This window comes from Podarcis vaucheri, assembly GCF_965113315.1.
Source record: "Podarcis vaucheri genome assembly, chromosome: 11".
Taxonomy (NCBI): domain Eukaryota; kingdom Metazoa; phylum Chordata; class Lepidosauria; order Squamata; family Lacertidae; genus Podarcis; species Podarcis vaucheri.
In genome coordinates, this window is record NC_138749.1 from 59,059,622 (window position 1) to 59,203,800 (window position 144,179).

General features: G+C 43.4%; 3 protein-coding genes across 7 annotated transcripts; 2 read left to right on the forward strand and 1 right to left on the reverse strand.

Annotated features, from left to right (window-relative positions):
- Window positions 1–9,353: 9,353 nt before the first annotated feature.
- GOLM1 (golgi membrane protein 1) lies at window positions 9,354–25,870 on the forward strand. Its single transcript, XM_082241643.1, has 9 exons — window positions 9,354–9,504; window positions 10,303–10,482; window positions 13,716–13,770; window positions 15,609–15,711; window positions 17,227–17,359; window positions 19,094–19,262; window positions 22,789–23,100; window positions 24,224–24,346; window positions 24,688–25,870. The coding sequence occupies exons 1-9, from the start codon at window positions 9,376–9,378 to the stop codon at window positions 24,759–24,761; spliced, it is 1,278 nt and encodes a 425-aa protein (XP_082097769.1). The 5' UTR covers window positions 9,354–9,375; the 3' UTR covers window positions 24,762–25,870.
- Window positions 25,871–26,656: 786 nt separating this feature from the next.
- Window positions 26,657–51,657, reverse strand: NAA35 (N-alpha-acetyltransferase 35, NatC auxiliary subunit). 2 transcript variants are annotated; one of them, XM_082241570.1, is made up of 23 exons: window positions 51,553–51,657; window positions 50,616–50,748; window positions 49,165–49,198; window positions 46,843–46,957; window positions 46,200–46,274; window positions 44,739–44,906; window positions 43,981–44,047; window positions 43,355–43,398; window positions 42,739–42,789; window positions 42,270–42,353; window positions 41,723–41,837; window positions 40,142–40,320; window positions 37,984–38,043; window positions 37,792–37,898; window positions 37,095–37,161; window positions 34,525–34,623; window positions 33,572–33,750; window positions 31,513–31,649; window positions 30,690–30,757; window positions 29,469–29,609; window positions 28,892–29,014; window positions 28,418–28,498; window positions 26,657–26,989 (listed from the first exon to the last, which is right to left on the reverse strand). In XM_082241570.1, exons 2-23 carry the CDS (start codon window positions 50,737–50,739, stop codon window positions 26,930–26,932), a joined length of 2,178 nt encoding a protein of 725 aa, XP_082097696.1. In that variant the 5' UTR covers window positions 50,740–50,748; window positions 51,553–51,657; the 3' UTR covers window positions 26,657–26,929. The 2 variants fall into 2 exon arrangements, with proteins under 2 accessions (XP_082097696.1, XP_082097697.1); XM_082241571.1 differs by lacking the exon at window positions 51,553–51,657 and adding an exon at window positions 51,409–51,475.
- A 166-nt stretch (window positions 51,658–51,823) lies between these two features.
- Window positions 51,824–120,809, forward strand: AGTPBP1 (ATP/GTP binding carboxypeptidase 1). Of its 4 annotated transcripts, XM_082241503.1 has the most exons (27): window positions 51,824–51,966; window positions 71,774–71,860; window positions 77,685–77,812; window positions 78,803–78,870; window positions 80,438–80,501; window positions 81,146–81,292; window positions 82,932–83,063; window positions 83,979–84,072; window positions 86,123–86,160; window positions 87,020–87,228; window positions 95,464–95,641; window positions 97,225–97,316; window positions 97,963–98,079; window positions 99,712–100,418; window positions 101,399–101,437; window positions 105,073–105,156; window positions 107,698–107,784; window positions 107,864–108,012; window positions 108,703–108,790; window positions 109,437–109,581; window positions 110,662–110,815; window positions 111,142–111,322; window positions 112,594–112,723; window positions 114,949–115,080; window positions 116,604–116,780; window positions 117,819–117,979; window positions 120,483–120,809. In XM_082241503.1, exons 2-27 carry the CDS (start codon window positions 71,826–71,828, stop codon window positions 120,658–120,660), a joined length of 3,714 nt encoding a protein of 1,237 aa, XP_082097629.1. In that variant the 5' UTR covers window positions 51,824–51,966; window positions 71,774–71,825; the 3' UTR covers window positions 120,661–120,809. The 4 variants fall into 4 exon arrangements, with proteins under 4 accessions (XP_082097629.1, XP_082097630.1, XP_082097627.1 ...); XM_082241504.1 differs by lacking the exon at window positions 101,399–101,437; XM_082241501.1 differs by lacking the exons at window positions 51,824–51,966; window positions 71,774–71,860 and adding an exon at window positions 73,544–73,736.
- The last annotated feature ends 23,370 nt before the right edge of the window (window positions 120,810–144,179 follow it).

Sequence of the window (144,179 nt, forward strand, 5' to 3'; positions counted from 1 at the left end):
GGATCTTGTTGATCCTAAAGGTAAACGTTAGGTCCAGTCGTGGAAGACTCTGGGGTTGCGCACTCATCTCGCTCTATAGGCTGAGGGAGCCGGCGTTTGTCTGCAGACAGCTTCTGGGTCATGTGGCCAGCAGGACTAAACTGCTTCTGGCGAAGCAGAGCAGTTCACAGAAACGCCGTTTACCTTCCCGCCGGAGCGGTACCTATTTATCTACTTGCACTTTGACGTGCTTTCAAACTGCTAGGTTGGCAGGAGCTGGGACCGAGCAATGGAAGCTCACCCCGTCGTGGGGATTCGAACCGCAGACCTTCTGATCGGCAAGCCCTACACTCTGTGGTTTAGACCACAGCGCCACACGCCTCCCTAGTTGAACATAAAGATTGCCTTGGAACATTGGAGAGGATAGTGATGTTTAGCATCCACCCTGGCATGTTGCTCAAGGACCAGCCTATCCTCAGTCACACAATATCATCACCAGGGAAGGGGAGGAACATGTCATTTTGAAATTGTCTCTTCATTGTATTCCATGGCATCCCTTATCTGGCTTTGCAGTGATTGATGTCCTTGCTGAAACGAGCTGTATGAGAAAGCAAAAGCATTCAATCCTAATAGGTCTCTCCTGTATGTCTTAAGTGGCTCTCTCCTGTATTTCTTAAGTGGCACCAGTAATAAGATATGATGCTAAGCAAATAATAATGCTGTGAGCCATCCTGCCATTTCCTCTGGGCAGCTACTTGTTCATTATTGCTAGGTTGCTCTGCTATTCAAGGTATGTAGGGCCTGTGGTGCTGGAGGAGACTCTTGAGGGTCCCATGGACTGCAAGAAGATCAAACTATCCATTCTTAAGGAAATCAGCCCTGAGTGCTCACTGGAAGGACAGATCCTGAAGCTGAGGCTCCAATACTTTGGCCACCTCATGAGAAGAGAAGACTCCCTGGAAAAAAGACCCTGATGTTGGGAAAGATGGAGGGCACAAGGAGAAGGGGACGACAGAGGACGAGATGGTTGGACGGTGTTCTTGAGGCTACCGGCATGGGTTTGACCAAACTGCAGGAGGCAGCGGAGGACAGGAGTGCCTGGCTTGCTCTGGTCCATGGGGTCATGAAGAGTTGGACACGACTAAACGACTAAACAACAACAGCAAGGGCCTTGGGCAGTTTAGGGCTGGCCGACCTGTGGCCCTCCAGATGTGTGGGACTACCAACTCCCATCAGCCCCAGTCAGCATGGCCAGCGGTCAGTGATGATGGGAGCCTTCAACTACAGGGCCACAAATTAGCTGTCCTTGGCTTTAGAGATTACATTTATCATCCTGGGTCTGTGCTTGGAAGGCTGACTTTGGAACCTTGGTGTAATTTGCATTCCCTGATCTTCCTGCCTTCCAGAAGCTGATCAGCTGCATTCTGTACCACTGAACAGTTTTCAAGGGCAGCCTTAATAACGGCTGATGCAAGATGTAGTCTGATTTAAAAACCAAGAGATATGTGATCTGAACCAGGGGGGAAATCTTTGCCACAGCAGTGATAGAAGGGGCACTTTGCTGTTGCCTCAAAGGCACTTCTCTGTGAAGACCCACCCAAAGTGGAATGGATAAAAATGGGTCTGGCTGACTGGTAAAGACAGCATATTGAATATTAATACTGCTTATTTAGTTCAAGCTTTGTTAATTTCATTGAGGCTTGTACTAATTCAGGTCTATATATTTGCTAACTCCCTTTATACATCATGTTTTAATGGTGTGTTTAACACAAAGCAATCAACTGAACACATTATTAAATTGTTATTCTTTAGTATAATCTATTGGTTGCATTGTGCTTTAGGATATTGTCAGGGGATGGTTAGCTGCTTGTGCTTAAAATTGTGCCCCTTCAGAGTTTGTGCGACCCCACAAACCTCTGTGTGTGACAGAGCTCCTCAGACATGTCTGCTCTAGTCACTAGTAGAGTCTGACAGTGGCTGTCTGCGGAAGCGCTTCCAGCAAAGAAGTTCCTTAACGGAAACGCGTCTCCTGGACTCACGACGTGGCAGCTTCCGGCGCAGCATGGGTCTCCCTGCAGTTGCTTCTGACACCTCCCCGCTATTTTCGCTCGAAGTGTCTCTCACCCCTTTCTCTCCCCTGCTGCTTCCTGCCTGGGCTGCTGCGTCTCTCTCAGCATTACTGAGATCCTCCTCCAGAGACCCCGCGCTCCCCCTGCTGGTCCCTGCTTTGGCTGTTGACTCTCTCCCAGTCTCTGGGAGCCTTACCACTTCCCTTTCCTCCGATGTCAGTTCCCTGACATCCACCTCCCCTCCAGGGCCCCCCTCTCCCCCGCCCCTACTTTCTCCTCTGGGCGGTGAGGAGCTGAAACCCCTAAAAGAATCCTCTTCATCTTCAGACGTCTCGAACAATTCCCTCCATCGGTCTTCGTTCCGACTCGCTGAATCCTCCTCCACCTCGGAATCAGCGAACCCCTCCAACTCTTCTTCGTCGTCGGTGGTGGCGAAGTATTCCCTCCGGAACCTCGCCACTGGCTGGGGTTTTCTAGGGAATCTCTGATGAAAAGTTTCAATCAAAACCTCGTCATCTACCTCCTCTGCCCTGACCCAGGTGTTTTCCGACTCCGGCTCCCCTTCCCACATTACCAAATACTCTACTTGCTCTCCCCTCCACCTGGAATCGAGAATCTCCGCTACATGGTAGCTGTGTTCTTTTTCTTCCATAGCTGGTCCCCTATTGACCCTCCCCTCTCTGTCCCCTATATACGGTGACAGCAATGATCTGTGGAACACTGGGTGCAACTTCATGTGGTTCGGTAACCGGAGTCTGAAAGCCACTGGGTTGACCTGTTGCGTGACTTCAAATGGGCCCAGTCTTTTGGGTCTTAACTTCTTACAACCTCCTTTAAATGGTAACCCTTGGGTGGACAGCCACACCTGGTCCCCCACCCTAATGCTTTCCCCTTCCCTTCTGGTTTTGTCTGCCTGCCTCTTATATTCCTCCTTCGCCCTGTTTAAATTAAGTTGGAGCTGGCGATGGATCGCTTCCATTTCTTCAACGAACTGTTCTGCGGCAGGAACGCTCCAGTTCTCCCCCTCCCCCCCTGGGAAGGCTCGGGGATGACACCCGTGATTGGCCAAAAAAGGGCTCATCCCCGTGGACACGTTCTCTGCATTGTTATAGGCAAATTCTGCCAACGCCAGCTTCTCCACCCAATCATTCTCTCTGTCATTCACATAACACCTCAAATATTGCTGGAGGACACCATTAGCTCTTTCCGCCTGCCCATTGGTTTCTGGATGACGGGCAGTGGAAAAATTCACCTCTACATGCAATAAGCTCATGAGCTTCCTCCAGAACCTGGAAGTAAATTGTTTCCCTCGGTCCGAAACCACCCTCAAGGGGGCACCATGCAACCTAAACACATTTTCCACAAACAATTTAGCGGTTTCTTCTGCTGTGACCGCATGTGAGCAGGCTATAAAGTGGGCCATCTTGGTTAACAGGTCTACCACAACCATAATGGCTGTCTTCCCTTTGGACCTGGGCAGATCAGTCATGAAATCTATTGCCACTGCCTCCCATGGTCTTTCTGGCGTGGGTAGTGGTTCTAATAAACCTGCCGGTGCCCGCCTCTCCCCCTTGGCTCGTTGACATCGGTCACACCCTCTCACATATTCACGCACATCTTCCCTGACCTTGGGCCACCAGAATTCCCTGGTAACCAGCCACATGGTTTTGTGTTGCCCAAAATGCCCTGCTGTGGGGCTATCGTGCAGTTGCTTGAGTACCTTTTCCCTCAATTCCCCTTCAGGTATGTATAACGCTCCCTTGTAGTACAACGCCCCGTTTCTCTCCTCAAAACCCCCGGGTTTGTCTCCCTCCCTCCTGAGACCCCTGAGTTTGTCCTGGGCGTATTCATCCTGCACCGTTCCCTCTACCAGTTCCCTTTGCCCCACCAAAGCCGCCCCACACACCCAGCGGTCCTCGGGAATAACATGGGTCTCTTCGGGTGCACCCTCTCCCTCCAAATATTCAGGTTTGCGTGAGAGAGCGTCCGCCCTAACGTTCTCCGGGCCTGGTACGTAACAAATCTCAAAGTTAAATTTGGAGAACTCCTGGGCCCATCTCAACTGCCTTTGGTTGAGCACTCGCGCAGTTCTCCAATACTCTAGATTCTTAGGTCCGTGCACACTTGCACCTTCTGTTGTGCACCAATTAGTAGATGCCTCCATCTCCGGAAGGCCTCATAAATCGCAAGAAGTTCCCGGTCGTGCACCGTGTAGTTTCTCTCAGATTTGTTCAGCTTTCGCGAAAAGAAGGCACACGGTCGCCACTCTGACCCCTCCTTCCCCGGCTGCAGAAGAAGCACCGCCCCTATGGCTCTGTCCGAAGCGTCTGTTTCGACCCTCAGCTTTTTTTGTAAATCCACATGTAGAAGTTGTTCGTCAGAGGCGAAGGCCCTTTTCAGTTCCTCAAACGCTCGCTCCGCCTCCCCCGTCCAAACAAACTTCTTTTTGCTGCTGAGACAGTCCGTGATGGGCGCCGTCAGGTGGGCGAAGTTTCGGATGAACTTACGATAAAAGTTTCCAAACCCTAGGAACCTCTGCACATCCTTCTTGGTCTTGGGTGTTTTCCATTCCAGCACCGCTTGAACCTTGCCGGGGTCCATGGCCAACCCCTTGTCTGACAAGCGGTACCCCAGGAATTCCACCTCCTTGGTATGAAACTGACACTTTTCCAGTTTCACCCACAGTCTGTTGGCTTGCAGCCTGCTCAACACTTCTCTGACGTCTCTCACATGTTGCTCCTCATTCTCCGAATACACCAACACGTCATCTAAGAAGGCCACGCAATTCTTGTAGAGCAAAGGCCCCAGTACATGGTTCATAAAGGCTTGAAAACACGCGGAGCCTGTTTGTAATCCAAAAGGCATAACGAGGTATTCAAATGCCCCCAAAGGGGTGAACATGGTGGTCTTCCATTCATCCCCTTTCCTTATACGTATCAGGTTGTACGCCCCCCTTAGGTCCAGCTTTGTAAAAATCTTTCCTTTTCGCACCCTGGTCAAAATATCATCAATCCTGGGCATAGGAAAAGCCGCCGGCTCTGTCACTGCATTTAGGGCCCGAAAGTCACATACCAGCCTCGGCTTGTCCGTGTTTTTTTTATCCACAAAAAACACTGGGCTACCCCCCGCTGCCTTGGACTCTCTGATGAAGCCTCTCTTCAGGTTCTTGTCAATGAACGCTCGCAACTCCTGCATCTCCCTGTCTGACATGGCATACAACTTGCCTACAGGAAGCTGTGCTCCAGGGAGTAAATTGATCTGGCAATCAAAGGGCCTATGCGGGGGTAGTTGGTCCGCTTCCTTCTCGCTGAACACGTCGCTGAGATCAGCATACTGTGGTGGCACCTTCCCCTTCTCCATCACTTCCGTCCCTGCTAGGGTGGCTTGGGCCCCTGCTGACCCCTTTTCCGCCCTGCAGTGTTCTAAGCAGTGTGCGGAACCGAAGGAAACCACTCTTTGATGCCAGCCCACCAGCGGATCATGTAGGGCTAGCCAGCTCATTCCCAAAATAATGGGAGCGCCTCCCAAGGTGGCCACATTAAACGCTATCAGTTCTGTGTGCCTTGCCACCCTCATTATCATTGGGACGGTCTGCAAGCTGACGCCTCCTCCCAACAGTTCCCTGCCATCAATCGTGGTCACCTGCAGGGGGTTGCTTAAAGGGATAGTCTGTATCTGGTGTTCAGCAGCAAACTCCTTGCTCATGAAATTGCAGGAGCTGCCTGAGTCCAACAGCGCCTTTATTTTTAGGGGGTGTCCATTTTGCAGCTCTAGCGACACTTCAATCACTAGAGCAGGTCGAGGAGCTTCTGGCACTGGCACTTGGGGAAGGGGCACTTTCACTGCTCTTTGGCCTGGCTGCAGTGCCCTGCTGGCAACCAGGCGTTGGCTTTTACCTGCTCCGTTTCTCCCTGCTCTTCCCCCTCAACAGCTCCCACCATCCCTTGCCATTCCTTCCTCTGGGGCAGACTCTGGCAAAGTGGCCTGGCTGTTGGCAGAGATAGCATTTCCGGGCTCCCTTTCCCTCCTTCTTCGCCCCCTCACTGGGCTTTGAAACTGCGCGCGCGCGGGCTGTTCCGATTTCCATCGGCTCTGCCGGCGGGAAAGCTGGCTCAGGAATGTCTGGAATGCGTAACTCCTTCCAACGTTCCCCTCTCCCTTCCCGCCTCTCCAAGGCTCTTGCCTCCTGGCGCGCTCCAATGGTCAGCGCAGATTTGGTCAGCTGATCCATAGACCCCGCCCTGGGGCTCCTGGCCAGCTCGTCTTTCACAGCTGAAGAAAGACCTTCTTCAAATAGCATCTGAATGGGTGCCGCCGATAAATCCCACCCCAATCTGTGAATCAGCATGGTAAATTCAGTCCAGTACTCACGGACAGATCTGCTTCCCTGCTTGCAAGCCATTAGCTGTCTGCGTACCATCCCTTCCTCAATATCGCTGGAAAACATGATATCCATTGCACGAAAGAATTTCATAGTGTCCTTTAGGATATCGTTGTGCGTTGCCATCAGGGGTCGAACCCAGTCCCGCGCCCCCTTCTCAAGATGCCCAATTACGAACGCAACTCGCGATTCCTCATCAGGGAACTCATCAAACTGCACATTCAGAGCATATTGCATCTCAGTCCTAAAGGCATGGTAATCCTTGGGGTCCCCCCCAAACTTCTGCACCAATCCTGGTACCTTTCTGGGGAACTGAGTGGTTCTCCCCTTTTTGTCAGCATCCTGAGCCCTTCTCTCCTCGAGCCTCGCCGTCTGCAGCGCAAGTTGGACCTCCAGAGCTTGATACCTTTCTTCCAAGCTTGGACCAGCTCCAACCCCTGCGTCTCCGGTTCCGACTGGGTTGCTCATGATGCTTTCTCCTGCACAGGCAGCGTACAGAGACTGTCAGACTGCTGTCAGGGGATGGTTAGCTGCTTGTGCTTAAAATTGTGCCCCTTCAGAGTTTGTGCGACCCCACAAACCTCTGTGTGTGACAGAGCTCCTCAGACATGTCTGCTCTAGTCACTAGTAGAGTCTGACAGTGGCTGTCTGCGGAAGCGCTTCCAGCAAAGAAGTTCCTTAACGGAAACGCGTCTCCTGGACTCACGACGTGGCAGCTTCCGGCGCAGCATGGGTCTCCCTGCAGTTGCTTCTGACACCTCCCCGCTATTTTCGCTCGAAGTGTCTCTCACCCCTTTCTCTCCCCTGCTGCTTCCTGCCTGGGCTGCTGCGTCTCTCTCAGCATTACTGAGATCCTCCTCCAGAGACCCCGCGCTCCCCCTGCTGGTCCCTGCTTTGGCTGTTGACTCTCTCCCAGTCTCTGGGAGCCTTACCACTTCCCTTTCCTCCGATGTCAGTTCCCTGACAGATATCTTATTTTAGAGAGAAGCCAGGCAATAAATGAACACAATTGTTCCTACGTTTTCTATAATGTTTGTGCTGAGGATTATAGTAATGGGTGACAGTAAGAACTTTTGTTAAACCTAAACTTTCATTCGCCACCGCTTCTTCCAGGGCATAGCAGGTTTTGTTGAAATGGAGGTTTGCTCATGTTGCCAGATGGTTGTTGAGAATGAGGCCTAATTGGCAAGGAAGTATTTCTCTAAAATAGATGCAAACGCAAGCATAACACAGGCAGAAAGAGACAATTGCTTTTTTAATCAATTTTAATGTTGAAACAATGTGTTGTGTGAATGAAGGAGCAGAATAGTTAGTTTCCCCTTTCCTCGCCTCCAGATAATAAGTGCACAGTCAAACTTCGGTTTTTGAACATCTTGGCTGACAAACGTTTTGGAAGCTGAACGCTGAAAACCCAAAATTGAATGCTTCCATTTTCGAACGCGCCTCGGAAGTCAAACGGCTTCCAAGCCACATTTCTCATTTAAAAATTTTTTTTTAAAAAATTAAACTTTCCATTTTAACAATCCAATCAAATCACATTAAATGTTCCAAATTATACAAATACATATCATATAGTCCAAATATTCTGCCAAATTATAAATTTTTATTGGGACTTCCCATGCTTCAAGTTTGGGGTGGGTCTGATCATCTTATATCTCTACTGCCTTGAGTTTCCAATAGTTCCTTTAAATCTTCCTGTTGTTAACCTTCCTTCTTTCATGACCTCTGAGTTGTTTCCACATTCAAATTGAAGTAAGCAATGATGTGTTTCTGTGTGAATTTTGTGTGCTTGACTCTCCTATTGTTGCAGTATCTCCTCACACGCTGGTGTTTATGCCGAATCAATCCAAAAGTCATTTTGCTGCTGGCAGATGCCATCTTCTCTCAGTTCCGATGAAATCAAATCTAGGCATTTGCTCATTAATTTTCCCACACCCATTGCATCAAACATTAGCCTTTCCAGGGGAGATATGCCAAATCGGATAACAAATTAAGAGCTCACCTTCCAGGGCACATTTCTCAATTTCCCCATTGAACTTGCTGACAGCCCTTTGATCCTCGGTTTTCGAATGTTTCGGAAGTCGAAAAGACTTCTGTAACGGATTACAGTGGAACCTCGGGTTGCGAACGTGATCCGTGCGGGAGGCACGTTTGTGACCCGCAGCATTTGCAACCCACAGCACTGCGTCTGCGCACATGCGTGACACGATTCGGTGCTTCTGTGCATGCGCAAAGCATGATTTAGCGCTTCTGCGCATGCGCGATTGCCGAAACCCGGAAGTAAGCTGTTCCGGTACTTTCAGGTTTGGCGTGTCTGTAACCTGAAAATGCACGACCCGCAGCGATCGCAACCCGAGGTATGACTGTACCTTCAAAAACTGAAGTTCCACTGTATAAGTTAGATAATTCTTGTGTAAAATTCAGAACTGATATGACATGAGTTACCCTACTTTGCTCTCGGAGTGTTCCTGCTGAGGCGGCTCTCCCCTTCCCTAGCAGCTGCCATAGGGCTACTCAAGGAGATACAACTGAAGATGATCAAATATAAGTATATCAGTTTCAGTAACTAATACCTTTTCTGCCTCATTCATTCGTTCAACTACCATTATCTTAAAATGATCTCAAGGTTTCATGTACAGTTAAAAAAATAATCATTCATTGATGTTAATAGGAGATACTACATAAAACAAATGGTAGAAAATTCTTAAAGACTATTTCGTTTGTTTACAGATTATATTTGTGCTTTGTTCATCTATCTTTGTAGAACAAGAGAACTGGAATTTATATGATTTAAGTGTTGAAATCAACAGGATTTACTTCTGAGCTTGTAACTGGGCTGTTAGTGTCTCTGGTGTGACGTGGATGCAATTGCAAGTTCAGCGAAGGGAAATGTAAATATGCCTTTTCCCCCTTTCAATCAACAGGTATTAGTATCTTCACTTTGAGATGGTGGGACTAGGAAATAGCCGTCGCGGGATGAAGTCTCCACCCCTCCTAGTGGCGGCACTTGTGGCTTGTATAATAGTTCTGGGATTCAATTACTGGATTGCAAGTTCCCGCAGTATTGATTTGCAGGTATTACTCTTCTATTGGTTTTCCACATTGATGGAATCAGCAAAGATGTTTTCCTTTGTTCAGAATGGCAGTGAATTATTGAAGTTTAAAAAGCACTTCAGGGTTTCCAAATCATCATACCTGACAGGAATTTGGATGCTGGCCAGGAGAGCAAATAGTGAGAGAAAAGAGAAGTGCCTGGGAAAAGGTTGTGATGATGGTAGTTAAATACTGAATCCGGCTCAACCAGGAAATTGTGGAGCTTTATGCTACCCTTGCTGCCTGCTGTATCAGTGTAAAAAACTCTTTCTGTTTCTCTCATACCTATGGATACACATATATGAACACAGACCCAGAGACAAAGTTGGGACTGGCTGTTTTGAATTAGTGTGTGGAACAATCTTCCAGCTCTCCAACGTCTCTGCCCCTCAGTCCATTTTCTGCCTTACTGTCTACTTAAGAGAAAATAGCTCCTTCTGTGTCCCTTCTCTCTCTACTCAAACAGTGTTTTTGCCTCACTTCCTGTTAACTACACACAATCTTGTCTGTCCCCAACCCAAGGAACAAGAATTTTTCCTCACATCAGCACTGATTATCAATATTCCTAGTGATTTCCCCCCCTTACCATCCATCCTATCCCATGTTCTAGAAGCATTTAGCGTGGGCTCACAGGTGGGGCTCACAGGGGACTGGTAATTGTGCAGTGTCCAATTTTGTTTTCTGCAAGCATAGATCGGGAAGTTAAAATTTTGATTACACACATTTACAGCAAAGATTGCCAACATTCTCTTCTGAATTTTTGTATCTGCTGCCTCTTAGAACCGCATAATGGAGCTAGAAGGAAGAGTCCGCCGGGTGGCTGTCGAGCGAGGTGCTGTAGAAATAAAAAAAAATGAATTCCAAGGAGAGCTGCAGAAACAGAGGGAACAGATTGACAGAATTCAGAGCCTACATAACTTCCAGATGGAAAACACTAACAAAATACACATGGATGAGAAGGTAAGATCTATTTATTTATCCTTGTCGCTCCGATCTGGGCTTCTCTATGCAGCTCCTCCTTTGTCCTACTGCTGCTAAGTCTTTCTTTGCAAAAGAGACTGTGGATTTATCCAATATTATTTTAGGGTCAAAAAAATCCCGGTACTGCGTCTCTTCTACCATAATGGAAAGGGCCTCGCCATTGTTGGTGTCTGTGAAAGGGAACGTGCCTCAAAACTGTATAGATACTATTTAATATAAAATGATTATTTATTGAATAAAGAATACTCTTCCAAAGGAGCCCAGGGTGGCAAACACAACATTCAAAACAATGAGGTTAAAAATAAAAAGGCATTTTAAAGAGAGTTTATTATTACTTACACACCTTGTGCTGTAAGCAGCTTCTTGAGGGGAACAAAACGTAAGAGGAAAACTGAGGAGGGGTGTTGTGAAGATGGTGTGACAACCTGTGAGACTAACAAACAGCTCCTTCCACATTGCGAGGGATGTGAAATGTCATGCTTAGTGGGATCATTTCCATCTACTGGCAGATTGGATTAACAGTCTGAACGCTGATTACTAGCCATTTCTCCACGGCGGAAGAATTGTAGCACACTGTCCTTTGAGTGGTTGAGTCATGGCTGTGACTTCATCCTAGAAAAACCTCAGAATCTAGAAAGATCCTAAAAAGGTACATGCGAATATACATAGAGTGGTGCCTCGCAAGATGAAAAGAATCCGTTCTGTGATTCTCTTCGTCTAGCGTTTTTTTCGTCTTGCGAAGCAAGCCCATTGATGGATTAGCGGATTAGCGCTATTAGTGGCTTTTAGCGGCTTATCTGCTGATCAGATCAGCTGATAAGGGGCTTAGCGGCTTAGAAAAAGGGGGGAAGGGAAAAAACCAGCAGGAACTTGCAAGACATTGTCGTCTTGCGAAGCAAGCCCATAGGAAATTCGTTTTGCGAAGCACCTCCAAAACGGAAAACTCTTTCGTCTAGCAAGTTTTCCGTCTTGCGAGGCATTCGTCTTGTGGGGCACCACTGTATTTTAGCAGAGAGTTTGCTGTGGAAGTGCCCTTGTGAGGTTTTTGGTAGGTTTCTTGGGCTGCATACAAATGTACCTGCAAACGCAACCTGGTGTGCTTTTTCTCCACTGCAGAGGGATGGGGGATTTGCCCAAAATTGGATGGAAGGATTGGCCAATTCCTTTGTACTGCAACTGCGTCCACTCAGGAGGTCCCCCAACACTCTAGAGCAGTGGCTACCAATTAGCTAAATACTGAAGGCCTCCCCGTTTTCAAAAGCCATGCTTTTGTTGTGTGAAAGGTTCCACTGTGCCACGGATCCCCTGGGTGGGTTACGTGGGAGCCCTGGGGTCCACAGACCACCAATTGGGAACCACTGCTCCAGAGAGGGTCCTTGGTGTCTACATGGGGGAGAAGAGGAAGGGAAAGATTGGACTGCAAGCTGCCTTCTGCCCATGCAACCAATGGGTACAACTCAATGGCCTTGATTCACAGGCAGCACTAAGCCAAACCATGCCAGAGTGTATAGCCACAGGCGCTCATAGAAAAAACTGCAGCCATTTTGTTCCTTGCTTGGTCATCCTGCTACTGCTGCACTGCCTGGAGCTAAGCCAATCTGTATTGCTGCAGGCAAAGCATGAGCTGTAGGCCAAGATTTGCACTGCTTGTAGTTTGGGGGTGTCTAAACATGAGCCAGGGTTGGGCAAACCATGGCTTATCCATCTGATACCTATAATTCTATATTTGCACAGTAGTCCAGCACAGCCTTGATCATAATAAACTGACACATGTATACTACAGATATACAATGAAGTAGTTTGTATGCTCTGAATTGATTATTTTTATGTAGCTGTCCTTTCTCCAGGAAATTACTTCCAGCAGGATTATACCATCTGCCCTCCAGCTGGAGCAAGGCATTTTTGCAAAACTAGCTACAGTTCAACTTTGTGATCAGATATCTAAGCTCTAGCTGTAATAAATGAATTGGCTCTCTTTTTTACACAAACAAGGGCTTGCTGTATTATTTTAAGAACAAGATTTAAAGGAGAGCTAATACAAAAGGCCTTCTGTATTTGCTGATCTCTCCCTCTCCTGTTGCCTGCATTAACTTCGTGCAGAGTTAGCTACAAGGCGTTTGCCAGATCTTATGTCCACATAATTAAGCGGAGTTTCCTAGCTAGTTTGAATTTGAGCTCCATACGGCTTCACAGGATTTTGTAAAACCAGCAGCAAATGGTACCAGCCAACTCAATGAGGAGAGTTTACACACACAGTTTTAACTTGTAGGCTAAATTGAGGTAGCTTGATAAGGAAAGAGCTTCATGCTTGGGGATGAATTAAAAGTGCAGTATACTGATTTGCGTATTGTTGCTGGATGCTTTGATGATCCTGAGAATTACAGCTGAAACAGTTATAATTATTTATGTATATCATGGATAGGCAAACTAAGGACCGCAGGCCGGATCAAGCCCAATTGGCTTCTGGATCTGGCCCGTGGACGGTCCGGGAATCGCTGCGTGGATCGCCAGCACACACGTTCTTTCGCTCTCCCTCCCTCCCTCTCCCTCACACAGCAGCGGCACCTCCTCCCTCCTCCTGGCTTCTCCCTGCCCTGCCTAGAGGAGGAAGGGGGCTGGGCTTTGTTGGTTCCAGCAGCAGCAGCAGCAGCAGTGCTCAAGCGGCCGCCATTTTAAGCAGCCCCTCTCTGGAGCCCTTTTGTGCGCCGCTCATCGTCCCTCTGCCACCGCCAGCCCCTGCGGCTCGCACAGGTAAGCAGCCACCGGGGCTCACGGGGCTCTTGCATCACCCCCCCCCAAATTATAGTTCAGCCCCACAAGGTCTGAGGGACAGTGGACCAGCCCCCTGCTGAAAACGTTTGCTGACCCCTGATGTATATTCTGCCTATCCTTGTGCTAATAACCCCCGAAAAAGATGATACTTTATGCCACTTGGGGACATTTTTTTTGTTTTCTTAAAAGTATACCCAGCATTTAGGTAGCATTCCAGTGGAGTTGTCTTGTTGGCCCCATGGCCAATCTGCGATCTTTGCTCTTTTGATTTTCCTGCGTGCTGAACATAGGCAACAAATATATAGGGCTGGGATAATGTAGAAATGGGAACCATTGTTTTTCAAGCACTCAAAACAATTCATTTTTTTCCCTTCCTTCCTTCCTTCCTTCCTTCCTTCCTTCCTTCCTTCCTTCCTTCCTTCCTTCCTTCCTTTTTTCAGGCAATGCTGATGAATAACATTACAACAAATGAAAGACTCATCCAGAATTTGAAAGGTAAATCTCAGCAAAGCACCATCTGCACAGCAATTAAGTTTGCTTATTTTTATAACTTCGTCCATTGTATGTCTATTTATACATTCCCCCCCCCCCAGGCTGGAATAGTAGGAAAGTATGGGGGCAGCTGTAGCTGTTTCAGAATGTAACCCCCCACCCACTTTAAACAGAGACAATATAAAACTGTGGGACCTAGAAACTTACTACTTGAAGACAGAGCCTTGGGTCAACCTAGGAAATCCTTTTTTTATTTTCTTAAAAGCAGCCACCGAGGGTCTCTTTTATTAGATCAAGATTGTCATTCTTGGGGAAAGTTTTGGTTTTTTGCTGTTTTTCTTATTAATATTGCCATGGTGCCCCTGCCAGCTGCTGTTTGCTCAATTGGGGATAGTTTTGGGGAAAGGGAATAATCATCAATTAAATGCCATGGTAGAAATGTTAGCTCCCTCTCTCCTCCCCCTATCCCCAGTGTGAGAGCCTCATTTCAGATTTGGCTACTTATAGCTGTGTATTCAAAAATTTAAAGAGAGCTAGACATGGCTGACCAACATCTCATCTAGTTATGCACTTAAAGGTAAAGGGACCCCTGACCATTCGGTCCAGTCGTGACTGACTCTGGGCTTGCGGCGCTCGTCTTGCTTTATTGGCCAAGGGAGTACAGCTTCCGGGTCCTGTGGCCAGCATGACTAAGCCGCTTCTGGCGAACCAGAGCAGCGCATGGAAACGCCGTTTACCTTCCTGCTGGAGCAGTACCTATTTATGTACTTGCACTTTGACGTGCTTTCGAACTGCTAGGTTGGCAGGAGTAGGGACCAAGCAACGGGAGCTCACCCCGTCACAGGGATTCGAACCGCTGACCTTCTGATCGGCAAGCCCTAGGCTCTGTGGTTTAGACCCCAGCACCACCTGTGTCCAGTTATGCACTTAATATAGTTCTAATGTAGTAGTTAATGATATGAACTGTGATGAGAGAGCTAAATAAATAAATCCTATTTAACCAGACATCAAGGGATAAATAACTGTATCCAGGGAGGAGAACCTTCATCTTAAAAAAAACACCAATTTGTGAGGGACTTAAAGGTTGTTGCAGGAGGTAAGGTCCACAAATCTCAAGGGGAAAGAGCCAGGTGGAATAGGAATGGAAGTCGTAGGCTACTGGATTTCAGGCTAGAATCATGCAAGACAATAAAGATTAACTCAAAGAGTTATATGGAGGAAAATACGGTTAATACTCTTCTTTTAAAAATGTGCATTCTCAATATTCTCCCAGTATTTTTTGGTGCAAAAGCAAACAAAATAACCCAAAGTGCTATTTCTTTTTTTGGAGGGAGGGGGAGCTTTGAAAAAGTATGGGAGGGAAAAGTGGATCTGCATTCAGGTGAGCAGAAAATTCTTCTTGCAGATGGAAGTTGGGATGATAGTTTCATGGTCTATTGATTCATGTATAGGGTGATATTCAGTTGTGCCCATTCACCAGCAGAATAGGCTTCTGCTTGCACACCAGAACTTCTGTTACCCCCCCCCCCCCGCTACTGCCCCCAAACCTGCTCCAGATTTTGGGGGGCAGAAAGGAAGGAGAAGTCGCTGGAAGCAAATGGAAGTCTGCTTGTGCAGTATGGATTTCACAGACACTAGGCAGTAAACTCCGCTGAATGTAGTGGAATTTACTAAACATGCATATGTTTGAGCTACACAGGTCACATAAACTGAAAAGACAAGCAGCGTTTTAATCTAATTACTATGAATAATTGGTGAAATAAATAAGAATATTCTTTCTTACTCATCATTCATTATTTTCTCCTTCTGCTTGTTTTTAATAAAATTTAATTTTTACTCAGAAAACTTGAGAGGTCTGCAGAAGGAATGTGGAAGGCTCCAACTTGACATTTACAGGTTTAAGAAAAACCAGACAAACCTTCAGAAAAAAATTACATATGACATGTAAGTATGTGATGATTGGCCAACTTCTGTATAAGCAAAATGGCCACAAGCCAAGTTATTCAAGCACTAGCTCTGGTTACATATTTAGATTTTAAACAATGTGTTTCCTACATTGAAGTCAATGGGATTAAAAAAATATAAAAATCAGGTTTGCTGTTTTAAATATTTTGCTGCACTGGCTCACAGATCTAAGAATTTAATTATAATACTGTACCTGTGAACAAACCAAAACAACAAAGGTTGGGTATAATTTTGCATTTAAATATAGGATATTTCTAACTTAAAAAGGAATATTTAAGTTAGAAATATTTCTAACTTAAAAAGTATGGACATCACCTTGCCAACAAAGCTCCGTATAGTAAAAGCTATGGTTTTCCCAGTAGTGATGTATGGAAGTGAGAGCTGGACCATAAAGAAGGCTGATCGCTGAAGAATTGATGCTTTTGAATTATGGTGCTGGAGGAGACTCTTCAGAGTCCCATGGACTGCCAGAAGATCAAACCTCCATTCTGAAGGAAATCAGCCCTGAGTGCTCACTGGAAGGACAGATCCTGAAGCTGAGGCTCCAATACTTTGGCTACCTCATGAGAAGAGAAGACTCCCTGGAAAAGACCCTGATCTTGGGAAAGATGGAGGGCACAAGGAGAAGGGGACGACAGGACGAGATGGTTGGATGGTGTTCTCGAAGCTACGAGCATGAGTTGGACCAAACTGCGGGACCCAGTGGAGGGCAGAAGTGCCTGGCGTGCTCTGGTCCATGGGGTTACGAAGAGTCGAACACAACTAAATGACTAAACAACAAGATTTCTAACTTGCCTTACCTACATCCCTCTGCAGTTCTGCTGGCTCCTGGGTCTACCAGAAAAGTATATCTGCTAATGTAGCTGGATTGTCATCATGGCAACAACAATTGGCCTGCAATTGGCTGAGTGGTGCAGAGAGCTGGTTGTCTTAGGAGATTGGCAGAAATGTCTGCCAGGGTCGGACAGGAACAAGTGCAGCTTTGAGATTTTTGGGACCTTTTTCTTAATTGCTCGTACACTTTCTAATTGCTTGAACTAAGCCCTAGTTGCCTGATGGGCCAGCCTGTACTAACTTTAATCAGGGAGTTGGAGAAGCAGAAACGATTCAACCAGCTAAAATACTCAAATTCAGCAATTGGCAATACATTGTTGGTTGTCATGTTTCAAAGATATCCTCCCAGTTAACAATATACACTAGTAGATGGGAGGTTTCTCAGGAGCACGAAGCCCTAATTCTGTACTTACTGTGCAAAGCTATAAATCTGCCACTGGGCCTGCACAATTTGTGACTGTACAAGCCTCACAAGGGGCTCAATAAACCTCCAATTCATGATCTCTCTAGGACTACAAAAACAAGGAGGTTGTCAATCAGACAGAAGGCAGGAGTATGTGTCTGACAGGCTGTGTTTGACTTTGTGGGTTTCAAGTTGTGCAGATTTTTCGTGTTTTAAAGAACACATTTTACAAACGACATTCTTTTGCTTGGTTCTAGGTCTCAGTGTATCAGTCAGATGAAGGAACTGAAAGAACAATGTGAAGAAAGGGTAGAAGCAGCCTGCAAAAAAGGCAGTCAGATACCAGAAGACATGAAGAATAGTTCAAAAATATTAGAGAGAAATGATCAAGTAAGTTTTTAAAATTTGTTTTAGAGGGGTATTTATACACAAATTGTAGGTGAACCAGGCTGGCTGAACTGATTCAGGCCATTATCCAGACCTCTATGTGGGGCTGAACAACTACAATTGTTGATGGGCCAAAGTAGGAAGAAGGTGAACCACAATACGTCTCTTCCCATCTCCATTTTTTGAATGTATATTCCTTCCACTTGTTTCTTCCTTGACCTTTTGGAATTCCAGTGTGCTCATTTAACTTTACAAGTTCCTAAACTTTGGCATGCTTATCTAACTCCCCAGTTAGAGCAGCAGCAACTTAAAAGATTCAACATTGTTTCAGTTAAATTATTTAAGTTCTTGAACTTAAACAAGGAACTTTCAGTTTAACACCTGTTGTTTGAGGAAGACTTATGACACCTTCCTACAAAACCTTTGACCCTCATTTATTTATTTTTTTGTAAATAGTATAGCTCCATTCTATGCCAACAAGTAAACTTTCTCTTCCTTAACTAAGATTTATTTGTGGACATAAAATCATTTGTCACCATAGGTGACAGGGAGTGGCACATAAAAGTTGTACTTAGTACATTTTCATAAAGTTGTGAAGGATTGAGGAAATGATTAACCGTAAAAAGTGAGTTTTTATAATGCATTTAAAATTGCTCAGAAGTATCCAAACAGCTTTGAAGGTTTGGTCACATTGCATGAAAGCCAAAATTACCTTCCCTCCATCTCTCTCTCATTACGCCAACTATATGAGAGAACTCTTGACTGGATCCCCTGAAGTAATAATCTTTTGAAAGCTGGCATGGGGAGGAAGAAGGCTTTATTCTCCCCCTCCCCACTGCCACACACCTGATCCAAACATACAGAATGCTTGTTTGCTTTTCCCTCTGTGGCTAATAGCAGCTCTATGGGTCCCCCCCATAGGGTTATGGGGAGGTTGACTCTCCTCATACAGTGGCTTTGATTAAAATTGTCATCCCCCTGCATGAGCCTTTCTTAAGAGCAGACAATTATGTGGAGAGATCCAATCACAAATCCGACTAGATCCTGTCACAATGTGGTAAAGCTGAAAGCTACCTAAGTCTCTTCTGATTTCAGTAGGAGAAAAAAGTGTTTAACTTGCCCCTAGAAATTAATGGGACCTGCTCCCTGGTCATAGGCATGCAGTGAAATATATGCATTGTCAAATGTACAGTGGTGCCCCGCAAGACGAATGCCTTGCAAGACGGAAAACTCGCTAGACGAAAGGGTTTTCCGTTTTGGAGGTGCTTCGCAAAACGAATTTCCTATGGGCTTGCTTCGCAAGACGACAATGTCTTGCAAGTTCCTGCTGGTTTTCTTTCCTTCCCCCCCTTTTTTCTAAGCCGCTAAGCCGCTTATCAGCTGATCCGATCAGCAGATAAGCCGCTAATAGCGCTAATCCGCTAATCCTTCAATGGGCTTGCTTCGCAAGATGAAAAAACCGCTAGACGAAGAGAATCACAGAACGGATTCTTTTCGTCTTGCGAGGCACCACTGTAACTTCTTCCATACATAGCAGGCTGCATTATCTTGTGGCTTGTGAAGCAGCCACAAGAAGGGAAAACAGCTGTCTGTTTTACTGTCGTTCAGTTTCTACCAAGGACTTTGTTTTAATTTTGCTGTGTAACCACTTAAAGCAAAAATTCTAATAGTAGATTATTCATTTGCGCTGAAGAATTGTATGAATCACATAGGGCTGTTTTTTTGTTTTTGTTTTAGATAAATATTCAAGAGCCAACAGAGTTCGGGCAGCGTGACCTGACGAAACAGGGAAATGAACTTCAAGGAAAACATTACATCTCTGATGATTCTTTGAAACTAGAAATCTCAAAGCCAACGCCACCCAGCATAAAAAATGTGGCAGAACTGGATTATCAAAGAGAAAAAGGTAAGAGTGTTGTATTAAAGATTACTATAAATTTCCAATCTCGTCATCAGGTGTTAGCATCTAAAACAAATAGTCCAAAACACCGAACGACTTTGCATGAATAAGATTTGTTCCCCTGCACCACAAGCTAATTAAGGTGCAGTATGCCATTCCATCTTATAGTATTTTATTGTTATAGTAGTGTTTTAGCGGCTGTTTTTTCCCACGTGCACAAGCTGTTATTTATGTCTTGTTTTTATCTGTATGGGCCTACGGCCGTAATAAATTATTATTATATATTATTTGTTCCCCAATACAAAGTTGTGACTTTGGCCAGAGTTGAAACAGTGATTCTATCACTTTCTGCCTCTCAGGCTTACTATCTTCACAGTAGTCATGTTGTGAGCTTAGCAGTGCTAGAAATATAGGTATGGGAGTGTTCAGTTCTTGAAGTGATGCTTTCATTGCCTGTGCAAGGGAACATGCTTTTGGTTTTCGTTGGGCTCCTGCCCACCCCACCAATGAATGAAATATGGTCACAGCTAATGATGGGGATCCTGGGCAGGGCAATCTGGTGCTGGGTTAAAACCATTTTCCAGGAGTTTGATTAGTGGCCTCATTTTACTTCTGCTGTTTGCTGCTAGGTTTTAAAAAGGATTTCCCCGTCTGCGATCCAAACCAAAGACCCTATTGTTTGCAAGGCATTGCTGTGCTGGTATTTTTTCACAAACTCAGTCGCTGCTCACATGACATTTGGAAACACAACAGTGTTTCTCCCTTATTTATAAAGCCATTCCATGCTACGTGTCATTGCAAAGCAGGAAAGGTCTTAAGTCACATTTGCTGTACTGTATCTTTATCATGTAGGGACGCGGGTGGCGCTGTGGGTTAAACCACAGAGCCTAGGACTTGCCGATCAGAAGGTCGGCGGTTCAAATCCCTGCAATGGGGTGAGCTCCCGTTGCTTGGTCCCAGCTCCTGCCAACCTAGCAGTTTGAAAGCACATCAAAAGTGCAAGTAGATAAATAGGTACCACTCCGGCGGGAAGGTAAATGCCGTTTCCGTGCACTGCTCTGGTTCGCCAGAAGTGGCTTAGTCATGCTGGCCACATGACCCAGAAGCTGTCTGCAGACAAACGCCGGCTCGCTCAGCCAGTAAAGCGAGATGAGCGCTGCAACCCCAGAGACGTTCACGACTGGACTTAACTGTCAGGGGTCCCTTTTACCTTTATCACGTAGTGTGGTAGTAACTATTGCTTGATAGGTCACTGTGTGGAACAAGGGTCTCCCAACATTTTTGGACCCCTGTGCACATTTTGAATTCGAAGAGACTACTGTGAGTACCAGCCACAAAATGGCTGCCGCGAGGAATGTGGCATAACATAAACCATCCCGACGACATGATTATATATACCCCCGCCCCCGTGAGTTTCTGGCTAATCAACAGGGATCATTCCTCAATATTAGGGAAAATATACAACACTTACTGTGCAGAAATAGTTTCAGAAGATACCTGCACATCTTGCCTCTTAACTTCCTTTCTTGGAGGACAAGAGATGATTATTTAAATGAAAGCTCAGACTTTAGGAGACCTGCCCTGCTGCACCAATGAAAGAAAGCCTTTGCAGTGCTAGCTTGGTCCCCGCTGGTTCAGATGGTTAATGCATAATAATTGCCTTTCTGGTAGCGTGCATAGAGGGAAAGGTGACTGTACCCCCAAAATGGCTCCAAAGGAGCCACTACCACAATCACAAACATTCTCTCCCTCATACAAAGTTAAGGCTTGGGGGAAAAGGCTTTCAAGTTAAGTGCAGCGGCACACTGAGAATTAGCATCCAGTTGAGGGCAAAATGGCAGATAAAGCTTCTTCATTCCTAAATGTACATAGTTGCATGTGTGTGTGCAGGTGTACATACAATACAATTGACCATACCTACCGCTGATATGTGGCCCTCAGTTCGAAAAAGGTTAACCACCTCTGTTGTAAACCAACTGGCCCAAGCAAGACTATGCTTGTTGACTGTTGTTATGGTGAAAAATTTACTAGATCCTAAGCTGTTTTTCTGACACTGCATGGAACATTCCACTCCTCTCTCGTTGCTTAATCTGTTGCTCATGTATCTCTGCATACCGTTTGGACATTGACACATCCTGTCCCAAGTTGTCCTCTGAAGATGGAACTTTGTCCCAAACCCAAATGAGATTCTGGATCCTGGGGATTCCCCCCCCCCTTTCGAAGCACCTCCTTGATTAATACCCCCCACCCAACTTTCTCTTGCCTTGAGGATGGTAGTAAAATCTGGTTACAGCAGGTAAATAGACTTAAGTGAGTCATACCTGTACTGCGCCATTGTGTATTTTGTGCTGCTCTTTGTGGGATGAATGTTGAACATCTAGCTCGTGAGAGAAGCGTATAAAAATCTGCACTCATTTTGCTGATCTTAAGGAGAAATATCCAGCTTGCCCAGAAAACTCTGCTATATGTTCACTTGCTGCTTTGTATTTACTGATTTTCCATCTTTATTCAAAGTCCTTTTTAAGGGATTGCAGGTGTGGACAATGGGAGTGAAAAAGTCCCATCTCATTCGCCATCATGCTGATTCCTAGACCCCTGCCCAGTAAAACACGAAGTAATATAAAATACACCTGGTGAAAGTTTCTCTTTATTTATTGACTATTACTATCTAAACTCTGAAAGTGGAACAGCCCACTGGAAGCAGTAAAACAATACACATTAGCAATTTCATATTAATCCCTCAGTATAATGTGCCTTGGGACGTGGGTGGCGCTGTGGGTTAAACCAGAGCCTAGGACTTGGCGATCAGGTGGTCGGTGGTTCGAATTCCTGCGATGGGGTGAGCTCCTGTTGCTCGGTCCCTACTCCTGCCAACCTAGCAGTTCGAAAGCACATCAAAGTGCAAGTAGATAAATAGGTACCGCTCCGGCGGGAAGGTAAACGGCGTTTCCGTGCGCTGCTCTGGTTCGCCAGAAGCGGCTTAGTCATGCTGGCCACATGACCCGGAAGCTGTACGCCAGCTCCCTTGGCCAGCAAAGCGAGATGAGCGCCGCAACCCCAGAGTCGGCCACGACTGGACCTAAAGGTCAGGGGTCCCTTTACCTTTATCATGTACCTTGCCAACACCTCTTCCTCCATTTTATACTTGATTTGACTGTGCTGGATAACAGGGCCCAATGAATGAAGAATGTTTGGCATGGAGGATCTCAAGTCAGTGTAAAGGTTAGATCAGGTTGCATGCCTTGCAGATCTTTCCTAGCCTTATACTTTCTCAGTCCATGAATATGTATTAAAAAAGATTCTCAGGATGGTCTCCAGAAGTGGAACAATGTGTTCAGTAAGTGTCTTGTATGTCAAGCGCCTTTAACCAACCAAAAGACTGCATGGACTTCTGGTTTCAATAGGTGGTGTGCCCATTCTGTGAAACAAGTTAGGCAAGGAAAAGCAGCTTAAGTTTTAAATACTTAAATTTTCATACCAATCCCATTCTTGCACTGTGTTCTTATTGTGCTTTTACAATTGTTTACAAAAGGAACTGCTTTTGCTGTCAACGAAAAGGAACCCAAGGAAGAGGAACACTCTGTTGAACAGGACAACCTACAAATAGTTGCTAAGCTTAACACAGATAATAATGGTCTGCCCCCAGAACCAGGAATGGAACAGAAGTCGTATGAAGAAGTTCAAAATGTACTTGAAGCAGCAGCAGAAAAGCAGGCAGGCAAATTGGCAGAAGCTATGCGCCAGCAAAATGCCAATCAAGCAAAAGCAGACGATGAAGAAGTTGAACGAGAGCACCTTTTAAATGATGAGCAGCAGCAGGATGAACAGGAGACCAGAAAGACTGGTTAGTATGAAGGCTTGGCTGCTGCCCAGGAAGGACATATTTGAGGGTATAAACAAACAGCAAAGGAAAAATATAACCAGCTGTAGTTTGACATCTATCACTCCTGAAAAACTGTGTTTTGGGTGTAGCACTTGGGTGTCAAACTTCCATCCCTGTTTATAATAGTTATCGCTGAGGAAGCAGAATGTTTACTTGTTTTCCTCCCCACAATATTTGAAGTATTTTATTTGTCTATCTACCGCTGGAAACAAAATGGTGGAGCTTTAGTTCCAAAACCATGTTTAGAAGTGATCTTGTTTCCCTTTGAACATACTACTTCCCCTCTTTGTGTTAGAGGTTATCATAGGGCAGGAGTGACTAACCTCATTTGGGCTGCTGGGCTAGGGGTCAGAGGCCAAAAGTGTGTGTGTGTGGCCAGTTTATTAAAGACAGATTTTGGGGGGTGGAGGTCTCAAACATCTTGGACCTGTAGGAATGGTATTTTCCCCCCAGTGGAGGAAGCCTTGAGGGCCTCACAACATAGGAAGTCAAAATTATTTTTAAAATATAACATTTTGTGAGGAGGATGTCCATTTTCTTGAGAGTGCTGGATGCAGACCATTCCTGCAGTCGGGCATTATGCTACACATCCAAAACTCATTCTACTGCATTGACAAGGCATAGCAGGTTTCTAAAATAGATTATCCTAATTCCAAACCCTAAGGGAGTACATGCCTCTTGCTAATTGTTAAAAGATCCTTACTTACTGGTAAGAAGAGATCATACAGCAGACCACTTGAAGGAATAAAGAGGTGTCTATGAGAATATGTTTGATCTAGCATGCCACCAATGCAAATATTGCCTGTATCTCAAAGAAATGATCAGGTTGCAAGAGTTTACCAGGGTATAAAAGTGTTGAGACAAATGAGCACTATCAGGTATTACAATATTTAAATAAAACCATTAGTAATCTCGCCTAACTACTGAAAATGTAACGTGCCTATGCTGGTTGGTTGACTGATTGATTGAAATGAGCCGAGAAAGCCCAGTGTTAATATTTGAAATATTGAATGTTCTACAGTAAAAGACAACTTTTATATTCAATAAGATTCATAAAAAGAATTGTTCTGACTTGTCTTTGCAGGTGAATTTGGAATCAAAACAGTAAACCAGGATAACGTAGTGGACTACAATTTAGAAATGAACGAGGCGGAATCTGAAACAGATAAGCAAGCTGCTCTTGTTGACAAGCAAAGTAACTTTAATGGTAAGTGGTGCATTTTCCGTTCTGAAGGTCAGAGTTCTCAAAGATATTCTAGAATACCTTAAAACTATTTTGCACAGTGATCAGTCAGATTTTTCATTAGTTGAGTGACATTTAAAACATTTTCAAACTGGGTATTTAGCGAACTTTGTCCTGATTCAGCAACATGGGACGTCATGCTGACAGCTGCCATTATGTTGTGAAAAACTGTCAGTTGAAAATATGTAAATTTTGCACAATGATCAATAGACAGGCATAATGTTTATGTGTAACTATTCTGTGATTAAATATTTAATTAACCGAACTCTATGTATTTAGAATTTCATAAAATTTCTTCTTTTCAGTCCAGAAACTTGAAGATCCCAACATGCAAAACCACTTATTTAAGCTTGGCGAAGAACATCAACAGAGGCTGTGAATAATGAGTTGTTGCAGGAAACAACTACAGACACTGAGACAAGGCTTGAAACCTTCAAGGCTTGAAATGTTAGACTGAAGTGGATCAATTAGGGTTTATTTAAATAATTTCTGACCTTATTAACTTGTCTCCTGATGTAATGTTCTTACTATTCCTATGAAGTGTGCCATGAAAACATTTCAGGAGGAAGTCTTTTTTAAAAAAAATTGAATCTATACCTGTTTTTCTGGTTCTCTTTGAACTGTGACAAAAAAGCCCCCAAATACAAGTTGTCTAGCTACCAAAACTGGAATTTCTTAAACTTTAGAAGTGCCATTGTTTTCTCTAGCTATCAAAGAAAGACAGTTCTTCCTAATTATTACTGGATTTTGTACTTGTTTTCCATAGCAATTTCCCTCTAGAAAGAAGATATCCAAGGGTTATACTCTATAAACCAGTTTTTAAACACTGAAATATTCACCCATAGTAGTAGCCAAGAGCATGATTTATGATCTTATTGCAACTTGAAAACATGGAGATGATGAATCTACAAGCCTCAGATAATATCGATATTTCTTATGAAGTATCTTAATGTAAAACAAAGCTCAGTACTCTAATCTTATCACACGAATAGGAAAAAGCATGGTACTGAAGTGGAATCAGTATAGGGTCATAGAACTTTATACCTGTTGAAATTCATCCTAGAGCGTAGTGGTGACCCTTAAAAATAACAGGCACATAGTAAATGTGGTACAAGTTTGTTGCTCCATAATCTTTTTTCATGTTTACCAACTAATGGTTCTATCCAGTTGGTGCTCTTGCACAAGCACTTTTGAGGCAGGGAGTAGATACCCCCACCCAAATCCTATTCCCTCTTCTGGCTATTGAAAATCTCTGGAGAATTCCCTAACCTTCCAAAACTGTCTTGGGGATGCTTGGTGGTAATAACAAAAATGGCCTCCCTTCTTTTGCAATTGCCTTCCACTTGTGGCATAAGCACAAGGCTAACCAATTAGATATGCCATTACATAGCTGATTTTGATTACGTCAATAAAACAGCCTAGTCTTTGTGAAATGAAAACCTATTTCGATCAATGGTGAATTAAATTAAAGAGTAAAAAAAACCCAAATAGCCTGGTTGATGGTGTCTTATTCCAAGTAAAACATACTTCAAGGGGAAACAAAATGTACTATACAGTGTGTCTAGATTTTAGGTCTCCTATTTAAGCTATGAAGAAGGAAACATGTATTCTACAGAACATTCCATGAAACTAGCTGGCTCTTTATTTGCATAGACATATCCTTACCTTTAATGGTGCTGTTTACAGCTGTTTAGCTGGTACTTCAAATGTGTAAACAAAAGAAAATCCCAAACCCTCAACTGTATTATGCTTCAAAAACTAAAATATGAAAACAGTGCACAGAACATTTAGCTAACCAAATAAAAGTGGTCCAAATCATTTTAAGGCTTACAATTTACGGAAATAACTTGGTATAGGGCAGCCTTTAAAACAAGTGGAGAGGAAGGTGCAACCATGTATATATAACCATGTATATATAGAGGCTTGCCAAATAATGTCAAGTCCTGAATGCAAACTCTCGGCAATTAAATCCAAAGACATCTGTCTAGAATACTCAACCAGTGGCCAGAAATTTCACCCCCTTCTTTTGAAGATTTTGCACTCCAAATTCTTTCTTAGCAAAACTCCAATACACTTTTGTGTGTGTGTGTGTAAGTTAAGAACATTTCATATGTGGTCTAATAAAAAACATGCAGCACATCTGCAGAGCCTACTAGTGTTCCTTCAGAGGAGAGTTCTGCTTTTTAGTCATCAAAATATAGCCACTCCCTTACTGCAGTGTACTTTTGAAGTGGGCAAGTGTGTTCTGAAATGCTTACAAATATTCAAAAGCCATTCATAAAAACGATTTATGGGTAAAACTGAAGTAAAACCGAAACATACAATGCTTTAACAATGAAGTTGTTAAAATCAGGTCCAATGGTAAAACGTTACACAATCCACTTTAAAACAGCAGTTGTCAGGCTGTGTGGAAGCCAAAATAAAGCTACTCCCAATACAACGGTACTTTTGTCCAAGTGAATCATGTCCCTTTTGAGCACAGTATCAAAGAGCCTACCAAAGCAGCTCTGTTGTACATATTATAGTTTGTTCTCCTAATCCTTTGCCTCAAATAAGCTTCACTACTGGGAAGTATCTGTGAGGGGAGAAGTCAAATTCTGGCGGAACCTAGAAGAAAAAGCATTGAAAGATACTTTAAAGCATGTCCAAATGACGCCTTAATTAAGCATTTTGGATTCCAAGAGTGAGAAAACCCTGAAGGTGAACAGCAAAAAGGTGAGACAAAGCACTCTTTGCCATCTCTTCCAGACACAAACCATACAGAACTTATGCAAAAATTAGATACACTGCCAAGTGCACTATATCGGACCAGGGATGGATGGGCTAGTCTTTATCCATTTCATGTGCCTTTTGAATACATCCTGAGTGTGTGCAGACTTTTTCTGATTATTTTTTTTTTTGGGGGGGGGGTAAGGGTTTGCTTTGGGGGTCTTCCAAGTACTTGCTATACAAGGAATGACTTTATTTTTTCCCATTTCATAGGCGCAAACTGTCTGGAGTGACTAAAGCGCAGCTCCTGCCACACATTTTGAAAATGGGGTCAAAACTGGCTCTGGGAATAGAAGCTTATGATAAACCCACTGAGCTGTCCATAGCTGTCAACTTTTCCCTTTTCTTGTGAAGAATCCTATTCAGAATAAGGGAATTTCCCTTTTTTAAAAAAAGGGAAACGTTGACAGCTATGGAGCCGGCGTACAGCTTCCGGGTCATGTGGCCAGCATGACTAAGCCGCTTCTGGCGAACCAGAGCAGCGCACGGAAACGGCGTTTACTTTCCCGCCGGAGTGGTACCTATTTATCTACTTGCACTTTGACATGCTTTCGAACTACTAGGTTGGCAGGAGCTGGGACTCAACAATGGGAGCTCACCCCGTCACGGGGATTCGAACTGCCAACCTTCTGATTGGCAAGTCCTAGGCTCTGTGGTTTAACCCACAGCGTCACCCCCAAAACTGGTGGGTTGGTGTTATGTACGAATCATGACATGGAGTTCAATGGGGCTTATTCTCAAGTATGTTGGTAAAGGGCTGCAGCCCAACCAAGACTTTTAAGGTACAGTGGCACCTCGGGTTAAGTACTTAATTCGTTCCAGAGGTCCGTACTTAACCTGAAACTGTTCTTAACCTGAAGCACCACTTTAGCTAATGGGGCCTCCTGCTGCTGCCGCCGGAGCAAGATTTCTCATCCTGAAGCAAAGTTCTTAACCTGAAGCACTATTTCTGGGTTAGCGGGGTCTGTAACCTGAAGCGTATGTAACCCGAGGTATGACTGTATTACAACATAGCACAATGTCCTTTAGAATAAATGTATTAAATATTATACTATTAAGTAGTTACAGCAACATGCCCCACCAATATAGTTTGTTATCTGCCATTTTAACTAAAACTATGCACCAATTATCGAGTGTGCCATTAAAAATATACTATTTAATCATGGCCCACTAGCATGTGACATATTTGCAATACATCTACCCCTTCTGATAGTCCAATGCTATGTTTCAAAAGCAGTGATATTAATTTAGCAACAATCTGCTTACTTTAGAATCCTTTTTGTGACCTCCTGCCAGCAGCTTCATGACCACAATATTGGGCTTAGCAACTTTAAGAATTCTGTTGACCTAAACAGAAATATTCCAAGTTTGATATAGTTCACAGGCAGAAAAAAAAGAACTGAATTCACAATAAAATGGTAATTGCAGTGTTTACTGTATTCGTTTTTTGTATTTAAAAAGGAGCAAAACTTTACGCAAGCGCCAACACTCTGCTTTCAAGGTACCGTATTTTTTACTCTATAAGACGCACAAGACCATAAGTTTTTGGAGGAGGAAACAAGGAAAACAAGAAAAAAAATATTCTGAATCCCAGAAGCCAGTGGGATCACAGCACAGCCAAGCCAGAAGCCAGGACTGTAACTGAAGCAATGTTAAATGCTCACCGTTTAAAAAACGCCCGAATCAAGTACCAACAATTTATACAGGCAATTCTTAGTAATATGTTAGAAAGGATCTCACCTCATGGTCTGGGTTAGGGATATTTTCCAGGATCATTTTAGCTTGCTGAAAGTGTTTGCTAGCAGCCATGTAGAGATCAGAGGACTGAGGTGGAGGACTGTATTTGTTTAGGTCAGACATTTCCTAAATATCAGAAAAATAAGCATCCTTTAAGAACAGCCAAAATCTCCCAGAAAGATCCTTCTTTTGAATGAGGCTACACTTTAGAGGCACAGAGGTGACAGCAGAATGAAGCAAAATAGTTTCTACACATTTACTCCCTAGTTCTTCCTTGTATAATTTTGTAATTGGATAAAAAGCGATCTATTAAATAATTTTAAAAGATTTTATGCTTTGCAACTAATGAACACTTGGGAAATGGCTTTTTATTTCGTGTGCTTTGGTTTTAACTATGGCATTCTCCCCAACGTAGGCAGGCAAATAAAGAAGGAACCTTGGGATGTGCCCTGCTTACTGAACAGAGTGTTGCCTGCCTCCATTACAATGGAGGGAAACCCATCAAACTGGTAAATATCCGAGAGGAAGGGAAAAGAAACCATATAATATACACACGTCCTGAAATGTTCTTGTGGCTCACCTTGAACTGCAAATAGTGTACGGGTGGTGGCGTGATGACACTGTTGAAAGGGGCAAACCGGTGCTCGTACCGAACTTGCTCACTATCGAGCTCAAACTTCGGCTTTCTCACTTTGCCATCCATATCAAAAGCAATCATAGTCTTCAGGAGAAACAGGGAAGAGAAACACACAGAATGAGAAATCTGCTTATTGCAATGTACAGTGGTACCTCGGGTTAAGAACTTAATTTGTTCTGGAGGTCAGTTCTTGACCTGAAACTGTTCTTAACCTGAAGCACTACTTTAGCTAATGGGGCCTCCTGCTGCCGCCGCGCCGCCGCTGCATGATTTCTGTTCTTATCCTGAAGCAAAGTTCTTAACCCGAGGGTAATATTTCTGGATAAGCGGAGTCTGTAACCTGAAGCATATGTAACCCGAGGTACCACTGTATCAGCAACAGAAGCACTGGTGCACATACAGAGACAAGTGACTCCAGAAAGATGCCAGAGGAAAAATAAATGTAGCTGCAGCACAATGAAACATGACACATATGGTTTCCACTCATTGGTCTCTTGAAAGGGGTGTTACAACTGAAAAGTATTTACTAATCTGCCAAACTGATTCCAATAGCCTCACACCTTAGAGACAAATTTGGCAGTATTAAGGAGAGGAACTTCTGATACAACTTGTACAGAACAAATCTGCGGGTGCTAGTTCTGCTTTGTCATAACAAAACAAAAAGAATGCCAACATTTCCTTAGGTACTATCTGGCATATAAAATGCATCCCATCTTAATTGAGGACAAGCACGGTTTCTTTGGATCACAATCTTTGTTTTTAACACCACAATATGCTGACTATCGTTCTATCCACACACTAACTCATTTGGAAAAGTGTCACGGAATGCAGACATAACACTGCTCATTCTTAAACTATAGGATCACATGCTCTCTCCCTCCCAGCACCAGAAATTCCCCTGCCAAGCCCAACCCATAACTAGCTTTTGAGCTGAAAGAATGGTATTAACTAGTCTGGGATCCAATTCAGCCAACAACTGAAATTGTTTCATAGTTAAGCTATGTTTGCACTGTTCCTACACATAGCATTACCTAGGAAAACATGCAGTCATTTAGTAGGAGTGTTCAAGTACAGTTTTCTTGCCTTAATTCTGAAAAGTATCCAAATTTCTTTCTTTTTTTTTAAAGTTATCTTTACAATCACAATCCACAATACATCACTCACCTTATACATTCCAGCACACATGTTTTGATAGGCTTGGCTCATGGTGATCTCTCTGCTCAGAGGACGAGCTGCAAATGTCATATACAGAAATATTTTACCATGTAATGTTGATTTCACCAGAATTAAAAAATGCAGGATGTAAACAACTACGGCAGTTTTTGCAAGTGACAGACCTACTACCCTGCAAAACCCAAAATTAACTACAAGATTCATGTAGCTATAACAAAAATCATGCTTTGACTGCTCAGGGGCAGAAGAACTTGGGGAGGGGGGAATCACTGTTGCTGTATAAAGAACTAAAATAGGATGATAAATAGATGAATTAGGAGTTTTATTACCCAACAATAAAAGTGAAGTGCCAATGTTCAGCCAATTAGTAAGGTTTCAATCACTGGGGATGTCAGGTGATTAACAGATGGACTCCCCCACGCACTTGCCAAATCTGACCTGGGGATTGGATAGTAGGGGATATAGGATCTGGCCTACTGGCGAGATCTAGTTCCGTAATCCCTAGACTACAGAGAATAAAACACTTTATTCAGTGGTTAACAATTTTGGAAAGTAACTATAAATAGTTATATTCAATTTCATCATTCAGCTTCATCATTCAGTCACATGTAACAAGTCTTATGAACCTACATTTTAAAATGGCCAACAACAAACATTAGACTCATTCTATATGAAGATAAGTGAAATACCTATTGAACAACCATCACCTTATTTAGATGGCTGAACACAGGAAAAACATCAATTTCAAGTGTTCTAACAGAAACAAAAGATGTGATAAAAACCAGCTTGCAAGGTATTTGAAAAGGAGCTATACCTTTTTTCTTTTTCTTGGTTTTTTTATTACTCCGGCCTTTCTGCTGCTCTTCCATTATTCTTTCTTCTGCCATTTGAGAGCTATCAGCACGACTGAGAGTTGACATTAGCCATGCATAGAGAAACTCAGAGAGATACCTACAGCAGAAAACAGTACTAAATTTAGGCGAATCTTGGTTACGTTTCTGGGATGGCCAAGACTTCATTCTTGAGTAGCTGAAGAGCACCACTATAAGTGCTTTAAATACAAAAGCAGGTTTTCAGTATAAGCAACACACCAGGCCTTGGCAATATGGTGACAGATTGTTGAAAACTAGTTTTGAGTCCACATTGTGTTAAACCAGTTCAAAATATTTGCCCTGACAATACAGTGGTGCCTCGCAAGATGAAAATAATCTGTTCCGCGATTCTCTTCGTCTAGCGGTTTTTTCGTCTTGCGAAGCAACCCTATTAGCGGCTTAGCGCTATTAGCGGTTTAGTGGCTATTAAAGGATTAGCGGATTAGCGGCTAAAAGGCTATTAGCGGCTTAAAAAAAGGGGGGGGAGCGAAAAAATCACAAGACTCGCAAGATGTTTTCGTCTTGCGAAGCAAGCCCATAGGGAAATTCGTCTTGCGAAGCACATTGAAAAACGGAAAACCCTTTCGTCTAGTGGGTATTTCGTCTTGCGAGGCATTTGTCTTGCGGGGCACCACTGTAAACTGCTTGAAGCCAGAGAATGCGCTTGTCTGTTAACCGGTCCAGCTCTCCTCTGCCTCCTGCAGGGGGCAGCAAACCACAAAGCAGGCACAGAGCAGGATCTTTCCTCTAGCTATCACACTACTAGCTCAACTGAGGCACAGAAAGGCTTCCATGCCTCAGCTGAGCAGTTCAAAAATGTCCCTCTGGCTCACACACAAGTCGGAGAGGTATTGGGGCTTGGCTGGGCCATGTATCTTGGCTGCTTCTTCCTACCATAAGGTGGGGAGGAAGAAGCTGATGAGATGGCATTTCAAACATCGTGATACATCAGCCTATTGTTGTATTTACCTGACGATATATCACAATGTTGAAAACCAGATATTGCCCAGCCCTACAACAGACATCCTTGCAATCTATAGTAAATTCTTGCAAATCTTGTGCAGTATAAATAGCAGTTCAAAGAATGCACTTATGCTGCACTGCCTATTCTGCTACAGAACGCATTGTATTTTATTGACAACAATATCTCCTCCCTGCTCCCAAGTACCGTATTTTTCGCTCTATAGGACGCACTTTTCCCCCTCCAAAAATTAAGGGGAAATGTGTGTGCATCCTATGCAGTGAATGCAGGCTGCTTGGCTTCAGCGATAGCAACGCGAAGCCTCTGAAGCACAGAGGGAGCGCTCCGTCCGTGCTCCGGAGGCTTCACGTTGCTTTCACTGCAGCCTGGAGAGCGAGAGGCGTTGGAGCGCACCGACCCCTCTCACTCTCCAGGCTTCAGGGATAGCCGCCTGAAGCCTTCGGAGCACAGCGCTGCATTCTGAAGGCTTCAAGTTCCTTTCGCTGAAGCCAGGTGTGTCTTGCTCTCCCGGCTTCAGCAAAAGGAACCCGAAGGCTGAGGAGCGCAGTGGGAACTTGCGCTGCGCTCGGAAGGCTTCAGGGATAGCCGTGCGCAGCCACTCTGGCAGGGAGAGGCTGCACGCGGCTATGGCTTCTTTAGCCCCGCGCAGCCTCTCCCTGCCGTAGGGGTTGCGCATGGCTAAGGCACAAGCCAAGACAGTGAGCGGGATGGATCCCGCTCGCTGTCTTGGCTTGTGCCATAGCTGTGTGCAACCCCTCTGGCAGGGAAAGGTTGCGCGTGGCTAAAAAGGAAGCCAAAATAGTGAGCGGGATCCATCCCGCTCGCTGTCTTGGCTTGTGCCATAGCCATGCGCAAGCCCTCCGGCAGGGAGAGGTTGTGCGCAGCCTGTACGCTGCTCTTTGGGGCTGGGGGGGGGGAATAAAAGTTTTTTTCTTGATTTTCCCCCTCTAAAAACTAGGTGCGCCCTATGGTCCGGTGCGCCTTATGGAGCGAAAAATACGGTAATTTGTTCCTCTTACCAATATATGTAGTAGTATTCGTGCATACTGTAGAGTTCCAGTTCAAACCCACTCAGAAGATACTGTATCATGATGCGAAGGTTATGGTAAAGGACCCAGGTGCCCAAGCAGGCCAAGTGTTGCCTTTGGGGTTCTTGTTTCAGCAGCATACTGTGAAGTGCTGCGTCCACTTTTTCTGCCTAACAAGTTGAAAGAAGTGGCGTTATGCTCAAGTATCACGTCTGTAAATTGCCAAACAATATTGACAAGAGTCATGATTTATGCCCGCAGTCACATTCCAGATCCAGAGCTGGAAGCTAGATGACAAGAATGTCATATACTTGAAACAGCAAAATTGAAGAAGTGTTCAAAGGAGTAGTAGGTCATGCTCAAAATATTCTAATTTGTATTAAATTAAGGACTCTGTTTCCCAGAGGATGTCACACCCCAGAAATTTGCTTCTTAGGCACATTTAATTTTTTTGTGTATCCTAGACATTTCTTAACCACTATAATCAACATTTCCCCACTGTGGAATGCTTTTCCTTTCACTAATCCCAGTGCATATTCTCTACTTTAATACACCTGTGTACTTTGTTATGCCACATCATATTAAGGAGATAAAGCACTCATCAATAAAACATAGTATGGCCATGTGTAAAGAAAAAAATATTTCCCCCCAAAGTTAAAGGTAAATATTCCTGGACAATGAAATTTGGATTAAATTTAAGTGCTTTTTGAAACAGCAAGGAAAGTACAACAAAGGAAGCCTGCAAATGGGGTCTTGGAGGCAGGAGGAAGGAACAGCAGCAGCAGATATCTTGGCCATTAGAAACTCTGTCCAAGGTTCTAATGCTGACTGCACAGCTCACACATTTGACTGTTACAAGAGCTGTTGTGGGGGAAGGATAGAAAACACAAAGCACTGTTCATGATTTTATGCTCTGTACAGTATTGTGTCTCCCTTTGAATTACCTCATCTTGCAAAGTAGCAAATTCCTCAAGAATGTGGCCAAGTTTATCTCTCTGACGAGCCCTATTGTGCCCATGAATCTGAATCAAACTACAGAATGGCTGGAAAAAAAGAAAGTCTGGTGAATTTTTAGACTTGTACTTCATTTTCACACCCTAGACTTTATTTGCATTACACATCATAAGGCTGTTCCTTAAGTTAACTAGAGGTAGCCTGACACTTGGTTGTGCCCATCAGTGCCCAACTTGGCCCTTTTGAAACACCAAAAAAGGAAACCTGGCTGAGTTCTTGGCTCAATTGCAGTGTTGACTTAAGGCAGTCAGGGTGCTATTTATCTGAGTCTATGTGCTGGTTGGACAACAGAGAGCCAAACACATTCTGCATATTGCTAAAACAAACAGGTGTAGAAAGATGCCACTCATTTCAAAGACAATGCTTTAGATGCAACTGGACACACTTGGTACAACTTCTGCACGTGTCTAGCAAAGAAATCACAGGGATAAAAAGTAGGATTTGGCAGAAACTTTTTCTTTTTCTCTGATAGGTCCATGATTAGCTGTTGGGAGGTTCACCAAAGACAGTATGAGATGAGGGGATCAGTGATTCACAGTCTGAGCAAGTTGTGACCTTTGTGAACATGGCTTGGGCAGAAAGGTCTGCTAGGCTGGAGAGAGGTACCTGCAATAGATATTGCTACTAGTGACATCTTGATTAAGGTGGGTGCCAGTTTCTTATCCCCCACTGCCTGATATTTAACTTCACTGATTCAGCAGAATGATGCAGTAACAAAATAAAAGCTTGCTACCAGTGCCTTATTATGGTAAAAGCTGGAGGCTCAACATTTGTGTTAGGATTGCTCTTGAGCATGCAGACTATGGAAACCTCTGCTTAGATCTCCCCAAGCCTTTTAAAACGTTAACATTCTATCCATCATCGAACAAGGACAAAGCTTGCTTCTAAAGGTTGATCTCACCCCAATAGCTCTTTCTTCTAATCCTCCGTGGGGCAGGAATAGCAAGGGTCCCAGTGCCCTTAGCAGGCATTAAGGGACAGGCTGTAAAGAGGGAGAAGGAGCCTTCAGAAGGATGAGGAGTCAGTCCTCTTTCTTTTCTATTTATTGGGGGTGGAGGAAGAGTAGGCGATAGAGAATGCTCTGAACATTTCCTAAGTATTTTAGGGTCTCCATCACAGAGATCTCTGCACCCTTAAGAGTTCTGCTTCATAGACACTATCTTTTCCCATAGAACCTTACAATTTTGGGGGGTGGGGGGTGGGGGGGAGTGCTAAAGCCTGATCAGGTGCCTGAGGACCCAATGAGATGCTGCTTGCAGGGAAAGCATCCGACTGAGGTAGGTCTGTTTTACACAAAAACAAGTTGAGGTGACTTAGAATGCCCATCCAAACTATCTCTGTACTTTCTCTTTTGCTGCCTCAACTGCTTCATCCAAGCTTGCAAAGTGTAAGTACCGTATTTTTCGCTCTATAAGACGCACCAGACCACAAGATGCACCTAGTTTTTGGAGGAAGAAAACAAGAAAAAAAAATATTCTGTATCTCAGAAGCCAGAACAGCAAGAGGGATTGCTGCGCAGTGAAAGCAGCAATCCCTCTTGCTGTTCTGGCTTCTGGGATAGCTGCACAGCCTGCATTCACTCCATAAGACGCACACACATTTCCCCTTACTTTTTAGGGGGGGGGAAAGTGAGTCTTATAGAGCAAAAAATACGGTAACTTCAATCCCTACAGGCAGATAAACTGAAGGAACTCCAGGAAGAGGAGAGTGATCTGTGCTGGGGGCAGGCGACACTTGCTACTCAACCACAGCTACAGTAAAATCCAGAATTTCTCCATTTACTTCTGCCATGGGGACAAAAAACAAACTTACTGAAACCAAAACTTCAGGCTGGGCTTCCTCCTTTCCCAAGGAGTCATATTATAAATCATGGTCCTCACGTAGACGTTTTTCTCCCTCTGTCACTATATCAACCCCCAGTGTCACAGAAGGGATTCAGGAATGACCAGGGAAGTACAGTATCCTCGGATAACGTAAACTTCGGGTTGCAAAAGCGGCAAACCTGGAAGTGTTTCGGCGTGCGTGCATGCGCAGAAGCGGTCCCTCCAGTTGCGGAAACAGTGGGATCTGACCGGAGCTCCAGAATGGATCCCATCCGCAACAGGAGGGACCACTGTACTTCTTTACACAGCACATAGGTTATGGGATTCCCTATGACAAGATGTAGCAACGGCTACCAATTTGGAAAGTTTAAAAAGGGGACTAGACAATGCATGACACTTAAGGCCATCAAAGGCTACTGGTCATGGTAGTCATGCCCTACCTCTCGGAGCAGAAGCAGCCTGCACCCAAATGCCAAGGGCTGGGGAATGCAAGCGAGAGAGTAGTACTGCCCTCCTGTTTGTGGGCTCCTCATAGGCATCTGATTGGCCGTTGTAGGAACAGAATGATGGACTAGATGAACATTTGGTCCAACAGTCCTCTTTTTACATGAACATATACCATCTTTTATACTTAATGTGCATAAGTATAAATATTCTGTAATGCCATCAATACTCACTCGAACACAGTGCGTGACAAAGGAGTCAATGTAGTCCTTAGCCTGGTGGTTATTATATAGACAACATCTAAGAGAGAAGGGACAAAATTGTTCTAAGTGAAAATCCTGCAGTGTTGTAAAATCAAGGGGTTGGCTTACCATCCTGAAAATGGCTGTGCCATATTGATCGCAGAACTGTTTCTAAGGGGATGTGTAAACCAAAAACATTGAAAAGTAGCGAGAGATCGTGTTCATTAGGGACTCAGTTCTTATTATGAAGTAGCTGATAGTATAAAAAGCTGCATGATCCTGAATGGGAAAATAGTCAAACCTATTTTAGGTTCTAAGTATTCCTTGCAGATTTACATCTAACATTTTTGTGTTCCTCTTTAAAGGTTTGGCATCACATGGGAACAACTGCAGTCATGCTGGACTGCCTGATGAGGAAGATAAATATCACCTCCTTTTGGCCTACATACAGACATTCAAGGAGAGGCAAATGATTGGCCATTATTCACATACAAAGTTACAATGCAGTAGAAGGTAGCATCTAAGTCCCACTCTGGTATCACAGCCTGCAAATAATTGCCTTTTATAGGCCCCAAGGCATGAACAATTTTCATTTAACTGAATCTAGTCAGATGCAGTGTGATTTTGTTAAATAATGAGACATGAGGTAAACATGCATATAATATCAAAACTAGATTTTGTTACTCACTTAGGTGAAAGTACTGGAGGACTGACAAAAGATCGCAGGGCATCTTTCACCATATCTTGCATGAGATGAGTACCAAATACCTTTTTGTTATCCACAAGAAAAGTAGTCTGCAACAAACAATACATTTGTTACTTCACACAGTGACTTGACACACCTAAAATGTATTTTCTGTATACGTCATTTTCTACTTGCCTGTAACAATGATCTTGAAAGAACGCAAGGTGATTGTTCACTAAATTCACAGAAAAAATCCTAATTTATAAACAGAATGAGGAAAATTATGATTAGCATAACACAATGATTTATACCACGAAGAAATAAAATTCAGCTTTGCAGTGAACACGAGTCCATTAGAAAGGACTCTCCACAATAACCTCCTAAATGCCAATAATTCGATTTGTTTGCCTACTCCTTGACCACTTTGCTGATGCAGATACCATTAAAATGTTGAAAGGGAGTGAATTTAAGACTATAGATTGAAAATCAAATACGTAATGGAAGGAGATATTTGATACTTATCAAAAGGATGGAGGGAAGTTTAGATTGTGTGTTTTTCTTTTTTCGGATGTGTGGTTTTTCTTTTTTTTCTTTTTTCTTTGTAATTTTTTTCCCTGTATTTTCATATATGTCTGTTTTTTGTGTATAACTTCAATAAAAATGCACTAAAAAAAATAAAATGTTGAAAGGGAGAGGGTATTGGTTCTCTAAGACAGAGAGAGAGCTGGGTGAGTTTTACTATCTCCATTTGGTATGGAGAAATTTTTGGCAGATAGAATGAGAAGAAAAATAAAAACTTCCCTGAGTTCTGCATTAACTGTAGGGTTGTAGCCAGCAGTGGCATGAAGTGGAAGCACTTCTGCCTGTGCAAGACTGGACACCCAGTTTGTTGGAGGAACTGGACATGGAGGAAGGGCTTAATTTCCTTTATGAGCACAAATCACCCCACATATAAGATAAGCCATCAGGTCCAAGGTCAGCCAAGCCAGTTGCTGTGACAATGGCCCAGTGCCGGCCTCAGCTCATTGTATCTGGGGTCTTGTGCTGTCTGTGTTGGAGTCTATCCTAGTGTGTCAGGGTCAAGCATGAGAAGTGAGGTGAAGTCTGTGTTACATCTTGAATTGCTGGAGCAACATAAATACTTTGAACTTGTATATATCTGTATCTGCAAATACCTGAAGGAGCATCTCCACCCCCATTTTTCAGCCCGGACACTGAGATCCAGCGCCAAGGGCCTTCTGGCGGTTCCCTTATTGCGAGAAGTGAGGTTACAGGGAGCCAGACAGAGGGCCTTCTCGGTATGGCGCCTGCCCTGTGGAACGCCCTCCCACCAGATGTCAAGGAAATAAGCAGCTATCCTATTTTTAAAAGACATCTGAAGGCAGCCCTGTTTAAGGAAGTTTTTAATATTTAATGCTGTATTGTTTTTAACACTTGATTGGGAGCTGCCCAGGGTGGCTGGGGAGACTCAGTCAGATGGGTGGGGTATAAATAATAAAATTATTATTATTATTATTATTATTATTATTATTATTATTATTACTACTACTACTACTAGCTGTATGAATATACAGTGGACGCTCGGGTTGCGAACGTGATCTGTGCGGGGTGCACGTTCACAACCCGCAGCGTTCGCAACCCGTAACGGCGCGTCTACGCACGCATTGGTTGCAATTTGGCGCTTCTGTGCAAAGCGCAATTTAATACTTCTGTGCATGTGCGAGCGCCAAAACCTGGAAGTAACCCGTTCCAGTACTTCTGGGTTTCGGCGGTCCGTAACCTGAAAAAACGCAACCTGAAGCGTCTGTAACCCGAGGTATGACTGTATCAGTGTTCAAAACTATATTACTGAAGCCTTATCTTCTGCAGCTGTAAACTATTTTGGACCTTAAGCAACTTCTGTATGATTACTGGCACTGAGGGCAACTTCCATTGCATGGGCATCTCACCTCAGATTCCCAACATCGTTGTCACAGATCCTTTCTACATACTGCAGCCACACTCCCTGCACCCCTTGAAAAGCTCCTGCTGAGGGTTGTGGGGGGACTTGTATAACAAATATAACGAGGTGGACTGCCATGGGTGGTGGTGGGGAAATCAGCAAAAACTTGTCTTCTGTGAGAAGAAATGCTTATGTCTGCCTCCACCCCCGTTTTCACACCCTAGTTTCTCTCCCTAGTTTTCATCAAAGTTTTATAGTCTAAGTTTCTTCTACATTTATTCCGCATGTGAAACGACAAGAAGTAAAATCAAAGAAAAAGTATGCAGGTATTTGTGCACAAGTGCCGGGAGCTATTCAAGTAACATTCTCTTATGTCCCTATGAACAAAAAGCTAACAGTGTTGATACTTACCAGTATGCAGTGCAAATTAGTTAAATTGACAACTTCACAGACAGTCTTTATTCGGTCTATAAGTTTTGAAAAATAGTTGACCATTTCTTCCCTTTTAATAATTTTTGCATATCGAGGAAAAGTTGGAGGAAGCAATCTCTGATTAACAAGGGGTTCAAAGCCCATCATAATAGGATGATCTATTAAAAAAAAGAAAGACAAATGTCCAATTACTATTCTTAATCCCAACTAAGTGCTGTATCATACACTAGCTACTTCAGCCAGGGGAAAAATTAGGGGGGGGGGGAAACAAGGCATTCAAAATATTAAGCAATTTCTTCTTGTCAATTAAGCAATTTAAAATGACTATTAGAAAAACAATATGCTCAAGGTAATTTAGTTTTGTTAGTGGCATTGCAATTGCTATTATGTATTATGATTATTTATACTGTTGTATTTAGACAGATTCTTTTTTTTATTTTTGCAAACTGCTTTGAGCAGTAGTGTACCTGCAAAAAACCCAATATATCAATAAGTGACTATGATTTATGACTGTGCATTTTTCTTCTCAGGAAGGAAACCATTTTATGCGTATTAGTGTATACTTTACTTTGTGCTGATGACGCTGTCTCAGAGCTACATGCAACGTGACTGGATTTTGGCCCTGAGTTTTTAAGAGGGCCATAGCCCACTATGACTCATCAGTCGGGTGTTCTGAGAAACAACCTTGAACTGATTCACACGTATCAAATCACAGGTAGTGAACTGTTATCAATGAGAGCCAGCTGATTGCTTTTTCACAGAACCTATGCAAATCTCTGACTGTATCATGGGAAGTCTATGCCATCAAGCATGGTATAGCATCATTCAATAACATCCAGAGGGCAAATGAGGTAAAAGATTGCTGCCAACTTGGCCTATACCCACAAAAGCTCTGCCACACCCCACTTGTGTGCAGAGGGCAAGCATCTGAGGGATGGGGCAGTTTAAAACCTGGTTCAGCAGACGGGGTGTTTGTACTGCAAATCAGTGGTGCCTGAAAAGCCCTTTTCAAATTGCTGAGCAAAATAGTGCTTTGAAAGGAGCTTCTGAAGAAAAGCAATATAGATCACCTGTCATCCTAGCGCCAACAGGTGATTGATTGGGGGGCAGCTCTGTCACACTTGGCCCACAAGAGGTGGGAGAGATAACAATCTGACCCACTGGGCTAAAAAGCTTCCACAATCTTGAACTAGAATAACCTCCCTAAGGACATGGGAACCTTCTCCTTCTTGAAATAGCTCCAATGCCCATTTATTTAGAGCGGCTTTTGGAGTTTTACAAGATGGGAAGCTGTCTGAATGATTCCTAATCCACAGAATTTTGCAACCTTTTACATTCTGTGGACAAGAGTTCTGCATCTGTGAACAAGACTGCATTAGCTGAACAACCACATATTATGAAGGATGTTCAGTAAAAAAATCTCTGATTGAATAACTAGAAGGTAAAGTAATAGATCAAGACAAAAGATCAACCTAGATGAGAGTAGCAACAGGTCACTGAGTGGTTTTATACCTCAACAGAGAACAAAGGCAGAGAACACTTCTGAAGATAATTGCTTACCTCCTTTGGTTGTGTCATTCTGAGCCTGAATGCCATGGTGTAATGAATTGTGGATAGCAGAAAGCAAGTCAGCTGCCTGAGTCATCAACTTCTGAGCTTCTGCAACTGCACTAGTCTTAAAAAAGCAATTTAAAAATCTCTGTGAATGACACTAGGCAATAAAATAACACCAGTATTTCAAGAGCAACAGATAAATGTCTACCATATGGTCTAGTAACAAAGCAATAAAATTATGCAACAAAAATGTTATATATGTTAGATAATTGTAAAAGCTTATCTCTAAAGCTATGCTTCTGTTTTATACATGCTGCAATTGATAGTAATCCTAAAGACTTCATTAGTGTGGCTACTGGTACAGATGAAGGGCACATCTTGTCCATCATCCTGCCCCTTGGATGCTCATAAGCAGGACATGAAGACAGCAGCCTCCTGTCCGGCACGACCATTCTTTGGGCTCAGCATCTTTATTTCAGCCACTGAAAAGCGAGGCTTCACATACCCATCTGCCTTTAACACTTGAAGCAGCAATACTCTGTAGCAATCATACCTCTTTTTTGGTAAAAGCTATTAATACAGTCAGTAATACTCGGGTGAACTTCACTCTGCTGAATACTGCAAAGCACTGTTGATGCTATAGGGGAGAAAAATAAATCCCCAAATTAATGATTTCCAAATTTCCAGAAAAATAAAGTTTAGACGAAATGCTACAAGCACATTACTCCTCATATATACAAAAGTTGTTTTCCAATAACCATTGTTTTGCTGGGACTTTACTACTGATAAGATTAAATTATTGCATTTTATGTGATTAATGTATATTTAGATACTAGATAATCTGGTGCGCAATTCAAGCCCAGTAACAAAACAAAACAAAAATAAACACCCACGTGATTGGTCTTTTTGCATAATTCCTTGTAGTTTCTTGAGAAATATTTTATTTTAGAGCATATTCTAGGTCACTAGAAGTTGCTCAAGTAACCTTTTTACAATCTGTAATAGTATGCAACCATCCTTACTTCAAGTTCTACTTCTGGATCTCTCTCTTCCCCTTGTCGACTTCGAGTGCTCTACAATAACACACATTAGAAACAATTTAATTAGATATTAAGTGAAGTACAAATTTCACTTTTCAGATTCTGCTGATTCTATCTATACACACTGCTTAGAAATTTTTGGATTAAGTAGTTTATAAAGTCTATCCCTCCCTAGTAATCTGTTTAGATGAGAGCACTCTATGTCCTCATTCACTAAGACAAGTCATAAGATAAAGATTGGTTCAGACAACACAATAAGCAAAACAATGGCTTAGATCAGCAAAACAACCATGAAGGAGCGAAGCCACCATGATCTCCTTCTCAGGTGCTCAAACTTGGCCTATATTTATAAATACTGCCTGGTGACAGAACCTAAGACACGTTTTGTTATGACAGAATTTATGAAGAGCCACCAGATTGTTACATCATATTGCAGATCTACTAAGAGTCAGCAACTACAGCTTGAAGTTTGTGATTCTGTGTTTTATATTATATTGTACTCTTTACCACTTTGGGGCTATATTTAGCTTACATTAACTGTGCTACAAATTTCTATATAAAATAAAAAATTGGGGGGGGGGGAATAAAAGAAATATACCTTAACTCGCCGTTGCATGTCATCCTCAACATCCTTCAACATACCTGGAAAAAAGTAATTCAGTTTAGAAGCATAAATGCCACTTGGCAGACTCCTTTGTGTATCTAAGTGAATATTTCCATGCTACATGCAACAGTCATTCTAACGAAATCAGGGAGGGGGTACCTGTGTCCCTCCAGATGTTGAAGCACAACTTTGATCAGCCCCCACTATTAAGAATGACGGCCAGAGTTGCAACCTAACAACATCTGGAAGGCCATAGGTTCCTTAGCCCTTAAAATCTTAAAATTCAGAACCCTAAATCTATTATTTTGATTTGCCTTCACTAATTTAGTGACAGCATTCTTATTCTGAAGGCATTGTATTTCAAATAATCCTAACCAAGATCGGACATAATGGCAAGCTTGGCTTTGATAAGACATTTGGATGACCATCTCAATACAGCTAATTTCTTGACCGTACAATCTGTGCATAATGACTGAGCATTAGTACTTGTGTCAAAGTTCAATGGAGCTCAATGGAACTGGATCCTAGGTAACTGTGCATAGGACTAGAATCTTGTCCTTTAAAACCTATGAAGCACAACTTTCTTCCCAGAAAAAGGAACGAATTGTTTCAGCTCTTACCTGTAACGCGAAGATCTGTCACACTATTCGCCATTTTAAATCCATACGTCATAGACTGAAAATCTTCCTAAACATACAAAAGAAAAATTAAGTGCTACAATCAAGGTGTATCTACCAACAACAGCTTCCTTCATAACTTTATGCACAAAGCACTGAAAATCTGGCTCTAGCTTTAGGTGGAAGCTATGCCTACAGATAATTTCAGTAGACTGCTCTTAAAAAATGCAAGATGCGTAAAATGCAATATAAAATGTTAAATCATCATTCCATCAAAGTACTGGGGAACAAAGATAACTATTCTAGGCTGTATATAATTTCCTGGAATAATAATATAGCTGATGTATAGGCAGTCTATGTCCTTCCAGATGTTCTGGACTACAGACTCCAGCATGGCTAATGGTCAGGGATGCTGGGGCTTGTAGTCCATAACATCTGGAAGGTATCATGTTGCCTATCCTTGACATAGTGTTACAAAACACTGCTGCCCATGAAGCTGTTTAACAAATCAGTTTCCCATGCAATTTTTAATGATATTTTCATTGTTTATTCTTTTTGCAAGCCATGATGAGATTTTAAAAAACCAATCGGAAGGTATGTAATTTTTTATGAAATAAAGAATTATTAAATAAAGAACTAGTTATGAGTTTAAAACCAGAAACTACAATTGGAAGACAGCAGCAAACTAAAAAAAGTTATACAAGGCAAGTTGTATTTACTAATAATGGGTAGGAGAAATCATCAGCTGAACAATGACTTACCTCTTCAAATACTGCAGCTTTGTTTACTTTTTCTCTAGCAATATCACAGATTTTGAGGATCCCCAGAGCAAATGCCTTCATGGCAGGATCTTCTATAAAGTCTGGATTATGAATATAAAGGCAAGTGAATACTGTCTGTGCCAAAGAATGGCCTTCCAACCATGTAATCTGAAAAAGAAATCAAGCTTACAGAATGAAAAGGGCAGGAGACCAATTTTGTTACTCAATTCATATTTTTTTCACTAAAGAGTAACTGAATATTTAACTTCAATTCCACGATCCAAAAGAGGTGGGAAAATGTTGCTTTGAATATTGCCTACTCCATTCTACAGACCGCATGAAAAAACAAAGATGCTCTGATTTATGTCATTAATGTGTTTTACATCCATTATACTTCAGGGAATATTGGGCACCAAATAGGTTCTATAAAGTAGTAAGGCTCATGGACACAATCTGGAATCCTAGGCAAAGTCATAGAAGGTAGGGAGTAGAAACTTCATGCACAAATGAACTTTGAGTGGCAACATAAGAGGTGCCACCAGCAAATGGCATTAATTCTTAAGGACTTCAGTCCCACTGACCTTCCAACCTGCTCTACCACATTTTCACCAGGTATAAAACTCCACAATAAGCTGGGCCTTAAAGCAGAAACTCCGTCAGAGCCGCTATCAGAAAACCGCAATCCAAAGGAAGTCAGGTACAGTGACCTTCCACTTGCTCTTTCACATTTGCTCGAGGTATAAAACAGCACACTAAGCTTGGCCCAACAACGGACACGCTACCATGTCCTACAGGAAAGCATCTAGACATCAGTCAGGATCTGTGCAGGGAATGTTTATTCAGGACTAGTGTAGCTGCACGATTGTCACTACTCTTATCAGGGCACTTGTATGTAGGAGGCTGTGGCATGGCAGACAGACCAGGGCCAAATAGGTCACATCTCCAAGCACAGCCTTATTCACTACAAGAGCACCAGTAAGGGCTGCAATCTACCTGGCCTTGGAATTCACCTTCCCTCCATAGGATGCACTAGCCTAGTGGGTAATGCATGGCTGGTTTTCCTAGATTTTACCCAATGTTAGTTTACATTTATAAATTTATTTCTGCAAAGGAAACAAAATCTGGGAGGATGAAATGTAATACTGTACATTTTTCATTTTGTCAGAAGTTTGATTATCCAAACTCAGCCGTGTTTTAAAAATTATTTGTCTGGAGGAAATATACCATAGCTCTAATCTGGACCCTAATTCAAAGTGCACTCCTATACATGTTTACTCAGAGGTAATCCCACCCACATTAATAGAAATCTAGTAGTTGTGTTTAGAACTGCATCTCCAGAAACTCCATAGAGTTAAAATTGATAAGCTGTTCTAACTAGTAAAATGACTGGGAAGTTCTATCAAAACACTCCTGGAGTACTGTTACTCATACTAATCAAACATAAAAACATAATATTCTTACCAAGCAGCAAAAACAAGTGTCCATGATCCCTATCAACTCAGGTAATGATAAATCTTTAATTTTAATGGTACCATCCTAAAAAAGAGAGAGTGCGCGCATGAATTTCCATCATTGGCAAATTAAATTTCATCAGCCTACCAAAAAAAAGCACCTGTATGGGGGCAGGGAGGCGAAAGTGATGTGCATAAATGGAAGTGAGACTCTAGAAGCAGTGTGCAGCTTTCTGTTGAGTTTGTAGTGCTGTGTGATGGAACAAGAGTCATGTATCAAACACCATACAGTCCTCTCTGCCTTCTCCCTTAGAATCTCTCCTCCATGCATAGTTTTATTGTAATGGCTATATGTTTTAATACATCATCATAACACACACACACAGAGTGAGTTGATGTTTAATTGTTTTTTTAATTATTGCTTCCCATCCCCTATGTTTTACACTGTATCTATTTTAGTACTAAGCTGCCTTAGACCCTGTTGAAGAAAAAGGCGGATATAATAATAGTGGAACAGAGCTGTTCTACACTCATGTAGATCTGAAATTACACACTGCTTTAAATTTGAAGTTTAGCATATTAGAGTTCATTAAATGATGATAATCATTTTCATGAATCACCAAGCAGCTGACAAAAACACAAAGTGTGCCAACCTTGATAGCTTGTTCAAAGTTAAGAACTTTTCGATTAACTTGGTTTCCAATCATACCAGCATCCATCTTGGGATCCATCATTTCAATAGCAGACATTGCTTCAAAAAGACCAAAACTAAGGAGAGCAACACAAACAGAAAAGAAAACCTAAGCTGGAACTAATGAATTCATATATAAGGCAAAAGTTGTTTCAAAGCATAACTGCCAAATACTGTGAAATAAAATCAAAGAGTTTATGCAATGTATTCATATCATGCAACTGGTGAGTAGTCACCTTAAATTAAGTGAATAGTAAGATGCCCTGGTAAGATGCAGAACGTATATATGAAGTCATCAAAAACATTTTAAAGTAAGGAATTGGGAGATTCAGCACACTGAGAAGCAAACTACCAGCTAAATGCAGAATTAATGAAGCAGTAAGATTATTCATTACTATGGATATACCTTAGCAGTTCAATCCTATTCATGACTACACAGAAGTAAGTCTCACCGTGACACTGGCAAGTGTGCTTCCCTGATACAGGGATTAGGAATTTGTTGCCCAACAGATGTTGTTGGACTCCAGCTCCCAACAACCCCAACAGTGCAGCAAATTGTCAGAGATGATGGAAACTGTAGCCCAGCAATATCTGGAGGGCCACAGAGGTTTCTTATCACTGATGTAAAGGAATTAGCATTCTCAGGGAGGAGACTTCATCTGTGCCCACAGATGTCAGAGTTTACATTGAAATCAAATCTGCTAATGGACTTAGGCATTCCATGCATGCATAAAATACATATATAATGGACTGAAATTACTGTGAATGTCATATCCACAGTGGAAAAAATAGAGTGAACAAATGTAACAAATATAGAGCATGAGTTTAACTGTTTTCCATAATCTGAATGATTACAATCTTCATCTACTTTTACAAAGCTTTTACAAATATATGTTATGTGCCCAAGGTTTCAAAGCTTTAAGAAATTGAGGACTTAACTAAGCAGCAGAATTAACAATTATTAAAGAGGCCAGTTAAAACAGTTCCAGAGATTAGCGTATTTTTCGCCCCATAAGACGCACCGGCCCATAAGACGCACCTAGATTTTTTGGGGGAAAATAAAGGAAAAAAATTTTATTTCCCCCCCAGGTGCGCTGCGCTACACCAGGAGCTTGGGGCGTGCGGAGCTCAGCGCGCCCCAAGCTTCTGCGTGCAGGCAAGGTCTCCGCTAGCGTGGGAGAGCCGGGCGCCTCTCCCAGGGCTAGCGGACCCCTGCGCTAATCCAGAAGCTTGGGGCAAGCTGAGGTCAGCGCGCCCCAAGCTTCTGCGTGCCGGCAAGCAGTCCGCTAGCCCTGGGAGAGCCGCGGGGCTCTCCCAGGGCTAGCAGATCGCTGCGCTATACCAGGAGCTTGGGGTGTGCTGAGCTCAGCGCGCCCCAAGCTTCTAGGTGCGCGCAAGCAGTCCGCTGCCGCCCCAAGCCTGGCGCACCCGGTGGGAGGTCCCACCGGGTGCGCGAGGCTTGGGGCGGCAGCGGACTGCTTGCGCGCACCTAGAAGCTAGCAGTCCGCTGCCGCCCCAAGCCTCGCGCACCCGGTGGGACCTCCTGCCGGGTGCGCCAGGCTTGCAGACACTCGCCCGAAGCAGGGGGAGCCCTCCCGAGGGCTCCCCGTGCTTCGGGCGACAGGCTGCCGCCCCAAGCCTCGCGCACCCGGTGGGACCTCCTGCCGGGTGCGCGAGGCTTGCAGACACTCGCCCGAAGCAGGGGGAGCCCTCCCGAGGGCTCCCCGTGCTTCGGGCGACAGGCTGCCGCTCCAAGCCTCGCGCACCCGGTGGGACCTCCTGCCGAGCGTGCGAGGCTTGCAGGCATTCGCCCCATAAGACGCACCCCGATTTCCTCTTCATTTTTGGAGAGGAAAAAGTGCGTCTTATGGGGCGAAAAATACGGTAATATTCTACCTATAGTTATTTTTGACTAAGCATGTTTGTGGCTGAGGCATAAGAATCTGGTTTATCTAGGAACTGTATACCCCAGTCCTAAACAGTTTTTTTCCTGAGCAAGTTATTAGCTGCAAGTATGACTATACAGTATTTATATATAATTATGTCCTCCTGAGCTCAACAAGTAAGTGTGCATAATGCTGAAGCTCTGGGTTGCTTTAAACAGTTTTCAGATTGATAGCACAAAACAATGTTAATTAATGTTCTTTAAATAGCTAACAGATTTGTCAAGAGCACATGATTAAGAGTAAGCCCCACAAAAATCAGTAGATGACACTTCTATGTGTTTGTTTCAGATTAAGATGCGAGAAAAAACATGAGAACTTGTTTTTAATGGTTCACTCACAGTTTGTCGTGAAGCAACTCGCCCAACTTCAATTCTACAAGGAAATTAAAAAAGAACAACTCAAAAACTTTACATAACTACTCACAAAAACTATTATATATAATAAAAGAGAAAGAAAAACTGGATTGGTTTTGACATAATGCTCACCTACAGTTTAGTATTAAAACATCAAGCTTAACTTTCCCCAACCTTGGCTCATACATTCTCCATACTTTGTGAGCAACATGAGGCTTACATTTATATACTGCCCTTTACCAAAGCTTGTTGCATAATCTGAACTTACATGGTTGATCTTCATATGGTTAGTGGAAACAAACCAAGTTCAAAGCATGAGTTTCAATCCTGGCTTATTTTCACTAACCATAGTTTAGGATTTGGAAGACATACTATACTGCAGTTAATCTAAAAGAAAAGTAGAATCTTCTGATTGTCTCCTTAAACTGAGAGAGAAATAAGTAGAAAGATGAAGAGAAATAAGCAGAAATCAGTATTTCAAAAATAACTTTAAAATCCAGGGTTTTAGAGAATCATAACAAAATACACTGAGCAATTCATTGAAATTAGGGCTCAGGTCCAGCACATACACATCTAGTGTCAACATTGCCCTTCCCAGAAAAAGAGGAAGGTAAGCCATTCATGCCTCTATCATAAGAATAACCAAGAAGAAAGTACAGTACAGTGGTACCTCGCAAGACGAATGCCTCGCAAGACAAAAAACTCGCTAGACGAAAGGTTTTTCCGTTTGCGATTTGCCTCGCAAGACGAATTTCCCTATGGGCTTGCTTCGCAAGACGAAAACGTCTTGCGACTTTGTTAAACCGTTAAAACCGTGCTTCGCAAGACGAAAAATTCGCTAGACGGCAAAACTTGCGGAATGAATTAATTTCGTCTTGCGAGGCACCACTGTATAGTATTTTTGAAAGAGGGTTGCATGAAACAGGATCTGGCATGGCTGATTTTTTAAAAATCTCTGGGCCAGTGGACCCCATTTTAACCTCTGGACCTGTGCTGCACAAGAAAAAAGGGAAATCCTGATTTCTCCACTATCCATTAGTGTGTGTGTGTGTATACACACACACACAAACAAATATTGGCAGCCCCCAAGAGGGCTTCAACCCCCTAATCTCAGCAAGTGGCAAAAAGCAGCTGCTGCCACTAATTAAAGTGGATTGTTGGCACATAAGGTGGGAGAGTGATGGAGGAAATGGGAAGGCCTTTTCAAACTGGTCCAAGTCAAGTCCACAACTCTCCACTAAGTTTCCACTAAAGGAGTAGCAGCAGAGTTCATGTGACACAGACTCCACCTTTTTTTATATTACAACGACAATATCTTTCAGTTACAGAGACTGTATCATATCTGCCCTCTAGACGTTTTGAGGGCATAGCATCGACTTGTGCAGAGAAAAACCTTTCGTGTGTGTGTGTGTGTGTGTGTGTGTGTGTTAGTTTACCTCTACAGCAGTCCTCAAAGTCTTGGGTGATATCTATCCAGCTCGTGTTACTCTTTTCCATCTTCTCAGGTATATTGAGCTCCCATCCCGAATCATCATCATCTACTGAAGCCTTCATAACCATGATCTTAACCTGCAAGGATTTTTCGGGGGTGGGAGGGGGGGAAAGAGAGCATTCAAACCTGGTCCTTCGGAACCGCGGAGAGGAGTGGAAGGGCTTTACTTGAAAAGGGGCCTAACTTGTGCTCATTTGAAGGAGCGTCTCCACCCCCATCGTTCTACCCGGACACTGAGGTCCAGCACCGAGGGCCTTCTGGCGGTTCCCTCACTGCGAGAAGCCAAGTTACAGGGAACCAGGCAGAGGGCTTTCTCGGTAGTGGCGCCTTCCCTGTGGAACACCCTTCCAGCAGATGTCAAGGCGATAAACAACTACCTGACATTCAGGAGACATCTTAAGGCAGCCCTGTTTCGGGAAGCTTTTAATGTTTGATGTATTATGGTATTTTAATATTCTTTTGGAAGCCGCCCAGAGTGGCTGGGGAAGCCCAGCCAGATGGGCGGGGTATAAATAATAAATTATTATTATTATTATTATTATTATTATTATTATTAGTCCTGTCACTGCGGTTTTCAAGGAGGTTTTAAGACTATCATGGGGGGGGGGAGAGAGAGAGAGAGCCAATTTTAAAACCTGGCCGTGACGTGTTAATTGCTGACATCCCCCCCCCCCACCAAGGAGGCTGGAGGAGAGACGCCTCAGCAGCCTCAGTCCTGAGGCGGGGCCTCCTCCCACCTGCTCCGCCGGAATGAGGCTCCCCGGCCCCGAAACGGCCACTTCCCAGTCCCGCCTCGGAGCGTAACGGCTGAAAAGGGAAAGCGAGGAGGGGGGAAGGGGTCGACCTTCTCCCCTCCCCCCTCCCCTCCGCGGCTGCCTCACCTGAGTCGCCCGCCTCGCGCAGCGCAGCCGAAGGAACCCGCTTTCCCCTCCCACTCTCAGGCGCGGACCGGAGAGAGAACGCCGAAGCGCCGGCCCGCCTGCTGCGCGTGCGCCGGACCGCTTCATTTCCCCCCCCTCTTCATCATGCGCGCGCACCTGCCTCCCTTCCCCGCAACGGATGCAGAGGTCGCGCCCGTACTTCCTTTCGCCATAGAGATAAGAAAGCAGAAACTCTTCCCGGAGACTGGGAGCGGACTTCCGGGTCGCTTCCTTCGGGGGGCAGCCGCTCCTGGAAAAGCGGTTGGAGGAAAGCGGGGCTGTCGCGCGAAGGGGGCTCGGGGGTCCCGACTGAGGGCAATGCAGGGCGGGTTCCCCTCAGGGATCGCCCCGGGCTTGTTCCTGGCGCTCTGGCAGGTGAGTGCCGTGCGCGAGAATGGCGTCTGGCTCCCGAGGCGGGAGGGGGGGGGGAGTCTCGAGGGCCGCATTCGCTCAGGGGAGACCTTAATGGAGGGCGGAGCAGGGCGATGGATCAAGTGCGGTCCTGTGGCTGCGGTGCAGGAAGCTGAGAAAGGTCGGGAGTGAGGTAAAATCTGATGGCAGAGATACCCCTCTCCTCCTGAGCCAAAGCTCTAGCTCTCGTCTTTTTTAAAAAATAATATATTTATTAAGTTTTCCATTTTATAATATTAAATACATCCTTATGAAACCCTTTCGCTATTTGCTCATACGAGCTAAGACTTATTCTATTCTGCCTCATAATTCCAGATTCAGGTAGGTAGCCGTGCTGGTCTGACGCAGTAGATATATAGATATATAGATATATATGCTTTCGTAGATTTTCACGGGTACAGGAATGCAGGTTTTGGTATCTTCGGGTGTCTTCCCGTGTAAGAGTAGGGGTGTCTGGGCGACGTTTCGACGAGGTCTCACTCGTCATCTTCAGGCTGGTGCTTTCGGCTTCTTGTTACTGGAACAGAGCAGAATCTGGTGTTTGAGTTCCTATAAATACTGTTGAGGGGTGTGGTGTATAGCCTCCAACGTTCTGGGCAGAGAGGAAGTTCCTAGATTAGTGTGCCTTTTCTTCTTTTGTTCCAGAAGAAAAGGCACACTAATCTAGGAACTTCCTCTCTGCCCAGAACGTTGGAGGCTATACACCACACCCCTCAACAGTATTTATAGGAACTCAAACACCAGATTCTGCTCTGTTCCAGTAACAAGAAGCCGAAAGCACCAGCCTGAAGATGACGAGTGAGACCTCGTCGAAACGTCGCCCAGACACCCCTACTCTTACACGGGAAGACACCCGAAGATACCAAAACCTGCATAGATATATATATATATATATGTGTGTGTGTGTGTGTGTGTCCCATAGCACCTTAGAGACCAACTGAGTTTGTTTTTGGTATGAGCTTTTGTGTGCATGCACATTTCTTCAGTGTGCATGAAGTGTGCACGCACACGAAAGCTCATACCAAGAACAAACTTAGTTGGTTTCTAAGGTGCTACTGGACATTTTTTATTTTTAAAAAATATATATTCATAATTCCAATTTTACGTCATAGCATTTGTACCTTTTCCAGTTTACGTTTCCCTCCTTCGTTTTATCACATATTTTAAATAAATGCAAAACGGTAATAAACATTATTACAAGTCTTCTTACAACAACCCTGCTAGTGTTGTTAATTGTTTACAATTGTCCTTCCTTCAAATGATGTACAAATTCACTCCAATCTGTTTGGAAAGCTTGATCACACTGGTTTCAGATTTTCCCAGTCAGCCTCGCCAGTTCTGCATACTCCCATCATCTTCACCTGCCATTCTTCGATTGTTGGTATTTCTTGTTGCTTCCATTTTTGGGCTAATAGAGTTCTTGCAGCCCAGCTCTGTTGGTTTTGATATCACTTCAGAAACTCCGATATCCTTAAGAGCATAGAAATACACTTTATTGTCGTTTATCAGGCCATCCAGCACAGTATTGTCAGCACCACCATGGACCCCACTCCCATTCTCTCTGACCATTTGTTTGAATGAATGAATCTTTTATTTGCATCAGGCATTGGCCGTAGCAATAAAACGATACGATATACAAAGAATAGAAATAAAAGGTCACTTATATAAAATACATTTTAGGATTTTGAATCAATAGTCAAATAGTGGATCTTATTCTGATTGCCCCAGCTAAAAACCTTGCAACCTTTGCTGTCACCTGCTCATCTTGGTCTGCCAAGAGAAAGAATCTGAAGAAGTGTGCATGCACACGAAAGCTCATACCAAGAACTAACTTGGTTGGTCTTTAAGGTGCTACTGGAAGGAATTTCTTTATTTTGACTATGGCAGACCAACACGGCTACCTATCTGTAACTGTGCCAAGTAGCTGGGCGACCCGGAATTGACAATAAAACAGGGGTGAAAACCTCATTCCTCAAGTCTTTATAAAGAGTGCAAGTCAGAAGGGCATGCACCACCGATTCGGTACTGCCATCTCCGCAGGGACATAAGCGTTTTTCGTGTGGAATCTGTTGGAATCGCCCCTCAAGTACAGCTGAGGCCAATACATTCAATCTTGCAAGAGTAAAAGCATGTCTATATTTTAGAATTCCTAGGTTATGCAGATAGGGTGATCCTCTCTGACTATTGGCTAAGCTGGCTGGGGATGATGAGAGTTGTAGCCCAACATCTTGGCACCAGAGGTTCCATGGTCTCTCTAGGGTTTGGGGCAGGGGACATTTCCAGCCCTATTTGGAGGTGCTGGGAATTGAACCTGGAACCTTCTGCATGCAAAACTAATGCTCTAACGTTGTGGTATGGTTGTTCTCAGATGTGTTAGTTTATTGTTGTTCTTTTCAACCATTGTGGCCATATCAAGTACTGGTTAAAAAAAATTCACGCTAATACAATTTAAAAAACCATCCATCAACCAAAATATATATATACATTGACATATACCCATAATAATAATAATATACAAAAGGTTAAAAAAGAAAATAATTGAAATATTAAAAAATAAAGGAACTTTGACAGTATGGTTGTTCTCATCCTTAGTTAAATCTACCTCTGCATTTTCAAAGGCTTGCTAGTCTTCAGTGGTGTCTCTAATTCAGGCATAGGCAAACTCGGCCCTCCAAATGTTTTGGGACTACAGCTCCCATCGTCCCTGAGCACTGGTCCCTGACCACTGGGCTTTAAAAAGTATATTTATCTGGTATTGTTCCCTCTAATTCAGATGTCCAGGTATGAGTTCCATTGCCTGGTACTACACATATTCTAGAGGGAAGTATTGGCAGTCCTGGGGGAACCCCAAGGTATGTGGCGCATCCAAAATACATAAATATTAAGAACCCTCAAGGGGAAAATTGCCAAATCATCCCACTGATAACAGCATGCTCAGTGACTACATCGGGAGCAATACCTGGAACACTGCATTGGAGAGGAAATCAAACAAATAGCCTGGATGATGAAGAAGGAACATTTCACACTGCAACATATTTATTTTCATAATTTATACCCCACACCTGAGACATAAATTTATGTTTCCAGGGCAGCTAATGGCATAGTAAGAAATGAAAATGTAATAATCATAAATAATAATAAAAACATACAAACTAATACAGTAGATTTAAACAAAGCAACTACAGCCCATTCAAAGAGACAGTAAAATCAAACGTTTGAATTAAAATGCTTACAGTAGCAGTTCTGTTTATTTTTGCTGCATATCTTATTTGGTCATGTAAAAAGGCAAAGTTAAACTTGATACAAAGCTACAAATACATACGGTAACTTCATTTAGAACACACAAAGCATACAGTGGTGTCTCGCAAGACGAAATTAATCCGTTCCGCGAGTATCTTCGTCTAGCGGTTTTTTCGTCTTGCGAAGCAACCCTATTAGTGGCTTAGCACTATTAGCGGTTTAGCGGCTATTAAAGGCTTAGCGGCTTAGCTGCTAAAAGGCTATTAAAGGCTTAGCGGCTTAGAAAAAGGGGGGGGGAAGCGAAAAAAAATCTCAAGGCTCGCAAGACATTTTCGTCTTGTGAAGCAAGCCCATAGGGAAATTCGTCCTCCGAAGCGCATTGAAAAACGGAAAACCCTTTCGTCTAGCGGGTTTTCCGTCTTGCGAGGCATTCGTCTTGCGGGGCACCACTGTAATTGAAAAGTAAAAGGACTTGCAAGTGCACACTTCTGTTTCACTTTGCAGAGGCTTCTTGTTTATCAAGAAATATTCTAGGCTGCTGCTCATCCAGAGGGTCATACATATAGGCCCAAGTCCCAAACAGGGTGAAGTGGCCACCTCAGATGGCATCCTCAAGGGGTGCCACCCCCGTTCCGCCACCCAGATGGACTGGCAGCAAAGCTCTGCAGAACGCCTCTCCTCCTGCCAAGTAGGCGAAAAGGGAGGTGTTCAGCCACCTAGCAGTGTGGTGGAGTTTTGCAATGGTAGAATATCACAAGGTAACCACCTTGTGATAGTGCTGCTGAATGTGAGCATATGACAATCACTTCTGAAAGATCTGCGCTGGTTGTATTTAAGATTTTGCTGATGCTGTTTAAAGTCCTAAACAACTTGGGGCCAGGCTACCTGAGAGAGCACCTTCTCCCGTATGAACCTGCCTGACCACTGAGGTCTGTAAATGAAGCCCTCCTGGTTATACCGCAGTCTGTACATGTTCATCTTCTGGTAAATAGCAGGAGGGCTTTCTCGGCCATGACAGCCACTCCATGGAATCACTTCCCCTGAGATTAGGCAAGCTCTGATGGTAATGTGCTTCTGACACTTGTTGAAGACCTATTCATTTACTCAGCCTTTCAGCCCCATTAGGTGGTTTACTGCATTTTAGTTACTTGTGAATTCTGATGTACATTTTATCGTATTGGTTTTCATGTACTTTTATTTTAGTTGGCCGTGTCTATATTTTTTTGATCGTGGGCAGCATATAAATGGTATTAATAAATTGCAATGTGGAATGTCATTTTTAATGTACCATGGTAACAAGAAATAAGTTTCCAAAAAATGAGTGATGAATAACAATACAGTTAATTATGTGTAGAACTCTTAACTGTAGAAAGTATGAAGAACAACTATGCATACTCTATGGATTAGGAAATTATGAGGAATGTGTATAAAGGCTCCAAGAAAAATGTACAAGCGTGGGAAAGACGATAACCTGCTACGGTCTATAATTAGTATGTTCATTTTAATTCCCAAAGGCTAGATTATTTCTATTTGTTATTTAAAGATTGCCATTTTTCCTATTCAGGAAGCATTCAGAATCAAAGTCAAACCATTCCAGAGTTTCCTTTTGGTTGGGATACTCTCTGGAATTCTTCTTAACCTAAAATAAATCTAGAGCCTGTCTTTCTGCTATACAGACATTCAAGTCAAATTTGTAAGCCACCATAACACAATATGAGAAGCCCCTAACAGAAATGAGCAGTTTGTAAATGCACATATAGTAAAGATGACACGAATAGCAATTAAAACCAGTAATCACGTTAATATCACTGGGCATAGATGGCAGGGGATTGTGTCTGGGCAGGGAATCCCACAACTGGGGTCAGGGCCAGACAGACCATGCAAGCAGGCGGAAGCCTGCTTCAGGTAGCCAGGCCCTCAGATAGATTCAGAGAGGCCTGAGCTACTTCCAGCTTTTGACGCCCTTAGCCATAATAAAAATAAAAAATAATGATGCATTTAAACATAGTAAGGTACCTCCTTTCAGAAAAGAGTTATTTGTTTATAGGAACAGCTGGTCTAAGAGAGTTCATTGATCACTTCCTGATTATGTGCCAACAGATCAGATAGGGCTTTTTTGTTATTTGATATCAATTTAACTAATAAAGAGTTTGATATGTTCAAATCTAACTTACCAAATCCTATCTCTATCTTGAATCTGCAGCTCTAAGCTGAGAGTGTTTGTCACCTTTGGGTTCAATGCACATAAAAACAAGCTGTGAAGCTTATCAAATGTCAAAAACTAATAAGCATCTAAATTTAAAGCCTTCTTTGAGCTTGAAGCCCACCCTGCTCCTGCCTCTGATTGACTCTTCCGGCAGCACCATGAGGCAGGGAGAATAAATGAAGGCAGAAATCGGTATATGGATGGTGCAACAAAACTAAACCTTGGCCCTAGCAGGAGGGATGATAGATAGCTTGCGGAACAAGACGACGGTGCAGAACCATGTAGCATACATGCCACAGAGTTGAGCATTTGTCCCTGAGCAACTTCTGAAATATACCAGTAAAATATGAACAGAACCACTGAGCATGGTGCTTCCAACTCCCGTTCCAGACAGAAAAGCCAGAAGCATAAGAAAGGATGCACTCAGTCTCGGAACATGCCATCCACTAAAGTTGCCAAAGTCATTTCAAAACTAGTTTGGAAGCCAGATGGAAATGAGACCAGATAATCTGTATCCTCCAGACAGAAGTTGCACCAAGAGGGTTTACTGAAGGCAAGAATCAAAGAACTAGCCCCAATAAGGAAGACAATTAAAACTCAGTATATGAATGTACAAATCACTTCATCTTTGCCTTACTTGAATAGCCATTACCTTACTTGCTAATGTTGTGTGCCAGTAAATAACACCTGACAGTGTGGTCCTGTACAAGACTACTTAAGAGTTCAAGGGGGCTTACATTCTGGCAAGCAGGTATGGAATTGTACAGGACTTCCAACAAAGGAAACTGAGTCACCTAGTGACAAGCAGTTGTTAAGATGGATGGAGAAAGGACTGGACTTTAGAAAACAAAAATTGTTTTGTTAAGCTATCAACTGTGAAATCTAGAGCCACTATAGACCCCAATACTAAATACATTTATTTGGAAGAAAAGCCTATAGATGGAGTATGCGTGTTTAGGAATGGGTGGTATGATTGTGTAAATATAGAGGATAAATAAAGCCAACTGCAGGATTGTGGTTCACAAACATTTCTTCTGTTACATGCTGTACTATATGTTTTGATCTGCTTTCATTATTGGAATACTAGATTTGGAACGTGTACTGCCACAATTACTGCTATATAGGAGGTTCAACATTTCCAGTTGTCATCATCAAAATGAAGGCCACAATCCAATAGAGTCAAGTACACTTAAAACCATTAATTTCAACAGGCTTAAGTGCTCTTAATGCTCTCTTGGATAGTCACCAAACTTTTGCTCATTCTGTTTATGCACAGAAAGAGACCAATTTAGTTTGACGTATGTGAATAGTGATTCATTTTATTAATGTCTCCTGAAACAATATAAAACAGATGACCTCTTGAATTATGACATTTATCCAAGAGTACATCTACAAGTGAAACTACACTGATACTTTTCATATTTGCCTGCAATCATTTATAAAGAAATAGAATAAAGTTGTCCTTGTAATTATCTTCTTTTCCTTAAATGTTGTTATTACTTTTGCAGTAAAATTCTCAGTCATGTTACATACCCAATGAACATTTTGATACGAGTATGATTATGATGTTTTATACATTGTAATGGTGTTTGGTTTGACTAGGAATGGACAACCTTGACAGAGTATGCACTCATATAGTTGTGCTTTTCCCTTTTTTCAATGTTCTGAAAGGAGATATGTCATATATGAATATTATTCCTTTCCCATATTGCCTTGTACCTTTTGCTGTGGGCTGCTACCAGCTTGAATATACAGTAGACAATACCACGTTTAGAGGGTTTTTATTGACCTTGAAGAAATGCAAGAGTGTAGAGAGTAATTTGTAGCATCGCATATTTAGCATTATTGGTCAGTTGGAGCGGATCCACTCTCCAAGTGGTATACATTTTAAATTACATTTTTCTGCAGCCCTGAGAACCTGAACACCATATTTTTTAAATATACTGTATATAATCTTGAACTAACATTTTTGGATTCCTTGCTACAAAGACAGAAGACTGCAATTCTAAATACAATTATTAGTGATTTGGCATTTATGTATAGGATTGTACAAGTTCTAACTGAAAAATGTTCTAATCTCCCCTTAAAGTTATGTTATTAAAATGCACTTTGCAACCTGTGCACTGAGATCTAATCTCCATCTTTATGAACATTTTCATTCTCAACAGCTAAATTATTGCATTAGTAATTTTCCTTGGAGTACTGTGGTTTCTAAGGGGCTATTATATATAACTGATTCTCCCTTGAAAAAGGGAAATCTTGCATATTTTCTTCTTCTAATGGACTATATTAGCTGCTAAACCAAGGATATATGCCTATCAAAGATGTTCCATTCCTTGAAATCCAACTTAAGCTGGGAAACTGAAAAACATTGTCTTAAATGCCCTAGAAATGGAGTAGCGAAACTTTTTTTTTAACTGTTTAATGAGTCGATGCCATTATATACTTTACATCAGGATGGCTAATATTGGGTTCTCTAGCTGCTGTTGGGCCCTCAGTTCCCATCACCTCTGGCCATTGGCCATGCTGGCGAGGGCTGATGTGAGCTGGAATCCAACATCATCTGTGGTGGAGTAGCTAGCACTGGACTAGGGCCTGGGAGACCCGGATTCAAGTCCTCATTTTGCAGTGTACAGTAGTTCACTGGTGACCTTGGGCCGTTTGTAAGAATAAAATGGGGGAGCAAAGAGAACCATGTAACCATTGAGCTCCTTGGAGGAAAGGTGGGATATAAATGTAAAAGGAAAAGTAAATAACAGTATTAGAAGGGCCACTCCTGCTTTGCATAAAGGAGACTACCGAGGGCTCTCTGTTAGCAGGGCCCTTAGCGCCCTTAAAAATGTTCTTGTCAACACACTGCTTATTAATGGTGTGACATGTTTTGTCTGAAGAATAGAAGCAAAACAGGTCAGGGCACCGGCCATTTCCCTGGGTAACTTTATAGAGCCCCAAAACACCTTTAGGCAGGCAGCCTCTTTCTGACACTTGCACTTCTCTCTGCCGCTGTGCTGGAGGCTTCAAGTCACACGCAATTCTGTTCCAGGGCTCCTTGCCCTGATGAAAATTCCTGGGTGGCAAACATGAAAACTGCCTTCCAAAGAGAAGCAGGTTTGTCAAAGTAATAAGAATAAATAAATAAGAATAAAAATGTGCACCCTACCATTGAGACCATTCCATTGTAACTATCCAACTTCCCAAAATTTCAACACCTCTTGCGATGGTTTGACCCCTTTCCGTATTTAACAGTACAAATTCTACAAACACCTTTTATATCTCCTCAAAATAATTTCTCCTGCATATTCCGTCTTACCTTAATGGCACATGCTAATTTATCGTTAATAGCTATATCCCACACCGCTTTATACCATTCTTCCATTTTATATTACCCTTGCCCCTTCCACTTCCTAGCTATAATAACTCGCGCAGCTGTCAATAAATTGGTGAGCAAGTCCTTCATAGCCTGCAAATCTTCCATAAATTGATAATAATTCAACCTCTGGATTTTGGGTCAGCTTTAACCCAGTGATTTCTGTTATCTCCTTAAACACCCTTTGCCATTTTTTTAAAAAAATCTTCTGCATATCCAAATAAACTTAATTTGCTCATTTATTCATCCACTTTAAATATATACGCTTATAAAACTGCAGATTATTACAATAATCCTGCCAATGTTCTTATCTGTTTACAATTTATCTGTAAATATTCAATAAACCATTTTCATTCTTTTATAAAAAGTTTGTTATCTTGATTTCATTATTTCTGCATATTCCATTAGTTTTTGTATCCATTCTTCCTTTGCTGGGTCTTCTGCTTCTTTCCATTTTGGGGCGAGTAACATTCTTGCCATGGTAGTAGCATACATGAATAAGTTTCTATACAATTTAGGTAGTTCTGTCCCTATAATTCCCAAAAGAAAAGCCTGGTGTTTTTTTACAAACATTATTTTAAACATCCTTTTCAATTCATTATATATCATTTCCCAGTAAACTTTAACCTTACTACAAGACCACCACATATGATAAAAAGGAACTTCTTTATGTTTCCCACACTTATTTGATTTAGATTTATACATTTTTGCCAATTTACTCGGTGTTAGATACCACTGATATATCATTTTCATATACTTTTCTCTTAGACTATAGCATGCTGTAAATTTTATATCCATATTCAGGGTGGGTTTTATTTAAATCAAATTGATTTAAATCGCTAGTCAGTAATACTTGATTTAAATCATTTTATTTTTTTTACAGAAAGACTCATTCTTGCTGGTATAATCTTAATATTAACCAGATGAATAATAAATTTTCAGAGTAGTTTTTACACTTATATAAAAAATTACTGATTTGGTTATACTATTAGAAATACATAGACAGATAATTATGAAATTACTGTGAGGTTTATAAGTTAACTGTTTATATTTGGACAACTTTTCTGCTGTACTTTATTGGAAGGAGAAAAATAACTATTTCCTTAATAGCAATTTATTTAACTAAAACAATAACATTCCAGCATATGCATCCATGTTTGTTAACTGATGTGGTTAAGCGTTTAAAAAAACAACCTTTGAGTTTTAGCACACACGAAAAACTTAAAACAAATCCTTATTTCCTGATGAATAGCCTTTGGGCTATAATGTAACTTCAGTAGAAAACTATCTTTAGAAAGATTTTTCCTCCAAAAGCATTTTATTTTAAAAATCCAATTTAATTCAAAAAATATTTTTTTTAATCATTGATTTTTATCCACCCAGTCCATATTCCACAATCATTCCCATGCTTCCTTGTCTATATTTGTCCCAAAAAATGTATTTACACCCCCACCACATGTGAACATAAATCCTTATTTTTTATTTACAAATAAAACATTATTTATAACTGAAGGACAACCTGGGTGCTCACTCAGCTTTTGGCTCCCAGGGAGTTGTGACCAGGCCCGGATTTAGGTTTGATGAAGCCCTAAGATGCTGAAGGTAATGGGGCCCTTTATATGTCCAGCTGTCCTTTGTCAACAACAAATTGTGCTATTTTTTTGTGTTAAATATATGCTATATGGTAATTTATGGACCTAATAGGTATCTAAAGCCATTTGCACATGTTGCCATGCAACTAGTCCATGCAAAATGTAGGCACCCTATATATATAAATGAGCAAACCAGTGATATTTTAGGGAGCAGGCTAGCAGGCAGGGCCCATTACAGTGGTGCCCCGCAAGACGAAATTAATCCGTTCCGCGAGTATCTTCGTCTAGCGTTTTTTTCGTCCTGCGAAGCAACCCTATTAGCGGCTTAGCGCTATTAGCAGTTTAGCGGCTATTAAAGGCTTAGCGGCTTAGCTGCTAAAAGGCTATTAAAGACGTGGCGGCTTAGAAAAAGGGGGGGGGGAGCAAAAAAAATCTCAAGACTCGCAAGACATTTTCGTCTTGTGAAGCAAGCCCATAGGGAAATTCGTCCTGCGAAGCGCATTGAAAAACGGAAAACCCTTCGTCTAGCGGGTTTTCCGTCTTGCGAGGCATTCGTCTTGCGGGGCACCACTGTACTTACATCATAGGAGCCTACACAACACAAAACACTGTTGCTGTATGTAGATTTTATTTTGTTTTTTATCTTACATTTTGGAAATGTACATTTTTTTTTCCTTTTAACTTTGGGGGACCCCAAGAGAGTGGGGCCCTAAGCTATAGCTGGTCTAGCTTATACGTAAATCCGGCACTGCCATATTCCACAATCATTCCCATGCTTCCTTGTCTATATTTGCCCCCAAAACTGTAGCTATTTACACCCCCACCACATGTGAACCCAAATCCTTCTTTTTTATTTACATTAGTCATTCACAAATAACTCCCTCCCACCAGATGTCAAGAGAGCAAAACTACCAGACTTCTAGAAGACATCTCAAGCCAGCCCTGTTTAGGGAAGCTTTTAATGTTTAACAGATTTTGATTTTAATTATTTTAATATTTTAATTATTTTGTTGGAAGCTGCCCAGGGTGGCTGGGGAAACCCAGCCAGATGGGCGGGGTATAAATAATAATAACTATTATTATTATTATTATTATTGTTATTCTTATTTATAACTGAAGGGCAACCTAGGTGCCCCCTCAGCTTTTGGTCCCCAGGGAGTGGCGGCCACAGCTGCCCGCCCTGAGGGCGACGCGGTCGCGAGCGCGCGGGAGAACTAAGGAGGCAGAGAGCGCGCGGCGGCGGCGGCCGTGCACGCGCGCGCGCGGACGGGGTGGGGCCGGAGAGCGCGGTGACGTCTCCGGGATGCGGACAGGTTCCTTCGCCGCCGCCGCCGCCGCCGCCTGAGCTGTGGGCGGGGCGCGAGGTTCCCCTCCTCCGAGCGGCGTTCGGCGGCTGCGCTGTCCGGAGCCGGCCCGCCGCGGCTCACCTGCCTCGCTCCGCGGCCCGCCTGAGAAGACCCTCCGCCGACCTGCGCGGACGCGGCTGAGGGCGGGGTGGCGCTGAAGGGGCCCGGGCGCTGAGGAGGAGCGGAAAGGAGGTGAGGGGAGGGACGGGAGCCTTCCTGGCGGGCGGAGGTCGCGGCGACGCCTCTGAGGAGAAGGAGGCGAGGAGCGCCCAGCGCGGGGATGGGGGGGGGGGCGGCTGCCTCGTTTGGCCCCGCAGCTGCTTCTCCTTAAAACCTCCTTTTGACGAAAGGCTTCGCGGTCATCCAAGTTGGTCCTTCCTCCTCCTTTCCCACGGCTCCAGCTTTGAAATCGGCCCCGTTGCGTTTCAATGCGGCGCTCCTGTTTAGTAAACAAACTTTGATTTATTGTTAGTGGCCTCATCAGCTGTTGTTGGTGGTGGCTGTTGTTTTTAATGTTTTTTTTTTTTAAAAAAAATAATAATTCAATATTTAATGCTGTATTGTTTTTAACACTTAAGCCGCCCAGAGTGGCTGGGGAAACTCAGCCAGATGGGCGGGGTATAAATAATAAATTATGATGATGATGCTCGGCCCCTATGCTTTTCCATTCCACGAGAAGCTCTGGAGGTGGTTTGCGCTGGCAATAAGAAGATCATAATGCAAATGGCATTTTAAAAAGGGATCCGGTCAGTAAGGTGGGTCAAGCCACTTGCAGCGTGGGCACCTGTATAGTGGGAATTCCCATAGAACAAAATAGAACCCTCTTCTTGTCCCTACTTCTTGTATACCCCTGTTAAGCAGGCCTGTGTGGTTCTCCCATATCCCCAGCCACTTCTCCTGCTCCACCTGATGCGGGTTGTGTGTATTCTGGAGAATGAGAAGCTTGGGCCGAGGATGTGGGAAGTGTGTGCAAGCTTTTCATTCCCCTACTGCAGGGGTGTCAAACTCAAATTCATTGGGGGCCGCATCAGCAGTTTGGTCACCCTCAAAGGGCCGTGGTTTGGTCACCCTCAAAGTGGAGGTTTCCTGAATGCATGTAAAGTGGAGGCTGAAGAGGTGGCTTTCTTGTGTCAAAAAAAGAAAGAAAGCGAGAATAAAAGGTGAAGGCTGGCGGCCGGCGGCGGCTACACGGGCCACATGACAAGGTCTGGCAGGCTGGATTCGGCCCACAGGCCTTGTGTTTGACACCCGTGCCCTAGTGTAAATAGGTAAAGGGACCCCTGACCATTAGGTCCAGTTGTGACCGACTCTGGGGTTGCAGTGCTCATCTCACTTTATTGGCCGAGGGAGCCGGCGTACAACTTCTGGGTCATGTGGCCAGCATGACTAAGCCACTTCTGGCAAACCAAAGCAGCGCACGGAAGCGCCGTTTACCTTCCCGCTGGAGCAGTACCTATTTATCTACTTGCAGTTTGACGTGCTTTCAAACTGCTAGGTTGGCAGGAGTCCCCTAGTGTAGCTGGCCATTATCTCTCTCTGTGTGCCTAGGCAAGGGAGGAGACTCATCATGATATTTTCCAAAGGCCTCCTGAAACAGGATGGTTTAGAAGGCCTTCATGATCTAGCCCAGTAGGTTTCGCAGTTGAGAATTTCTACAAATGAGGTGCCACTGTTGGAAAAGCTTCACTTTGAATTAGTGCTTGCCCTTCTGGGCTTCAGCTGGAGAACTTAGTCAGGCACCCCCAAACTCGGCCCTCCAGATATTTTGGGACTACAACTACCATCATCCCTAGATAACAGGACCAGTGGTCAGGGATGATGGGAGTTGTAGTCCCAAAACATCTGGAGGGCCGAGTTTGGGGGTTCCTGATCTTCGTGCTCGTATGGGAGAAGACACTTCTGAGGTACTCTGGACCAGGCTGTTTAAGACAGAATAATAAGTTTGGCTGTCGTAATCATTTTACCCATAATATTGTTGAGTTCAAGATTTGAGCTTCTTGGTAAAATGACTAATCAAATGATATGGGGTGGAGTGACTCAAAGATCCAGGAAGCCCATGGTTTGCACAGAGATTCAGTGTGGCTGAAGGTCTGCATTTTGAGCAGTTACAAACCTGAGTGACTTTGGAAGATTGATTTGGAAGACTGATGCTGTCTTTGAGCAACTATAAGCCTTATTTGTGTGACCTTCAAAACTTTCTCATAACAAGTTTGGATTTTAGCACACACTTTCAAAATGAATTTATGTAGTAAAACTGCAATGTAAAATGTTTAAAGTGGAATTGATTAATGTTCTCTAAAGTATTTATAAACAATAACTCACTGCTTGCTTGTATTTTATTTTGCCAGTCTTGAAATTACATTGCAAGTGCAACTAAAATTAGGTCAGATACTATTAAAATGGTTAAACTCATAAAGCTGCTGTTCACAGAAGTCACTTCTATCCATTGGAGATTTCCCTGAACTGAAGGGAAAGGAACGAGATTTCTAATAATTTCCCCTTTCTACTGCAGTCTGATGTAGCACCATCTGTACTTTTCTCAAAGGGCCCGTCAACAACTATCTGGAACAGAGTTTGGTGTTCATGGAAGCCTCTGCTGGACCCAAGAGCCTTCTATGAATGGAAGAACATTGTTAGATACAGCTCATAGTAAAGTCAAAGCAGTGCAGTCCATCTGTCAGATCACATGGGCCTCCTGTGCAGCTCATTGCTTGTGTAGGAGAGGAACAGCACCAAGACAAAACTACCGTAGGTCCAAGGTACACCAAAAAATGTGGTTTCTTGGGCCCACTGTGTTTTGAATGGGGGAAACATGGGGAAATGGCCTTCCACGTTTTTTACCACAAAGTAATTTTGAGGAGCAGGAAGAAAAAAAATAAAGCTTCCTCTTACCTCCTTCATTATTTCTTACTGCGAGCGTTTGGGATTTGGAAGCACCGCAAAAGGACACCAGCAAACTAGGCCCGATGCCCTTTAGCATCACTTGTTGGCAACCACCCAAGACGGTTTGCATTGCTAACAAAGCTCTTAAGCTCTTGGCTAAGCCCATCCCCTTGTCCCAACAGAGGGAAAGCGTCAAGTCTGCAGTTTGCAATAGGCAGTTTTGTTCATCTGTAGTTACGGGTTTAATTTTACAAGTGTTGAAATGAACTGATTGTGGAATTCTGATTATTTTAGTTTCCATCAACTCGCCGTAGCCAAAATGTATTTGTTCAGCATTTTAAAAATTATTCTATCAAAATCGACTAGAGAGATGGTTACCTTTTCAAATGGACTGTGTTCTCTGAGATATTACGCCACCTTGTTTTTCTTCATTATTCTGAATTTCCCTAATAGTGTTTTTTACATGTCAGCTGCAGATCTTTCAAAAAGTTACAGGGCAACCACAACTGAGAGTCTTACTGTGCTTCATTTGGTTATCACTTAGACAGCTTGCTCACTCCACCCTAGTATATGGATGTGTCTGTCTGAGATTATGATTCTTGATCTATGTAAAGGTCTCCAGAAAGGTATCTACTGTCTGCATAGATATCCTTGCCTCACTCGGTTTGCAGAAAGAAGCAAGCTGTCATTTTGCATCTGTGAGCGCACTAGAAGTCAAAAGCTGCTTTTTAATTTCTCCGTGTTGCTGTGAGACTGATGCACTGAGTGGCTGTAAGTAGATAATTCATGTTACATTTGGCCAGAGATTTAGCTGATTTATCCCTTTATATTGTCATATGAGCGATGAGCCATTTGCCCTTTATTTCTTACAGCAGCTATGTAGAAATGCTTTTTTGTGGCTCCATCTCATTATTCTGCTGAAATGTTTGATCCTGACTGTATGGTTAAAGCCCTTTAATTTCAAGGGTTCTTCTCATGCGGTGGCTACCCAGTGAGAATGAATGCTTGATTCTCTATGTTTGCTGTTGAACAGCAGCAGCATGGAATAATGTCATATAAAAATGACTCCCATGCTACGGATACAACATATAAAAGGTCTCCCGAGAATTGGTGAGTGTTGATATTTGTATATAGCAAATGTTGTAGGACCTGTTTAGGCAGAAAACAGACATTCTGGACTCAGTGGCGTAGCGTGGGTTGTCAGCACCTGGGGCAAGGCAAGTAATTTGTGCCCCCTAACCCGGGACAAGGCAAGTAATTTGCGCCCCCTAACCTGCCGCCGCTGCCAGCTTCTTCTTGCTGCTGCCTGGTCTGGTCTGGTGTGGTTCTCTCCCGCGCTCAGCGCAGCGCTGGGCGGCCGCTGCACTGTCCCTCCCCCAGATAGTCCCTCTCTCTCTCTCCGCACCGCACGCCTGGCACCCCCCCCCTCCACAGTGGGCGGCGACCCAGCGGCTTGGATCGGATTCGCACAGCCAGCACTGCAGTGAAAGAGAGTGAGTGAGCTAGGTAGGGGCAGAGAGCTGAGAGTGCGAGCGCCCCCCCCCAGATGTTGCGCCTGGTGCGGCTGGCCCCCCCTGCACCCCCACGCTACGCCACTGCCTGGACTAAGCAAAATTGAGAAGGAAGGAAGGAACGGGAATGATGTAAGAACTGTAAACAGTATAACATCAATCCTCATGAAAGACACTGGCTATCAATTTGCTGCTAGGCCCAATTCATGGTGTTGACTTTAACATTGAAAGCCCTAAATGACTTAAGGCCCAAATACTTGATGGCACTCCTCCTCAAATCAGCTAGGTCAGGCCCTATGGGTCTGTCTTGTGGGCCCTTTGATTGATTATTTAATTTCTATACTGCTTAATATGTTAAAAATTGTAGAAGAAATTGACACAACAGAAACTTAAAATATTACAGAAACACACAGTTACATAGACATTAATTCTATCTCTTTATCTACCTAAATCAATAGCAATTCTTTTACCTTCTGACACACCCTCTCAGCCTCCAGGTTCTTACCCAGGGTCCCAACAAACACTCATCTCACCCACAAAAGTCTCACAAGAAGAGTTTCTGGAAACAGCAGACATCACCCCAGTGCCTCACTTGAGACTTGCTTTTTCTGGGCAGGCCCAAGGTGGATGGTGCTTTCTCAGACGGCCCACAGCTGTGTCCCATTTAGTACAGCAAGTTTGTTGAGTTTTCTAAGGCAAAGGAAGTTGGTTTATATCTAATCAAACTATTGGTTCATATACAGTGATGCCTCGCAAGACGGAAAACTCGCTAGACGAAAGAGTTTTCCGTTTTGGAGGTGCTTCGCAAAACAAATCTCCTATGGGCTTGCTTCGCAAGACGAAAATGTCTTGCGAGTTCCTGCGGGGTTTTTTTCCTCCCCCCCTTTTTCTAAGCCGCTAAGCCGCTTATCAGCTGATCCGATAAGCCGCTAATAGCGCTAATCTGCTAATCTGTCAATGGGCTTGCTTAGCAAGACGAAAAAACCGCTAGACGAAGAGAATCACAGAACGGATTCTTTTCGTCTTGCGAGGCACCACTGTATAGCTAAGTATTGTCTACACTGACTGATAGTGACTGTCCAGGATTTCAGACAAGGTTATTTCCCAGATCTACTCTGAGATGCTGGGGATTGAATGTGGGAACTGCTTAATTGTTTTGTAGTATTTTTCTGTATATTAGCTATACTGCAGAATTTTGATTACCGGTATATCTGTTGAGTGGGTGTTTTTGTATTTTAAAGTTTTACTGTGTAGTAAATTCAGGTGAGTGTCGTATCTCCAGTTTTCACCTTCAGTTTTAAATTTTATTCGTCCTATGTGGAAGTGTCAATACAATACATTCAAAAAACAGTTGGTTTATTTTGGGAAGGGTCTTAATGAAGTTTATGATTTAGAAAAGTGAAATGCTCATGAAAACAAAGTTCCCCACAGCCAACCACAAATGAACAACCACACTGTAGGCCAACCCCACCTCTCTCACCACCAAAGGAACACAAGTGAACAGCAGAGAACCTGCACAAGCAACGCTGACACCAAACCCTACATATATTAAGTAAAATAGAAACATCGCCACCCGACCCCACCCCCACCCATCTTCCCCCCTCCACTTCTTTCCCCTTTTTCTTCCTAATGTCTCAACAAATGAAACTTGATTTGTAAAAATGTTGCATGGGGGGGGGGGAAATACGAGAGAGAGAGACATTGCACACGTTTTAGTAAATCAAGAAAATATTTAATAAAAGAAAGAAAGAAAAGTGAATGCACTTTTAGGTTTTTGATACACTATGAAAAGCAAAACAGTGGTTGATATATATATGGAGCATGAATTGGTTTTATAATACAACAGCCAAAATCAAAATATAGCTGGAAAGGGTGGCTAGCCAAAGATGTTACCAAACAGTGCCATGTATGGATCTAGCATTTCTTAGCCAGCAACATTTGGAGCTTAAGCACTTTCCCCCTGCATATCTGACTGCAAAGGAAACTTCCTGGTTGGTTAAACCACATTTTCTGTGCTTGGTTGTCATGGCAAACATGTGGTTTAATAAACCAGGAAGTTTCCTCTGAAGCCAAGGGTGAGGAAAGAGGAAACATTTGAGTTCACAGCTCATTTATTTTTCAAGAAACAATACATCTGAGTCAGGCAATGTCTGATATCAACTGACTTCCCCATCTTTCATATGGGGCAGTTATTTGCAGAGCATAGGAACACACAGACTGTTTGTTTTTGGCCAGGATATGATCCTCACAGGGCACTGGGTTGCTTTTCAGAGTGATTTGTCTGACTGTGAGGATCAAGAATCAGAGTAAATAAGGGACATTCTCTGCAGGACCTGGGAGAGTTCCTCCTGCAAAAGAATGGGGTTTTTAGCCAGTAGATGCAGAGCATGCAGATTGCACAATATCTGGTTCCCATGCATTTCTGAAACTCCCCAGGCCTTGGTTGCTTTGAGGAAGGATTGTGTTATGTCAGTATGACATAATATTTTTGTGGATTTTGTCTTTAGTTTATAAACTCCAGTTTTGCTGATTTAAGTAAGCTAAGAACTTTTTGGAGTAGAACTGAGGACTAAATGAGATGAGTAACTGATAACTCCCTGATACACAACCATTGAAATAATGTTTCTCCAGTAAAAAGGGGGGCTTATCCATTAAAAGGGTTATCTGGAACACATGAATGTCACCTTCTTAGTTCCAATTTGTTGTGAAAATCTTGATTCCAGTAATGGTAAATGCAAGCAAATGACAACTTGGTGTCTGTTATGAAATCATTTAAAGAATAATGACAGTTTAGAGATCCCCATTATAAGCAAATCTTTGGTGAATAGAAATTACAGGGGTGATTATGAAGCAAAGCATATTATTCCAGCAAAGTAAATTATTTTGATTTTACTTAGTAATATAGTTGAGAACATACTAACATCTATTTAAAAAAAAAGCTGCTCACAAAGATGGAAAATTCATTATTCTGCGAAACATTTTCCTTTTAAAGCAGGTATGCATTCAGTAATAAAAAAAATGGATTTGTTTAGCTGAAAACAATGACTAGAATTTGAAAAAGCTTTTGGTACGAATAGCTTCTTATATATAATTGCTGATACCTTGTTTTGATTGGGTAATGTTAATATCAAGTAGCTTCTATGAGGGCTGGTCAGAAAATATTACATGTGGCATTTCCCGAATGGAAAGTACTAATTTTCTTCAGGATTTTGTATGGAGCTGCAGTTTTTTTAATTTACCATTTTGGGCCAGAAATGAGTGAAAAATGTCATCATGGCAAAACCTCCCTATTGCCAAGAGGTACAATAGTCTCCTATTACTCTCTCCAGCAATATTTTCCACTGATTGCTTATCCATGTCTTTTTCCGCAGTCTCTGTCATCTTTGTCACTGCTACACCCTCTTTAGCAGGCACCTTTGCTTTTTGCTCAACCAATGGCTATAGCTACATTTCCCCCCTGACATTTTTGTTCCCAGGCCCTTTTAAGGTTGTATTTGCTGGCTATCTTGGTTTCTGCAGATGGTGTTATTTCTGCTGTGTTTTCTCAAACATTATCCTGTTTCTCACACTAGAATTTGAGTATACTTACACACTCTTCTTCTTTTTTCATTTTTGCCGATCATTAGAGATGTTGCTGTGGAAGAACTAAGCTTTCCAGATTGATATGAAGAACTTTACATGATGAATAAAATAAAAATGGCATCAGAAAAAAGGTAAGGGGGTTGGGGAGAGATGCAGATGGGATTTTTTTTTCAATAGCTGGGTTTGTATTCCTTGAAGATAGCTTATAAATGAACCCAAAGTTATCAGGCTTATTCAGCTGATTAAGAAAAAGATTTTCCGTAATAGTTGGTGACCTGTAATTATAAAATTTATTTAGTTTTTATTGTGTACATATACTTGTCGCTTTGATAGTTTAATGAACTATTATACAAGTACTTATATGCTATCCATGTAATTTTACAATAACCCATTGTTTTTTGTTTGAGCAAAACAAACCATGATCCCTGGTTTGGAGTAGATACTAAGATAGAGAGTATGATGCAATCCATCAATGGCTACAGACTCAAAGGGATCACTGTGGAAACTACGTCAGCGTTTGCAATAAACCTGTAACTAGCGTTCACCATGATATGTGAACTGGGAGATTGGATTGGATCCAAGGGTTGCATGAGCAGACGGCTGCTCTTTTCATGTCCTTCCTTTTCCTACTGCTTTACATACTACACTTCTGGTTAGAAATTAGTGATGGCATCCTGTAAACTGACAGTTACTATGATCTTGCATGTGGGCTTATCACTGTTGAGCTTATCACTGGTTTGTGTTAGTAGTGAACATATGCTTAGGGTTAGGGTTAGTTGTGATTTCACTTGTATACAGTGGTGCCCTGCAAGACAAATGCCTCGCAAGACGGAAAACTCGCTAGACGAAAGAGTTTTCTGTTTTGGAGGTGCTTCGCAAAACAAATCTCCTATGGGCTTGCTTCACAAGACAACAATGTCTTGCGAGTTCCTGATGGTTTTTTCCCCTCCCCCCCCTTTTCTAAGCCACTAAGCCGCTTATCAGCTGATCCGATCAGCAGATAAGCCACTAATAGCGCTAAGCCGTTTATCAGCTGATCCGATCAGCAGATAAGCCGCTAAAAGCAGCTAAAAGCCGCTAATAGCGCTAATCCGCTAATCCTTCAATGGGCTTGCTTCGCAAGACGAAAAAAACCGCTAGACGAAGAGAATCACAGAACGGATTCTTTTCGTCTTGCGAGGCACCACTGTATAATAAACGCAATGGAAATTGATGCACCTCTGCTGGCATAATAGACTTCTCTGTGTGCAATGGAACTTCCTCTTCGGTCTGCTCAAGCTCCCTGCACACCCTCAAAATCAGCTCCAGATGGTTCAGATGTGCAGTGGGATGAGAGGAAATGAAAGCTACTAGCCAGCTGTTAGGAGAGTCCTCTGGTACTCAGGTCTTACTTGTGTCTGATTGGCTGTTATGAGAACAGGTGCCGGACCAAATGTTGGCCTGATCAAGCCATATGTAAGAATGTAAGCGGGGCTTACATTATGCCAGTGGGACTGAGCACATGGAGCATTCGATACATGTGCTTAAAATGATCTGAACTGCTCTACATAGAACTTATATAATACGTCATCCAATGAAGTGCCAGTTATTTTGGAATTGGTACTTTGTGGGGCCATTCTTCACCCCAAGGAAACTTGTTTGCAAATAAATTTAAACATTTCTTACGCTTATTCCAGAATCAATAAATGATTGAATCCAATAAAACTCTCTGAGAGTGTGTAAACTTAGAGGAATTGTAGCCTTATGACACAAAATGGTTTCCATGGTAACTTCCTACGATGCAATTGTGTCTGGGTTGGGCTCTAGAATAAGGTCACTACGTAAGAAATGGTTAAGCTGTAGGTTGCACTTAGTTTGTAGCTTGGTCAAAGGCATTATTAGAGGAAATAATGCAAACATGAGGCGCAGCACTCGGATCCATATCAGAGTCAGGATGTTTAGACCAGTTGGGAAGTGGGTAGGATCTGACAACTCCTCTCATCCTTGGCCTGTAGGAACTAATCCCCGGTGAGTGGAAAAGCCTGTGGAATGATGATAATACTAAGGGAAACATTCTTACCATTTATTTAATGTTTATTTATACTTACTATTTACTTAACATCTATTTTTGCTTCCAGCTGCTCAGTTTATTTTCATATCAGCCTTGAGAGCAATTGGGATCTCCATAACAATTTATTTTAAGACTAGTCCCAACAGGGTATCTGTTTCCAGTTACTTAAGTTTTGCTGGTGCTCTAAGTATCCTAAAAGTAAATCTCTAGAAAGTTCCTATTTCTTATACTATTAGCTGTTGGTCCTAAAACAAACTTCCATATATCACATGGAAGAGATTAATCCTTCTGAAAGATGTAATAAGTGAGAATGTTACTTCCTCTAAACTTTTAAAATATTTTCAGAATAGTTTGCCTGTTTAAACCACCTCAACTCTACTTTTAGATTAGTAGTAATAATAATAATAATAATAATAATAATAATAATAATAATAATAATAAGTGTTTATATATAGTTTGGAGGTTTTTTCCCCAAAACACATCTACATTTATATGGATGTCATCCTACCAAATTGGGGGGCAGCTTTAATTGTGCAAGTGGCACATACAATTTCGTAATCAGGATTATGCCAGTTGTGCAAAGTTGCCAGCTTTGACGTGATGTAATAGAGCTTGGAACCTTGAGATAGCTTTTTCCTGCTACACTGACCCTTGGTTATTTGAATGTGTGCCTGTGTATCAGTTTCTATCTTGCTGCATGTTTTGCTGCAGTATCTATGCAGGAGTACAGTGGTACCTCATGTTGTGTAACCTCCAGGTTATGCAGCAAACCCAGAAGTGGGTTTGCCACTCGTGTGTGCGCAGAAGCAGTCCTTCGGTTACGGAATTTTTGGGATATGGCTGGGCCTCCAGAATGGATCCCATTCCTAACCCGAGGTAACACTGTTTGAAGTTGCCTCCTACTAGAATAGTTTTGTGAATTTTAGATGAGGCTTGTTTATTCCCCAACCTCCACCGAGTTCATGGGGCATCTTACAAGTATTTGATTGAAATACAGCCATATGTCAGCAGGAATAGCCAGCGCAGTACCCTCCAGTTGTTGGTGGGCTCTGACTCCCTCTATCCCTGGCCATTGGCAACTCTTGCTGGGTCTGGCGAGAGTTGGAGTCCAGCAACATCTGGAAGGCACGGCATTGACGATCTCTGTCTTAGAGCAACTTGGTGGTAAATACAGAATCATTTTCTAACTGCAGTTGAACTGTTTTCAAGCTGCTGAGCGAAGACTAGTGATTTATCATATCTTTGGTAAACCAGCAGTGGCAGTATTTATTAAACTAGTGCCATATACTTTTAGTTTTATTGCAGCTAACCATATTTCATTGTAACGTGTATAACAAATTGTCACTTGCTGTATAAGCTAGCTGCGTGGTAAGCTGACAAGCAGAATGGCTTATGGTGCCAGTTAAATGCAACAGGAGCATTTTGTCACTCTAGAAAGGCAATGGCAAAGGAAAGTTACATAATGATATCACTCCAAAAATAACGTGTGTACTTTTACCAGTGGAGTCACATTTTGGATGTCATTAATGGCTTAAAGATTGTGTTACACTGTAGATGCTTAGAGGTAAGTTGAGGTGTGTGTGTAAAAGTGTGTAAGAGATCCATGACCATTCTGAGCCCCGATGATGACTCAGTGGACTTGTTAGGAGTATTGCCATTTGAGCATTCCAGTAAATAAAATACTCTGTTTTCAGATGATAGTTCTAGAATTCATGACCACCTCATACTAACTCAATTGCTTAAAAATGCCACCCTGATCTGTGAACATTTCAATGATTACCGTATTTTTCGCCCTATAGGATGCACTTCCCCCCCTCCAAAAATGAAGCGGAAATGTGTGTGCGTCCTATGGGGCGAATGCAGGCTTTCCCTGAAGCCTGGAGAGCGAGAGGGGTCAGTGCGCACTGACCCCTCTTGCTCTCCAGGCTTCAGGAAGCTATCCGCAAGCCTTGCAAGCCCGGCGGGAGGTCCCGCCGGCTCGCAAAGCTTGCGGGCAGCAGTCTGCAGCCCACAAGCTCGGGAGATAGCGGGGAGGCGGAGCACCATCACCCCGCTATTCCCCGACCTGATCTGGAGGCTGGCGGGGGGGGGGGAGAAGCAAGCTTGCTTCTCCCCATTGCCAGCCCCATAAGCTCGGGGGACAGCGGGGCAAGCGGGGGACAGACAAGAACGCTCCGTCTCCCTCTTCTAGCTTGGGGATGGCTGCGCAAACCTGGGGGGGGGAATAATTTTTTCCCCTTGATTCCCCCCCCCCAAAAAGCTAGGTGCGTCCTATGGGCCGGTGCGTCCTATAGGGCGAAAAATACGGTATCTCAATCTATGCAAAATCAACAGTTCTTTCAAACCAACCAACCTAAAGTGCTATTTGTAACTAGTCCAGTGCAGCCCTGTCTCCATGGATGATTTTGTGTATCTTCTTGCTTTAAAGCAAGGCTGGGAAGCCTGTGGTCCTCTATATTCACTCATTCCCAAGAAGTGAATATTGGCTAGGGCTGGTGAGAGTTGGGAGTCAGCAAGAACTGGGAGGGGGAACCATGTGAGCCACCCCTGCCTTAAAGGCTGCTGTTAAAGACACAGAGACATATGCCTAGCCTGACAAGGCAAAATGAATTTTGTCCTGAACTGGGGTGAGAGGAAGAGGTGAACACAGAGGTATCCTCACCTCCTGGATTTCAGGTCAGGTAAAGCAAGATGTGAAGTGATATCGTTAGCATCGGATACTTGAGTCTGCCCCTAATGTGAAATCCAGTTGGCCTATTTTAGTTTGAGAGTTTCAAAAGACAGCTGCCTCTGGATCCATGACTGAGAGTAGAATTACTTTATAAATATTCTTAATTTAAATGTATTATAAAATGAAAAACATTGCTTAATCACATTCCTTCAGCTCAATGTGGAAGCCAATGTAAATCACTGGGCTGCCTGATAAAGCTAAAATTTATTTGAATAAACTTCCACTTCTTTGCAGTTTATATGTCTTCTCTTGGGGTATGTTAAGGCTACATAATGGAATAATCAATGGACCTTTTGATACTAATCAGAACTGAAATTCTGCCAGGATGGGAAATTCTTGTTGTCTCAACTAGAGATGGTGTGAAAGTCTGTCTGAGGCTGGCTTGGAATAGAAACCAAGGTGTTAATAGGACCTGAATCCAAACCAGAAACAAGTCTTCAAATGTCTACCCTTCCTCTCCAGAGCTTTCAGGAATTCTTAGAAGATGAAGTTTCATGCCATCACTAGCACTCCCTCCCCTGCTTTTCGAAAGCAGCAGCAATGTCAAAAGGCAAAAGGGAGGATTTTTCTCTCCTGTTTTCCCACCAGAAATTCTGGGTGTAATGGATTCTAGGATGGTAGCCCTGGCTAAGAGTGTGACGTCACAATGGATAACTGGAACCTTTAAAGCATGGATTACCCAGTTTTTTGGACCAATAGATGCAGCACAAATTTTGAGAGGGTGTTGTGGGTGCCAGTCAAAAATTGGCTGCCAAGTGGGTGTAGCATAACACCAAATGGCTGTGATAGGGTGGCATGGCATAACAGAAAATTAGAGAGTACAGTAATTGCTACTCCCCTGTCCCAACAACATCATGGTTATCAGTAGAAGTCGGCTTCAGGCCCTGATTGTGAACGGGATTAACTTGTTCAATTTCTGCTTCTCATACAGCCCTTAAAGGCACAAGGACCCTGTTTTTCCACAGTGTCAACCTTAAACGAAGACCAAGGCTACATTCTTACCTGAGAGTAATTAACTAATTATTAATTTTTGGATCATCACCCTAATGTTAAGTATTCCTAAAATGCCACTCTGAAAAATGCCTGTCATATTAAAAGCGACAATATCTAATAATAATAATAATAATAATAATAATAATAATAATAATAATAATAATAATTTTATTTGCTCCAGTCTAACAAACAATTCTCGGATTCTGAGCTTGCTGTCACAACTGGAAAAGATCAACACAGAATGTTTAGTGGAAGCAGACACTACCAGATATGTTACATCAAAAATTCTCCACCTGGCTCAGAGTCAAGGTAAATATTTGTACATTGAAATCAGCCTTTAAATTTATATGCACTTTACTCTTGAAAATATTCTGTATATAATATACGTATGTCATCCCATATGTCATGGTACAGAGTTATGTTCTGATTGTAAATTGTAGTCAGTATGCTTGCATACATAGAACGAAACACTTTTTTTCTTGATTAGAAGATGTAGTCACTTAGCTCAGGCTGGATGTAGACACATCAAAGAAGCGTTTCAGTTTAAAACATTGTACAGTGGTGCCCCGCAAGACGAATGCCTCGCAAGACGGAAAACTCGCTAGACGAAAGAGTTTTCCGTTTTGGAGGTGCTTCGCAAAACGAATCTCCTATGGGCTTGCTTCGCAAGACGAAAATGTCTTGCGAGTTCCTGCGGTTCCCCCCTTTTTCTAAGCCGCTAAGCCGCTTATCAGCTGATCCGATAAGCTGATAAGCCGCTAAAAGCCGCTGCTAGCGCTAATAACGCTAATCCTCTAATCCGTCAATGGGCTTGCTTCGCAAGACAAAAAAACCGCTAGACGAAGAGAATCACAGAACGGATTCTTTTCGTCTTGCGAGGCACCACTGTAAATTTAAACTGGGAAAACGAGTAGAGAAAAATGGGACTCCACATCGCCATCTGGTGGTACAATGTTATATCACATATATAACACTTGCTTTTTCTTTACCAGTCTTGCTGAGTTCTCAGTATTTAAAAAGTTCCCTTCTTATAATGAGGTTCATTCCTAATATTAGTCTTCTTTTACTTTAATTTCTGTTGATGCAGATAGGTAGGAATTATTACATTGTTAAAAGGAATAATTTCAAGCATCTAGTATTTTTGCAATGTAGATTGTTATTTATTAATTAAAGTAATCACCATTGGGGATTAAAAACATTTTTTACTATTGAACTTTATGCTTTTCAGCAGCTACTATCTGGTTGCCCACATTTGAAATTTCCTGGTTTATCAAGTGCTCACATGTATTTAACTTTCAGAAAAAATCAGGAAGGAAATGACTGCAAAAGGTTCAACTGGAATAGAAGTTATTCTATCAACTTTAGAGGTACTATTTTTGTTTTAAAAACTAATTTATGGTAAAATAGTGGGTCGGTATGACTTAAGTTTCTTGCACAGTTTCAATTTCTAAAGTTTGCTTCTCAGTCAGTTTGTTCACTGGATTTTCATGTTTGGGATAAAGTAAGAAGTTTGTTACTTTCCTTTAAAGTAGATGTTAGAGATTTTAGCTATAGCAACTTCTTTTTAAATGAAGGATTCAAAACTTAACACAAAGTTAATGGTGTCCCAAAGTAATGGATTTAAAAGAATTGATAGTTTTGGTTAATTGTCCAGTGCCACTGTTAAGATGTGATTTGAAAACCTAGCGTAGAGCATTGATGTCAGAGATAGAGCTGTCATTTTTTATATCTAAAACAGGCATAGGCAAACTTCGGCCCTCCAGATGTTTGGGTCTACAATTCCCATCATCCATAGCTAACAGGACCAGTGGTAAAGGATGATGGGAATTGTAGTCCCAAACATCTGGAGGGCCAGAGTTTGCCTATGCCTGATCTAAAATATTACTGTATTTATATTCATGGTCCTGATTCTGGAATTTTAGTACTTTTTCAAGCTTTAAGTCAAGGCAAGGGAATGTGTGGCCCTCCAGATGTTGCTAGACTTTAGCTGCCATAATGCCTGACCATTGACCACAGTGGTGGGACAGATGGGAGTTGTGAATCCCAACAACATTGTGAGGGCACCAGGATCCCCATCCCAGTGCTTTAAGAATACGTGTTTGCATATTTGTTGTTGTTTAGTCGTTAAGTCGTGTCCGACTCTTCGTGACCCCATGGACCAGAGCACGCCAGGCACTCCTGTCTTCTGCTGCCTCCCGCAGTTTGGTCAAACTCATGTTGGTAGCTGTGAGAACACTGTCCAACCATCTCATCCTCTGTCGTCCCCTTCTCCTTGTGCCCTCAATCTTTCCCAACATCAGGGTCTTTTCCAGGGAGTCTTCTCTTCTCATGAGGTGGCCAAAGTATTGGAGCCTCAGCTTCACGATCTGTCCTTCCAGTGAGCACTCCGGGCTGATTTCCTTCAGAATGGAGAGGTTTGATCTTCTTGCAGTCCATGGGACTCTCAAGAGTCTCCTCCAGTGCCATAATCCAAAAGCATCAATTCTTCGGCGATCAGCCTTCTTTATGGTCCAGCTCTCACTTCCATACATCACTACTGAGAAAATCATAGCTTTAACTATACGTACCTTTCTCAGCAAGGTGATGTCTGCTTTTTAAGATGCTGTCTAGGTTTGTCATCGCTTTTCTCCCAAGAAGCAGGCGTCTCTTAATTTTGTGACTGCTGTCACCATCTGCAGTGATCATGGAGCCCAAGAAAGTAAAATCTCTCACTGCCTCCATTTGTTCACCTTCTATTTGCAAGGAGGTGATGGGACCAGTGGCCATGATCTTAGTTTTTTTGACGTTGAGCTTCAGACCATATTTTGTGCTCTCTTTCACCCTCATTAAGAGGTTCTTTAATTCCTCCTCAAATTTCTGCCATCAGAAAGTGTTTGTAGATATGTATTATGACAGGTATAATATGATAACTATGAAATATTCTGTTCATTTCAGAATACCCGAGATCTTCAGACTACACTAAATATCTTGAACATCCTAAATGAACTGGTGGCAGCAGGTGTGTTTTTATATTAAATTGCAAATTTGTAACATCTGTCTAGGATTGTAGTGTCTTTTATCTAATAAATGTGAATTTTTATAGTCTTAGATAGTTTAGAAACACTTACATAGCTAAGGTTTTCTGCCATAAAGAGAATAAATACTTCATCTGGCCTTTTATATATGACCGGCCTTATACATGTGACCTTATACTTGTGACTATATTATTAAAAATAAGAGTTGTTAGAAGGGATGCAGGTGGTGCTGCGGGTTAAACCACAGAGCCTAGGACTTGCTGATCAGAAATTCGGCAGTTCGAATCCCCGCGACAGGGTGAGCTCCCGTTGCTCGGTCCCAGCTCCTTCCAACCTAGCTGTTCGAAGCACGTCATAGTGCAAATAGATAAATAGGTACTGCTCTGGTGGGAAGGTAAACGGCGTTTCCGTGTGCTGCTCTGGTTCTCCAGAAGCGGCTTAGTCATGCTGGCCACATGACCCGGAAGTTGTACGCCAGCTCCCTTGGCCAATAAAGCGAGATGAGTGGCACAACCCCAGAGTCGGTCACGACTGGACCTAATGGTCAGGGGTCCCTTTACCTTTAAGAGTTGGTAGTAAAATCTGAATACCTTAGCATTGCTGCTAATGGCTCATGTTCTATTTCTAGGCAGTAGCAGAAGAACAAGTGTTCTTGTTTCTAGAGGAGGGACACAGATTTTACTGCAATTGCTTGTGAATGTCAGCAAAGAATCCCCTCCAAATGAAGAATTAATGGTGCTGCTTCATTCTCTTCTTGCAAAAATTGGCCCAAAAGGTAAGTCAAACCTAACTAAAATCCTCTTGCATATGTTGTCTTTGTGGAACTGCCATTGTGTGGCTTTCCCAGGCTCAGAACCCCTGCAAAAAAAGAACTCATTCTGCTACTGGCACTGTTCAATAAAGGCCGTGACTGCTTCTTCTGCAGGTCTGTTCTACTGAGGATTAGCAGATAGTGACATTCCCACAAGCCACTTGTTTTTCACTTTGATTGTGTTCAGGATTGGACACACAATGCAAACTGGGCCTAGTTCCCTCCCCACAAAACTGCACCCTACCATTGGAAGAACAATGGCGGAACTGAGTGGGGAGGCACCAACATCTCGCTCTCCTTCCAGTGGCTATTGCAGGTGTGATACCGTTTGTATGCAGCGAGATTGTGTAATGGAAGTGGGGAAATAAACGGAAGGTACTCTAATTTAACCACATGACTATGAAGGAGGCTTTCAAATTCATATGGGGAACAGTTTTGGCAAGCTAAAGCTAAACTGGGGGCCACTTGAGGCACCTGAATTAGTAAATTGGTTCTTGCATCATTTGCACAGATTGGCTATAGGTTGTGCAGGTCTCTTTCCCCAAAAAGTCCATGTCAGTAATTGAATTTTGGGCCTCTGCTTAGCTTGGGCTGTTATACTGAGCAATAGCCCCATGTAGGGCCTTCTTGGTACCAAACTATGTTACTGAGATCAACCCATGCACGGGGCTGGAAGGGAAACAAATCAAGTGAATATTGTTCAGAGACTAACATGAACTTCTATTCCACCTTCTGTGGTTAATTCATTGTCCTGTGCTGTGTGATTTGTGGTTTTCGTCACTGCAGTCTCCCTCTTTTGGTTGCCAGTTTGTTTCTCAGTTCAGTTCAGTCGTTCACATCAATGTTTAAAACCCTGTATAACTTAGACCCCCAAATATCTGAAAGATGAGCCCCTAATGGGGCTCCTGTAGTAGTTCCACTACTCCAAAAATTGCAGGGAATGGTGGCCTAGGAGAGGTATATCTCTATAAAGGTAAAGGTAAAGGTACCCCTGCCCGAACGGGCCAGTCTTGACAGACTCTGGGGTTTGTGCGCCCATCTCACATCTAGAGGCCGGGGGCCAGCGCTGTCCGGAGACACTTCCGGGTCACGTGGCCAGCGTGACAACGCTGCTCTGGCGAGCCAGAGCCGCACACGGAACGCCGTTTACCTTCCCGCTGGTAAGCGGTACCTATTTATCTACTTGCCCCCGGAGGTGCTTTCGAACTGCTAGGTTGGCAGGCGCTGGGACCGAGCAGCGGGAGCGCACCCCGCCGCGGGGATTCGAACCGCCGACCTTTCGATCGGCAAGCCCTAGGCGCTGAGGCTTTAGCCCACAGCGCCACCCGCGTCCCTGTGTATATCTCTATGGTAGACCCTAAATTGTGGACCCTCCCTCTACCACCATCATTATTCAGCTTCTGCTATGTGCTGAAGATACATGTCTTTACTAAGGTCATTGTAACCTCCCCTGGATCTTATGGTGGAAAGGCAGGACATTTTATAAATAAGTAAATAAATACAGCAGTTTTTTAATCTAAAAAGCTGTGGCCAGCTAACCCCCCACCCCAAATTATAGTTTGCATAGGTTCTAATATTGCTGCTGTTCCTTTTGAATTTCCAGATAAAAAATTTGGAGTAAAAGCCAGAGTTAATGGTGCTTTAAATATAACTCTTAACCTAGTGAAACAGAACTTGCAGAATCAAAGGTTAATATTACCTTGTCTCCAGGTTTTACGAGTCTACTCAACTAATTGTAAGTACTGTGACATTCTTCTCTCAGTGTATCTCAGTTTACAAAGATGTTTAATATGAAAAGTCAAAGGACCTTCATCTCCCATTTACATTAGCGCTGAAAGCTAGTAGGCATTCTCTTTTCTTATAAAAATCTGTATGTTGGCTTTCTAACTGCTGAGCATGGAATGTTGCTGAGTAGGTATATAGATCTAGCAGTTTTAGTGGTAGAGGGAGAAAGATTTTGCCAGCCTTAAAGTTCAGTTCTGCACATGTGTACTTTTGCCTCATTGAATTCAATTTTATATACACCCTCCATCTTAGTTAAATGTTGTGCTGCTAACATTAACCATACTTAATGATAGCCAGGGTTCCCTTGAAGATTTGCCTGCAAACTTGCACTAGTGTTAACCATTATTAATTTACTGCCAACATAACCCTCAAGAATGGTTAAGGACAAGGGGAATTCAGTAACAGGAGGAGAGGGGCTTAGAATTAGGATTCTTTTGGCCCAGTGCCTTAATCACAATTAAGCAAGAATTGTGTCTTAGCATAGTAAAATTTCCAGACATGCTGAAGCTGTGAAAAAAAGTTTCAAAATATTCAAAAACCAAGGCACAGGTTCTGATAGGTGCAGGTGCTCTGGAAACAATAGCCAACAGGCGCATATCTGCAAAACATAGTTAACATTCCAGTGTAATAGCAGATGTTCTGCATTAGAGTTTACACATATAAGTAGCATTTCGGTATCTTGAAACTTCACTAGACATGCAAATACAGAATTTCAAGTTGAATGCTTAGTTTTGGGATTTTTATGCTAAGTCAGTGAAATATAAATAGGTAAGATGGTGCTTTGATTATATTTGCCTTGCTTCAAGTGTAAGCATTTATATCTATAACTTTGCACTTTGGTGTAACTTTTTTTATAAAATTTCAGCTGTAAATGCTGTATCCTTGGGCAGGAATGGACTCGTGGAATTGATATTTAAGATAATTGGTCCTTTTAGCAAAAAGAATACCAGTCTTATGAAGTGAGTAGAAAATCTGAATATATATATTTTTCAATATTGTGGACCGTATTTATTTTAATACAAGATTGCTGTTTTGTGCTGCTGTTTTGTTAACTTTGACATTTGTTCGTTTTGTAGTTTTGTTTTACAGCTTGAATTTAAATTGCACCTGATTTAATTGTGATACTTTTTGTAACCCACCCTGGGGTCATTTGGTGACGAGTGGGATGTAACTACAAACAGTAGATAAATAAAACCCAGCAGTTGTGATGGGGAGGAGAATGTGATTTGTGTGGGTCAGTTGAAGTCATTTTGCTAAACGAGTCTTTGAAAACAATTGAATCGATTCATCTCTGTTTTCAAGTATTTGTCCTTGAGACTTAATATACTGAAATAGCCTATCTACTGCTTTCATAGGCCACAGTCCAGAGAACCATGTGGCTTGTTTTGTGTGCCCTACAGGGCTTTGGGCCCCCCCCCCCAAGTTCCTTCTAGCAAAAACCAGCACCTGATACATTCACAGAACTAAAGAAGAATGAATTGATGATAACATAAATGCACCAGACAATCTATTTTTAACATCTGAATTATTAATTACGTACCCAAAAGACATTCAGCCTGATTATTTGCACATGTATTTTGAATTAAGGCCCACTGATGTCCATGAGATTACCTAAGTTATTTCTTTTTTTTCCTTTTTCCATTACTTCTGAATTTTATTAACCAATGAAGATTGGGTGGTATTTGATACTCAATTGTTTATGCATTTTTGTTGGTTGTTTTTTAATTTTTTTATTCAAAGTTATAACAAGACATATTATCCAAAAACATATCGTTATTCTCCCCCATTTTTCTTCCCTACCCCCCTACCCCCAACCCCCCCCACCTCTCGACTTCCCTCAGTTCCAGTCTTTGGTTTTTCTAATATTGATATTTTCTGCATGTTACAAAGTTGTATAGATCCTCAAACTGTTTAGCTGATTATTATCAGTAAAAAAATATTGTGGATGTTTATTCAAAACCTGCCAAGGAGTCCAATTCGCTTTGTTGCGTCTTCAGATACTTTGTGAAAGGTTCCCATTCATCCTTAAAGTCACCGTTATCTTTGTCCCGTAGCTTATATGTCAATTTTGCCAGTTCTGCATAGTCCATCAATTTTTCTTGCCATGATTCTTTAGTTGGGGTTTCTTCAGTCTTCCATCCTTGTGCAACCAAAACTCTCACGGCCATTGTCGCATATATGAAGATTTTTTCAACTTTTTTGGCAGGTCTTTCCCTACAATCCCCAACAAAAATGCCTCGGGGTTTTTAACAAATGTTAAATGGAACATTTTCTTCAATTCACTGTATATCATTTCCCAATTTTTTTTAAATTACCCTACACTCCCACCACATATGATAAAATGTTCCCTCCTTTTCCTTACACTTCCAACATATATTTGAACTAGTTTTGTACATTTTCCCTAACTGCACTGTTGTTGTATACCATCTGTACATCATCTTCATGTAGTTCTCCTTCAATAGGGAACAATCTGTAAATTTTAAGTCAGTTTTCCATAATTTAACCCAATCTTCTATCATAATGTTGTGATCTACATCTTGTGCCCATTTAATGAGATTACCTAAGTTATTTCAACACGGGTAGAGAACTTTTAGCCCACAGGTGGGATATGACTCGGGCCCTCCCCATCCTGTCTGTGGCCTCCTCTCCTCTGCCCTGTCATCCCATGCGCTAACTAAGCTTTAAAAAACTTCCTCTGTGCTGAATTTTTGTGTTGGAGGGGGGCAAGGAGGGGAGGCGTGGCAGCTGGGAAAACATGGTGAGTATAAATGTGCTCTGTGCCCGGTTCTTGTGCATATTAGCCATTCAACTCACACTACCCCAAAGATACTTGCTGTTGCAGGTAGACCAAACTTATGGAATGTAGAACAAATTAAAATTCATTTTCAACACTTTATCATGTTTAGGATTGCAGTCACATGCAGAGTTAGGATGCTTATCAATGATCAGGAATGTTACCTAAATCTAATAGTTTGTCTGTTTTTTGTTTGTTTATATTTATATTCGCAGAGTTGCTTTAGACACCCTTGCTGCATTGCTTAAATCAAGTAAGTGTGTGCCTTAATATTTCAGAAGATATGGAATGTGAGCAGATTAAAATAAGTTTTGCTGGCAATCACCCTGTGTTTACACAGGTAAAACTGAAAATAAACATTTTAAAGATTGCAGCTTAGTAGCCAGTATTGTGTACTGAAAGACTCAGCAATTCCGTGATTATTATATCAGTGAGCTGTTCTGATGAGGGAATAGAACAAAATATGCAGAAAATGCATACATCTGTTAGCCACACTTTGGATTAATCTCTGTTTTGCAATACTCATCATGCTGTTTGGAATTGCTTCCAATATCTATTTTTATTGATTGAGGGTTATTAAAAATTACAGTTTGTTTCCTAAACTTTCTCCAGTTTGTTCAGAAATGTATACATTCATCCTGGCCTTCCATTTTAATTTTTCAACACTGTGAGTTAGTTTGGGGTGAAAGAATGTTAGATGGTCCTAGGGCACAGCGAGTTTAATAGCCTAAATGGGGATTTGATTCAAGTGTCCCCAGTCTAAGTCTAGTACTCTGATAGCTTCCCCACACTGACTTCTGCATGTAATAACTGTTCATGGCTATGGCTTGATATAGGCAGATAAGTCTATTTTTTGTCTGTGCCAATTTTGCATATGTTCATACGTCCATACCATCCTGTAATCACAGCAATCAGCAAAGATTTTTTCAAAAGCATATAGGGGAGGAAATATTTAAGTGCATATTTTATTACAATGTAATCTCAGTGTATGCATTCCTAAATGTATTTTATCCTAAAAGACATTAAAAAAAAAAGATTTACATATTTTGGTACATTTTGGCATGTTGTAACTGCTTATAGTTTCTTGAGATCTCTTGATTTCCTCCTCCAAGAAACAAATGCAAGGAAAGCCGTAGACAGAGGCTATGTCCAAATGCTCTTGACAATTTACGTCGACTGGCATCGCCACGATAGTCGGCATAGACATATGTTGATCCGCAAGGGCATCTTGCAGTCTATAAAGAGCATTACGAACATCAAGTTGGGAAGAAAGGCATTCATTGATGTCAATGGGATGAAAATTCTGTACAACACTTCACAAGTAAGTGTTTAAAAAGCTTATATTGCTATGAATGCACAGTGAAGCGTATTTATATGTACCATTAAGATGATAATACAAAGTTGCCTGTGTGCATGTCCCAATACATGGGTAAAATCTTAAAAGTTGTATTATTGCTATTCTTCATCAACTGAAAAATCATCATACATCACAGGAAATGCATTCAATCTCATCTGCTATTTTTGACATTATAAATTTAAATTAATCTGTACTTGACAGTTCATTACGCAATCACCTCATCTCTTAACAATTGATATCCCTGTTCTGTATTAATCTGTTTAGTCCTCTATGAATCTTTATTATCACTATCAAGGAATCATGCTCAAAAAAAGGGTGGTGTTGGATTTTAAGAAAGGGAAGAAGTATGCATAGAGAAGGTACACTAAAAAAATATCTTGAAAAGCTATTTTTAAAGACTTGTATCTTAGAAAGGGTTAGTGTGGAACTTCAGATAGTTTTTGAGGGAGACTCAGATGGAGATTTAAATCAATTGGAGACAAAAAACTGATCTCAATGTATCGTACCTTGGAAGTCAAACAGAATCCGTTCTGGAAGTCCATTCGACTTCCAAAACATTTAGGAACCAAAGCGTGGCTTCTGATTGGCTGCAGAAGGTCCTGCAGCCAATTGGAAGCCACGGAAGCCCCATTGGACGTTCGGCTTCCAAAAGAATGTTTGAAAACCGGAACACTCACTTCCAGGTTTCGATCTTTTGGGAGCCGATTTGTTCAGGAGCCAAGGCATTTGAGATCCAAGGTACGACTGTACTTAAAAGCAGTAATAGCATCAATGTCTGCAGTGTTCTTGGTGCTAAGGCTGAACTAGGCCACCTCTATCTACTGCAAATGCAGCAGCAAAATGAAATGCAGAAATCTGCTGAATGTTATGCCAGTTCTTCCCTCAATCTTCATGGGAGCAGATTCTACATCTGTGCTGCTATTGATTTGTTCCAAACTGAATTATGACATTCTAGTTTTTACAGTTATGCAAGGCCATTTGTCTTAAAATTGGATTGTATACATTACTGGGTACTTGACCTACTTGAAGTTGGTTAACGTACGTATCAGGGGATGATTAGCTGCTTGTGCTTAAAATTGTGCCCCTTCAGAGTTTGTGCGGCCCCACAAACCTCTGTGTGTGACAGAGCTCCTCAGACATGTCTGCTCTAGTCACTAGTAGGGTCTGACAGTGGCTGCCTGCGGAAGCGCTTCCAGCAAAGAAGTTCCTTAACGGAAACGCGTCTCCTGGACTCACGACGTGGCAGCTTCCGGCGAAGCATGGGTCTCCCTGCAGTTGCTTCTGACACCTCCCCGCTATTTTCGCTGGAAGTGTCTCTCACCCCTTTCTCTCCCCTGCTGTTTCCTGCCTGGGCTGCTGCGTCTCTCTCAGCATTACTGAGATCCTCCTCCCGAGACCCCTCGCTCCCCCTCCTTGTCCCTGCTTTAGCTGCTGACTCTCTCCCAGTCTCTGGGAGCCCTACCACCTCCCTTTCCTCTGATGTCAGTTCCCTGACATCCACCTCCCCTCCAGGGCCCCCTTCTCCCCCGCCCCTACTCTCTCCTCTGGGCGGTGAGGAGCTGAAACCCCGAAAAGAATCCTCTTCATCTTCAGACGTCTCGAACATTTCCCTCCATCGGTCTTCGTTCCGACTCGCTGAATCCTCCTCCACCTCGGAATCAGAGAACCCCTCCAACTCTTCTTCTTCGTCGGTGGTGGCGAAGTATTCCCTCCGGAACCTCGCCACTGGCTGGGGTTTACGAGGGAATCTCTGATGAAAAGTTTCAATCAAAACCTCGTCATCTACATCCTCTGCCCTGACCCAGGTGTTTTCCGACTCCGGCTCCCCTTCCCACATTACCAAATACTCTACTTGCTCTCCCTTCCACCTGGAATCGAGGATCTCCGCTACATGGTAGCTGTGTTCTTTTTCCTCCATAGCTGGTCCCCTATTGACCCTCCCCTCTCTGTCCCCTATATACGGTGACAGCAACGACCTGTGGAACACTGGGTGCAACTTCATGTGGTTCGGTAACCGGAGTCTGAAAGCCACTGGGTTGACCTGTTGCGTGACTTCAAATGGGCCCAGTCTTTTGGGTCTTAACTTCTTACAACCTCCTTTAAATGGTAACCCTTGGGTGGACAGCCACACCTGGTCCCCCACCCTAATGCTTTCCCCTTCCCTTCTGGTTTTGTCTGCCTGCCTCTTATATTCCTCCTTCGCCCTGTTTAAATTAAGTTGGAGCTGGCGATGGATCGCTTCCATTTCTTCAACGAACTGTTCTGCGGCTGGAACGCTCCAGTTCTCCCCTTCCCCCCCTGGGAAGGCTCGGGGATGACACCCGTGATTAGCCAAAAAAGGGCTCATCCCCGTGGACACGTTCTCTGCATTGTTGTAGGCAAATTCTGCCAACGCCAGCTTCTCCACCCAATCATTCTCTCTGTCATTCACATAACACCTCAAATATTGCTGGAGGACACCATTAGCTCTTTCCGCCTGCCCGTTGGTTTCTGGATGACGGGCAGTAGAGAAATTCACCTCTACATGCAATAAGCTCATGAGCTTCCTCCAGAACCTGGAAGTAAATTGTTTCCCTCGGTCAGAAACCACCCTCAAGGGGGCGCCATGCAGCCTAAACACATTTTCCACAAACAATTTAGCGGTTTCTTCCGCTGTGACCGCATGTGAGCAGGCTATAAAGTGGGCCATCTTGGTTAACAGGTCTACCACAACCATGATGGCTGTTTTCCCTTTGGACCTGGGCAGATCAGTCATGAAATCTATTGCCACTGCCTCCCATGGCCTTTCCGGCGTGGGTAGTGGTTCTAATAAACCTGCCGGTGCCCGCCTCTCCCCCTTGGCTCGTTGGCATCGGTCACACCCTCTCACATATTCCCGCACATCTTCCCTGACCTTGGGCCACCAGAATTCCCTGGTAACCAGCCACATGGTTTTGTGTTGCCCAAAATGCCCTGCTGTGGGGCTATCGTGCAGTTGCTTGAGTACCTTTTCCCTCAATTCCCCTTCAGGTATGTATAACGCTCCCTTGTAGTACAACGCCCCATCTCTCTCCTCAAACCCCCCGGGTTTGTCTCCCTCCCTCCTGAGACCCCTGAGTTTGTCCTGGGCGTATTCATCCTGCACCGTTCCCTCTACCAGTTCCCTTTGCCCCACCAATGCCGCCCCACACACCCAGCGGTCCTCGGGAATGACATGGGTCTCTTCGGGTGCACCCTCTCCCTCCAAATATTCAGGTTTGCGTGAGAGAGCGTCCGCCCTAACGTTCTCCGGGCCTGGTACGTAACAAATCTCAAAGTTAAATTTGGAGAACTCCTGGGCCCATCTCAACTGCCGTTGGTTGAGCACTCGCGCAGTTCTCCAATACTCTAGATTCTTATGGTCCGTGCACACTTGCACCTTCTGTTGTGCACCAATTAGCAGGTGCCTCCATCTCCGGAAGGCCTCATGAATCGCAAGAAGTTCCCGGTCGTACACCGTGTAGTTCCTCTCAGATTTGTTCAGCTTTCGCGAAAAGAAGGCACACGGTCGCCACTCTGACCCCTCCTTCCCCGGCTGCAGAAGAAGCACCGCCCCTATGGCTCTGTCAGAAGCGTCTGTTTCGACCCTCAGCTTTTTTTGTAAATCCACATGTAGAAGTTGTTCATCAGAGGCGAAGGCCCTTTTCAGTTCCTCAAACGCTCGCTCCGCCTCCCCCGTCCAAACAAACTTCTTTTTACTGCTGAGACAGTCCGTGATGGGCGCCGTCAGGTGGGCGAAGTTTCGGATGAACTTACGATAAAAGTTTCCAAACCCTAGGAACCTCTGCACATCCTTCTTGGTCTTGGGTGTTTTCCATTCCAGCACCGCTTGAACCTTGCCGGGGTCCATGGCCAACCCCTTGTCTGACAAGCGGTACCCCAGGAATTCCACCTCCTTGGTATGAAACTGACACTTCTCCAGTTTCACCCACAGTCTGTTGGCTTGCAGCCTGCTCAACACTTCTCTGACGTCTCTCACATGTTGCTCCTCATTCTCCGAATACACCAACACGTCATCTAAGAAGGCCACGCAATTCTTGTAGAGCAAAGGCCCCAGTACGTGGTTCATGAAGGCTTGAAAACACGCGGAGCCTGTTTGTAATCCAAAAGGCATAACGAGGTATTCAAATGCCCCCAAAGGGGTGAACATGGTGGTCTTCCATTCATCCCCTTTCCTTATACGTATCAGGTTGTACGCCCCCCTTAGGTCCAGCTTTGTAAAAATCTTTCCTTTTCGCACCCTGGTCAAAATATCATCAATCCTGGGCATAGGAAAAGCCGCCGGCTCTGTCACTGCATTTAGGCGCCGAAAGTCACATACCAGCCTCGGCTTGTCCGTGTTTTTTTTATCCACAAAAAACACTGGGCTACCCCCCGCTGCCTTGGACTCTCTGATGAAGCCTCTCTTCAGGTTCTTGTCAATGAACGCTCGCAACTCCTGCATTTCCCTGTCTGACATGGCATACAACTTGCCTACAGGAAGCTGTGCTCCAGGGAGTAAATTGATCTGGCAATCAAAGGGCCTATGCGGGGGTAGTTGGTCAGCTTCCTTCTCGCTGAACACGTCGCTGAGATCAGCATACTGTGGTGGCACCTTCCCCTTCCCCATTACTTCAGTCCCTGCTAGGGTGGCTTGGGCCCCTGCTGACCCCTTTTCCCCCCTGCAGTGTTCTAAGCAATGTGCTGAACCGAAGGAAACCACTCTTTGATGCCAGCCCACCAGCGGATCATGTAAGGCTAGCCAGCTCATTCCCAAAATAATGGGAGCGCCTCCCAAGGTGGCCACATTAAACGCTATCAGTTCTGTGTGCCTTGCCACCCTCATTATCATTGGGACGGTCTGCAAGCTAACTCCTCCTCCCAACAGTTCCCTGCCATCGATCGTGGTCACCTGCAGGGGGTTGCTTAAAGGGATAGTCTGTATCTGATGTTCAGCAGCAAACTCCTTGCTCATAAAATTGCAGGAGCTGCCTGAGTCCAACAGCGCCTTTATTTTTAGGGGGTGTCCATTTTGCAGCTCTAGCGACACTTCAATCACTAGAGCAGGTCGAGGAGCTTCTGGCACGGGCACTTTCACTGCTCTTTGGCCTGGCTGCAGTGCCCTGACGTTGGCAACCAGGCGTTGGCTTTTACCTGCTCCGTTTCTCCCTGCTCTTCCCCCTCAACTGCTCCCACCATCCCTTGCCATTCCTTCCTCTGGGGGCAGACTCTGGCAAAGTGGCCTGGCTGTTGGCAGAGATAGCATTTCCGGGCTCCCTTTCCCTCCTTCTTCGCCCCCTCACTGGGCTTTGAAACTGCGCGCGCGCGGGCTGTTCCGATTTCCATCGGCTCTGCCGGCGGGAAAGCTGGCTCAGGAATGTCTGGAATGCGTAACTCCTTCCAACGTTCCCCTCTCCCTTCCCGCCTCTCCAAGGCTCTTGCCTCCTGGCGCGCTCCAATGGTCAGCGCAGATTTGGTCAGCTGATCCATAGACACCGCCCTGGGGCTCCTGGCCAGCTCGTCTTTCACAGCTGAAGAAAGACCTTCTTCAAATAGCATCTGAATGGGTGCTGCCGATAAATCCCACCCCAATCTGTGAATCAGCATGGTAAATTCAGTCCAGTACTCACGGACAGATCTGCTTCCCTGCTTGCAAGCCATTAGCTGTCTGCGCACCACCCCTTCCTCAATATCGCTGGAAAACATGATATCCATTGCACGAAAGAATTTCATAGTGTCCTTTAGGATATCGTTGTGCGTTGCCATCAGGGGTCGAACCCAGTCCCGCGCCCCCTTCTCAAGATGCCCAATTACGAAAGCAACTCGCGATTCCTCATCAGGGAACTCATCAAACTGCACATTCAGGGCATATTGCATCTCAGTCCTAAAGGCATGGTAATCCTTGGGGTCCCCCCCAAACTTCTGCACCAATCCTGGTACCTTTCTGGGGAACTGAGTGGTTCTCCCCTTCTTGTCTGCATCCTGAGCCCTTCTCTCCTCGAGCCTCGCCGTCTGCAGCGCAAGTTGGACCTCCAGAGCTTGATACCTTTCTTCCAAGCTTGGACCAGCTCCAACCCCTGCCTCTCCGGTTCCGGCTGGGTTGCTCATGATGCTTTCTCCTGCACAGGCAGCGTACAAAGACTGTCAGACTGCTATCAGGGGATGATTAGCTGCTTGTGCTTAAAATTGTGCCCCTTCAGAGTTTGTGCGGCCCCACAAACCTCTGTGTGTGACAGAGCTCCTCAGACATGTCTGCTCTAGTCACTAGTAGGGTCTGACAGTGGCTGCCTGCGGAAGCGCTTCCAGCAAAGAAGTTCCTTAACGGAAACGCGTCTCCTGGACTCACGACGTGGCAGCTTCCGGCGAAGCATGGGTCTCCCTGCAGTTGCTTCTGACACCTCCCCGCTATTTTCGCTGGAAGTGTCTCTCACCCCTTTCTCTCCCCTGCTGTTTCCTGCCTGGGCTGCTGCGTCTCTCTCAGCATTACTGAGATCCTCCTCCCGAGACCCCTCGCTCCCCCTCCTTGTCCCTGCTTTAGCTGCTGACTCTCTCCCAGTCTCTGGGAGCCCTACCACCTCCCTTTCCTCTGATGTCAGTTCCCTGACAGTACGTAATCAGGAATTTGGTCATAGACTTTTTGCAGAAGCATTTGAACCAAGACTGAACATACGTCCTTTGCAACATTTTGCAGTATGTTGGTAAACTGCAGTCATTCTTGAACATCCCACTTGCTGCTTGAACTTTGATTTTAATTCCATTAACAGTTGTGCTTCAGTGATTCCAGCATCTCTACCTTGTATCAGGAGGACATGGGATTTACCTTGTTCTTTCCTAACTTCCTTGGGCTATGGCGCCTTTGAACTTGAGCAATAGTTCATGAATGGTGTTCATTTCACTAGAGTTATGCTACATTTTTTACTGATAACTCCAAGTCCCACGGTTATGTGGCAGTTAGCAGTTTCCAGTTAGCAGTCATGTGTCACTGAAATTTGGGTTGGTAGTTCCTATTCTTTGGAGCTCTGTCCCTGTATGTGTTGCACAGGCACCAAATTTATATATTTTTCCAACACTTACTGAAAACTTTCTTTTTTCCTCAGGCCTTGATTAGACTGCATTTTATCTCCATTCTAAGTTTACTCTATTATATACTGAAGTTTGTGACTTGTATCTGTAACTGTCTTCAAATCAAATCAAATTTTATTAAACGGTCACAGACCAGATTAACTCGTACAGCTAGTCAGCGAAGCATAACACCGGAAAAAACAAAGGACAATTTCAATACAGATTAGGCCATAACAGCAATTTAAAATTAGACAACATACATAAAATTAAGTATTTGCCTTCGCCTGCATATTGACATTGGAAAGCTCTTGTTTCCTGCGCCTAATAGCGGCTACACAAAATTTGGCCACATTGGTCGTAATTTCAGGAACCTTATCTTCTATCAAGGCTCTCAGACGTTGGAGTTCTGGTTCATTTTTACGCTTTTGTAGAACTGGGGCAATAAAGGTCAGGCGTAGATCCTTGTAGTAACTACAGTGCAGCAATACATGCAGACTTGTTTCCACTTCCGATGAGCCACATGGGCAAACGCGTGACGCATATGGTTTGCCCTCATATCTGCCTAGCAACAGGGCAGAGGGCAGAACGTTAAATCTGGCCAGGGTAAAGGAGTGTCTGTACTTAGATATTTATAAATCAGCCAGATAATTTGCGGGTGAGAACCCTCTTCCAAAGTCTCTAATTGTGGCATGTTTATCCATTTTGCCCATATGACATTGCAGCTCTATGTCCCTAATGCGTTGAAGCACTTGACTTCTGGCTCTCTCATATCCTGCCGCTATCTGTATATTGTCTATGTGAACTGCTTAGATCAGGCATGGCTAAACTTGGCCCTCCAGATGTTTTGGGATTACAACTCCCATCATCCCTAGCTAACAGGACCAGTGGTCAGGGATGATGGGAATTGTAGTCCCAAAACATCTGGAGGGCCAAGTTTGGCCATGCCTGGCTTAGATCATTTGAAGGTGTGTGTATATTAATAATGACAATACATAATCAAGGTAAATATTCCATCATAAAATGAAGTTCCTTCAAGAGTTCCTATTCCTAGCAGTTTACCACAGTAGAATGATAGTGCACAAAGAATGAAATTATTTGACATGCAGTGCTTTGTTTTATAATGCTTATTTATTGTACTAGGAATGCCTTGCAGTAAGGACGCTTGATCCACTGGTCAACACATCCAGTCTAATCATGAGAAAATGTTATCCTAAAAACCGTCTTCCACTGCCAACCATTAAAAGTGCTTTCCATTTCCAACTACCTGTCATCCCTGTTAATGGTCCAGTGTATCAGCTGTATAGTTTGCCTCCTGAAGGTATGCTTAATTTTGAAACATCATGGTCTTGTGTATATCTGCTTTCCTATGAGGATTAGGAAAAAACATAGACACAGAAGCTTACAATTATCTGGTTCTAGCAGCCTACTTTTGAAGTCTTAATACTGTACAGTTAAATGCAGAATGTTGTTGGGTTTTTTAAAGAAAAGATTATATATTTAGATTATTGAAATTTATGCCTCATAAATAGGAGACCAAAATGTGACACCTCAGTTTTCATTTTGATTAAGTAAAATAATAAAGTGATCTATTACACAAAGATAAATTCTGCAAAAAAATTCATTGCCTTTTGAAGTCTTTAGAATATATAATAAGCCTGACAGATCCAAAAGAATGAGTCTGAAAATGTGTGCTGTATATCCTAAATTCATTTTATTAATCCAGCATTCAAAACATTAAAATTATAATTTGCTTGTGTATCTCAGGAGTGAAAGTACTTTCACACTTCATCCACTTAAAGTTTGAAGTTGACAATGGATGGGTGCATTGGGGAGTATGGTCTAGTGTACAGCCTTCTTGAAGTGTATGTAAAATAAAAAGTTGTGCTGCCCTTCATGAATTGAAGACATACGCTTTGGTAGAAATGGTGGGCATGGAATGGGTTAAGCACCGCTCCAGCCCACAGGCTATTTTTCTCACAAATACAACTTTTCCTGCATTTGCATTTGCATTTGCATTGCAAGCATGCATGCACACATACATACTTTTCTTTGTATGCCACCTTTCCCTAGTTAAAACTATGTTCAAGGTGGCTTATAACCTGAAAAACATTTACATAGTTACAAATATAACAAATGCAGTCCTAAACAATAAATAAAACACATCAAAATGTACACAACCAAATTGAACAATTTTCACTAAACATAAAGATACCAAAAAAAAAATAAGTAACAACAACAACCACCGCCCGCAACACACTCCCCGAAGCATTACCCAGCTCAAGAGTCTGGTTAGCAGCCTCAGCTTTTGTAGCTGGAGTCCGTCAGGGCCCCTCCCTCCCAGGCCAGGTGGGAAGAAGCCTGCAAGGCAGGGAGCAGGTCTTCCAGGACTCACAACCAATGCAGGTTTTGGAGCATGCTTTTGTCAAGATAAATGTAATTCCACCCTTAAAAGGCCTTGCTCTAAAACTGTCGAATTTGTTCATATTTAAATAATCGTGTCTAGGAACAGTTACATAAGCCACCATTCTATTCTGTACTCCCCTGGGCTTCTACTTAAGGTGCCTTATTCAAGGATGCCGGAGTGCCTCAGAAGGGCAAAAACTACCAGATTTCTTTCTACTCTCTGGAGGATACAGAGAACAACTTTCGATAGCTTGCATAGCCTTAGCTGTTCTGTTCTACCTTACATTGTTCATGTCCTCTTATGTTTAACGGATTTGTTTCTGTAACATTGAGAATCTGTGTAATTACATATTCAGCATGTGGTCTCATTTAACTTCATAAGTAGTATTAGGTTTCAGTTGGAGAGTGAAAAGTTTCACATGCATCATTTCTTTTCTGGGATGTACATGTTGTAGAAAACGTACATCTGCCCTACTTATAGAGCATTTTATATCACAGTGGATGACGTAGTAGATGAAAGTGATGACAATGATGACGCCGAAACAGAGTCCGAGATTGAAAATGATAATGAAGATGATATAGATTTTAAGGTTAGTGGAACTGAGGGCATACTACTCAGATATTGCGCAATTATTTTCATTAGCTTTTCATTAGAAAAATTGCTTGTGCGTGCATTGTTTTCCAAATCATAAATTTGCTTGTGAATTAATTGTAAAAACAGTCAGGGAAGGGACAGGTGTTGCATTGTCTTGTTTCAAGCAAAACATTTTGAAAATGCACATTGAGCCATTTGTCTGAACTCCCAATATGTGGGTGGGGGGTAGTGATATATACATGGAAGCCACAGCCCAACATCATTGTGCATATTAGCCCCCCGTCTCCAACATTCCCCATATTGTGTGACAAAGGAAGCTTCTCTTCTCTTCATTTGATCATTATCTGTGTATATTTTTCCTCATAATACATCACAACACTTCCAACAAATCAGGGCATTAACCAGTATGTTAGCATCTTGTTGTAAAATCCTTTCAATGGGTTGAACAGAGGGAGATTCCTTCTTTTGGGATCCATTCCATTATCAGCTTGCCAGTCAATAAGAGCTTTTGTGTATTTTCTCTTGAGGTGCAAAAGAACCTTATTTGCAGTATGAAGAAAATACTAGACATTCTCTTAAACTGGAAATTGTATCGTGTATCCCACAAATCTTTTAATAATGCAACACTTCCTCCCCAACAGAATGATGACATAGAGACTGATATCAACAAACTGAAACCAAAGCAGGAATTGGGGCGATCAGTGGAAGATCTGAAAATGTATGAACAGTTCTTCCCAGAACTTATAGAGGACTTTCAGGTACAGACATTGATATCTTTAAATAATAATAATAATAATAATAAAAGCATAGTTTAGGAGTCTTGCTAAGATGTGTTTTATTTGGCTGCTACTTCTACTGAAATACAAATCAGCATTCAAAACTTGCAGAGTTGCTATTCAAACAACTGAACTGGAGAAAGAAAATGAATTGGCACAGTAAGTACAAGCAGAAACCATTTTGGGTGTGTCCAGTTGACGCAAGATTGCTGACATGCAGGTCCTTTGGCACCCAGAAGAAGGCAGGACGGGGCATCACGCTCCACCGATGCTCGCAGGGGCCAGGAACAGAACCCCCACATGAATTGGTTGCCACCTGTAAATAAACCTGCACATTTCTGTAAGTTAAAGTGGAGATCTTAAGGCAGGGATAGTGTGATGCCCTCCAGATCTTGATTGACTCCAACTCCCCATCAGCCCCACGTAGCAGGGCCAGTGGTCAGGGATGGTGGGAGCTGGAGTCAGAAACATCTGGCGGGAACAGCATCTGCCTTTGCCATAAGCTGTTAGAATGCCTCTTTTGACACTTCCTTAGCATACCCCTCCTTCATAACATTGCTCACTTTCTACTCGTCTGATTTCAGGCTTGTTGAAAGAAAAACACCTAATTAGACCTCCCTTTTTCTTTTGCTGCTACCCGTTCATCTTCCCTATGTGACTCCTTGAATGAATGGCCTTCACTTAATGGAATGCACTGTAACCAAGATTTCTAATAACCCTTTTCCAGCTAATTGTTTCTTCTCAGCACTTCTTCTTCAGCTATCTGCTGCTTTTGTTAATTTGTTAATTGTGTCTTTGGTTGCTGGGACACTTTTTCTCCCTGGTTCTCTCGCTGTCTTTCTGAGTGCTGTCCCTTTCTGATGATTTCCCCTACTTTGACGGTCTTTTGACCTTATTTTTCCATTTTGTTTCTATGGCTTCACCAAGCACCTTTATATTGCTGACTCTTTCTTTTTCTCTCCACTTCTTTTTCATCCCCTGTCCTATTTCACATCTTACTGGAAGTGGCTCCTGAGTGAATTTTTTAATCTAAAGATAACAAACTGATCTTGCCAATGGTGGGGCACTTCATGTCCTGTCAAAGTCCAGCATACCCTTTGCTGTCAGACTCGGAGATATTCTCTTTCCCTGAATGTAGCCTGTTGTCAGGATCTTTTCCTTCTCAGAAATGAGCCCGGCCTTGGCTGGGGAGGGCGGGGTATAAATAAAAATTATTATTATTATTATTAGTAGTAGTAGTAGTAAGATAAGATATTTGCTATTTGTACCTGTTGCTAAATTGTTCCTTATGCTTGTAAAGTGATTCCTTTTCCATTTCTGCATTAGTGTGCAAGCTCTTTAGAAATACATCTCTATTCTCATTTTTTTTTTCACATTCTGCTTGTTCTTGCAAACAAGTTCACCTGCATTTGGCGCCTCCTTTTTTATTCCGCTTCTAGGTATTCTGCTGCTGTTGCCTGGAAGTTTCTCCCTTCTGATTCATTCTTCCACTTTTGAAAACTTAAGACTGTAAGGTCTCTGGGCAGGAGTTTTGGTGTTATTTATGCATTGTTAAATCAAGTGTCTAAATAATGATTTCCCCTTCTCTTTTTCCTTTCTCTCCTTAATGTTAAGGAGTGTGACTTAGTTTCCAAGGAACCAAAGCCTTTTTCACCCAATGTAACCCCAGGAGGGCCTATTGTTGTCCCTACCGCTGGAGAGGAGCCATCTCCAGCAAACCCTGCAACAGAAATTCCCGTGAAGGAGGGTCCTCCTCTACAAACAGAGGACTGTAACAAAAGACCCATCTTTTTGGGTCTGGTAAGCCGTGATAGCAACACGGACAATAGCTTACAGAATCAAAGCGACCGCAAGAAATTGTTCTCATCATGCCAGTGCCTAAACCATGAAATAGTTAGAGACTTTGACAGAATTTCGTTGCAAAATGCTTCCAAAAATGAGCACTCTTATAGTACAAGGGCCATGACCAAAAAAGAGTGTAAAACTAGCCTCAGTGAAGTTGCCTGTAATAAACCTTTTCAACACGCTTCATCCTGCGGAAGTGTGTTGTTTGAAGGACGGTCGGTCCAGCTGGGAAAGCTGTGCTGTTCTGGAGCAGAGCCTGAAGAGGAGGAAATTTCCTGTTCCATTTCTCTGGGAGAGCAAGTGATGCTTGAGGCTCCTGATAAGCTACAACTCCACGACCCAGAACTTTATATTGAGGTAGTGAAAAATACAAAGTCTGTTCCTGAATATTCAGAAGTGGCTTATCCTGATTATTTCGGACACTTTCCACCTCCATTTAAAGAGCCTATTCTTGAAAGGCCTTACGGTGTGCAGAGGTGAGTTTCCAATTTCTCTTAACATGTTTCAAGGATTATCTAAAGCTACGATTTACAGTGGTACCTCTGGATGCGAACGGGAACCGTTCCGGAGCCCCATTCGCATCCTGAGCAGAATGCAACCCGCGTCTTTGTGTGTTGCGATTCACTGCTTCTGCACATGGCGTGACGTCGTTTTCAGCGTCTGCGCATACTTGAGCGGTGAAACCCGGAAGTAACCCATTCCGTTACTTCCGGTTCGCCGTGGAACGCAACCTGAAAACGTTCAACCTGAAGCATATTTAACACAAGGTATGACTGTACTGTGAACAGTAAAATTAAATAAAATATTGTTGGGTTTAATGCAGAGGATTTTTTGTGTGAATGGAAGAGACTTTGAGCCAGTGCAGAGGAGGCCATTTCCCCCTATATCCCCCACAATTCAGACTATATCCCCCACAATGCGAACCTCCCTGAAACTGTCTTTGGGGATTTAGAAGGGCTACAGAGGAAGTAAAGAACTGATAACACCCTGTTCCATGAGTGGGAACTCCCTTTGTGACTATTGCTCTTAGCTGATACGGGAGAATGTTTTTTGAACACAGAATTTTGTTTTCTCATATGCTCCCTCCCCGCTTAACAATAATGAAACCCACTGAGAACTTGAAATATATATTCTGGAGTATATATATAAAGCAGGAGATAGATGTGGTGCAGTAGCAAACTGAGCTGAGCTGGGAAGACCCCTGTCTAGCTCTCATTCGGCCATGAACCTAAGTAATCTGTTAGCTTCAGTTTCCTTATTTGCGGTGTTTGATTATAACAACAACCTGTTTCACAGGGAGGTGGTATAGCTTACTGGGTTAATGTATATAAATTGTCTTGAACATGCTAAAGTACGATGTTAATGCTAAGATCTGTTGTTGTAAAAAAGAAAAAAAAAGGAGTTGGACTTCACAGGTGTTTCATAATCTCAAACTTTATTCCCTTTCTTCCACAAGGAAGAAGAGAATGGCTGGCAGTCACATGCGAACTCTGATGTATGTGAAAGAAATATTGGATATTTCTCCTTCATAACATCGGGGTCTCTTGAACTCCTTTTTGGCAATAGTTGGCAGTGAATGGGTGTGTGCAGTTTCCTTGAACCTTATTCCAAATTGATAGGGCAGAAAATCATTTTTTTTAAAAAAATGATCTTGGTTTCTCTCTTCTCTTTCAAAATCTTCCTTTTCTTTTCCATAATTTCAAAAACACATGGGATCACTCTAATACACAGTGTGAAATGCTACTAAAGCTTGTGGTGTGGTGCTACGTAGAATCTACAGTCATTCCAGAGTCCCAGCATGGTGTGCAGATAAGTAGAGCGACTGATGCTGGTCATTTGTTCACAAAACACGCAGAAAGACTTTGGGGAACCTTAAGATCCTGCTTTCATTTGTTCATAGGGCACCAGATGCAAATGTTCTGATGTCCTCATCTTTAAACATTTTTGTTCTGTCATTCTTGGTCCTGTGTTTAAGGTTAGAATTTGACTACAACAAGGATTACATTATTGTGAAGGTGGACTGTACCTCAGACCATTACCTGAAAGGAAGGGTTTTCCTTACAAATTAGATCAGGTTTCATTTGCTACCGGAAGGGCCAGAGCTAGAAAATGTGATGGAGATGCCCTCTGCACCTCAGTTTTGGTTCAACATTACTCCTTCTTGTTGCATATGTCTTGTGCAGTTACAAATGCAGTGACAACACTTTTGTAACGGTGCCAGAGGATTTCATGTTAACATTGTGCGAGTTACAGATAAATGTAGCAACGTTCATAGTTAAAGATTTGGTTTGCCTTGCACTGTACATTCGGTGAGTGAAAGATTCAAAGGTGTACTAGAAGTGTTGACGCTTCTGTTTGTTAGTTAGTCATGGCTCTAAAGAATCAAAGTTCCAAAATAATAAATAAGTGTAATTACAACTTGACCACTGAGAGATATTCAGTGTCTAGCTTAATACTATTTTTCAGGTCTTGGCAATACCCCCAAATCAGATAATGTTGGTCTCTGGTATTGAGAAAAAATAGGTAAGATAATTTCAAAAAAAATTGAATTGACTAGCGTCACAAGTAGACTTTGAAAGCATGTGCAAAACTATTCCATTAAAAGATGTGTTTTTTCCTACTTTCCTTCTGAAACGATTTTAATACAATGACTGTGTTTACAGAATGCTGAACTATGGTTTGTTCAACAAGCCAAGGGCCATCTTGCAGAGAAGCAAACAAATTAAGGTTTTTTAAAAAACAAAAAACCACATACACACACAGTTGTTCTTGCCATCTACCTTTGTAATCTGGAATGTACCTGAGGTGGAGTTGCCAAACAGACCATAGCTATTGTGTTCAGACATAGCGCCAAGCCATAGTTAAAGCAAATTGTACTTCATAAGCCAATCACCACCCATGGTTTCACATTTTGGTTTGTTGCCGGAAAATAATCCATGGTTAGTCTGCTAAGCTGGATTCAGACATTCAAATAAATAACACTTTGGCTAAACAAACCTTGACTTAGTGTTATGTGCGAGCTCGGCCACCTACCAATATGCAGAAAATATTAAGGCATAATAAAATAAACAGGGAAGCAAACTTAGAATATGTATGTCAGTGATTTTGTTCCATTGTAAAGGAAGAAATCTAAGATAATTTTAATATATAAGAACTGAATCAAACAAAACATTATTTCCAGAATAATTCCAAACATATATTATACATTACATTATATTATACATTATTATTACATTCTATTATTCCTGTAATCCTAAATATCAGGCTATTCTTAAGAAACAAGTTTGTATGAGCCTAGTTAGGCTTGATGGAGAAAATAAGACTAATTTCCGTAGCAATGGATCTTTAAAAAATGTCAGTAGTCAGATGGGTCCTTAACGGTGACATAAAAAAACTAAATTTTGGCAAGTGTGTCTAGGTTTTACTTGCTAACAATTCTAAACTTACTTTCTTGACATTGTATAAACATTACTTTTGACAAAGAGTAGAAGAGGGAAGCTGTGAATTAGAAGTTAGTTATTAGTTTAGCTACTCATTTCTATATTTTGGTGCCTGTGCTTAATATGTCTTCTGAATGATAGTTTACAGTAGGTTTTCATTTTGTTCACACTGTCAGCGTACCACACAACAACTCCATTCTGTTTTGGCACAATTTCTGTGGGAATGTTCAGGGGTGCAGGAGAGGATATATTGTGAGATTATATCCTAATCCAACTTGTACTAACAAGTTCCCAAAATATCAGCAGAGTTTATAACATTCCCCTTTTTAAGTTCGCAACGGTAACGTCTGCACAGGTGCGCTAGAACCTCTATAATAATTACTCTGGTAATTTCCCCTTTTGTTCCCTCTTAAAATACAAGACACGACACAGTCTTTATAAAAGTATAAAAGAGTTTACTCACGTTCTGTTCACAATATGATCCCAGAAGGCAGACAGGCTTGAAAAGGTAAAATACATATAGAATCTATCTTATAGGAAGATAGTCCTTTCCTCCTCTCTTGGCTGAGAGCCAAGAGGGCATGTTGCTTCTTCGAAGGAAGATGGCAGAGAGAGAGAGATGGCTGCCTGCCCTGTGCTTTTATCATTTACCTGCACAGGTGAGGCCACACCCACCTCTGGTCACATGCGGAAGAAGTCCGTCCCCAGGAAGTTTACCTGCTTGCTGGACAGACATCCCTCCCCATGTTCTAACATGTACACTCTAGGAATGTTGTCACTGACTGCTCCTGCGTTTTACATCCCACAATTTCTACATCCCATATCAAGACCAGTTGGGATATGTTTTCAGACACAGAATGGCAATTGAGAAATATTTTTCAATGTCAAAATCTGCCTCTTTGTTTTTATTATTGTACGTGCTTTTCCCTCTTTACTACTTAGCTATTGAATAAAGCTAATTTCCAGGTGTTCAACTTTTCTGAGCAGGTATTTCCAACTGCATAGGCTTTCTGTGCCATGAGGCATAAGAAGATTTCTTTCTGACACAGACAACACATTTGTGTAGGGAATTTTGTGTCTCCTGTGCACATGGTTACGGACATGCTTGTACATCTGGTTCAAGAGTTCTTACAGCATCTATACATGGCAGAATAAAAGCACCAGATATAATGCTCCACAGAGTGGGAGCACAGAATTATTTTCGCAGAAATGATAGTTGTGTCACATGGTTAATCTTGCATTAAGTGTACTTTTTATTTATAACCTCATGTTTAAGCGGAGGTTTTCGTAGGTGAGAAGCTCGCACACTAACCCAATCACTGCACAGTACTCTTTGAAACTTTATTTACTTCAGCTGTAATTGCATGAATTGCTAATATAACTTAATTGTTCTCAAAGCTTAATTAGTTTTAACTAATAATACTAATTGATATAATAATTGATATCTGATATTATGCACTTTGGAAGGAAAAGGAATCCAACATTTGATCTTGAATCTTTGATGTCTTCTGTACAGGTTGATTCTTTCCATAAGGAAAATAATTGGGATGTGTCTCCCAGATAGATAATCACATTCTATGCAAAATTAGATACCTCATCTGATGGCCTTACCTGATGATGTATTTTTAATAACTGGCGTTGTACCTTTTTCGTTATGAAACATAAGCTAAGGGCTCTCTCTATTTTATAGGACAAAAATTGCCCAAGATATTGAAAGGCTGATTCATCCTAATGATATCATAGACAGAGTTGTGTATGACCTTGATAATCCCAGGTAGGTTTCACAGGTAAAGTTCCTGTTTTAACTTGCTCTTTTGGTCTGGTTTAATTTATACATACAGAAAATAAGTAAGAAAATGCAGCTGATGAGAAAATGAGCTTAATGGTAGCCAGTTGCTTTCCTAAACTATTCATATAGTTGTAAAAGTTCTGGGAGTGAATTCCTGCTCAGATGAGATGCAGTTATAGCTTAAAATATCAGTTGTAATTGTTTGTATTTAAACAACAATTAAAAGAACCTAAAACTCACTTTATTAATTGGTAAAATAGGTTGATTTGATTTACTATTATATTTACTTCAAGTGGTTTCAAATTTTGTAGCTTCATGTAACCCATTACAGTGGTACCTCGGGATGTGAATGGGATCCATTCCAGAGCCCCGTTTGCATCCCGAATAGAATGTAAGATGTGACGGCGCATGCGTGGGTCACATTTTGCCACTTCCACGCATGCACGTGATGTCATTTTGACCTTCTGCGCATGCGGTGAAACCCGGAAGTAACGCCGCGGAGTGCAATCTGAAAGCGCTCAACCTGAAGCGTATTTATCCTGAGGTATGACTGTATGTGCTTCCTTATCTTCTGAGGAACGTCTCTATGCCTGCAATGAAACACTTGTGTGTTGCAGAGTATTCTGGGAAAGTAACTCATCATTGGTCCATGAAATATGAATTGAAAATACTTCCCTGTGATTGCACACTGCAGGTCAAGATTGGCATTAGTGAGCAAACTTCTAAAAGTGTGCTTTCTCTACCTCTTACTAGTCTTCTCTTTGACAAACTCCATAAAAGCTTCCAAGTTATTCCACCTTGGAAACTTGAAAAACACCACTTTTAGCCAGTAGAGTAGCAAACTGAAGCAATTAAATAACTTAACGTGTGCCGATTTAACTGCATGTTTAGATACACATTATACCAAATATTCCCATATTCTTGTTTATATGGAATGTGTTACTCCATTATTTTTTGTCAAGTTAAGAAACTTTTTAAAGAAATCTTATGGGTGATTCCAGCGTCACATGAATGGATGTGATGGGATTTCCCTTTGCGCTCCCTCCCCTCCATAGCTATGCACGTCCCCTCCTGCAGTCTGCTGCAGAGGTCCCCAACATCTGTGTGAGCAGAGGTACATTGCATCAGCAGGTTGACTCCACTGGAAGTCACTCCAAGAGAAACAAAGATTACTCTAATATTTAAACATCTTTTTAAACATTTTCGTTGGGTTTAAGTAAATCCCTGAGTTAATTGGATAGTTTATTTCTGCAAATAGCAGGTACCGTATTTTTCGCTTTATAGGACACACTTTTCCCCCTCCAAAAATGAAGGGGAAATGTGTCTGTGTCCTATGGAGCGAATGCAGGCTTTTGCAGAAGCCTGGAGAGTGAGAGGGGTCGGTGCGCACTGATCCCTCTCGCTCTCCAGGCTTCAGGAAGCTATCTGCAAGCCTTCGGAGCGCGGCAGGAGTGCCTGCCGAGCTCCGAAGGCTTGTGGATAGCAGCCTGCAGCCCGAAGCCCGGGGAGCGCAGCGCTGCGCACCCCGGGCTTCGGGCAACTATCCACAAGCCTTGGGAGCCCGGCGGGGCTTGCGGATAGCAGCGCGCAACCTCGCCCCCACTCCTGGACCCGTTCTGGGGGCTGGGGTCGGGGGAAGCTCGGGCTTCCCCCGCCCCAGCCCCGCGGCAAAAAAGAAGCCAAGACAGCGAGCAGGATCCATCCCGCTTGCTGTCTTGGCTTCTGCCAAAGCCGCGCCCAGCCTCTCCCGGCTGGAGAGGTTGTGTGTGGCTAAAGAGGAATCCCTCTGGCTGTCTTGGCTTCTTTGCTCTTTGGGGCTTGGGGGGGGGATAATTTTTTTTCTTTATTCCCCCCCCAAAAAAAAAACCCCTAGGTGCGCCCTATGGTCCGGTGCGCCCTATAGAGAGAAAAATACGGTATCTGTTTGAGGTTTTTGCAAAACTCTTTGTAAATTCAGTGAGAATAAGATTGGAGAGATGTTATTCTCTGGTGAACACACATCATGGTGGGTTGTGCTACCCTATTGTGTAAGAAGACCAGAAATGTTGGGGGAAAGTAAAATGTATGGCAGTCATTCCCAGCCTCAGATGTTTTGGACTACAACTTCAATGTGGCCATGTCAACACAGACATATACTGCCTGGGACTGATGGGAGTTGTAGTCCAAAACATCTGGAAGGCCCCAGGCAGGGAAAGACTGCTCTATGACAACTGAGCATTACATAGATACTTCAGTTGATGTTCTTTACCCTAGAATAATCCGACTGATGAGCAACATCAAAACTCCTTTAGGCTCTGCCTTATTGGTTGAATCAGATTCAAAAGAAACCAGGAATATGAAGCCCTGAGTAATTAAAGTCATATAACTAAAAGTGATATTTGTAGCCATCGTAAGGAGGAACTGTTATTATTTATTTTCCATCGCCCTCTTCATTATATGCACCCAGCCATATTTATAGCACAGTATAAAATTGGAATGATAAATATATATATAACTTTCCTTTCCCTGTGATTTTATTTCTTTAAGCTGTCCAGTGCCAGATGAAGGAGACGTCCTGAAATTTAACTCCAAATTTGAATCGGGAAATTTACGCAAAGTTATTCAGATCAGAAAGTAAGATGTCATTTGTTTTACTTCGTTTTTAATTTTGAAGCTGTTCTTCATTTTAAGACTTGTTTCTGTTCATCTTTAGAAATGAGTATGATCTCATTCTGAACTCTGACATAAACAGCAATCATTATCACCAGTGGTTTTACTTCGAAGCCAGCGGAATGCGAGCAGGCGTTGCCTACCGATTTAATATAATCAACTGTGAAAAGACAAATAGTCAGTTTAATTATGGTAAGACCTGTTTTTCTTCTCTTATTCAAAAGAAGTGCCTAGGAAGAATGTGGATTTATTCAGTTGTACAAAACCTTCACAGTGCTCCCCCCCCCCTAGTGATAAAGAAATATATATTTTGAAGGGTTAGATTGTTACGTAGTTTTATCAACTCTCAGCAATCAAAATGACACTCAAGCTTAGTTGATTATTTATCTTGGCATATTCAGAATGCAGAATGATAACTTTTTAATATATTAGATGGTATTTTCCTTGATTAAAAAGTTAAGTTTTCCTTTAACTCTATGCTCTCTAAACCATGGGTTGGCAAACTAAGGCCCAGGGGCCGGATCCGACCCAATCGCCTTCTAAATCCAGCCTGTGGACAGTCCGGGAATCAGTGTGTTTTTACATGAGTAGAATGTGTCCTTTTATTTAAAGTGCATCTCTGGGTTATTTGTGGGGCCTGCCTGGTGTTTTTACATGAGCAGAATGTGTGCTTTTATTTAAAATGCATCTCTGGGTTATTTGTGGGACATAGGAATTTGTTCATTTCCCCACCCAAAATATAGTCCGGCCCCCCCACAAGGGCTGAGGGACAGTGTACCGGCCCCATACTGAAAATGTTTGCTGACCCTTGCTCTAGACAAGTATATTTCTTCACTGAATACATGCAACCATGTTGAATCACGTAATATATTTTGCTTGAAGGTATGCAACCCCTTATGTACTCTGTTCAAGATGCACTAAATGGCAGACCCTGGTGGACTCGTGTAGGAACTGATATTTGTTACTACAAGTAAGTATAACTGTAAATGGAGGAAATAAAACATTGAATTAAATGGGCTGAAAAACTAACTTAACTATATTAGTAATTAACACTGTTTTTAAAACTAATAATGTTAGAGTATATTGAACTGGTTAGATTAACAGAGGCAATTAGATCACACTAGACAAGAGTTTCAGAAAGCATGGGGGAAATGCAGAGAATACTACACAAAACAGCATCCTAAAATACATACCTGGACTTGTTTCGATTATTGTCTGCAGGAGACTTTGTGGATATTTAAGTTATAATTAGAAAAATCTTAATAATTATTCATAAAGGAAGCAGTTTATAAGAAGCAAATAAGGAGGCCAGATACAGGATAAAGGAAGTCTTTTATTTGGTTGTTTGTATTGTTGTATGTTATGCTCACTGTATGTTATGTTCATGTTTAATGTGGGTGGATTTGTGTATTGGGGATGGGAGGTTTGTGTTATGTTGTAAATAAAATTATAATTAAAAATAAAAACTAATAAAAGGAGAATTCAAATTTCAACCTTTGTTAATTTGTCCTAAAGGTACTGTAATAGTTGAGTGAGTGATGTGTCTCTGCAGATTATTTACCATAAATTGTAGCATGCACTGCATCTTTAATCTAATTCTAAAATGTTGTTTCTAGGAATCACTTTTCAAGAAGTTCCATTGCAGCCGGTGGCCAGAAGGGAAAATCCTACTACACAATTACCTTCACTGTCAGTTTCCAGCATAAGGATGATGTTTGTTACTTTGCTTACCATTACCCATATACTTACTCAGCTTTAATGGTGAGTTAATTTGAGCTTATGGGAGTTAATTTGAGCTTATGGGACGCTTATGGGACGCAGGTGGCACTGTGGGTTAAACCACAGAGCCTAGGACTTGCTGATTGGAAGGTCGGTGGTTCGAATCCCCACGACGGGGTGAGCTCCCGTTGCTCGGTCCCTGCTCCTGCCAACCTAGCAGTTCGAAAGCACGTCAAAGTGCAAGTAGATAAATAGGTACTGCTCCAGCGGGAAGGTAAACGGCGTTTCAGTGCGCTGCTCTGGTTCGCCAGAAGCGGCTTAGTCATGCTGGCCACATGTACTCTGGCTCCCTCAGCCAATAAAGTGAGATGAGCGCCGCAACCCCAGAGTCTGTCACAACTGGACCTAATGGTCAGGGGTCCCTTTACCGTTACCTTTAATTTGAGCTTAGGTAGAGGCATAATTTGTTTATGCACATTTTTACTTCAATGATTTCAAGTATTTTAACTACATGGCTTGATAGTGATCACAAAAATAGCTAGATGCAAAAGCACTTTCTGTTTGAAAACAGCTGAAATGTTCATACATAAAGTTTAAGAAAGTAAAAAAAAAAAATTTTACAAGTAAAGCTCCTGTAAACTAATGCAGTAAAAAGTTTAGTATTCTGAATAACCAGGACTTTGCAGATGTAGAGCACAACGTTGGCTCTAGTTGATTTGTTTCAGCTGTAGGCCATAGCAATGCAGATTAGAGACGGGGTTTGACAAAATGATGTTGGTACAAAAATAATAAATGTAAACTTTAATACATTCAGTTTGCAAGAGGTTACGGTCCATAAATGTAGGAATACATATAACACTTTACAGATGTCAAGTGCCCCCCCCCAAAAAAAGGTATGGTGGCCCCTGATAACAGAGGAAGCAGTTTTCTGTCGGGCGGGGGGCGGTCTTCAGAAAAACTCTGTTTTGAAATAAAACTGCATTGTTTTACAAGTATACTGGTGGAGAACAGTTCTAGAACTGCTGGTGGTGCCTGCTGTCTTTTAAGCACAGGAAAAGCTAAACCTATAGTTATGGTAAACCCTGGCTGTAGGCTTACAGTCTAATTCTTTTTGTCATGAAGATGCATCTCAAAAAACTGGACTCCACACACAATCCTCAGCAGATATATTTTCGACAAGACGTTTTGTGTGAGACACTCTCTGGAAACAGCTGTCCCATAGTAACTATAACCGCCATGCCGGAGTCAGATTACTATGAACATATCTGTCAGTTCAGTAAGTACAACGTTTTTCTCCTTTTCCACTGAGAATTTATATCTATATTTGTTTTTCTGAATGCAGGCTGCTTTGTAAAAGATACGTGAATTGCATATAGATGTTCTGGAAAGCGTAATTTGTGGGCCTAATTAAACATGCCAGGCAGCCCATCTACCTGCTCAACACTTTATGCCATATGTATATTCTACTTTAATGAATTCAAGTTCTTTAATTACATTCATTTCATGTTCTAGTTCATATGTGTCAATTCGTAATAAGCAAGCTGCTGTGACTTGTGATTGTATCATGCTATTTTGCTTGTGCTGTGTTTTTTTATTTTTTAGGAAACCGTCCTTATATTTTCTTATGCGCTCGTGTTCATCCCGGAGAGACTAACGCAAGCTGGGTTATGAAGGGAACTTTGGAATATCTCATGAGTAATACTCCTGCTGCCCAAAGTTTACGAGAATCCTATATTTTTAAAATTGTACCAATGCTTAATCCTGATGGGGTCATTAATGGAAAGTAAGTTTTTAAGTGTATTCAGCAGCAAAGATAATGCTTCGTAGGCACTTCCGAACCAAGTTTAGGCCGTGGACTTTCTGTCCTTTTGCCGCAATATTCAATGAACAGTGCAATGAAAACGTCAGCCCAGTATGCAGCAGCTGTGAACTCCATGTTAGGGATCAGTAAAAAGCGATAAAAAATAACATCAGAATAACTTTATACAAATCCATGGTGTGGCCACACTTGGAATATAGTGCACAGTTCTGGCTGTCCCGCCTCAAAAAGGATATTGTAGAGCTAGAAAAAGTCAGAAAAGGGCAACCAAAATTATCAGAGGCTGGACCAACTGGCTTATAAGGAAAGATTACAGCATTTGGGGTTACTTGCCTTTTTTCTAAACTAAATGGGAACATGATTGATGTGTGTAAAATTATCCATGGTGTGGAAAAAGTATACAGTGGTACCTCTGGATGCGAACAGGATCCATTCCGGAGCCTCATTCACATCCTGAAGAGAACACAACCAGCACGTGCGCGGGTTGCGATTCGCTGCTTCTGCGCATTCGTGTGACGTCATTTTGAGCGTCTGCACATGTGTGAGCGGCCAAACCCAGAAGTAACGCATTATTGGAACGCGTTACTTCCGGGTCGCTGCAGAGCACAACCCAAAAACGCTCAACCTGAAGCAACTTTAACCCGAGATATGACTGTATAGGCTTTTTCCTGTCGTAACACTAGAACCCGGCGTCTTCCAGTGAAGCTGAAATGTGGGTGACAGGGGTGCCCACTTGAATAAAATATTGGGGGGGCCCAAGGTAAGCCCTGCCACACATAATTATTCACATGATGTGGCACACAAACACCGTTTGAATGGTCATGCTCATCAGCTTGGGGGGCAGTGCCCTCAAAAAATTGGGGGGGAGGGGGAGGAAAGGCACCTCGGCCTCTAAGAGTTTGCTCTTATGGGGGGAAATTCAGGACAGACAAGAGTAAGCATTTTTTCATGCAGCACATAGCTAAACTGTGGAATTTACTATCATAAAATGTAATAATTCCCACCAGTTTAGACAAATGCTGGATACAAGCAGGATAGCTTTCTAATACCATGACTGATTTTCACTGAACTTGTTTTTTTAAAAATCAAACGGTTAAAACAAGACTTTAAAGACTTCTTTGTCTTAATAAAATTGCACAAAATAGCCACAAAAGTTGTCTCACAGACTTACTTGGAGGGGGAAACATTTTTGCTTGGGACAGTAAGAACTTACTGAGATTGTCTTTCTCCTGTAGTCATCGCTGTTCTTTAAGCGGGGAGGACTTGAACAGACAATGGCAAAACCCCAACCTAGATCTGCACCCCACCATTTATCATGCCAAAGGCCTGCTGCAGTATTTGGCTACCATAAAACGTTTGCCCCTGGTAAGTGTTCGTATCCGTGTTCGTATCACCCAGTTCACTCTCCTGAAGTAAAGGCATCGGAAGTCATTCTGGCATTGCATGAAAATGCCCCTTCCTCTCCCAAAATATATGAAATCTGTGAGGGAACTCTTTTGACAGATGTTTCTCCTTAGAAACTTCTACAGTTCTACCTCCGCAGATCCCATGCTCTGCTTTTAAATGTGGTCAGTATTATTAGCAGCGACAGACAGATGAGACTTCATGTGATTTTCTGTAGGTGTGGCTTTCTGTAGATCAGGAGTGACTAACTGTTGTTGGTCCAATGGCCATATTGACGCTTTGCCACCACCCCCGCAGGCCTCATGTCAGTAGTGTGTGCGGCCAATGTGTGTGCATGCACGCATGTGCATACATAAACGTGCAGGTGCACAGTACTGTTTGCTATGCATAGGTCATTTGTAAAGGTAAAGGACCCCTGACAGTTAAGTCCAGTCGTGGACAACTCTGGGGTTGCGGCGCTCATCTCTTTACTGGCCCAGGGAGCCGATGTTTGTCCGCAGACAGTTTTTCCAGGTCATGTGGCCAGCATGACTAAGCCGCTTCTGGTGAACCAGAGCAGCACACGGAAACGCCGTTTACCTTCCCGCCGGAGTGGTACCTATTTATCTACTTGCACTTGGACGTGCTTTCGAACTGCTAGGTTGGCAGGAACAGGGACTGAGCAACGGGAGCTCACCCTGTCATAGGGATTCGAACCGATGACCTTCCAATTGGCAAGCCCTAGGCTCAGTGGTTTAGACCACAGTGCCACCCATGTCTCAACATAGGTCATTCTAGGCAACATAAAAAGCAGCATTTATCCCTACTCCAGCATAGGATATGTGTGGAAATATTGCATTTCCCTCTCAAAAAGCAAGCAGGTTTTACCCCAAATCTTAGTGCTGTGGTGTTTCATGCTAAGATCAAAGGTCTCTCTTTAGAGAAAATCTTTGAAGAGCAGAGGAAATCAGACTTCAGGATCCCAGGATGTTTGTATGTGAATAGAGGCAGAATGTTGGTGAAAAGGGAAAGACATGAATGCTTCTGTTACATTTAGTTGGCTAATTTTCGTTCTTCCTTTTTTTACATAGTTGAACCGTCTGAGAGAATGTAAAGAGGTTTTGAACTACTTCTCAGGATTTGTTACTTGATTTCATTATTATGTAAAGTGACTTTTGACGCGGGTGGCGCTGTGGGTAAAAGCCTCAGCGCCTAGGGCTTGCCGATCGAAAGGTCGGCGGTTCGAATCCCCGCGGCGGGGTGCGCTCCCGCTGCTCGATCCCAGCGCCTGCCAACCTAGCAGTTCGAAAGCACCCTCGGGTGCAAGTAGATAAATAGGGACCGCTTACTAGCGGGAAGGTAAACGGCGTTTCCGTGTGCGGCTCTGGCTCGCCAGAGCAGCGATGTCACGCTGGCCACGTGACCCGGAAGTGTCTCCGGACAGCGCTGGCCCCCGGCCAATAGATGTGAGATGGGCGCACAACCCTAGAGTCTGTCAAGACTGGCCCGTACGGGCAGGGGTACCTTTACCTTTACAATTCCATTTCATTCATTTCTTTTTTATGTTATGTTTCCTTCTCTCTTTTTTAAATCAAAAGTTCTAAGCCAAACTTCACACTTTTGTCCTTGTTCATATGTAATAGTCCTGATCTGATAAAACATTGTGTGCTCCTTCTTGGCCCTTCCCTGTTGCACAACCAAACTGGGAATCTGTGACTAAGAGTTCCTGATTAAAAGCAGGATCTGATTCTGGTTTCATATCCTCATTTGGAGGGAACATTTTAATAACGATTTCCCAGTTCAAGCATCATAAGAAACAGGTTTAAGAAACAGATAGATTCACTGAAGCTGCTTATGTGAGGGAAGGCAGGAGAATACAGTTAGCTCCCAAGCCAATAAACCATAGTTTATTAGCCTGGGATCATTACATCAGAACGTGGCCTTTGACTCCTTGAAGAAATGGGATTCATTACAGAGTAATAAAAGACAGCACAGAAATTGAACAAATGGTATATAATTGATGAGCTGGAATATTTGTGAAAAATCTCTGCCCCCAGTTAATTTATAATTGTTCTAATTTGGCTATTATTGGGGGAATATTTGAAAACTAATAAAAATTACTTACAAAAAAAGACAATATCTCTGCCCCACTACAGATACAAGAAAGTTGCATCTTTTATAACTTTTGAAAACTTTATTTCTCCTAGGTTTTTTGTGATTATCATGGTCACTCTCGCAAGAAAAACGTATTTATGTATGGCTGCAGCATCAAGGAAACCATGTGGCACACGAATCTTAGTGCTGCTTCTTGCGATGTGGTTGAAGACCTTGGCTATAGGGTGAGTTGTTGCTTTGAAAATCCAAACAAGGCCACAACAGATTCATAATTTCTATTTCTATTTATATTGTCTAATCCTCAAGTGATAACACTGCCAGTAGTATGCCAGTAGTATTTTGCCCAGAGGAGATCCATTGAAATTGAAAGACCTGAGTTAGTCATATCCACAAATTCCAGTGGGTCCACTCAGTAAGCTTTGACTAACATGAATACAACCCACTGTTCTGGAAAATTTAACTATCTGGTTTTTAATTAGTGAAGTGAACATAAAACAGCTTCCTTAAAAAATCCTGTAAAATTTCAGGTAAGAAACTATTAAAACATTGGGGACAGATAGATAAATATTCTATATATTGTTGATATGCATCATATGTAAATATATTTTAATTAATTTTCCCTGTCTGTTCATTCTACGGCTATAGCCTAAAACCCCAATAATATATTATTACTGTACTAAGGAGAATGCTTTAATAAAGTTTTGTGATGACAGCAGAATTATAAAGGATAAAGAATAGAAGTATATTTATTTTTATTAATAATTTTTATTGCTTTTCCAATAAAAACAGCCAATCAACATATCTAAATCATAATCCAATTAAAAATAATAAACTAAAAAAAAAAATTGTAATCCAAATTGTAATTATTAATTTTTCCGGGCTCCCCATAGTCTGGATCTCTGAAGCATATCTCCAAATCTTCGTTCCTGCCTCTTCTCATTGTTTTCACATTTTCCGCCTTAAGAATAGAAGTATATTTATAATACAATTGTAGAAGAATTGGCAAGCCAGATCCTCAACAGTTTGGGCAAGTCTCATGAGGCTAGAAGCTCCTTCCCCTCCATTCTACATCTGGTATCACTGCAGTGGGATATAAAATCACAGCCGCAACCCACACGCTGGATTATATCTCATACTGCTGTTCCTCACATAGTGGACTTCCATTTGGTTGTACAAACTGTATAAATAGGGAATGCCCTGCTTTTTCTTTTTTTTTAATAGCTGGGTGGCATTCTCATGAGTGTCCACTACATCACAAAAGTTCCTCTCATTTTTTGTGTAGTTTTCCCTGACTCTGGCTACTTTTAGGCATACGGTGAGAACTTTTTTTTATTCTGCCAAGTCTTCGTGGTGTAATAATTTTTCTGCTAACCATCCTGCTGTTTTATTACGGTCGTTTTCTGTGTTTGTATTGGTACTTTAAGTGGCGCTTTTTGCTGCTGTTGTATTTCGTGTTGTTATACTTATATATTTGTTAACTGCCCTGGGCTTGCTTTGGGGGGAAAGGTGGGGTATAAATCGGTTGAAATAAATTATTGGAATGCATCCTTCTTCTAGCCTTAATTTTTTATTTATTTGCATCTAAATAATATGTAGCCTTGAAATCCACAGGAATTCAGTTCTGGTTATATACTTTTTCACATATTGAAAGTAGACCAAGTAATGCACCTTTTAATATTCAGTGGTTTCTTGACATTGTAAGCTTTTTAACAGTTTCAGACTGCTGTTAAATACTTCCTTCCTCTAGACCCTTCCAAAGATTCTGAGTCAGACAGCGCCAGCATTCTGCATGAGCAGCTGCAGTTTTGTAGTAGAAAAGTCCAAGGAATCTACAGCACGTGTTGTTGTTTGGAGAGAAATAGGCGTTCAGAGGAGTTACACCATGGAAAGCACATTATGTGGATGTGACCAGGGGAAGTACAAGGTAAAAAATAAAACTGAATTGTAAAAATGGCATCTGTATATTTAACGAGTCTGAAAAAGTAATCTTGTGCATTGCTTGGATTCTCTTTAGAGGAACACTTTGAAATATGTATTATCTAAGGACCAAACCACATATTAGGGTAAACAAACATTTTTTTAAAATGGTTCAGCCTGGCCACTTTCTTTAAAAAGGGAGGTGAAAGGGAGAAATCTGTCAGGTCTCAATCTGGGACATGCCACTGATCTGGATTGTGTCCCTGCAAAGGTTTTCTGCCAAAAACTGCCCCTAACCATGCCTGTAATTTGTCCCTGAATGTGCTTTGCAGTAAGCAATACCTTTGGGGGTTAATAGCAGAGGAGATTTTGAAGCAAATAATAGGCCAGAAGCATGTTCAGAATAAAAGGGACGTGGGTGGCGCTGCGGGTTAAACCACAGAGCCTAGGACTTGCTGATCAGAAGGTTGGCGGTTCAAATCCCCACAACGGGGTGAGCTCCCGTTGCTCGGTCCCTGCTCCTGCCAACCTAGCAGTTCGAAAGCACGTCAAAGTGCAAGCAGATAAATAGGTACCACTCCGGCGGGAAGGTAAATGGCATTTCCGTGTGCTGCTCTGGTTCACCAGAAGCGGCTTAGTCATGCTGGCCACATGACCCGGAAGCTGTACGCCGGCTCCCTTGGCCAATAAAGCGAGATGAGCACCGCAACCCCGGAGTCGGCCACGACTGGATCTAATGGTCAGGGGTCCCTTTACCTTTCTGTTCAGAATGGTGTCCCGCAAATGCTTTTTCTTCAAAATAAAGTGGCCAGTTTAGCCTACTTTTTGAATGGCATGCTTATCATAGCTTGTACTCTGGACCCCAAACACATCTTATAAAGATATAAACTTTGGGGATCATCCGGTTTTGCATTTATTGCTTTAATACTTTAATTAGCTGGTCTTGCATCTCTTCATAAGACAAACTGTGCCAGGAGTTATTTTTAGCAATAGCATCAGACATAATTAAACTAACCACTCAGTGAATATGTTGTTCTCTAATTAGGGCTTACAAATTGGGACACGTGAACTCGAAGAGATGGGAGCCAAGTTCTGTTCTGGTTTATTGCGTTTGAAAAGGTTGACATCGCCACTAGAATACAACCTGCCATCTACGCTCTTTGACATTGAAAATGAATTGATTGAATCCAATTGTAAAGTGACAAGGTAGTACGAGCTTAAAATGTTGTTGTACTAAATGTTTATTTGTTTCAGAATACTTAAATTCCACTTATGAAGTTGTTTTCAAGAGATTCTTACAATAAAACAATACATTCAAATCTGGTAACAGGAAGAGGAATACCATGGTGACCCTGTGGTGCCAGGTTTATGCAGCTAACATTTCCTTCTTTCATCCTTGCCCTTCCTGCTGTTGCCCCTCCGCCTCCGCCTATGAGACTGCAGACATCACTGATGATCTGAGAGACAAGGGATAGTGAATGGAGCAGCTGGGTCTCATCCAGTCCATGATGGAGGCAAGTCTTCTCTTGCCAGGCAACAGTTCTCAGTGATGTCCTCTAGATAAAATAATAATATGAAACAGTTGGAGGCGGGGAATTTAAAATGTAGTAACTACAGCAGAAGGTAGATTTTAGTGCAAATTTGGGGTGTGTGTAAAACAGATGGAGAAAGAAAAGCATTGCCCAACACATGTCCAAATCAATTTTTCTACGTGTGCATGTAAATAACACTCTGCATCCGTAACCTGGGTTGCTGAATCTGGATCAGGATTTCTGTGTAAAGAACACAATTTCAGACAGACATTTTGTAGTATGTACCTTTCTCAGCTCTTTAATCATTTTAACACCTAAAATGAAAGGACCAGCTTCCTTTCAGAGGTGCGTTTCAAATTATCTTTGTTGGATAGCTTTTGAGATTGATTTTTGGTAGAGTCTAGTGGCACATTTCACTGCTAGAATTGATAGTGGGCAAAGATTCTCATGGCCTGGGAAATGGTGAGATTTCCCTTTTGTCTTCAGACATGTGAAGACGATTCCCTTTCCCCACTGTCTGTGGTTTCACTCACCTACTGTGCTGTCACAGTGAAGTGATGCACTGTTTTCATTTCTGTTGTCTTTGTGTGATGCACTTTAATCGGTTTTATATGAAAGTTGACCTGACTTGCTCTGCAAAAATGTTCCGGGGGGGGGGGGTAAAGCTTCAGTGAAGAAACTTGTCTTGTAGAAAATGTCCTCCTGATTGAATCTCCAAAACCTGTTTCCTTAGGAGACCACATTGACACCCATTGCTTATTTTTCTTTACTTGACTTCATTTTAATAAAAACACATTGAAATCTCAGTAATCTTGGAATAACTTTTGTTATAAACATTAGCCTCAGTTATGTTACTGTAGAAATTACTTTTCTATTTTTAGTTTGTTTTTTCATTCTGTGGCTCTGACAAACTAGTTGGTGCAGTTCGGCATGCTGTGAAAGGGACAGTTATCCAGTGTATAAAAATGCCCTATTCTGGTGTCTGCCTAAAAATGTGTTGATGGAGGAGCGGGGAGGCATGACTGGCCCCCACATTCCCATCACTGCTGGCTGCAGCCTTGGATTCTTTGCATCTCCAGCTGGATGCGCTTGGGATCCTTCCTGCAATTGGGAGCCCTGATCACACAGATCTCTGTTCCCAGGAGGCTTCAAGAGAGCATGCAAGAATCCTCCTTCAGACCTTCCTTTCAGTGCGCAATGTCAGAGGTGGAGCCACCAGGGCTGATCCATGCAGAGAGGATGGAGAGAATGCATATGGCCTTTTGCCACACAGGCTTTCATGTTTCTGGGTCTATATGTTGCGTGTTTTGAAAATTCAGAGTTCAGAATGTTTTGTTAATATAAGATTCATATTTATTGATAAAGGGCTTAGTAAGATGTTGTTGCTGCCAATTTTGGGGAAGAATGGTAATGCATCTCCTATATAACATTTGGCACTCAATGATACATAGCTGTCAACCGTCCCTTATTTGGCGGGAAACTCCCTTATCCCAGCGCCGTGTCCCGCTGCTGTCCCGGATTGATGATGTCCCTTAAATTTCCTGGGTTTCATGCTTGCCCGGCTCGGGAGGGAAGCAGCGGCTCGGGGTCCTCCGCTTCGAGAGAGCGAGAGAGAGTGTCACACAAGCTGCCGCGTCTCCGTCTCTCCCTTTTCCCCTTCGGGGGTGCGTCGTGAGGAGACGGGTGGCGGCGGGCAGGCAGCCCCTCTCTTGCGAGGCTTCCGCCGCGCTGCCAGGGGAAGCCAGAGGTGGCGGCAGCGGCCTGAGGGAGGAGGAAGAGGAGGGGGAGGGACGTAGAAGGGCGGTGCTTCAGCAGCCGCTGCGGCGCCGCAACCGCCTCATGCTGGGCTCGCGGGTAGCGTGGGCGAGAGTCTCTCTCCCTCCCTCTCGGGCGGGGAAGGGCTGATGGAACTCATAAGATAAGACAAATCCCTTATTTTGGCTGCTGATCCCTTATTTTCGAGGCTGCTGGTCCCTTATTTTCAAATCTGTAAGTTGACAGCTATGCATTGATAGAATGAATGGCTATAGTTATCACGTTATTGGTCCAGAGCCTCTTGGTCACATTTTAGAAAAACTATTTAGTTTTTTTATTGCGTTAAATATGTTGATGCTGGGAAGCTGCTTCACTTGAGCATAATAGACGATAAGCCTACTCTCCTGGTGTTCTTGCTGCAGCCCCACTACGTACGTTCTGGAAGAAGACGAACCTCGCTTTCTTGAAGAAGTGGATTATAGTGCAGAGAGCAATGATGAGCCAGATGTTGAGTTGGCCAATAATGCTGGTGACTATGAGCCCAGTCTCCAAGAAGAAGGACATTCTGACTCTGAAATTACAAGGACGCATTTGCCTTGAGACATCCTTGGAGCACAAAGAAGAAATTAAATACTCTGGATTGATTATGGAAGATGGACACGGAGGGGTATTTAATCCTGAGATTTTGCTCGAGCAAATTAACTGCAGTCAGTCCAGTTCAAAAACAATAAATGTCTCTGGCTTTTAAATGAGTTGACACTTGTTTTATTCAAAGAATTTAGTTCTTATCTTGAGCACTGAGCTTTATCACTTGATTGCCTGTTAAATATTGTTGCATGGCTATTTGTGTTCATCCCTATAATTACCAAAAAAATTAAGTAAGAAGTTATTGGTGTTTCAGAAGGCAGCAGCTACACTTTATTCCTTGCGATGCTGACTTCTGAGCTGGTTTCTGAAACTCACATAAACAGAGCTATGTTGGTTTTGTGTGTGTTTGTACGGACATTTCCCCCTCCATATTTTGCTGTTTGTGTTTAACACAGCGCAGGGCTCACTCTGCAGTAGTTTGTTTTGCACTTAACTGAGAAAAACCCCCGGATGTACTGAGTGATGTATATCTTGAGCCTTAAATAAAATGTGATTACATGATTTTACTATCTGAATATCTAATTCAGAAAATATTTGTGTTTTGCACAGTAATTCCTTTTGCCAGGCAAAGGCTTTGATAGTCTTTGTAAAAACACATCAATCTATGTCTGTACTATACCACTTCATACAACAAGTAGGAGCTCATACGGTTGCAAGCTTCTCCATATAAAAACAGTTACTGAGCATAGGAAATCACCATGGGAAACAGGCAGGAGTCTGTTCTTCATGGCATAGCATTCTATGTGCAGCAATTTGGTGTGTGTGTTTTTTAATGGAGGAGCTTTCTGTCGTGTGCCTCTCCCCCACTTGTAGATTGAAGTGGTATAGTCCAGACATACAGTTGCCATCTCACCTGCTTTTTATGAGAACTAAGCCTTCCAGGAGTTATATATTTTATATATGCATTCATAACCTTCCTCCTGAAGTAAATATGAAACTTGGGGGAAACCTGTTTTATTAGTAAGTATAAACTTTAATTGTATGTATATTTAGTGACAGCTACCAATAACATGGTTGTATTCAATTAAATCATCCCATTCATGAAAAGACTTCCCCTCCCTCTCTTCTCCCTGTGCTCCCCCCCCCCCAAATATGCGGGTTTGGAAGAACCCACAGAACAGATTTAGAGGGCACACGGGGAAGGTATGCTGTGAAAGAGGAGGTCCTTCTACAAATGGGGCAATGTTGCTGGATACATGCCTTAGTCCTGCCCCCCCCATTTAACATGCCCATAGCTAAAATAAATTGTGTGTGCCCTGGATGCATCACTTGTACTTCTCAGTTCTGCACATGTACTCCTAGAGGGATAGTGGTGTCCATTTGGAATGGAGTTTCCAGATGCATATTTGTTGTACCACTAGAATTCAGCGTGATTCAGAGAAAATTAAAATGAGAATTGAGAAAGTTTAAATGTGGTACCTAAATATGCAGATGCCCTAGATCAGGGGTCAGCAACCTTTTTCAGCTGTGGGCCGGTCCACCGTCCCTCAGACCATGTGGTGGGCCGGACTATATGGGGGGGTGTGTGTGTGAACGAATTCCTATGCCCCACAAATCACCCAGAGATGCATTTTAAATAAAAGGACACATTCTACTCATGTAAAAACACGCTGATTCCAAGACGGTCTGGGGGCTGGATTGAGAAGGCGATTGGGCCACATCCAGCAACCGGGCCTTAGGTTGCCTATCCCTGCCCTAGATGCTCAAATTTTCATTTTGTCTTGGGTATACCCAATTATAGCTGCTATTTCTGTCCCATCCCACCCCACATCTTACTTTCTTGAGATTGTATATCAAATCAGATGCAAAATTACTGAGAGGGCAGAAGAACTTCATGTGTTCCTTCCCCATTGCATCTTCCTAGACAAAACACACCTGTTTATCCTCACAAACACCTGTCTCTGGTTTGGGGGGCATTAGAAATGGAGCTGGTTTGCATTTTTGTTTTTTTTTTTTGCAAATTAAACCAGCTGCTTGTTGGTCAAGAGGAACTGGTTTAATTTTGTAACTGGTCCTTCACTTACCAAGGAAACTTCTGGAAAGAAATAACATAAAGCATTCTTTCGCATATGTTTGTCAAATGATCTTTTTTTAAAAAACGCTCTGAAGTGTTTCACATTGTAAGGTAAAATGAATACATTTATGAAATGCTTTGAACTGAAATATCGAGAACCAAGAATTAGTATTATAGTTCCAAACCAGTATAAAAATTATTAAGGGCCCAAGCTGCCACTTTTGCTACACTTTGCAGCATTGCAGGATGCTGTGCCAATACTGTTCCCTGGGACCCAGGTATATAGAAATACTCTGCTAGTGGTGATATTACATTTCTGGCTGGGAGGTATGCAATGACTCCTCCTGGCGGCAGAAACATCCTTGCAACCAGGCTCCAGGATTCCCTTCTCCTCAACAGATGTTTGAGGAGCTAACACTCAGCCAGTATCTGTTGCTCTGTGGTTCAGTAAAACCGTGGATCAGAACCTTGATCCATCCCTTTTGTGACTTACAGAAGTGGTGGTGGTGGGGATATATTGCCATAAACATAAATGAGAATTAGTGGATTCTGTACCTATTTGCTGTTTGCATTGTCCTAACAAACAAACTTCTTGTGAACATGGGCCTTTATAAATTACGTTGGCATAACAAGCAGTACTTCATTTCTTTTCCCCATCTCCTTAATCTATGAGGATTTAACAATCTTGCAGGCAATCTGTGAATGTTCTGGAATAAATCCCTGTGTTTTCAAAAGCCTTTTAACCTAATTTTGATTTTACAAAGTGATTTCTGATGCAAGCTTGAAATGGTGCAAGTATATAGATTGGGGTTGTACTTCCCTATTAACTTTTGAGGACTTTCGGAATTTAAGAGAGAAGATTGTGTATCTTTCCAGTAATACATTTTAATGAATGCTGGAATCTTCCTTTAAAAGTATTGTACCTCTCAGGCAAATGTTGCCATTTGTGCCAATTTTCAGATGTTTGTATCATGTGAAATACTACACTTAGCTGAGGAAAGGCAGCAAATACTCAAATTAGGCTGTCAAAACAAAAACGTTTGTAGAAAAGTCAGGAAGCCCAGGTTTTAAAATAATTATTCAATGTAATGCTGTAATGATAAATTGTGGCAATATTATTGTGCATGCCCCTGCAGATATATTATTTATCAAGTAAGTGTATAATAAAAAAAAATACTATCATCTGGTTTCAATACTTTTTTTTTGCTGGGGAGAGTAAAGAATCTTTAAAGTGCGAAAGTCTTGGCATGTTTTAAAAGACATTGTACAGATTACTAATGTTGCTATTAAGACATTTTTGTGATTCTGTTAAACTCGAAGAGCAGTGAATCTGATACATTTCAAATTTTGCTTCGTGTCAACATGAATATACAGTAGATTTCTTGTCAATGCATGTGTTTAAAATGGATATCCTATAAGCAGGCACAACTCTATATAAGTGGTCTACTGCTATTGATATTATGAGGGGATGATTAGCTGCTTGTGCTTAAAATTGTGCCCCCTCAGAGTTTGTGCGGCTCCACAAACCTCTGTGTGTGACAGAGCTCCTCAGACATGTCTGCTCTAGTCACTAGTAGAGTCTGACAGTGGCTGCCTGCGGAAGCGTTTCCAGCAAAGAAGCTCCTTAACGGAAACGCGTCTCCTGGACTCACGACGTGGCAGCTTCCGGCGAAGTATGGGTCTCCCTACGGTTGCTTCTGACACCTCCCCACTGTTTTCGCTGGACGTGTCTCTCACCCCTTTCTCTCCCCTGCTAGTTCCTGCCTTGGCTTCTGCGTCTCTCTCAGCATTACTGAGATCCTCCTCCAGAGACCCCTCGCTCCCCCTGCTGGTCCCTGCTTTAGCTGCTGACTCTCTCCCAGCCTCTGGGAGCCCTACCACCTCCCTTTCCTCTGATGTCAGTTCCCTGACATCCACCTCCCCTCCAGGGCCCCCTTCCCCCCCGCCCCTACTCTCTCCTCTGGGCGGTGAGGAGCTAAAACCCCGAAAAGAATCCTCTTCATCTTCAGACGTCTCGAACATTTCCCTCCATCGGTCTTCGTTCCGGCTCGCTGAATCCTCCTCCGCCTCGGAATCAGAGAACCCCTCCAACTCTTCTTCTTCGTCGGTGGTGGCAAAGTATTCCCTCCGGAACCTCGCCACTGGCTGAGGTTTACGAGGGAATCTCTGATGAAAAGTTTCTATCAAAACCTCGTCATCTACATCCTCTGCCATGACCCAGGTGTTTTCCGACTCCGGCTCCCCTTCCCACATTACCAAATACTCTACTTGATCTCCCTTCCACCTGGAATCGAGAATCTCCGCTACATGGTAGCTGTGTTCTTTTTCCTCCATAGCTGGTCCCCTATTGACCCTCCCTTCTCTGCCCCCTTTATACGGTGACAGCAACGACCTGTGGAACACTGGGTGCAGCTTCATGTGGTTCGGTAACCGGAGTCTGAAAGCCACTGGGTTGACCTGCTGCGTGACTTCAAATGGGCCCAGCCTTTTGGGTCTTAACTTCTTACAACCCCCTTTGAATGGTAACCCTTGGGTGGACAGCCACACCTGGTCCCCCACCCTAATGCTTTCCCCTTCCCTTCTGGTTTTGTCTGCCTGCCTCTTATATTCCTCCTTAGCCCTGTTTAAGTTAAGTTGGAGCTGGCGATGGATCGCTTCCATTTCTTCAACGAACTGTTCTGCAGCTGGAACGCTCCAGTTCTCCCCTTCCCCCCCTGGGAAGGCTCGGGGATGACACCCGTGATTAGCCAAAAAGGGGCTCATCCCCGTGGACACGTTCTCTGCATTGTTGTAGGCAAATTCTGCCAACGCCAGCTTCTCCACCCAATCATTCTCTCTGTCATTCACATAACACCTCAAATATTGCTGGAGGACACCATTGGCTCTTTCCGCCTGCCCGTTGGTTTCTGGATGACGGGCAGTTGAGAAATTCACCTCTACATGCAATAAGCTCATGAGCTTCCTCCAGAACCTGGAAGTAAATTGTTTCCCTCGATCAGAAACCACCCTCAAGGGGGCGCCATGCAGCCTAAACACATTTTCCACAAACAATTTAGCGGTTTCTTCCGCTGTGACCGCATGTGAGCAGGCTATAAAGTGGGCCATCTTGGTTAACAGGTCTACCACAACCATGATGGCTGTTTTCCCTCTGGACCTTGGCAGATCAGTCATGAAATCTATTGCCACTCCCATGGTCTTTCTGGCGTGGGTAGTGGTTCTAATAAACCTGCCGGTGCCCGCCTCTCCCCCTTGGCTCGTTGGCATTGGTCACACCCTCTCACATACTCCCGCACATCTTCCCTGACCTTGGGCCACCAGAATTCCCTGGTAACCAGCCACATAGTTTTGTGTTGCCCAAAATGCCCTGCTGTGGGGCTATCGTGCAGTTGCTTGAGTACCTTTTCCCTCAATTCCCCTTCAGGTATATATAACGCTCCCTTGTAGTACAACGCCCCGTTTCTCTCCTCAAAACCCCCGGGTTTGTCTCCCTCCCTCCTGAGACCCCTGAGTTTGTCCTGGGCGTATTCATCCTGCACCGTTCCCTCTACCAGTTCCCTTTGCCCCACCAATGCCGCCCCACACACCCAGCGGTCCTCTGGAATGACATGGGTCTCTTCGGGTGCTCCCTCCCCCCCCCCAAATATTCAGGTTTGCGTGAGAGAGCGTCCGCCCTAACGTTCTCTGGGCCTGGCACGTAACAAATCTCAAAGTTAAATTTGGAGAACTCCTGGGCCCATCTCAACTGCCGTTGGTTGAGCACTCGCGCAGTTCTCCAATACTCTAGATTCTTATGGTCCGTGCACACTTGCACCTTATGTTGTGCACCAATTAGCAGGTGCCTCCATCTCCGGAAAGCCTCATGAATCGCAAGAAGTTCCCGGTCGTACACCGTGTAGTTCCTCTCGGATTTGTTCAGCTTTCGCGAAAAGAAGGCACACGGTCGCCACTCTGACTCCTCCTTCCCCGGCTGCAGAAGAAGCACCGCCCCTATGGCTCTGTCAGATGCGTCTGTTTCGACCCTCAGCTTTTTTTGTAAATCCACATGCAGAAGTTGTTCATCAGAGGCGAAGGCCCTTTTCAGTTCCTCAAACGCTCGCTCCGCCTCCGCCGTCCAAACAAACTTCTTTTTACTGCTGAGACAGTCCGTGATGGGCGCCGTCAGGTGGGCGAAGTTTCGGATGAACTTACGATAAAAGTTTCCAAACCCTAGGAACCTCTGCACATCCTTCTTGGTTTTGGGTGTTTTCCATTCCAGCACTGCTTGAACCTTGCCTGGGTCCATGGCCAACCCCTTGTCTGACAAGCGGTACCCCAGGAATTCCACCTCCTTGGTATGAAACTGACACTTCTCCAGTTTCACCCACAGCCTGTTGGCTTGCAGCCTGCTCAACACTTCTCTGACGTCTCTCACATGTTGCTCCTCATTCTCCGAATACACCAACACATCATCTAGGAAGGCCACGCAATTCTTGTAGAGCAAAGGCCCCAGTACGTGGTTCATGAATGATTGAAAACACGCGGAGCCTGTTTGTAATCCAAAAGGCATCACGAGGTATTCAAATGCCCCCAAAGGGGTGAACATGGTGGTTTTCCATTCATCCCCTTTCCTTATACGTATCAGGTTGTACGCCCCCCTTAGGTCCAGCTTTGTAAAAATCTTTCCCTTCCGCACCCTGGTCAAAATATCATCAATCCTGGGCATAGGAAAAGCCGCCGGCTCTGTCACTGCATTTAACCGCCTGAAATCACATACAAGTCTCGGCTTGTCCGTGTGCTTTTTATCCACAAAAAACACTGGGCTACCCCCCGCTGCCTTGGACTCTCTGATGAAGCCTCTCTTCAGGTTCTTGTCAATGAACTCTCGCAACTCCTGCATTTCCCTGTCTGACATGGCATACAACTTGCCTACAGGAAGCTGTGCTCCAGGGAGTAAATTGATCTGGCAATCAAAGGGCCTATGCGGGGGTAGTTGGTCAGCTTCCTTCTCGCTGAACACGTCGCTGAGATCAGCATACTGTGGTGGCACCTTCCCCTTCTCCATTACTTCAGTCCCTGCCAGGGTGGCTTGGGCCCCTGCTGAACCCTTTTCCCCCCTGCAGTGTTCTAAGCAATGTGCTGAACCGAAGGAAACCACTCTTTGATGCCAGCCCACCAGCGGATCATGTAGGGCTAGCCAGCTCATTCCCAAAATAATGGGAGCGCCTCCCAAGGTGGCCACATTAAACGCTATCAGTTCTGTGTGCCTTGCCACCCTCATTATCATTGGGACGGTCTGCAAGCTGACTCCTCCTCCCAACAGTTCCCTGCCATCGATCGTGGTCACCTGCAGGGGGTTGCTTAAAGGGATCGTCTGTATCTGGTGTTCAGCAGCAAACTCCTTGCTCATAAAATTGCAGGAGCTGCCTGAGTCCAACAGCGCCTTTATTTTTAGGGGGTGTCCATTTTGCAGCTCTAGCGACACTTCAATCACTAGAGCAGGGCGAGGAGCTTCTGGCACGGGCACTTTCACTGCTCTTTGGCCTGGCTGCAGTGCCCTGACGGTGGCAACCAGGCGTTGGCTTTTACCTGCTCCGTTTCTCCCTGCTCTCCCCCCTCAACAGCTCCCACCATCCCTTGCCATTCCTTCCTCTGGGGGCAGACTCTGGCAAAGTGGCCTGGCTGTTGGCAGAGATAGCATTTCCGGGCTCCTTTTCCCTCCTTCTTAGCCCCCTCACTGGGCTTTGAAACTGCGCGCGCTGTTCCGATTTCCATCGGCTCTGCCGGCGGGAAAGCTGGCTCAGGAATGTCTGGAATGCGGAACTCCTTCCAACGTTCCCCTCTCCCTTCCCGCCTCTCCAAGGCTCTTGCCTCCTGGCGCGCTCCAATGGTCAGCGCAGATTTGGTCAGCTGATCCATAGACACCGCCCTGGGGCTCCGGGACAGCTCGTCTTTCACAGCCGAAGAAAGACCTTCTTCAAATAGCATCTGAATGGGTGCCGCCGATAAATCCCACCCCAATCTGTGGATCAGCATGGTAAATTCAGTCCAGTACTCACGGACAGATCGGCTTCCCTGCTTGCAAGCCATTAGCTGTCTGCGCACCACCCCTTCCTCAATATCGCTGGAAAACATGATATCCATTGCACGAAAGAACTTCATAGTGTCCTTTAGGATATCATTGTGCGTTGCCATCAGGGGTCGAACCCAGTCTCGCGCCCCCTTCTCAAGATGCCCAATTACGAAAGCAACTCGCGATTCCTCATCAGGGAACTCATCAAACTGCACATTAAGGGCATATTGCATCTCTGTCCTAAAGGCATGGTAATACTTGGGGTCCCCCCCAAACTTCTGCACCAATCCTGGTACCTTTCTGGGGAACTGAGTGGTTCTCCCCTTCTTGTCGGCATCCTGAGCCCTTCTCTCCTCGAGCCTCGCCGTCTGCAGCGCAAGTTGGACCTCCAAAGCTTGATACCTTTCTTCCAAGCTTGGACCAGCTCCAACCCCTGCCTCTCCGGTTCCGGCTGGGTTGCTCATGATGCTTTCTCCTGCACAGGCAGCGTACAAAGACTGTCAGACTGCTATGAGGGGATGATTAGCTGCTTGTGCTTAAAATTGTGCCCCCTCAGAGTTTGTGCGGCTCCACAAACCTCTGTGTGTGACAGAGCTCCTCAGACATGTCTGCTCTAGTCACTAGTAGAGTCTGACAGTGGCTGCCTGCGGAAGCGTTTCCAGCAAAGAAGCTCCTTAACGGAAACGCGTCTCCTGGACTCACGACGTGGCAGCTTCCGGCGAAGTATGGGTCTCCCTACGGTTGCTTCTGACACCTCCCCGCTGTTTTCGCTGGACGTGTCTCTCACCCCTTCCTCTCCCCTGCTAGTTCCTGCCTTGGCTGCTGCGTCTCTCTCAGCATTACTGAGATCCTCCTCCAGAGACCCCTCGCTCCCCCTGCTGGTCCCTGCTTTAGCTGCTGACTCTCTCCCAGCCTCTGGGAGCCCTACCACCTCCCTTTCCTCTGATGTCAGTTCCCTGACATCCACCTCCCCTCCAGGGCCCCCTTCCCCCCCGCCCCTACTCTCTCCTCTGGGCGGTGAGGAGCTAAAACCCCGAAAAGAATCCTCTTCATCTTCAGACGTCTCGAACATTTCCCTCCATCGGTCTTCGTTCCGGCTCGCTGAATCCTCCTCCGCCTCGGAATCAGAGAACCCCTCCAACTCTTCTTCTTCGTCGGTGGTGGCAAAGTATTCCCTCCGGAACCTCGCCACTGGCTGAGGTTTACGAGGGAATCTCTGATGAAAAGTTTCTATCAAAACCTCGTCATCTACATCCTCTGCCATGACCCAGGTGTTTTCCGACTCCGGCTCCCCTTCCCACATTACCAAATACTCTACTTGATCTCCCTTCCACCTGGAATCGAGAATCTCCGCTACATGGTAGCTGTGTTCTTTTTCCTCCATAGCTGGTCCCCTATTGACCCTCCCTTCTCTGCCCCCTTTATACGGTGACAGCAACGACCTGTGGAACACTGGGTGCAGCTTCATGTGGTTCGGTAACCGGAGTCTGAAAGCCACTGGGTTGACCTGCTGCGTGACTTCAAATGGGCCCAGCCTTTTGGGTCTTAACTTCTTACAACCCCCTTTGAATGGTAACCCTTGGGTGGACAGCCACACCTGGTCCCCCACCCTAATGCTTTCCCCTTCCCTTCTGGTTTTGTCTGCCTGCCTCTTATATTCCTCCTTAGCCCTGTTTAAGTTAAGTTGGAGCTGGCGATGGATCGCTTCCATTTCTTCAACGAACTGTTCTGCAGCTGGAACGCTCCAGTTCTCCCCTTCCCCCCCTGGGAAGGCTCGGGGATGACACCCGTGATTAGCCAAAAAGGGGCTCATCCCCGTGGACACGTTCTCTGCATTGTTGTAGGCAAATTCTGCCAACGCCAGCTTCTCCACCCAATCATTCTCTCTGTCATTCACATAACACCTCAAATATTGCTGGAGGACACCATTGGCTCTTTCCGCCTGCCCGTTGGTTTCTGGATGACGGGCAGTTGAGAAATTCACCTCTACATGCAATAAGCTCATGAGCTTCCTCCAGAACCTGGAAGTAAATTGTTTCCCTCGATCAGAAACCACCCTCAAGGGGGCGCCATGCAGCCTAAACACATTTTCCACAAACAATTTAGCGGTTTCTTCCGCTGTGACCGCATGTGAGCAGGCTATAAAGTGGGCCATCTTGGTTAACAGGTCTACCACAACCATGATGGCTGTTTTCCCTCTGGACCTTGGCAGATCAGTCATGAAATCTATTGCCACTCCCATGGTCTTTCTGGCGTGGGTAGTGGTTCTAATAAACCTGCCGGTGCCCGCCTCTCCCCCTTGGCTCGTTGGCATTGGTCACACCCTCTCACATACTCCCGCACATCTTCCCTGACCTTGGGCCACCAGAATTCCCTGGTAACCAGCCACATAGTTTTGTGTTGCCCAAAATGCCCTGCTGTGGGGCTATCGTGCAGTTGCTTGAGTACCTTTTCCCTCAATTCCCCTTCAGGTATATATAACGCTCCCTTGTAGTACAACGCCCCGTTTCTCTCCTCAAAACCCCCGGGTTTGTCTCCCTCCCTCCTGAGACCCCTGAGTTTGTCCTGGGCGTATTCATCCTGCACCGTTCCCTCTACCAGTTCCCTTTGCCCCACCAATGCCGCCCCACACACCCAGCGGTCCTCTGGAATGACATGGGTCTCTTCGGGTGCTCCCTCCCCCCCCCCAAATATTCAGGTTTGCGTGAGAGAGCGTCCGCCCTAACGTTCTCTGGGCCTGGCACGTAACAAATCTCAAAGTTAAATTTGGAGAACTCCTGGGCCCATCTCAACTGCCGTTGGTTGAGCACTCGCGCAGTTCTCCAATACTCTAGATTCTTATGGTCCGTGCACACTTGCACCTTATGTTGTGCACCAATTAGCAGGTGCCTCCATCTCCGGAAAGCCTCATGAATCGCAAGAAGTTCCCGGTCGTACACCGTGTAGTTCCTCTCGGATTTGTTCAGCTTTCGCGAAAAGAAGGCACACGGTCGCCACTCTGACTCCTCCTTCCCCGGCTGCAGAAGAAGCACCGCCCCTATGGCTCTGTCAGATGCGTCTGTTTCGACCCTCAGCTTTTTTTGTAAATCCACATGCAGAAGTTGTTCATCAGAGGCGAAGGCCCTTTTCAGTTCCTCAAACGCTCGCTCCGCCTCCGCCGTCCAAACAAACTTCTTTTTACTGCTGAGACAGTCCGTGATGGGCGCCGTCAGGTGGGCGAAGTTTCGGATGAACTTACGATAAAAGTTTCCAAACCCTAGGAACCTCTGCACATCCTTCTTGGTTTTGGGTGTTTTCCATTCCAGCACTGCTTGAACCTTGCCTGGGTCCATGGCCAACCCCTTGTCTGACAAGCGGTACCCCAGGAATTCCACCTCCTTGGTATGAAACTGACACTTCTCCAGTTTCACCCACAGCCTGTTGGCTTGCAGCCTGCTCAACACTTCTCTGACGTCTCTCACATGTTGCTCCTCATTCTCCGAATACACCAACACATCATCTAGGAAGGCCACGCAATTCTTGTAGAGCAAAGGCCCCAGTACGTGGTTCATGAATGATTGAAAACACGCGGAGCCTGTTTGTAATCCAAAAGGCATCACGAGGTATTCAAATGCCCCCAAAGGGGTGAACATGGTGGTTTTCCATTCATCCCCTTTCCTTATACGTATCAGGTTGTACGCCCCCCTTAGGTCCAGCTTTGTAAAAATCTTTCCCTTCCGCACCCTGGTCAAAATATCATCAATCCTGGGCATAGGAAAAGCTGCCGGCTCTGTCACTGCATTTAACCGCCTGAAATCACATACAAGTCTCGGCTTGTCCGTGTGCTTTTTATCCACAAAAAACACTGGGCTACCCCCTGCTGCCTTGGACTCTCTGATGAAGCCTCTCTTCAGGTTCTTGTCAATGAACTCTCGCAACTCCTGCATTTCCCTGTCTGACATGGCATACAACTTGCCTACAGGAAGCTGTGCTCCAGGGAGTAAATTGATCTGGCAATCAAAGGGCCTATGCGGGGGTAGTTGGTCAGCTTCCTTCTCGCTGAACACGTCGCTGAGATCAGCATACTGTGGTGGCACCTTCCCCTTCTCCATTACTTCAGTCCCTGCCAGGGTGGCTTGGGCCCCTGCTGAACCCTTTTCCCCCCTGCAGTGTTCTAAGCAATGTGCTGAACCGAAGGAAACCACTCTTTGATGCCAGTCCACCAGCGGATCATGTAGGGCTAGCCAGCTCATTCCCAAAATAATGGGAGCGCCTCCCAAGGTGGCCACATTAAACGCTATCAGTTCTGTGTGCCTTGCCACCCTCATTATCATTGGGATGGTCTGCAAGCTGACTCCTCCTCCCAACAGTTCCCTGCCATCGATCGTGGTCACCTGCAGGGGGTTGCTTAAAGGGATCGTCTGTATCTGGTGTTCAGCAGCAAACTCCTTGCTCATAAAATTGCAGGAGCTGCCTGAGTCCAACAGCGCCTTTATTTTTAGGGGGTGTCCATTTTGCAGCTCTAGCGACACTTCAATCACTAGAGCAGGGCGAGGAGCTTCTGGCACGGGCACTTTCACTGCTCTTTGGCCTGGCTGCAGTGCCCTGACGGTGGCAACCAGGCGTTGGCTTTTACCTGCTCCGTTTCTCCCTGCTCTCCCCCCTCAACAGCTCCCACCATCCCTTGCCATTCCTTCCTCTGGGGGCAGACTCTGGCAAAGTGGCCTGGCTGTTGGCAGAGATAGCATTTCCGGGCTCCTTTTCCCTCCTTCTTAGCCCCCTCACTGGGCTTTGAAACTGCGCGCGCGCGCGCTGTTCCGATTTCCATCGGCTCTGCCGGCGGGAAAGCTGGCTCAGGAATGTCTGGAATGCGGAACTCCTTCCAACGTTCCCCTCTCCCTTCCCGCCTCTCCAAGGCTCTTGCCTCCTGGCGCGCTCCAATGGTCAGCGCAGATTTGGTCAGCTGATCCATAGACACCGCCCTGGGGCTCCGGGACAGCTCGTCTTTCACAGCCGAAGAAAGACCTTCTTCAAATAGCATCTGAATGGGTGCCGCCGATAAATCCCACCCCAATCTGTGGATCAGCATGGTAAATTCAGTCCAGTACTCACGGACAGATCGGCTTCCCTGCTTGCAAGCCATTAGCTGTCTGCGCACCACCCCTTCCTCAATATCGCTGGAAAACATGATATCCATTGCACGAAAGAACTTCATAGTGTCCTTTAGGATATCATTGTGCGTTGCCATCAGGGGTCGAACCCAGTCTCGCGCCCCCTTCTCAAGATGCCCAATTACGAAAGCAACTCGCGATTCCTCATCAGGGAACTCATCAAACTGCACATTAAGGGCATATTGCATCTCTGTCCTAAAGGCATGGTAATACTTGGGGTCCCCCCCAAACTTCTGCACCAATCCTGGTACCTTTCTGGGGAACTGAGTGGTTCTCCCCTTCTTGTCGGCATCCTGAGCCCTTCTCTCCTCGAGCCTCGCCGTCTGCAGCGCAAGTTGGACCTCCAAAGCTTGATACCTTTCTTCCAAGCTTGGACCAGCTCCAACCCCTGCCTCTCCGGTTCCGGCTGGGTTGCTCATGATGCTTTCTCCTGCACAGGCAGCGTACAAAGACTGTCAGACTGCTATGAGGGGATGATTAGCTGCTTGTGCTTAAAATTGTGCCCCCTCAGAGTTTGTGCGGCTCCACAAACCTCTGTGTGTGACAGAGCTCCTCAGACATGTCTGCTCTAGTCACTAGTAGAGTCTGACAGTGGCTGCCTGCGGAAGCGTTTCCAGCAAAGAAGCTCCTTAACGGAAACACGTCTCCTGGACTCACGACGTGGCAGCTTCCGGCGAAGCATGGGTCTCCCTACGGTTGCTTCTGACACCTCCCCACTGTTTTCGCTGGACGTGTCTCTCACCCCTTCCTCTCCCCTGCTAGTTCCTGCCTTGGCTGCTGCGTCTCTCTCAGCATTACTGAGATCCTCCTCCAGAGACCCCTCTCTCCCCCTGCTGGTCCCTGCTTTAGCTGCTGACTCTCTCCCAGCCTCTGGGAGCCCTACCACCTCCCTTTCCTCTGATGTCAGTTCCCTGACAGATATGGTAACTGTTTCCTCTTCTGTGTATCTCTGCATATACCATGCAGAGAGAAAATAAGCCCAAATAACCATGCATTTCCAAAATTTAAAGGCAGCTTCATTTCCATTGCCTGTTGGGGTTTTTTTCATTGCTTGTAGCATTTTAGACATTATTCCATTAATACATGAAATACTGATCTCTTCAGCTTGATAAATCTATTTCAAAATTAATAGATGGGTAGAACCTTTGGACTATACTCACTGAATTGGATACAAATATATAAATAACCAGTGAAAAATGAACAAATAATAAAAAATGTCTTTGGTGGACGACAAAAAAGAAACAAAAGCTTTTTTGTACAAATACATGAAATAGATGTGCTCCATTGTACTTTGTGTTGAAACATTACAGACATTTCTTCTCCTTAATGAGTTAGTTATGGTCATCTTTAATGCAAAAAAAATTAAAATCTTCTCCTTTCCTCTCTATTTTCATTTGTCCTGCATTTTGTGTATTGTTTTGGTTTCACTTGAAAATGGGCCTTTGCTTGATATTTTAAACAGATATATATTTGAAGTTAACCATCAGTACTTAAAGTTTTACTTTACTGACTATTCAATAACAGTAAAAATTTGGGGAAGGGCATTGTGAATTAAACACCCAAAGATGAATTTTCTTTGTTTTCACAATCCTTTTGTCATTAGAGCTCTGAAACTGATGCAAAAGAATTGCAGAAGCCAAAGGTTAGATAGAGATAGTGAGGAAGTCTATTAATGTAAGAAATAAAAATTGTCCCCCTGGCTTCCCACAAAGCAATTTCCCCCCTCTAGAGTCTAGTGGAATAGCTGTTCACTGCTGGCTCCACAATGTGCATTTTTGGTTTTAGATCCAGATTTTTCTCAGGCTTTCTCACTCGTCTCATTATGGTATTTGCCTGCCTAAGGCTACAATCCTATACGCATTTACGTGAGAATATGTCTCGTGGGATTTACTTCTGTACAGACAATTACAGCACTGCACTGTAAGCTAGTATTTTCTTCATTCCAATATATCATGTAAGGTCATGGCCACTCTTGCCCTATCCTGTTTCTCATGACCACTTTTGCACAGAACATGCGAGGGAGCGGGAAGAAAGAAAATTCGACAAAATCATCTTTAATAGCTCTGTGGTCAATCATGAGACCAAGTCTCTAAAGAGTCAGAACATTGTTTTTCGCAGAATGAAGACGACGATCATTTTGGGATCAGTTGGGATAATTTCTCCCATGCTCCTATAGTTCTGGTGGTAGTTGTAGTCCCAGCCATTCAGCAGTGTGTGTGTGTTTTGTACACTCCCTGTGTTTTGCCTGAAAGAACCTTGCCTGAACCCGGACCTGCTTGTGAGAGAATCTTGCTTTATATTCTTATTTTTTAATTATTAAAGGACATGCGAAGTCTGGTGCTGGGCAAGAGGGAGAGCACACATTTTTCAAAGAAGGAAATGTTCTTATTAGAGGAGTTGTTAATATTTATTTTATTTTATTTATGAGTAGTTTCCCTTGAGGCATCCTGAAGCAATTCACAATATAGTAGCATATATAAAACAGTTACGTGTGTGTGTGTGTGTGTGTGTGTGTGAGAGAGAGAGAGAGAGAGAGAGAGAGAGAGAGAGCGTGTGAGCCCATGGCTGAAAACTGGCCAGAAAAGCCACCTCAATTGGACTGCCATCATCCCTTTTATATCATCTGGGTTACGACACTGTCATTGAATCCCTGAGACAAAGGCTTTGGGACATCTCACATAGCAACCTGTGATCCCGATCTTAGGTAATTTGTACCTCAGTCACAGCTGGATCCAATAAGGTTTGGCTTTCAGATATCCTCATACCTTAGGAATTTGTTGGTACCTACCTATCGGTGTTTATTTACCAAAGCCAGACTTAATGTACTTCCATTTAGTCTAAATGGTAGACTGAGATGCATCCCCTATCAGAATAGGCTCTGTTTATGTTCTTGGGACATTGATTGTATGAAGCATAACCTACTGCCTTGTGGGCAGTATGAGCAAGCAAGGGATCAACTGATCAAACCCTTTGCCGGGAAAATCTGAAGCCTCCCATATTAAATACCTTCTGGAGGATAGGTCAAATGATATTACACTGATGGTGGCAAAGTTTCTTTCGAAAGTCACAAAAAAAACAACAAAAAACCATCATGCTCTTCTAGACATAACAAAATAACTACCTTGGTCTCTTCTGCCTGTTGTTTGGTTGTCTGAACTGTGTCTTGTTTTGAAACTTTTGTGAGTCTATGGACCGCAATAAAGATTATACACACACACACACACACACACACACACACAGAGTGGTGCCTCGCAAGACGAAAAGAATCCGTTCTGTGATTCTCTTTGTCTAGCGGTTTTTCGTCTTGCGAAGCAAGCCCATTGACGGATTAGCGGATTAGCGCTATTAGCGGCTTATCTGCTGATCGGATCAGCTGATAAGTGGCTTAGCGGCTTAGAAAAAGGGGGGGAGGGGAAAAAACCAGCAGGAACTCGCAAGACATTGTCGTCTTGCAAAGCAAGCCCATAGGAAATTCGTTTTGCGAAGCACCTCCAAAACGGAAAACTCTTTCGTCTAGTGAGTTTTCTGTCTTGCGAGGCATTCGTCTTGCGGGGCACCACTGTGTGTGTGTATATATATATATATATATATATGCTTTCGTAGATTTTCACGGGTACAGGAATGTAGGTTTTGGTGTCTTCGGGTGTCTTCCCGTGTAAGAGTCGGGGTGTCTGTGCGACGTTTCGACGAGGTCTCACTCGTCATCTTCAGGCTGGTGCTTTCGGCTTCTTGTTACTGGAACAGAGCAGAATCTGGTGTTTGAGTTCCTATAAATACTGTTGAGGGGTGTGGTGTATAGCCTCCAACGTTCTGGGCAGAGAGGAAGTTCCTAGATTAGTGTGCCTTTTCTTCTTTTGTTCCTTAATTACTTGAGGGATATCTTGGGTGATTTCATGAGTGATATTCTGAATACCACTGGGTGGGTCATTAAGTGTAGATTAGTTGCTAAAGCTTTCGTGTCTTGACCTCTTGAGCTTGTGAAGAGTTTTTCTGAGAAGATGGCTGTGCTGCATTTAGTTGTGCTCTGGCTTGGCTTCGTGTATAGGGGCGAGCTGTGGTTTTGTGCCTTGTGCCAGCCAGATCTGTGTAGGGATTGTAGGGGGGTGCAGCATCTGGAGGTGCCACTATAGTTTGGCTACTGGATGGAGTCTGTAATATGTCTGTGGAGAGGGTCTGGGTTTGGGTCTGGTGTGGTCGATTGGTGACGGCGTTCTGTGTGCCTCTGGTTCTGGTGTCGGTTTTTGTGGGGAGGGCTAATTTCCAGATGTCTGGCAGGCGGGACGTGTCGTCACGCTTGTTCATGTTGTGAGGGTGTTTCTCTATCTCGATGGCTTCCATGATTATTCTCTTGTGGTGATGTTCCATGTTAAAGAGCAATTTGGAATCTGCAAAATTAATTTCGTGTCCTGTTTCTTTCATGTGTTGGAAAAGAGAGGAAGTTTTTTCTTCTTTTTTGACGGCATTCTTGTGTTCTGCGATACGTGCATTTATTCGTCTGTTTGTTTGTCCAATGTACGTGGCTGGGCAGACTTTGCAGGGTATTTCATAGACCCCTTGGTTTTCCAGCTGGATTTTGGTTTTCCAGCTGGTTTTCCAGCTGGATCTTCACAAGCTCAAGAGGTCAAGACACGAAAGCTTTAGCAACTAATCTACACTTAATGACCCACCCAGTGGTATTCAGAATATCACTCATGAAATCACCCAAGATATCCCTCAAGTAATTAAGGAACAAAAGAAGAAAAGGCACACTAATCTAGGAACTTCCTCTCTGCCCAGAACGTTGGAGGCTATACACCACACCCCTCAACAGTATTTATAGGAACTCAAACACCAGATTCTGCTCTGTTCCAGTAACAAGAAGCCGAAAGCACCAGCCTGAAGATGACGAGTGAGACCTCGTCGAAACGTCGCACAGACACCCCGACTCTTACACGGGAAGACACCCGAAGACACCAAAACCTGCATATATAAATTGCTCTTTAACATGGAACATCACCACAAGAGAATAATCATGGAAGCCATCGAGATAGAGAAACACCCTCACAACATGAACAAGCGTGACGACACGTCCCGCCTGCCAGACATCTGGAAATTAGCCCTCCCCACAAAAACCGACACCAGAACCAGAGGCACACAGAACGCCGTCACCAATCAACCACACCAGACCCAAACCCAGACCCTCTCCACAGACATATTACAGACTCCATCCAGTAGCCAAACTATAGTGGCACCTCCGGATGCTGCACCCCCCTGCAATCCCTACACAGATCTGGCTGGCACAAGGCACAAAACCACAGCTCGCCCCTATACACGAAGCCAAGCCAGAGCACAACTAAATGCAGCACAGCCATCTTCTCAGAAAAACTCTTCACAAGCTCAAGAGGTCAAGACACGAAAGCTTTAGCAACTAATCTACACTTAATGACCCACCCAGTGGTATTCAGAATATCACTCATGAAATCACCCAAGATATCCCTCAAGTAATTAAGGAACAAAAGAAGAAAAGGCACACTAATCTAGGAACTTCCTCTCTGCCCAGAACGTTGGAGGCTATACACCACACCCCTCAACAGTATTTATAGGAACTCAAACACCAGATTCTGCTCTGTTCCAGTAACAAGAAGCCGAAAGCACCAGCCTGAAGATGACGAGTGAGACCTCGTCGAAACGTCGCACAGACACCCCGACTCTTACACGGGAAGACACCCGAAGACACCAAAACCTGCGTGTATATATATATATATATATATATATATATATATATATATATATATAACAAACAATTTTAAAAAGCAATTGTAAATATAAAAACAGTTCTTGAATGACAGAGCACTGTTCAAAGAAAACAGTAACCTTTCACTATTTTTTGTGTGGTTCTTTTTCTCCGCCTACAGGGCTGCTTGTGTGGTAAGACAGGGTGACACACATGTTTTATGCTCATCTGAAAAAGAAAAAGCCTTTTAAAACTGCTTCAAATCTAGGGCTCGTGGAGAGGGGTGTTCTTTTGCTATCAGAGATACCACAGGCCCTGTCAAATAGCTTCCAATAATAGTAGCATTGCTTGAGTCACTGAGTGAGACAGGGTTTGGGTTATGACAGGATATAGTTGACGAGTTTGCATGTGACAGAATTGTCCCTCACTCCTAATGCACATTATTGCATGACAAAAGTTCTAAATCTCTAGAAAATGTAACTTGAAAAAAGAGACATTGCACATACTTTTGCAAACCAAGAAATCATTAATAAAAATATGTTTTAAAAAATAAAATATCTGACTATGACTTTAACCTGACGACTTTTCTGCAGTTACGTACTGATGTGTCTCCTACTCTAGATGGCAGTATCCTCCCGTCTGTTGCTTCACATCAGCAAGATTCTGCTTTTATGAGGAAAACAGTATAGCAGGCAGTTCTAATGAAATGGAGATTGGCGTTATTCAGGTGGCCAAATCCCGACCCCAAAAATGCCTAATTATGAGAGAAGCCATACCTCCCAAATCCTTTCTGCCCGGCAGCAGTTTAGATGCAGCCTTAAAGGTAGCTGAGCTGACTGCATGATCCTGTACATGCCTACTCAAAAGCAAGTCCCACTGACTTCAGTGGGGCTTACTCCCAGGTAAGGTGGTACAGGGCTTCAGGCTCGTTTGGGGCATTCATGTCATCCTTTCATTTAGAAAATTATAATGTGATTCAGTTCAAAGATTAATAATACATAGACTATGAACTGGAATATTTTCTCAGTAGGCATTCCTCTATCATTATAGCAACCTTGCTCATCTGTATCATACAAACCAAAAACCAAATTGTAAGCTTTTGATTACTTGTAACTCTGATACCATGGGACGCGGGTGGTGCTGTGGGTTAAACCACAGAGCCTAGGGCTTGCCGATCAGAAGGTCGGCGGTTCAAATCCCCGCGATGGGGTGAGCTCCCGTTGCTCAGTCCCTGCTCCTGCCAACCTAGCAGTTCGAAAGCACGTCAAAGTGCAAGTAGATAAATAGGTACCGCTCTGGCGGGAAGGTAAACGGCGTTTGCGTGCGCTGCTCTGGTTCGCCAGAAGTGGCTTAGTCATGCTGGCCACAAGACCCGGAAATACTGTCTGCGGACAATGTCAGCTCCCTCGGCCAGTAAAGCGAGATGAGCACCGCAACCCCAGAGTCAGCCACAACTGGACCTAATGGTCAGGGATCCCTTTACCTTTACCTTTAACTCTGATACCTGGAATGAAATCTGACACCGCAGGACGTGTTCAGTAGGTCTATATAACCACAACAAATCTAGGATTCAGCTGAGGTGTTGCAGCGGTATATTGTCATACAGCACAAATTTCCTTCAGCAATGAGAATTCCACAGGATTTAGCTAGAAATCATTGGAGACTTACTGTATGCCCGTCTTATCTGTTTGCTTCCAAATATGCAAGCAGAACAGCCTCCTAACGCAGGCAGCGCTACCATTACTTGCAAAATGGAACCCCACGTCCCTCCCCAATTTCCAGAGCTACGCCTGATCCAGCAAGACCCACAGCTGTCCGCTGTTTGGCTGCTACATGTGGACATAGTTGGACTGGGATCGCTGTCTTTTTACGGGGTGGGGAGCACTTTCCGAGCTGCCGTGTTTTCCATGTGTTTGGTGCACTAAACAGGTATGCTTCCTTTACGCTTTTTGGGGGACACCAATGTAAGATATGTCTCTATTCTGAGGCATTTTAATTCATGTAATGCCTACTGAATGCTTTTAACCTGCCGCGTCGTATGATGATTAACACTCTGGTTTTATTGTACATTTTAGTGTTTTCTATGACATATATTTATTTATATGCTCATTGTTCACCGCCCTGGAATCTGCTGGATGAAGAGAGGCGCGCAACTGTTTTCAATAGAACGCCAAAACAAATGTTCTGTGCCTTACGAACAGCTTTGAACATGTGTCTGCTGACTGCTGATGGTTCAGAAAAGGAAGATCCCAGTGGGACATTGTCTGGGGCAGAGGAGACATTATGGATCCTAGAGAATTCCTTGTTCTTCTTTCTGTGGTTTCCGGTTCTTTCCCTTTTTGCTGCTGCCAGCTCAGCTTCCTACTTTTGTGGTTATGTTGCCACAGTCCTTCCTAAAATTAGATTGGACTGCCTGAGCCTTAGACTAATGCTGTGCACACTTTCTGCAAAATACGTCTCCTTGAATACATCTCAGAGGACTTACCTCTGAGCAAACATGCTTACGAGTGAGTTGTAAATGACCTGGGGACATGATCCAAATAGGGATGAGAAAATGGACACACCTCTGTTGACCTCACCAAATGATGAAGGAGCTCATCAAATGCTACCTAATTAAGCCCCACTGGAAGCCAAGCTATTCAGTAACAGTATTCCTTCTTCTCTGGCGATCACTCATAGCCGAGTAAGATTGTCTTCCGTAAACACGGTTTAAACAACGAGTCCTTAAGTGACTGTGGAGGCCAATTCTGGATCCACACGTCCTTCCACAGTGGGGACATTGGTTTCCGGGCAGGAGTTGATCACAGTGTGGATTTGCCAAGCGTGCCTTCCTCTTAGCACGTTTCTCCTTTGCATCCTGAGTTTGAGTGTCATCAAAGCCCATGACACCTTTGGTAAAGGCTGTTCTCCAACTGAAGCGCTCACAGGCCAGTGTTTCCCAGTTGTCAGTGCTTATATTACATTTTTAAAGATTTGCCTTGATACAGTCTTTAAACCTCTTTTGTTGACCACAAGCATTACGCTTTCCATTTTTAAGTTCAGAATAGAGGAGTTGCTTTGGAAGACGATCATCAGGCATCCGCACAACATGACCAGTCCAACAAAGTTGATGTTGAAGAATCATTGCTTCAACACTGGTGATCTTTGCTTCTTCCACTGCACTGATATTAGTTTGCCTGTCTTCCCAAGTGATGTGTAAAATTTTTTGGAGACACAGTATACCCCACCCTACACTATCATGATTACCTTGCTGTGGAAGGAGAGAGAGAGAGGTTCAATACTGATAAAAGATGAGTTTATTTGGGAGCATGCTTTAAAGCCTAATCCTTAATTCCATGTACCTTTTTCTGAGGTAAAAAATTTCACACAGGACCCAGTTTAGGCTGGATGTGGCGGCAAATTTTTGGGAACCTTTAGCAGCAAATTGTCAATTATTTACAGTATTCCATTACTTGTTACTAGGAAAAATTCAAGTTTTATCACGTATAATCAGTTGACTCAGGAAAAATTAGTAGGACAGTTATGAGTGGAATCTGATACAGGAAAATAAGCCCCACCCAGGGCTGCCCAAAATATATTTTTTTATTTGAAAAAGGGCCAGAGGAAAGAAAGAGAAGGATATTTAGGAAGGCAGAAAGAAGTTATAGTAAATTTGGAAGGTAGGAGAAGTGACAGAAGCAGCAGCGTCCTTCTCACCCCTTCAAAACTATAGCTTGGCCACTGCCAGGGGGGGCACCATATTCCCCTCCACCCCCATAATGCCTCACTTGAAACATCACATGGAATGGAAGCATGATAGCCTTCTGGATTGCTGATAGCAGGGCTGACACCTGTCCCTGATGACAGAGAAATAATGCCTGACACGAGAACAAGCAGGGGCAGGCCACCCCCACCTGTCTGAGTAAGCAGTTGAGCACTGAAAACTTCTCTTCCCCCATGCCACAAGGCCTATGATAGCTGTGTCTCACACTGAATGCAACTGCCATATAAAAGGATTCTATGAATTGAAAAAAAATAGATGTTACAATATATACAGCGGTACCTCCGGTTGCGGACGGGATCCATTCCAGTGCTCGGGTTGGATCCTGAGGTTTCCGCAACCAGAGATGCCTGTTCTGTGCATGCGTGCGGCACAATAGAGCATTTCTGCACATGCACAAGCTGCGAAACTTGGAAAAATACTTCCAGGTGTGCCACTTTCGCAACCCGAATTTTACGTTACCTGAGGGTAAAGTAAGCCGAGGTTCTACTGTACAGTGGTACCTCGGGTTACATATGCTTCAGGTTACAGACTCCGCTAACCCAGAAATAGTACCTCGGGTTAAGAACTTTGCTTCAGGATGAGAACAGAAATTGTGCTCTGGTGGCGCGGCGGCAGCAGGAGGCCCCATTAGCTAAAGTGGTGCTTCAGGTTAAGAACAGTTTCATGTTAAGAACGGACCTCCGGAACGAATTAAGTACTTAACCCAAGGTACCACTGTATATGAGAATGTCTTATTCCCCTGAAGAAAGCACTGGAGACTGATCTTCAACCTCACTTTCATG

Bases quoted from the DNA above. Each gene is read 5' to 3' on its own strand.
- GOLM1 (XM_082241643.1), top strand. From the start codon at position 9,376: ATGGTGGGACTAGGAAATAGCCGTCGCGGGATGAAGTCTCCACCCCTC. The intron at 10,483-13,715 runs GTAAGATCTATT...TCCTTTTTTCAG, and splicing joins AAATACACATGGATGAGAAG to GCAATGCTGATGAATAACAT. The intron at 17,360-19,093 runs GTAAGTTTTTAA...TTTTTGTTTTAG, and splicing joins TATTAGAGAGAAATGATCAA to ATAAATATTCAAGAGCCAAC.
- AGTPBP1 (XM_082241501.1), top strand. From the start codon at position 73,627: ATGAGGCGCAGCACTCGGATCCATATCAGAGTCAGGATGTTTAGACCA. The intron at 83,064-83,978 runs GTAAGTACTGTG...ATAAAATTTCAG, and splicing joins ACGAGTCTACTCAACTAATT to CTGTAAATGCTGTATCCTTG. The intron at 111,323-112,593 runs GTAAGTTTTTAA...TTTCTCCTGTAG, and splicing joins GATGGGGTCATTAATGGAAA to TCATCGCTGTTCTTTAAGCG.
- NAA35 (XM_082241570.1), bottom strand. From the start codon at position 50,739: ATGGTTATGAAGGCTTCAGTAGATGATGATGATTCGGGATGGGAGCTC. The intron at 46,958-49,164 runs GTGAGTGAACCA...TGCTCTCCTTAG, and splicing joins GAGTTGCTTCACGACAAACT to TTTTGGTCTTTTTGAAGCAA. The intron at 40,321-41,722 runs GTAAGCAATTAT...TTTTTTTAATAG, and splicing joins GAATGACACAACCAAAGGAG to ATCATCCTATTATGATGGGC.